We start from the raw sequence: 109,959 nt of genomic DNA, 5'->3' as shown, positions 1-109,959 counted from the left end.
TTACCTTGGTTGGGGGCACAACCTCAGTAGGGAGTGTGCAGGAGGCAGCTGATGAATGTTTCTCTCTCATCGCTGTTTTTAACTCTCTATCCCTCTCCCTTCCTCTCTGTAAAAAATCAATAAAATATATATAGAAATAAACAAACAAAAAAACCTATTGGATCTAATAAGTGAATTTGTCAAAGTAGCAGGATACAAAATTAACAACCAGAAATCTATGGCCTTTTTATACACTAACTAGTAGCCCAGTGCATAAAATTCATTCACATTGAAAGGGAATTAATTAGAGGAACGTAATTTGGACTCACTATCTAATATCAATAATATGTGAGCGTGAGGCAGTCTGTGTTTCTGAAATTCAATGACATGAATATTAGCTATTACTTTGCCAAGTAAATGGAATTTACAGATATCATTTAAAAGAGCATTCAGCTTAATATTAAAAACTCTGGCTACCAAGTCAGGCCTGTTTTCAACTTTTTGCCAGCGTCGTAAATTGTTTGCAATATCTGCCCATTTGGGGTTGCATGTCATGGTTATGAATAAATTGGGCTTGCCGTACTTCGTTACAATTGCCATAGCATCCTGATATAGCTGCTGCATATTTCTGGGACTACCCTCAGAAGATGATGGAAGTATTATCATTTTACCAATCGGCACATTGTCATTTTCAGATCTAGATTTGAGATAATCCATCAAACCACTATATTTTTCAACTCTTCAACTTAGATTGGTTTGCTTTGATGAAATTATCCGATTGTCCTCCATTTTTGAATATGAATCCATGATAAAATGTTGAGTTAATTTTCCTGAATTTAAAACAGGATTGAACGTGTCCCACACAGAGAGATGAAATCCATAATACTGCATTTGTGTGACTCGTGTCCTTACATTTTGTCTAGTATTACTGTTGATTACACTGTTGTCTCTGAGTCTTAATGCAATATCTGTTCCCCCGCCTTTTTCACCATGTGGAAAAGCAATAGGATATGTCATTGCATCTAATGTATGAAACAGGATATTGATTTGTTTCATTTTGGTGGCACTTGGATTATTGGGACCTGGTTTACAATGAATGAGCAAGTCCCTTTCAAAAGGAGGTTCTCCATCTTCATTTCTGAATATGACAGCAACCTCGGTTACACGGGGACAATTATATCTACCTGGGTCACTGTTACGATCGTATTTAATCACCATTGTTTCTTCTGTGGGAGGAATACCTCTTGCTGCTTCAGATTGGGTTTCCTTTTCTACCTCATGTAACATCTTGTATGATTTTGTTAATTCACTTATTTCATGCATGAGGTTGTTGATGTTGATCATGAGTCTTTCTAAGCAGCCCTGGTTTTCTGGCATTGCTAATCTTTTACTTGTAGCTTCAGCTGTATCCAAAATATAGAGTTGAGCTTTGGGAGTACTTGTTGATGACTGTTCTCTAGACATATTCTGTCGTTGCCACCGCCTTCTTTCCCCTTCAAAGGCACGTTGGTCTTTAGACATTTTCTGTCGATGACACCTCTGATTTTGGCTCCAGAGCGACGTTTTCTAGTAGGTGCTCTTCAGATACATTCTGTTGCAGACATCGCCTTCTTTCAAGATCAGATGCATGTTGCTCTGCAGACATTTTCTGTCGATAACACCGGCACTTTTCAGCTACAGAGCTACCTTGTATCAACCGTTTCTCTTTGGACATTGTCCTACCTGTCTACTGACATGGTCTGAGACGCAGGAGAATGAGAGTCCTGCCTGTCAGGCCACTGAGAGCTGTGTGACTAATGGCTGATACTGGATGATTCTGTGGGGGTGGGACTTCCCCCTCTCTGCTGTCACTTTCCACAGCTGTGATGAGGAAGCTGGGGTGACAGAGAGCCACACTGTCCCCGGAAGCCTGGATCTCCCGGCGGGAGGGCTGGTTGGGGGTGTGACTGCTGATGGACTGCCAGCAGTCACCCCGCCAGTGCCTGATCTCCCGTGGGAGAGCCGGTAGGGGGCTTGGCCAGTGGCGGATCGCTGCAGTCAGGTCCGCCAGCCCTGGGTCGGGTTGCACACGAGTCGCCAGCCATCCGGGTCACAGATAGCAGGCCCGGATGGCAGCAGGGCAGGCAGGATGGCGCTGTGCCATCCTGCCTGCAGTATGCAAATTAGCCACCATCTTTGTTGGCGGTTAACCGCCACCTTAATTGGCAGTTAATTTGCATATCACCCTGATTAGCCAACGGGAAGGGTAGCAAAGTTACAGTTAATTACCATGTTTCTCTTTTATTAGATAGGATGTGCTTCTCTCAAGTGTTGCAGTCTGCTAAGCCTTTCTCTGAATTAAAATCACTATTTTCCCTTTTCAGTTATAGGTTTGCAGAATTTTTTTAAAAACTGTGCATTCATTAAACTTTTAAACAACCTAATCTTTATTATAATTTGTGCAAAAAACTTAAATAGCTTCAAGATTAGAAATGGGTGTGGTGTGAAATAAATGCTTTTCTTTGAGGACTGCTGGTTTAGATATTTGTCAATAAGCCAATAATAATTTGAAGTTTTTAATATGACAAAGATTCAACATTTATCAACTTTTGAATATTTATAATTAATAGTATTTATAATTTATTGAGACCATTAATTTTTTTCATGCCATGATAAATGTTTAGGAAAGGCAGTCTTGCTCTGAAGTTATTCACTAAAACATAGAAAATACAATGTAGACACAGAAACGTGGGTAAAACAACAGGGCTCTGATTTAAAAGCAGAACATACATTTGTAAAATTATACTCATGCTCATAGTATGTAAATTAGTATCATTACCCTAATTCTCAAAAATATACCAGGTTATATCAGAGAATTGTTTATCCTGTATAATCTCTACCCTGTATCCTAGGAGATTATCCAAATAGTTTATACAATTTTACTTCCTTTTCCACTTAATTGTTTCCTCTACAAAATACTTTGATTATTTCTCTAATATAAAGTTTCTGTATTTTATAAAATATCTAACAAACTTGTTTTCTAATTGGAAAAATGTTTAGAAAGCCAGAAGATATGTGTACTTGTTTTTATTGTGCAGAAGCTGGTTCAAAAGCACAAAGGAACTAAAATTTACTTAGATATTTTTAAAGATGAACAAATAGCATTCCTTGTCTATGTAGCCACAATTTTATTGCTGTTGTATCATGTCCTATTCTTTACTATTTCATTGCATTAGTGACCATGTAAAAAGGTTATTATGGGAAACAAATTTAATGAAAAATATGTAATGAGCTTTGTAAATTGCCTGGGAAATCTTTTTCTCAATATATAGTACAATATGTAGGTTTATCTGAGTGGAGTTTCTTATGAGACCCTTTTACCTGTCAAAACTACCACCTAATTCCCAGTGTTTTCTCTTTCTCAAGGATGTAGAAAGTACATTTATTGTCTAGATTCCAGGATGCTGGGTAGAAATACTGGGCTTTAAAAAGTCCAGATAGCCCTGACTGGTTTGGCTCAGTGGATGGAGCATCGGCCTGTGGACTGAAAGGTCCCAGGTTTGATTCCAGTCAGGGGCATGTACCTTGGTTGCGGGCACATCCCCAGTGGGGGGTGTGTAGGAGGCAGCTGATCGACGTTTCTCTCTCATCGATGTTTCTAACTCTCTATTCCTCTCCTTTCCTCTCTGTAAAATATCAATAAAATATATTTCTTAAAAAAAGTCCAGATATTTTATGGTGGTTTATGTGATGCTTCTTTCTTCTGCTCTGCTGAAATAGCAAGTAGCTTTTTGTATGGAATTCTGAAAAGTCCCACTAAGAGAACTGTAGTATAGTACCTCAGGGTGTGAGGTAAATACATCCTTCTTTTGCAATTAAATATAATTCTTTGAGAAAAACTTTTGTTTTGCTATTGGACATTGGTAGAAACTGATTATTAACCATGGGATACTAAAGAACCAGGATCCTTGATTTGCTTTTTATTAACTGGATCTTTTATAACCCACAAAATCTTAATTTTCAGTGAAAATAGCAGTGCTCATTCTTAAAGAAGTTGTATATTTGATATGAGACCTGAATAGTATGAAAACTCAAGTAAATTGCATGAGCAAGTTTTTCATATTTCTACAGTAACCATTTATATTTCATTGCCATTTCTCCCTCAATTAATTCTCATATCTCATGGGATGTTTGTTATGATCATTTAGCAAAGGGAAAAAAATAGCATATTAGCTTCCATTTGCTTAGTGGTATAAAGCAACTCAAATTTGTTATCTTACAGATCTGGAGTTGAAAAGTCCCAAATGGTTATTACTGGCCTAGAATCAAGGTGTTCATCAGGGCTGCATTCCTTCTGGAGGAACTAGGCAAGAATGTGTTATTTTGCCTTTTCCAGGTGCTGGAGATATTCTAAATTCCTTCACTTACACCCCCTTGCTCCATCTTCAAAGCCAGAAGAACAGCATAGTGTCTTCCAACTCTCTGACCTTCCTGCCTCACTTTTTCTCCTAAAAGGACTGTTATTATTACATTGAGCCAACTTGGACAATCTAAGATACTTTATTCACCTCAAGGTCTGCTGATTAGCAAACATAATTTTATCTTTCACTTTAAGCCTCCCTTGCCATGTAACATAATAAAATATTCCAAGGTTCCATATATTAACATGTGGATTTCTTTGGTGGCCATTATTTTGCCTGACATAGATGGCTTTGCCCAATATCTGGTACCAGTCAGAAATAGATTGTCAAAATAATATAGTCACTTTCAGATATGGTCCTTAGATATAATGGCAAAGAGTATCCTCCCAGTAAGAATTTAAAGCAATATATTTTGTTGTCACTTAGTATAAATATATAAAGGGCTAGATAAATGTATAGTATATATTTGTGGACAGTGGCTAATAATTTTGCCATGTGGTCATGGATTTAAATATTACAAGATGAAATTATTAGTAACAAATTAATCAGAGGAAGAGATATGTAGATGCATCTTTCAAAATTGGCAGAGAATAAGAATTTTTATGTCTAAATTAAATAATAAATTATTGTATCTATGCAAAATGTGTCATCAATAATTATGCAATTTTACTTTTACAGACAAAATATATGAAATAATAGCACACAAAGACTCTCATAGCCAGTTAGCCTGGAGGTCAAATCACCCCCGGTATTGCCAACAACAATCAAGGCTTAACTACAACAAGACTGCGCACAAAGACTACTAGGGGGTGCACCAAGAAAAGATAAAAAAATGCGGAGACAAAGAAACAGGACGCAAATGTCAGAAATGGAAGATATAGAGCTCAAAACCACACTTTTAAGGTCTCTCAAGAACTGTCTAGAAGCCGCCGGTAAATGTAGTGAGATCCTCAAGAAATCTAATGAGACCCTCAATGTTGTAATAAAGAACCAACTAGAAATTAAGCATACACTGACTGAAATAAAGAATATTATACAGACACCCAACAGCAGACCAGAGGAGTGCAAGAATCAAGTCAAAGATTCGAAACGCGAAGAAGCAAAAAACACCCAACCGGAAAAGCAAAATGAAAAAAGAATCCGAAAATACGAAGATAGTGTAAGGAGCCTCTGGGACAGCTTCAAGCGTACCAACATCAGAATTATAGGGGTGCCAGAAGATGAGAGAGAGCAAGATATTGAAAACCTATTTGAAGAAATAATGACAGAAAACTTCCCTCACCTGGTGAAAGAAATAGACTTACAGGTCCAGGAAACGCAGAGAACCCCAAACAAAAGGAATCCAAAGAGGACCACACCAAGACACATCATCATTAAAATGCCAAGAGCAAAAGACAAAGAGAGAATCTTAAAAGCAGCAAGAGAAAGAAACTCAGTTACCTACAAGGGAATACCCATACGACTGTCAGCTGCTTTCTCAACAGAAACTTTGCAGGCCAGAAGGGAATGGCAAGAAATATTCAAAGTGATGAATACCAAGAACCTACAACCAAGATTACTTTATCCAGCAAAGCTATCATTCAGAACTGAAGGTCAGATAAAGAGCTTCACAGATAAGGAAAAGCTAAAGGAGTTCATCACCACCAAACCAGTATTATATGAAATGCTGAAAGGTATCCTTTAAGGTAAAGATACAAATTATGAACAACAAACATGCATCTATCAACAAGTGAATCTAAGAATCAAGTGAATAAATAATCTGGTGATCATAGAATCAGGGACATAGAAAGAGAATGTACTGACTATTCTTGGGAGGGGAAAGGGGTGTGGGAGATGCGGGAAGAGACTGGACAAAAATCCTGCACCTATGGATGAGGACAGTGGGTGGGGAGTGAGGGCGGAGGGTGGGGCGGGAACTGGAAGGAGGGGAGTTATGGGGGGAAAAAAGAGGAACAAATGTAATAATCTGAACAATAAAGATTTAATTAAAAAAAAATAGCACACATAGCATCAGGCAGTGAAAAAAGGTCATTCTAGAGAGACAGAAAACCTAAAGTTCTACTACTGCTCCATCCTACAACATAGAGAAAATATCATGGCCAACACACAGGTAGGGCTTCCTGGATTTCCTATGTTGTGGAGACAGAGCTGGGAGCCCAAGACATCCAATAAACAAAGAACTTGTAAGGCATAGCAAAGATAAGAGAGTTACCTAGAGTGTTGCCTAGAGATCTGAGAGAGTCCCACTTAAATATGCAGTTGAGTACTAGTAAAGGAATACATATGACAAATAATCCAGGCTAGGGAAAATATTAAATCCTGGAAAGACTAGAGGAAACAATGCCTGATCCAATATAATCAACCTGATAACAGTTACAAGAACAGTTTCCCCACTGCAAAATAAAATTATTTTAGCATTGCTAGTCTCCACTCTACATAGGATGGGCATTTAGCAGTGTACTAAAACAATCAACCTTGTTGAGAAGTACAGTAATCCATGTTGTTGAGTTCATGAATAAGTTCTCCCCTCTCTGTTGCCATGGTCACTTTGCATGAAAAATGCCTGTATCTTATAGCCAGGAGGAAAACCTCATAAACCAGTGTACATTGATTAAAATACTAGAATTATCTTGTCTAAATAGAGGGAAAGGAATAATTTAACCATAGAACCCTAGAATAAATCTAGCTTTGATCCCCCCAACAAAGTTTAAGGCTAGACCAAAAGGATCAACATGTTTCCAGGTACCTGATTATTTCTTTAAGGAAAAATATCTGGTAGAACAGGATGAACTTTCTAAAGATTTAAAATGAATGAAATAAAATCTCAACTATTTTTGAACATGTGGTATTGCTATCATCACAGCTCTAAAATAATAATCAATTGCCTTCACATCTAAACCTTAAATATACCCACTAGAATAATATAATAGGAAAAGTCCATATACAATAATGTCTAAATCTAAGACTGACAAGAAAAATATATTCCTTCAGTATATAATGTTAAGACAGTCTCAAATGTAGATTTAACAAGTGGAAAAATACTATATGCTAATGACTACAGTATCATAAAAAATATCAGTTCTCTAAATTGTAAGATAAAAACATAAGGCAATCCAATTTGAATACCAAAAAAAAAATTTTGTTTTAATTTTTTTCTATAAAAGATAAGTTGATTCTAAAGTATACATGAAAAAGTAACAGGTAGAAGAGCTAAGAGTCTCTGGGGGGCAGGAGGACAACAGCAATAGAAGGAATATAATCCTATGAACCATTAAAGTCTACTACAGGGCTTTTATATTCAAGACAACCTTACAGCATTGAAAGAAATATAGAGATCAAGAAAGCAAGTTACAATGGACTAAGAAAAACCTAGAATTAGACCTAAGTGGTATAAAATTTAGTCTATGAAAAAGCAACACAGTATAATCCACTGATTTTATGCTGGAACAGTAAGGGATATACATGTAGTCAGTATGTATACTTGATTAGTTAGGAAATAGATTAAGTAGATTTAGTATCCAATATTTTTATCAACCACCATCTCCTCTAAACCATACCAGCAATATGAACAGACAGGCCCTTTTTATACCATCTACCACTTTCCTGAGGGAGAACGCAGATCACTCATCCAAGATATTGCCTTACACACTATCCAACTTTATTATCCCCCTCTCACATACCATCCAAGAAAATATGCTTCCTGCATAAGAGTATAAAAACTAGGATTTTGATAATACAGATTGTAATTTCTATGAAAGTGGTCTTTGTTAATATAGCATGTATTAAAACATAACATGTTTTTGCAAATTAATATTTATCTGTTCCACTGGGAATTTTGTTAAATGGGCAAAGTGAATAAAATTTCTTATATGTTAGCAATTCCATTTGGGGCATTTAGTATTTATTCTTATTTTCTATATCATGGCTAATAATTCTAATATCTACATATATTAAGTTGTGTTTTCCCCATTTGTCTAAAAAATGCATGTACTAGTACATATCCTTTTGAGATTCAACATCCTCCCTATACTTTTCATTTTCTTCCTCATTCCAGTATAACTACTATTAAGTATACTATAAAATATCTTTTTAAAAAAGTCTGGCACTTTCTACAGTGGCTACCACAGAGTGCCTACAGTATCTAAAGTTATTTTTTGTGTAATAAGGATAGCTTTTAATTTTCTACAGCTCAAACACTGAGTTCCCTGTCAAACATTTTTCCATATTACTTTGCTGTGCCTTTGTTTTAAATTCTTAGTAATTTTATATTGCATATTTTTTATTTATTCATAGCATAGTAAGTTTTGAAGGTTTTCTCTTACAGATATAATCACTTGGAAACAGTTTCTTTATTTTTATTCTTAAAATTGAAAATACGAAGAACTCATACATGCTCAAACGAAATGAGTTATTTTTAAACATAATTTTTATTTATTTCAGAGACTAAGAAGAGGGATAGTGAGATAGAAACATCAATGATGAGAGAGAATCATGGATCTGCTTCCTACTGCACACTCCCTACTAGGGATCTAGTCCGCAACCAGGGCATGTGCCCTGACCAGAAATCAAACTGTAACCTCCTGATTCATAGGTCTATGTTCAAACACTGAGCCACACCTAGCAGGCAGAAATGAGTTGTTGTTTTTTGTTTTGGGTTTTCTGTGGTATTTTTTTTTGAGTTTATTGCATTGACTTGGTTAATAAAATGATACAGGTTTCAAGTGTTGTATAGCTCAATAAAACATCATATGCATATTGCATCACCTGAACTAAAGTCACTTTTGTCACCATTTATCCCATCTTTGCCTACTTCCATCTCCCCACTAAAGCATTCACCTCATTTCATCAAGCCCTACAAGTCCCCAGCTGTCAGTTTGTTATATGTAGCTCTGCTTCTGTTTCCATCTTGTTTGTTAAATTATTTGTTCATTAGATTCCGCATATGAGTGAGATCATATGGCACTTATCTCTCTAAAGGACTAATTTCACATCCTATCTAATAAAAGAGAAACATGGTAATTGGCGTATGACTGCTACCCTTCCCATTGGCTAATCAGGGCAATATGCAAATTAACTGTCAGCCAAAATGGCGGCCGGCAGCCAGGCAGCTTGAAACTAACATGAGGCTTGGTTGCTTCAGTGACGGAGGACTCCAACGTTCCCCGCCTGCCACTGCAGGCCTCTGAGCTGCAAGCAACTATGTAACAAACATAGAAGCTAAACAAAACCCCAGAAACCTGCTGGGCTTCAGCCAACAGGATCGCAACATTGTAAGCAAAGGCCAGAAACCTACTTTCAGTAGGGGAGGCCTAAGAGCTGGAGCCAAGCCTCAAAGCTAAAGCTGGCCCAGAATAAAAAAAAAGAAAAAAGAAAAAAAGGAGCGGTTGGGAGCTTCAGTCACTCCCAGCCTGAAAACAGCCCTCAGCTCCTCACCCAGACTGGCCAGGCACCCCAGTGGGGACCCCCACCCTGAAGGGTGTGTGACCAGCTGCAAACAGCCATCATCCCCTCACCCAGGCTGGCCAGGCACCCCAGTGGGGACCCCCACCCTGATCCAGGACACCCTTCAGGGCAAACCAGCCGGCACCCACCTGTGTACCAGGCCTCTACCCTATATAGAAAAAGGGTAATATGCCTCCCGACACTGGGATCAGCATAACAGGGGGCAGCGCCCAAACCCCCTGATCGGCCCTGCTCTGTGTGTGACAGGGTATGGCCACACGGGCCCTGCTTTGTGTGTGTGACGGGGTAGAGCCATAACCTCCCCATCGGCCATGCCCTGAGTGTGAGAGTGGCAGCACCCCAACCCCCTGATCAGCCCTGCTCTGTGGGTGATAGAGGGCGGCGCCCCAACCCCCTGATTGGCCCTGCTCTGTGCATGACAGGGTACAGAGCCCCAACCCCCCTGATGGGCCCTGCTCTGTGCACGACAGGGGGTGGCGCCGCAACCTCCCCATCGACCCTGCCTTGAGTGTGACAGGGGATGGTTCCCCAACCCCCCAATCGGCCCTACCCTGAGCGTGACTGAGTGTGGAATCACAACCTCCCGATCGCCCTGCTCTGTGTATGACAGGGGGCGGCGCCCCAACTACTCAATCGGCCCTGCTCTGAGCCTGACCAGGGGCTGCACCTAGGGATTGGGCCTGCCCTCTGCCACCCGGGAGCAGGCCTAAGCCAGCAGGTCGTTATCTCCTGAGGGGTCCCAGACTGCGAGAGGGCACAGGCAGGGCTGAGGGACCCCCCCCCCCCCCCGCCCAGTGCACAAATTTTTGTGCACCGGGCCTCTAGTAGTATAATAATCATTTCCATTCATGCTGTTGCAAAAGGTAATATTTTCTTCCTTTATACACCTGAGTGGTATCCCATGGTGTAAAAGTACCACAGGTGTTTTATTCCCTCATCTACTGATGGGCACTTGGGCTGTTTCTCAATCTTAGCTATTTTAAATGGTGCCACTATGGTAATAGGAGTGCATACATTCTTTTTGATTAGCGTTTTGGTTTTCTTAGGATATATTCCTAGAAGTGGGATCACTGGGTCGAATGGCAGTTTCATTTTTAATATTTTGAGGAAACTCTATACTGTTTTTCATAATGGCTGCACCAGTCTACATTCCTACCAGCAGTGTACTAGTGTTCTCTTTTCTCCACCTCCTCACCAGCACTTGTCATTTGTTGATTTGTTGATGGTCGCCATTCTGACAGGTGTGAGATAATATATCACTGTGGTCTTAATTCGCATCTCTCTGATGATTAGTGACATTATTTTTCATTTGTTTATTGGCCTTCAGTATGTCCATTTTGTCTATTTAGGTCCTTTGAGCATTTTTTAATTGGTTTGTTTGCCTTCCTTTTGATAATTTGTATAAATTCCTTATGTATTCTAGATATTAACCCTTTATAAGATGTATCATTGCCAAATGTGTTTTCTCATACAGTGGGCTCCCTTTTAATTTTGTTGATTTTGTTTGTTTGTTTTGTGTGTGTGTGTGTGTTTTGTTGCTATTGTTGTTTTCTGTGCAGAAGCTTTTAATTTTGACATAGTCCCATTTATTTATTTTCATTTTTGTTTACCCCTACCCTAGACTATGTATTGGCTAACATATTTCTATGTGAGATGTTTGAGATTTTGCTGCTGACAGTTTCTTATAGGATTTGTAGGGTTTCATGACTGACATTTAAGTCATTGATCAATTTTGAGTTTATTATTTTGTATGGTATAAGTTGATGATCTAATTTTATTATTTTGCATGTATCTGTCCAATTTTTCCAACACCTTTTAATGATGAGACTATCTTGACTCCATTTTATGATCTTGCTTCCTTTGTCAAATATTCATTGAGTGTAATGGGTTGGGTAGATTTCTGGGGTCTTGTTCTGTTCCATTGATCTATATGCCTATTCTTGTGCCAGTACCAGGCTGCTTTGATTACAGTGGCTTTGAAGGATAACTTGATATCTGTTATTGTGATTGCTCCCTCTTTGGAGCAATCTATGCCATGAAGTCAGTGGGGTGTTAAAGTCCTCTAGTATGAATGTATTGCTGATGATCTTTCCCTTAAAGTTCTCTAGAATTATATATATATTTAGGGGCTCAAATATTGGGTGTATATATGTTTATCAGGGTTATATCCTCTTGTTGGATCTATTCTTTTAATATTATGTGGTGACCTTTACTATCTCTAGTTATGGCCTTCATTTTAAAGTCTATTATGTCAGATAACAGTATTGCTACACCAGCTTTTTAAAATTTCCATTTGAATGGAATTTTTTTTTCCATCCCTTAACTCTGATCCCATGTGAACATTTTGTTCTGAGATGTGTCTCTAATAGATACATGTATTTGGTCATGTTTTTGTATCCATTCAGCTATCCTATGTCTTTTGATTGAAGCATTTAATCCATTTATATTTAATTTTATTAATTATAGGTACTTAATTGCTATTTTAAGTATTTTTGCCTATGTTTTTTCTCTCTTTATTTCTTCTTCTTATAGCATTTTCTTAAGCTTTTTTGCAAACCCTTTTGGTGGTGATAAACTCCTTTAGTCTTTTTAAATTATTATTTTTTTTTGTCTGGGAAGCTCTTTATTTCACCATCTATTTTGAATGCCAGCCTTCCTGGATATAGTAGTCCTGGTTTCAGATCCTTTCTTTTTATTACTTCATGCCTGTAGAGTTTCTAATGAGAAGTCCGCTGACAGCTTTATGGGAGCTCCTTTGTAGGTAATACAAATTGTTTTCCTCTTGTTGCTTTTAAGATGCTCTCATTGTCTTTAATTTTTGGCATTTTCACCTGCTGCCATAGGTCCACTCCCCGGGTGGCAGATGGCAGGCCAGATCCCTCGGTGCCTGCCCTGCCTCCCCGAATCGCGCACATGGCAGGGCCAATCCAGGTGTTGGGGCGCCGCCCCAGGTCGGGTCGCACAAGGGACACCAGGGCGGGCAGGAGGATTGCTGCTGTCCGGCCCGGCCACCCCAGTCGGGTCACACACAGGACGCCTGGCTGGAGGCTGGGTGGGCTGGCGGGTCACTGCTGCACTGCCCAGGCGCCCTGAGTCAGGACGCACATGGACACCTGCCACCCCAGGTCACAGATAGCAGGCCCGGAATGTGTCAGTGCAGGCAGGATGACGCTGTCCCATGCTGCCCGCAGTATGCAAATTAGCCGCCATTCTTGTTAGCGGTTAATTTGCATATCACACTGATTAGCCAATGGGAGGCGTAGTGAAGGTACGGTCAATTACCATGTTTGTCTATTATTAATGGGATATCTATATACATCTATATCTATATCTATATATCTATACACACACACACACACACACACACACACACACACACACACACACTAGGGGCCCAGCGTGTGAAATTGTGAGAGACCCTGGACCCAGAGTCCCGTAGAAGGATTAGGACCCAGAAACGGGCCCACCACCCTGGTGGGATCCAGAAACTCACCTGCGCCTCTGGTCAAGTCTTCCAGTGTCAAGTCCCTGCCCACCCATGCAAGCCTTGACATGCACACAGCCCTGCCCATCCCATGCACGCAGCCTCCTGCTGATTGGTTGATATGGTGTGATGGCATGATGACCACAGGCTGTTTATATAATAAATATGTGTTTCTGTTCAGTATTGTTATGGGATTAATTATTTCTCCCCTCCCATAATCCATGTGTACAAGTTTTATCCATCTAGAACCTCAGAATATGCATATTTGAAGATACAGTTTTTAAAGAGATAATTATGTTAAAATGAGGTCATATTGGTGAGTCCTAATCCAATATAACAGTATCTTTATAAAAAAGAGAGAATTTGGGCACAGGAAGACACAGAGGGATGACAAAGTAAAGACTCAAGGAGAAGATGGACATCTACAAGCCAGACTGAGATAAAAAAAAAAAAATTACATGAAAACTACTAAAAATCAACTCTGCTAGAAATCTTGGATTTCTAGACTCCATACTATGAGAAAAAATAAATTGTTCTATCATTTAAACCTAGTTTGAATATTTTATAATTCATAGTATTTATAATTTATTGAGACCATAGTCTCTGGTATATACTTTGTTTTTGGTAGCCCTACACAGCAAACTAATACAATTATATTCTTAAGAAAGGAATTGCTGAGCAGTGTGTGTCTATGTCCAAGTTTAGTGTCAACGTCTTCTAAAATGATCATACAAATTTACACTTCTAGCTATGTATGAGCATTCCAGGTGATCCAGAACTTCTCCAATACTTTTTTGTTTTTATTAGGGTGACGTTGGTTCACAAAACTATATGGTTTTCAAGTATAGAGTTCAAAGCATCATCTGTATGCTGTAAGATGCGCCCATTTCCACAAGCAAAGTCTTTCCCTGTTTCCATATTTCCACTTTTTGCCCACATCCACTTAGCCCCCAACCCCCTTTCTCTCCAGCTATCACCAAACTGTTGTCAGTGTCTATGTGATATATAGCTTAACACCTTTACATTCTTTCATGCCCCACAGCACCCCTCCTCTCCATCAGCTGCCAGTCTATTCTGTGTCCATGCATCTTTTTCTGTTTTGTTCATTATTTTGTTAATTATATTCCATCTACAGGTAAGATCATATGGTATCTGACTTTCTCTGACTGATTTATTTCACGTTGCATAATAATCTCCAGATCCATCCATGCTGTTGTAAAGGGTAATATTAATTAATTAATTAATTAATTAATTAATTATTTCATAGAACAACTAGAGGCCCGGTGCACAAAAATTTGTGCACTCGGGGTCATCCCTCAGCCCAGCCTTTCCCCTCTAACAGTCTGGAGCCCTCACAGGATGTCCTACTGATGTCCCCTCCCTGCACCCAGCACTCACCTCCCTGTTCTACCACTGGGGGAAGGGAGCAGCTCACCTGCTATGGACCCTGGCAACCTGGCAGGCTGAGGCACAGGCAGTGCAACCTAGGGTGCTGGTGGCTGCGAGCCTTCTCCCCCTCCCTGAAGCATGGGGCAGGGTTGCAGCAGCTCACAGCCACCCTTGGGCACCATTCATGGAGACACTGCTCTGCACTGAGCCACCATCCTCCGGGACCTGTGGGGGTTGGGGTGGCCTTGAGCTCCCACTGGCCCCACTGAAGCCAGACTCGGCTTGGCTGGCCACCCATGCAGCCTCAGTGCTGCGCATTCACCACGGGGCCTCATCACCCTCATGAATCGCCATGGTCCAACTGTCCCACCCCAGGAAGTGGCCGTCCCAATTGCTATGGCTCACTCCCCAGTGCAGTTGGGCATGCCCAGCAAGCATGTAGGCAGGAGCTGGGCCTCTGAGGGAAAGGAGGAGGGACTTGCAGGCCAGGGCAGAAGGGGGGAAATTGTGGTGTAAACATAGCGCCCCCATGTCATGCCGGCCAATCGCGCTGCATTCCCAAACCCCTGGATGCCCCTGCCCAACACTGTGCTCTCGGGCCTGGGGTGGGGGTGAGGAACCTGGAGCTGTGGCCTGAAGGCAGCCCTCACTGGCTTGGAATTGCAGTGCTTGATCAGGGAAGGATGAGGGGTGCCTAATTCCACCTCTCTCTCTCTCTCTCTCTCTCTCTCTCTCTCTCTCTCTCTCTCTTTCTCTCTCTCAGGGGGACAATCGCCTTGCCTGAGTCCCCACCCACCCCCGGGTTGCACACAGGTTGCACTGGCAGGCCAGCGGCTCGCTGCTGCCCTGCCCAGCTGCCCCAGGGTCGCACACAGGACACCTGCCACCCAGGGTTTCAGATAGCAGGCCCAGATGGCAGCAGGGCAGGTGGGATGGCGCTGTCCTGCCCCACTGCCCAGGGTGGCAAATAGCAGGCCCGGATGGTAGCGGGGCAGGCGGGATGGTGCTGTCCCGCCCTGCCTGTAGTATGCAAATTAGCAGCCATCCTTGTTGGCAGTTTATTTGCATATCATGCTGATTAGCCAATGGGAGGCATAGCAAAGGTACGGTCAATTACCATGTTTGTCTATTATTAGATAGGATAGTAGTCCATCTGTATATATCTACCACAGCTTTTTTTATCCATTTGTCTACTGAAGGGCTAACCTTGGTTTCACAAGTAATGCTGCAATGAACATAAGGGTGCCTATACACTTTTGAATTAGTGTATTAGTTGGATTAAGTGGTATCTCCTGGTTATATTTTCCATTCCCATGATCATAAATATGCAGCACACTTTCACATGTTTATAAGCTATTTTGATGCCTTTTTGATATTATCTCTCCAATATTGTGAACTCATCTGCATGTCTTAAATTTAAGAAACTTTAACTCTAGTTTCCTTACTTGTCTGAGCTGTAATCTTTTCATATCTAGCCTGCTGTCAGCTGTACAAGACTAATCTTTGCAAAATCTCCTATGTGGGAAAGACAACAAAGTCTTAGTTAATAACTTTTGGTTATGTTTTATATTTAACATCACCCATTTACCGTTTTATATTTTCTCCATAAACCAAAGAGTTACTATTTTTATTTTTTCCTGTATATTCCATACTATTACCATGTGTTTTGTTAAATATTAAACCATTATAAACTATTCTAATTTCTTGCTTAAAAAATGTGCTTCTGGCACATTTGGCAAGGCTCTGTGACTGAGATTTGATTTGTGAACCATGAGGTCATGATTCAATTCCTGGTCAGGGCACATGGCTGGGTTGTGGGGCATTCAGGAGGCAGGTGATCAGTAATTCTCTCTCATCACTGATGTATATTTCTATCTCATGCTTCCTCTTCAAAATCAATATCCTATCTAATAAAAGAGAAACATGGTAATTAGCATACATCTGCTACCCTTCCCATTGGCTAATCAGCAAGATATGAAAATTAACTGCAGCCAAGATGGCGGCTGGCAGCCAGGCAGCATGAACTAACATGAGGCTTGTTTGCTTCAGTGACGGAGGAAACCAATGTTCCCCGCCTGCCTTGCCAGCCTCTGAGCTTGCAGTTTGAAACATTGTTACAAATATAGAAGCTAAACAAAACCCCAGAAACCTGCTTTCAGCCGGCCAGGATCTCAGAGCTGGAGTTGATACAGTGTTTCAATTATAGAACGCAAACAAACCAGATACCTGCTTTCAGCAGCAGAGGCCTCAGAGCTGGAGCCAGAGCTAAAGCTGGCCCAGAATAAAAAAAAGAAAAAAGGAGCAGTTGGGACCTTCAGTCACCAGCCAACCTGAAAACAGCCCTCAGCCCCTCACCCAGACTGGCCAGGCACCCCAGTGGGGACCCCCACCCTTAAGGGTGTGTGACCAGCTGCAAACAGCCATCATCCCTTCATCCAGGCTTGCCAGGTACCCCAGTGGGGACTCCCACCCTGATCCAGGACACCCTGCAGGGCAAACCAGCTGGCCCCCACCCATGCACCGGGCCTCTATCCTATATAGTAAAAGTGTAATATGCCTCCCAGCACCAGGATCAGCGGAGCCTTGAGGCCTCCAGGCACCGGGATCAGCATGACAGGGGGCAGCACCCAAACCCCCCGATCGCCCTGCTGCTCTGTGTGTGACAGGGGGTGGGGCCACAACCTCCATATCAGCCCTGCTCTGTTCATGACAGGGGAAGGCGCCCCAACCCCCTGATCAGCCCTGCTCTGTGCCTGATAGGGGGGAGCTCCCCAATCCCCTGATCGCCCTGCGGCTCTGTGTGTGACAGTGTGCGGCGCCCCAACCCCCTGATTGGCCCTGCTCTGTGTGTGACCGGGTGCAGCGCCCCCCCCCCCCCATGGGCCCTGCTCTTTGTGTGATGGGGTAGATCCACAACCTCCCCATCGGCCCTGCCCTGAGTGTGAGAGTGGCGGCGCCCCAATCCCCTGATTGGCCCTGCTCTGTGCCTGATAGCGGGGAGCTCCCTAACCCCCCGTAGGCCCTGCTCTATGTGTGACAGGGTAGATCTGCAACCTCCCCATCGGCCCTGCCCTGAATGTGACAGCAGCGACGCCCCAAACCCCTGATCGGCCTTGCTCTGTGGGTGACAGGAGGGAGTTCCCCAACCCCCTGATCGGCTTTGCTCTGTGTGTGACAAGGGGGAGCTCCCCAACCCCCTGATCAGCCCTGCTCTGTGCTTGACAGGGGGGAGCTCCCCAACCCCCTGATTGGCCTTGCTCTGTGGGTGACAGGGGGGAGTTCCCCAACCCCCTGATCGGCTTTGCTCTGTGCATGCCAGGGGGGAGCTCCCCAACCCCCTGATCGGCCCTGCTCTGTGCGTGACAGGGGGTGGCACCACAACCTCCCCTTCGACCCTGCCTTGAGTGTGACAGGGGGTGGTGCCCCAACCTCCCAATCGGCCCTACCCTGAGTGTGACTGGGGGTGGCATCACAACCTCCAGATCCGCCCTGCTCTGTGAATGACAGGGGGCGGCGTCCCAACTCCCCAATAGGCCCTGCTCTGAGCCCGACCAAGGGCTGCACCTAGGGATTGGGCTTGCCCTCTGCCTCCCGGGAGCAGGCCTAAGCCAGCAGGTCATTATCACCCTAGGGGTCCCAGTATATATATATACTAGAGGCCCAGTGCATAAGAATTTGTGCACTCGGGGGGGGAGGGGGGGTCCCTCAGCCCGGCCTGTGCCCTCTAGCAGTCTGGTACCCCACGGGAGATAACAACCTGCTGGCTTAGACCCGCTCCCAGGTGGCAGAGGGCAGGCCCAATCCCTAGGTGCAGCCCCTGGTCAGGCTCAGAGCAGGGCCGATTGAGTAGTTGGGGCACCGCCCCCTGTCATACACAGAGCAGGGCGATCGGGAGGTTGTGATTCCACACTCAGTCACGCTCAGGGTAGGGCCGATTGGGGGGTTGGGGAACCATCCCCTGTCACACTCAAGGCAGGGTCGATGGGGAGGTTGCGGCTCCACCCCCTGTCATGCACAGAGCAGGACTGATCAGGGGGGTTGGGGCTCCATACCCTGTCAAGCACAGAGCAGGGTTGATCAGGGGTTTGAGGAGCTCCCCCCTGTCACTCACAGAGTAGGGCTGATCAGGGGGTCGGGCGCTGAACCCTGTCACACACAGAGCAGGGCGGATCAGGGGGTTGGGGTGCCGCCCTCTATCACCCACAGAGCAGGGCAGATCAGAGGGTTGGGGCACCGCCCCCTGTCACACACAGAGCAGGGCCGATGGGAAGGTTATGGCTCTACCCCGTCACAAACAGAGCAGGACCCATTGGGGGGGAGGGGTTGGGGCTCCACACCCTGTCACACACAGAGCCGCAGGGCAATCAAGGGGGTGGGGAGCTCCCCCCTATCAGGCACAGAGCAGGGCTGATCAGGGGTTGGGGTGCCTTCCCCTGTCATGAACAGAGCAGGGCGGATAGGGAGATTGTGGCCCCGCCCCCTGTCACACACAGAGCCGCAGGGAGATCAGGGGGTTTGGGCGCTGCCCCCTGTCTCGCAGATCCCGGTGCCGGGAGGCCTTGCGGCTCCACTGATCCCAGTGGTGGGAGGCATATTACCCTTTTACTATATAGGATAGAGGCCTGGTACATGGGTGGGGTCGGCTGGTTTGCCCTGAAGGGTGTACTCGATCAGGTTGGGGGTCCCCACTGGGGTGCCTGGCCAGCCTGGGTGAGGGGATGATGGCTGTTTGCAGCTGGTCACACACCCTTCAGGGTCAGGGTCTCCACTGTGGTGCCTGGCCAGTTTGGGTGAGGGGCTGAGGGCTGTTTTCAGGCTGGCTGGTGATTGAAGGTCCCAACTGCTCCTTTTTTTCTTTTTCTTTTTATTCTGGGCCAGCTTTAGCTCTGGCTCCAGCTCTGAGGCCTCTGCTGCTGAAAGCAGGTATCTGGTTTGTTTGCGTTCTATAATTGAAACACTGTATCAACTCCAGCTCTGAGATCCTGGCTGGCTGAAAGCAGGTTTCTGGGGTTTTGTTTAGCTTCTGCATTTGTAACAATGTTTCAAACTGCAATCTCAGAGGCCGGCAAGGCAGGCGGGGAACGTTGCTTTCCTCCATCACTGAAGCAAGCAAGAGTCCTGTTCATTTCAAGCTGCCTGGTTGCCAGCTGCCATCTTGGCTGGCAGTTAATTTTCATATCTCGCTGAATAGCCAATGGGAAGTGTAGCGGACGTACGCTAATTACCATGTTTCTCTGTTATTAGATAGGGTATATATATATCTAGTGGCCCAGTGCATGAAATTCGTGCACATTGAAAGGGAATTAATTAGAGGAAATACTTTAACATTGCTATTTGCCCTTTCTCTATAATAAAAGTGCGAGAGATAAAAGGAAATGAGTACAATGTATATGAAAATAATACATAATTTTATTAATAAATAAACAATAATGAAATGATATAATAACAAACTCATGATGTAAAAACAACACTGATGCAAATAATGACTGATAAAGTGATTAAACTTATTCTAATATCTCCCTGTATACCACATTAAGAGTAAAAACTCTTTCAGAGTGCTTGACTAATTTCCCTTGGGATAAAGTATTTATAACTTTAACTTTAACATCACACCCTCTTCGAACTCGAGAGAAAGCAACATATAATTGACCATGTGCGAAAATGGGTTCAGGTAGGAATATTCCTACTCTGTCTAGAGTTTGTCCTTGTGATTTATTAATAGTCATTGCAAATGCTGGCATCATGTGAAACTGTCGTCGGATTAATTTAAATGGGAGGCCCGTGTCAGATGGGGACAAATCAATTCTTGGAATCAGAACAACCTCACCCTCTGCAGATCTGGTTAATACTTCAGCTTTGATAATATTAGGTAGTAATCTTTTGATAATACATCTGGTACCATTACAAAGACTCCATTTACTATTGAGATTTCTCAATAGCATGATGATTGCACCCACTTTCAATTTTAATTTATGGCACAGCATTCCCGAAAGAGTAATACCATTAAGAAATTCAATGGGAAAATTTTGCTTTTCAGCATCATCTGTTGAGTCAATGGAATCATCACTCAAATATGTGTGAAACTCTCCTTCAAGTATATCCAAAATTTCTTCATTTAATTTTTGAACATGCTCATTTTTTGGACAAATAATTGCACGTTTAGATTTTTTTTAATATTATCTATAGATATACTATTTCTAAAGGTGGCTTCAATAATAGATCCATTACAAATCATTTCATGGGGGATTTCAATAATATCCGTTCCTAAATGAAAACTGCTATCAAGTTTGCCATCCCCAAGTTTTACTAACCATCCACCATAAGCAGAATCCTCTGCTCTCATATTTGTTGTAAGAGACAACTTTCTGAAACATCCCCAAACATTGCAGTACTTTAAACTCATTTGTACTATGGCCAATTGCATAGCATGTGGTACAATACTGAGACATTGTTGAAAATCCCCTCCGAGAAGGAGAAGTTTCCCACCAAATGCAACATCCAAATTCATAATTTCTCTTAGTAATCTATCTATGGCGTTTATAGCATGACTGGATGCCTTGGTGCATTCATCAATAATAAGAAGTTTGACCTTTTTAATGATTTTAGCAACTTCGCTCTTTATGTCGAGTCTAGAAATTGAAGTTTCATTTAATGGAATTGGTAATTTATATTGGGAATGAAAGGTTCTTCCACCAAGAAGTAAATTTGCAGCAATTCCTGTAGACACTATGGGTAAAATAGTACCAACATGACCTCTAATATAATGTGTTAAAATTTTATACAGATATGTTTTTCCACTACCACCTGGACCATCCAAGAAAAAGCATTTGGGGTGTACAGTTTGATTTTTGATGGCTGAAGTTATAGTCTGAAAGGCTTCCAACTGTTCATCATTCAGAGAATTTATCAAAACCTCTGCCCTTTCTTGCTCGTACAATTGATCACATGTATTTGCATTCATTAGTTAAGGATAGTCAGGAAGATTGAAATGTGAACATTTCATTCCATGCAATGTGAATGCCTCTTGAACTTCGTTAAGGGCATGCGTTTCACAGTTCACACAGGCACCTTCTCTTCGGTGTAATTTCCAACAGAAATCTTCAATAAAATGAGATTTATTCTCATCCCATAATTTGTCTGCAGCAGAAGGATATCCAAACACACACATATATGCAAAAAGTTGCCGTAGTTGTTTGGGCATATTAAGGATGATTGCATTGTCAGTAGTATCTTTCCAGGTAGTGTCATCAAGTAATAATCCCCGGTGTTTAGCAACTTCATGAAATGTATCATAAGTTACACCTCCTACAGTTCGCAGTTCCTCAAAACTTACCGCACCTTTTACATGCAGAAGCAAAAGTCTAAGGTAATATCATTCTGGTTCTCTAAAGCTCACGGTGAACAGTCTACCTAATACTTCATTCCCACCCTTTTGGTGTTTTGTCCACAAAGAATTAGTAAACACATAATGCTGTGGGATCTCCCAATAATAATAATTAAGTGCATCAGAGTCTTCTCTATTCAATAAGAACCAAGCCATCAAAGTCAAGTTATGCCTTTTAGCCCTATCTAAAACTTCAGCAAAATCATCTGCATGAAAATATAAATTCTGATCATTTGGCAAATGAATAGCTAATCTTGTGATTGCATGAGATTGGTCATGCATTCGCATTCCAAAAAGTCTCCAACAGCCTCAGGAGCGCTCACATACCTGGAGTCAATGAAGTCCTGTACTTCGTTATGATTGATAATATTTTTCTCAGAAATTTGAATATTTGCACAGTCGTGCCCTTTATAGGTGTATTTAAATAGATACTTGACACTTCTAAATGATGCACAGACTTCAACATTTATATGACAGTTATACTTGAGGCACAAATATGGGTTATAAGGGACAATCCAAGTATTATCGACAATTTTATTTCCAATAGAAATGGTGCTACCAGATCTTCGTTTGTATTTGGGATATCCATCAATATTTCCAATGGTCGCATTTTGAAATTCTTTTGGATATCCCTTTGAACATTTTCCATTTTCCATACATGGACTACTTGGATTTTGCATTCCACATGGTCCATGTACCATATTTGTTTTTGCAATTTGAAAAAGTCGAGGACACTGTTTCTCATCTGGAATCTGCCTTAACTATAGTGTCAATGTCATCTTCTGAACATAATTTGGACTCATTATCTAATATCAATAATATGTGAGCGTGAGGCAGTCTGTGTTTCTGAAATTCAATGACATGAATCTCAGCTATTACTTTGCCAAATAAATGGAATTTACATATATCATTTAAAAGAGCATTCAGCTTAATATTAAAAACTCTGGCTACCAAGTCAGGTCTGTTTTCAACTTTTTGCCAGCGTTGTAAATTGTTTGTAATATCTGCCCATTTGGGGTTGCATGTCATGGTTATAAATAAATTGGGCTTGCCATACTTCGTTACAATTGCCATAGCATCCTGATATCGCTGCTGCATATTTCTGGGACTACCCTCAAAAGATGACGGAAGTATTATCATTTTACCAACCGGCACATTGTTATTTTCAGATCTAGATTTGAGATAATCCATCAAACCACTATATTTTTCAATTCTCAGCTTAGATTGGTTTGCTTTGATGAAATTTATCTGATTGGCCTCCATTTTTGAATACGAATCCACGATAAAATGTTGAGTTAATTTTCCTGCATTTAAAATAGGATTGAACGTGCCCCTCACAGAGAGATGAAATCCATAATACTGCATTTGGGTGACTCGTGTCCTTTATTTTTTCTAGTATTATTGTCGACTACACTGTCGTCTCTGAGTCTTAATGCAATATCTGTTCCCCAGCCTTTTTCACCATGTGGGAAAAGAATAGGATATGTCATTGCATCTAATGTAGGAAACAGGAGATTGATTTGTTTGATTTTGGTGGCATTTGGATTATTGGGATCTGGTTTACAATGAATGAGCAAGTCCCTTTCAAAAGGAGGTTCTCCATCTTCATTTCTGAATATGACAGCAACCTCGGTTACATGGGGACAGTTATATCTACCTGGGTCACTGTTACGCTTGTATTTAATTGCCATTGTTACCGCTGTGGGAGCAATACCTTTTGCTCCTGCTTCAGATTGGGCTTCCTTTTCTACCTCATGTAGCATCTTGTATGATTTTGTTAATTCATTTATTTCATGCATGAAGTTGTTGATGTTGATCATGAGTTTTTCTAAGCAGCCCTGGTTTTCTGGCATTGCTAATCTTTTACTTGGAGCTTCGATTGTATCCAAAATATAGAGTTGAGCAAACTTCCGAGAAACACCATCCGAAGGATGTAAAGTTCCAGTACGGTGATAAACTTGTCCGTGTATTCTAAAACAGTATGGCCCATATTCTGATGGTGATGCAATATTTGCACCCATGGAAGCAAAAGCAAAAGAACTATTTATGGATTGAATATTTTCCATGAAATTTTTACTGTCAGAATCTTCATTTGTCATTAATCTTTTTAAATATGCCGGGTTATCTGGAAAATGTATATCATTTGGACAGACTTTCCCTTTGCTACAACATTGAGTAAATTTCCCATCGGATGGATTTTCATCAGAGAAATTTAATGATAGGCAAAATTCACATCGAACAGTCATTCCACCACAACTATGTTCGAGGATTGCATCCTCATGTACTCCATTTTTGCTGAGAAGGCAGTTCCTACCTGTATTGGTAGTATTTGTTGATGACTGTTCTCTAGACATATTCTGTGATCGCCACCGCCTTCTTTCAACTTCAAAGGCACGTTGGTCTTTAGACATTTTCTGTTGATAACACCAGTGTTTTTCAGCATCAGAGCGACATTTTCCCAATAGCTGGTGTTCAGATACATCCTGTCACAAGCAAAGCCTTCTTTCAAGTTCAGACACAAGCTGCTCTGCAGACATTTTCTGGCGATAATGCCGGCATCTTTCAGCTGCAGAGCTACATTGTATCAGCAGTTGTTCTTTAGACATAGTCCCACCTCTCTATTCTCATCGTCTGAGATGCAGGTGAATGAGAGTCCTGGCTATAACGCTGCTGAGAGCTGTCTGACCAATGGCTGATTCTGTGGGGGTAGGACTTCCTCCTCCCTGCTGTCAGTTTCCACAGCTGTGATGCGGAAGCTAGGGTGACAGAGAGAGCCTCGCCCTCCAAGCTACCCTCTCTCTCACTCTGATCTATGTCCAGCAGCCTCCTGCTATGCCCAGTCCTCCAAAACTCCTGTTCTCTGCCTGCAAGGTCCCGGGAGCCCATTAGCGTGGCTACGGTCTCACCTCCCAGGGCCAGTGAAGGTCCTGGGAGCCCAGGGGCATGGCTTGGCATGGCAGGCCTCGCCTCCTGGCAAGCAATGGTCCTAGGAGCCCAGGGCCGCCATGCCCTCATGGGGTTCTTGAAACCTGCATATGCAAATTCATTGCCCATCTTTGTCAGGTTAATTTGCATAGTCACTCGGATAGGCTTGTGGGTGTGGCTTGTGGGCATGGCTTGAGCATAGTGGAGGGAGGGTTAATTTGCATGTTTCTCTTTTATTTTATAGGATAATGAACTCACAGAAAGAGAAGTGAAAATAAAAACAATCCCATTTATCATTGCACCCAAAGAATTAAGATACCTACAAATAAACTTAACTAAGGATGTAAAAGACCTGTATTAGGAAAACTACAGGACATTGAAAAGGGAGATAGAGGAAGACATAAACAAATGGAAGAACATACTATGTTCATGAGTTGGTAGAATCAACATCATTAAAGTGTCCATACTATCCAAAGCAATCTATAAATTCAGCGCAATCCCCATTAAAATACCAATGACATACTTCAAAGACCTAGAACAAACTCTCCAAAAAATCATCTGGAATAAAAAAAGACCCTGAATAGCTGCAGCAATCTTGAGAAAGAAGAACAATGTAGGAGGGATGGCAATACCAGATATCAAACTGTATTTGCCAGTGTTCTCAAAACTGCCTGGTACTGGCACCAGAACAGACATATAGACCAGTGAAACAGAACAGAGAACCCAGAAATTGACACAAGCCAGTATGCTCAATTAATATTTGACAAAGGAGACAAAAGCATACAATGGAGACAAGACAGTCTCTTCAATAAATGGTGTTGGGAAAACTGGACAGATACTTGCAAAAAAATGAAACTAGATCATCAACTTACACCATACACAAAAACAAACTCAAAATGGCTAAAGGACTTGAATATAAGATGGGAAACCATAAAAATCCTACAAGACTCCATAGGCAGCAAAATTGCAGACATATGCCATAGCAATATCTTTACAGACAAAGATCCTAGGGCAAGAGAGACTAAGGAGAAAATAAACAAATGGGACTATATCAAAATAAAAAGCTTCTGCTCAGTAAAAGAAACTATCAACAAAACAACAAGAAAGCCCACTGCATGGGAGAACATATTTGCCAATGTTATCACTGATAAGGGTTTAATATCCAACATTTACAGAGAACTCAAACTCATACAACTTAACAAAAGGAAGATAAACAATCCAATCAATAAATTGGCAAAGGACCTAAATAGACACTTTTCAAAAGAAGACATTCAGAAAGCCAAGAGACACATGAAAACATGCTAAAAGTCACTAATCATCTGAGAGATGCAAATCAAAACAACAATGAGGTATCATCACACACCTGTCAGAATGGCTATCATCAACAAATCAACAAATGACAAGTGCTGGAGAGGATGCAGAGAAAAAGGAACCCTCGTGCACTGATGGTGGGAATGCAGACTGGTGCAGCCACTGTGGAAAACAGTATGGTATTTCCTCAAAAAGTTAAAAATGGAACTCCCATTTGACCCAGTAATCCCACTTTTAGGACTATATCCCAAGAAACCAGAAACACCAATCAGAAAGGATATATGCATCCCTATGTTCAGAGCAGCACAATTCACCATAGCTAAGATTTGGGAACAGCCTAAGTGCCATCAACAGATGAATGGATTAGAAAACAGTGGTACATCTACACAATGGAATACTACACTGCTGTAAAAAAGAAGGAACTCTTACCATTTGCAACAGCATGGATGGAACTGGAGAGCATTAAGCTAAGTGAAATAAGCCAGTCAATGAAAGAAAAATACCACATGACCTCACTCGTTTATGGATAATAAAGACCATTATAAACTGATGAACAAAAATCGATACAGAGGCAGAGCAGCATCAAACAGACTGTCAAACTACAGTGGGAAGGCTGAGGAGGGTCGGGTTGCGGGGGGAGGTAAGAGATCAACTGAAGGACTTGTGTGCATGCATATAAGCATAACCAATGGACACAAGATACTGGGTGGAAGGGGAGACCGGGGGAAGGTCAATGGGTAAAAAAAGGAGACATATGTACTGCTCTTTGTAATACTTTAGCAATAAAATAAAATGAAAAAATAAAATAAAAAGAGACATGGGTAACTTTGTGAAAGATGCATATGTTCATTATCTTGATTGTGGTTATGGCTTCACAAGTATATAGAAATGTCAAATCTTATAAAAATATTTACTTTAAATAGGTGCAGTTTATTTTAATGAAAGTATAGGTTAATAAAACCATTAAAATAAAAATTTAACAAATATCTCCCCTTAAAATTTCTTGTGTGACATAAAATGCAAAATATTTATCCTGTTGGTTCCTATTAGCTTCAAATTTTGTGTTTTTTAAAAAAGTATACATAACTACTTTCTATACCCATGTGTTGCACCATTTATTTTCAACCAAGCACCATCCCCACTTATTTTGTTTTTCTCCTTGTACATCACAATAGAAGTTTGTAGAATCTTTTTTAGAATTCATTTCTAGCATAGTTTTGTGGCAGGTTTTGACATAATTATCTGGGCCTGAATTTCTCAAGTTCACATCTGGGAGACTATTCACACATTCACTCAGAGGACTCATGAAGCCCCTTGATCTGAATCTGTTTAGAAAGAGCTGCAGGAAACAGCCTGAACTAAGGTTCCATACCTGTGTCTGTGGATAAGTGCTTGCAGGGTCTTATAGAAAGATGTGTCCTTCTCCAGAACTTTATCCTCATTATCCTCAAATGTTTTTTGTTTTGTTTTATAAAACAAATTAAAGTCATAAAAAGGGAAATCAAAAAGTGCTTGCTTTGGCACTTCATAAAAAAAATGACTAGTTTTTAAAAATTTGTGTAGTCATAGGGACATTTCCCCATGCTGATCCCAGAGCTTTCTCCCTGATTTTTGAGAACCACCTGTTGGTCTAGGACAGTTACCACAAATGAAATCTTGTAAATGGATATCAGGCTAACTGAAACAAAACAACTTGGGGGAGCTTTAAAAAAAATACAGAATAATAGGTCTCAAACCTAAAATATATGTTTTATGAAATTAGTGTTGAGATTCTAAAATCTATATTTTTAAATTACTTACACATTGATTCTACTCTTCGCTGTTGTATGAGTATCAGCTAGTATATCTTTACAATTGATAACAGATAAACAAGAGAACTCTAAGTTATGCTCCAGGTTTTTGAGGCAAATCCACATCTCCTGGGTTCTCTATCCTGTGGGGGAACACTATTTTATTCAAGGTTGGCCACAAAATGTGGCAAATGGATGATAGTAGAAAGCATTTTTGATACTAAATTTGCATTAAGGCTCTAGGTCTAGTATTCCTTGCCTGACTCACATGGGTTAGCTATCTTATCTTGGAATGAATAAAGCAGAGTGAGATTAAGATGTTGATCTAAGATCACTCTTTATTGATTTGGTAACTTCAAATATGATGTTTCTTCTGTTTAAAATATATACTTTTAAAAATGATAAAGAAATTCAGAAATATTTGACTATTGATAAAATAGGTATTTTTTTCTCCTGAAAAAAATTGATTAAAAAGATAGCATTTCTTAAAATTGGTAATATTTTAAAACTGAGGAAGTATTGTATGCCATGTGGTAGTGAATCCTCAATGAAAGACTGTTTATTTCTGTTTAATTTATCAAATATTTAGTAGGCACACAATAAATGTCAATCATGCTACAATATTGGGGTACAGTGCTAGAAAGTGAAGAATCACTCAATGAAGACTTGACTTTTTATTACTTCCTCTGATTTCAACTCCCTACTTTTTCTGACAGTTTGTGGATTATAAGCAGGACCACAATATGTAGGTTTGAATATACAATACAGTATTAAAATACTCAAGAAAATTGATTTTCTTCCAACTAAAGAAAAACTCTGCATTCTCTGTTAAAGAACTTCCATGTTAACCTTTGTCCTAAAATAAAATTCAACCTGAGAGCTTAAGATAACTGTTGTTCAATTTTCTAATCTCCACCTAAAGACCGATTGTTACTCAACAAGTAAAGTCATAGATGAGACCATATTGCCACTTTGGGAGGAGCCTAAGAATCTTGCATCCATTTCATTCCCTGTCCACCAGGGGGTGCAGCTTCCCAACACAAACACATTTCCTGTGTGAAATACAGGCTTGCCAGTATATTTATCATTTCACTGTGACTTCATTTCTTGTTAAGAGTCAAGAACATTATTTAGATGATGCTGTAGAGATGAACTCTTCTCCGGGCTTAGTGGCTGTGGTGCTCTTAGTGCTTGGTAAGTAACACACCTCTTAAAATATGGAATATTTCTTCTATTATGTCAGGAAATACTTTAACTTTAATTTTATTGAAGAGCTTCATGCCCAAGGTGACAGAGTTCTCTTATTTTTCTTCAGGACAAACCCATGGAGACTCGGTGACCCAGACAAAAGGCCAAGTGACCCTCTCAGAAGGGGCTCCCCTGACTGTGAATTGCTCCTATGAAACCACACAGTACCCTGCTCTTTTCTGGTATGTTCAGTATCCTGGAGAAGGTCCACAGCTCCTCCTGAAAGCCACAAGGGTCAACGAGAATGGAAGCAACAAAGGATTTGTAGCCACATACCAAAAACAACCAAATGCCTTCCACTTGGAGAAAGCCTCAGTCCACCAGTCAGATTCTGCAATGTACTACTGTGCACAGAGTGACACAGTGACAGACACTGCAGGGGGAGCTGAGCACAAACTCTGAGCAAGGAGCCTGGCTGCTGAGTGTCTGTGACTGTTTTATCCACTGTGGTGGATTTTATTATTTAACATCAAATACAAATTTCGAATATTTTATGCACATTAATAGAGAGTTAGGATAAATAGACCTGCATATACCATATGTATTTAAGACACAGGAAGGCTTTTGTTTGTTTGTTTGTTTGTTTGTTTTGTTAATCCTCATCCTAGAATATTTTTCCATTAATTTATTTTATTTTATTTATTTTATTTTATTTTATTTTATTTTATTTTATTTTATTTTATTTTATTTTATTTTATTTTATTTTATGTAGGGAGAGTGTAAGAGAGAGGGAAAGACAGAAAGAAACATCAATGTGAAAGAAACACATCAATTGGTTGCCTCCTGCATGAGCACTGGCCAGGGCTCCGGCCGGGGAGGAGCCTGCAAGCAAGGTACATGTCCTTGATTGGAATTGAACGTAGGACCCTTTGGCCCTTAGTCTGACACTCTACCCACTGAGCCAAACTGTCTAGGGCCAAAGACAGGCTTTTGTTTAGAAAACAATGCACTAAAACATTGATATAAAAAAAGGAGAATTAGTTAAAATATTTAAGATATCTTATGTATTGCTGTTGACAGCATTATAATTTAACCTAAGTTATGACTAACTGGGAAGAAGCAAAAGGGAAGGCCAAATACTATGGATGTGCCATTTTTGCAGCTTTGCTAGGAAGCTGCAGTTGAACACTCTCCAGGTCTGTTACCCACAGATCCTGGGAAAGGGACAGAATAGGGTGGGCAAAAGACACATGCCCAGTAAAGTCTGCCATTCACACCTGGGAATCGGTCATTGATGTGGCCACTGCAAGTCTAGGAAGATTTGAGATATTTAATCTCCTAAACAAAGCAGTTAGCTCTCTTGCTTGCACTCTTGGGACTCTTGTTGCAGGGGGTGTGCTCTCCTGGCTCCCTTACATTTGCCCACATCGCTCACAGCCATGTGGACCCCACAAAATGGGCTGATGGACTGTAAGTAGCCTAATGTTGAACTGGCCCCAGCTCCACATGGAACGCTTCTAGCTCTACTGAATCCCCTGCTGCACCTCTTCCAAGGCTGCATTAAGGGAAATGGGATTTTGGAAACCCAAGGTTGTAATCGCATGTAAATAAAAATCACTCGTTCTCCCATAATAGTCTCAGGAAATTCTTTTTCTTGAGATACCGTAAAAACCACATTTCCATTAGCAATGGAGAAAGACCATCCACACATTTCTCTGATAAAGTATGACTCCCAATTTCTCTTTGTGATATATTTCATGTAAAAGGATATTAAAATTGACAGTAAATAAATGTGAAGGTTATAAGCAAGACAGTTAACCCTGCCTTTATTCAACTTTTTACACTTTGCACAAAATTATTACACACAATTTTGATGATGAGGGTTTTCCACCTTCTCCTAATGTGTTTTTAGAGGATTTAGAAATGTGTGTTTCTAAATAATTCATACAAGATTCTGAATTGTAAAAGAGTGAAGGTTGAGGGGCCACTGATAAAAATATAAAGGCTGTTATCTACACTAATAAAAGAGAAACATGAAAATTGGTGTCACTTTGCTACACCCACAGCCACGCCCACCAGCCAATCAGGAGCTAGAATGAAAATTAACCCAACCAAGATGGTAGCAGCCATGGAGCTGGAGCAAACAGGAGGCTTGGGTTGCCCCCAGCAATGGAGGAAGCCAAGCTTCCTGCCCACCCTGGCCAACCCTGGCCTCCGCTCAAGGCTACAAACTTTCAATTATAGAAGATAATTGCAGGCTGGTTAAGCCCCCCAGCAGGGACCTCACCCCATGAGAGTGTGGCCAGCCTGGGCGAGGGGTTGAGGGCTGTTTTCAGGCTGGCAACACCCCCTTCAAGGTGGGGGGCCCCATTGGTGTGTCTGGTTGAGAGGCTCATGGCTGTAAATCCCAGATACCTGCTTTCCTCTGCTCAAGGAGGTGCTGAAAAAAAAAAAAAGAAATAAAAGAGGGAATGGGAGCTTGTTCTCCGGGGGCCGTGGCCAGCCTGCAAACAGCCATCAGCCCCTCACCCAAGCTGACCAGGCACCCCAGTGGGACCCCCCCACCCTGAAGGGGGTGTGGCCAGCTTGAAAACAGCCCTCAACCCCTCACCCAGACTGGCCACAACCCCCCAGAGGGGACCCTCATCCCATGAGGGCATGCAAACCACCACAGGCCACTCACCCAGGCTGCCCACACCCAAAGGGAACCCCCACCCTGATCTGGGACAGCCTTCAGGGCAACCAGCCGACCCCCACCCATGCACCAGGCCTCTATCTATACTAATAAAAGGGTAATATGCTAATTAGACTGGGACACCTTTCAGGAGACCTTCTGGACATTCTTCTGGACAAAGCCATGGTGGTAGGGCCGAGGTAGAGGCAGTTAGAGGCCAAGAGGGGAGGGCAGTTATGGGTGATCAGACTTGGGGGGGGGCTGTTGGGGGTAAGCAGACCAACAGGGGGGCCAGTTGGGAGCAAGCAGGCAGTCAGTGGGGGTCAGTTGGAGGTGATCAGGACAGCAGGGGGGCAGTTGGGGGTGAGCAGGCTGGCAGGGGAGGCAGTTGGGGGCATGCACACTGGCACGGGGGCAGTTGGGGGGATTAGGCTGGTGGGGGGCCATTTGGGGGCAAGCAGGCCGGTGGCAGGAGGCAGTTTGGGGCAAGCAGGCAGGCAGGCAGAGTGGTTAGGGGCAATTAGGCAGGCAGGCTGGCAGGTGAGTGGTTAGGAGCCAGCAATCCGGGATTGTGAGAGGGATGTCCGACTGTTGGTTTAGGCCTGATCCCTGTAAACCGGCAGTAGGACATCCTTCGAGGGGTCCCAGATTCGAGACGGTGAAGGACAGGCTGAGGAACACCCCCACCCCCATGCACGAATTTCGTGCACTGGGCCACTAGTTATAATATAACTTCTCTATTTTCTGCAATGTCAAGGTATTAAATGTTTAAAATTTTAGTTTCACCTTTTTCTATAAATCTTAATTTCTCCTTAATATTTCAACTCTGCCAGTTTTCCTTTTTCTATTCACCTTTTTTCTCTGAATATTACTTTTTTAAATCTTTTTTCTTATTTCTTAGATTACTTAGATTTCACCTTATAGGATTTAACTTAGTTCACTAACTTGGTGTTCTCTTAGAGTCCCCTTTGAATGGCCCTTCAGTAGCATTGACCTTCCTTTGGGATATCTCTTTCGTGGGTGTGATGGATTCACTGGGTGGGCAGGTTGGGAGCTTCAGTCTTTGTGCTCAGGGCAGCAGAAAGAATCAGATCCTACGTGTTCAGCTTTATTTATTTATTTATTTATTTATTTATTTATTTATTTATTTATTTATTTTAGGATTTTCTCTTAAGCAATATGTAGCAAGAATTTTTATTTCAATTCAATAAAATAATTGCTTTTTGTATATACTTTGAATATTGACATATTTAGATTCATTTCTAATATTTTGGTTTTGTTCTATAGGCTCTTTTTTCTTTTCTTTTCTAGTCTGTCTTCTGTGGCATTCATGAAATTTTCTCACTTTATAGTCTTTCTTATTTTTTTTAAATTTTATTTTATTGTTGACAGTAGTACAGATGTCTCCCACTTTCTCCATTTTTGTCCCTCTTCACCCAACCCACACCTTTCCATGCCATTGTCTGTGTTTATGGGTTATGCATATATGCATAAATGTTCTTTGGTTAATTTCTTCCTGTTCCCTTTCTCCCAAAACCCCTCCACTGGGATCTGCTATTCTATTTCATGCATCCATACCTCTGGCCCTATTTTGTTGATTAGTTTATTTTGTTCTTTAGATTCCACTTATAAGTGAGATCATGTGATACTTGTTTTTTTCTACTGGCTTATTTAACTTAGCATAATAGTCTCCAGTCTGACATATTGTCTCAAAGGGTAAGAGATTCTTCCATTTTACAGCTGCATAGTATGCCATTGTGTAAATGTACCACAGCTTTAAAAAAATAGTTTTATTGATTTCAAAGAGGTAGGGAGAGGGAGAGAGATAGAAACATCAATGGTGAGAGAGAATCATTGTTGGCTGCCTCTTGCAAGCCCCCGATTAGAGATTGAGTCCACAACCCGGGCATGTGCCCTTGACCAGAATCGAACCCAGGACCCTTCAGCCCGCAGACTGAAGTTCTATCCACTGAGCCAAACCAGCTAGGGCTGTACCACAGCTTTTCATCCACTCATCTTCTGATGGGCACTTTGGGCTGTTTCTAAATCTTACCTATTGTAAATAATCCTGGTATAAACATAGGGGTGTATATATTCTTTCTGGTTGGTGTTTTGAGATTCCTAGTATATATTCCCAGAAATGGGATCACTGGGGCAAAAGGCAGTTCCAGTTTTAATTTTTTGAAGAACTTCCATACTGTTTTCCACATTGGCTGTACCAGTCTGCATTCCCACCAGCAGTGCACTAGGGTTCCCTTTTCTCCACATTCTCTCCAGCACTTGTTTGTTAATATATTGATGATAGCCCTTCTGGTAGGTGTGAGGTGAAACCTCACTGTAGTTTTAATTTGCGTCTCGCTGATGATTAGTGACTTTGAGCATTTTTTCATGTGTCTATTGGCCATCTGTATGTCTACTTTTTGCCCTTACATATGAAGTTGGCTGTAAGTTTGTCATATATGGCCTTAATTACATTGAGGTATGATCCCTCTGTTTCCACTTTGCTGAGAGTGTTTAACATAAATTAATACTGGATTTTGTCACATGTTATTTCTGCATCTATTGATATGATCAGGTGATTTCTATCCTTCAGTTTGTTTATGTGGTGTATCATGTTTATTGATTTGCAGATATTGAGCAATCCTTGTTTCACCAGAATAAATCCCACTTGATCATTATGTATGATCTTTTGCATGTATTGCTGGATCCCATTTGCTAATATTTTTTGAGGATTTTAGCATCTATGTTCATCGGGGATATTGGCCTATACATTTCTTTTTTTTTTTTTTTTTGTAATATCTTTTTGGATTTGGATTTAGGATAATGCTGGCTTCGTAAAAAGAGCTTGGAAGTCTTTCCTCCACTTGAAGTTTTTGGAATAGTTTGAGGAGGGTTGGTGTTAATTGTTCTTTGAATGTTTGGTAAAACTCACCTGTGGAGACATATGTAAGACTTTTTGTAATACTTTAAGCAATAAAAACAAACAAACAAAAAACAAACAAACAAAAAAAACTCACCTGTGAAGCCGTTCAGTCCAGGGCTTTTGTTTACTGGGAGTATTCTGATTACTGCTTCAATTTCACCCCTGTTATTGGCCTATTCAAGTTTTCTGATTCTTCCTGACTGAGTTTTGGCAGATTGTATATTTCCAGGAATTTGTCCATTTTGCCCAAGTTATCCAGTTTGTTGTCATATAAATCTTCAAAGTATTTTCTTACAATCCTTTGTATTTCTGTGATGTCAGTTGTTACTTTGCCTCTTTCATTTCTGATTTTATTTATTTGGGTCCTTTTTCTTTGCATCTTAATAAGTCTTGCTAAAGGTTCACAATCTTATTTATCTTTTCAAAGGACGACTTCTTGGTTTCATTGATCTTTTGTATTGTTTTTTAGTCTCTGTGTCATTTATTTCTACTCTGATCTTTATTATTTCCTTCCTTTTACTCACTCTGGGCTTTTCTTGTTGTTCCCTTTCTAATTCTTTTAGCTGTTTGTTTAGAAAGTTTATTAGATTTTTTTTTTTTTTGGTAGGTCTGTAATGGCATGAATTCCCTCTCAGCACTGCTTAGTTGTGTTCCATAGATTTTGGGTTTTGGGGTGCTCATTTTCATTAGTTTCAAGGACGTTTTTGATTTCTTTCTTGATCTCATTGATAGTCTAGTCATTGTTTAAAAACAAGCTGTGTAGTCTCCCTGTGTTTGAATGTTTTTGAGTTTTTAAATATTGTAGTTGATTTCTAGTTTCATGCCACGTGATCCAGGAAGATGCTTGATATGATTCCAATTTTCTTAAATTTATAAAGAATTATTTTATGACCTAACATCTTTGAGAGCTATCTTTGAGAATGATCCATGGGCACTTGAGAAGAAAGTGTATTCTGCTGCCTTGGGATTAAATGTTCTGTAAATATCAATGAAATCCATCTGATCTAGTGTGGTGTTGAAGGCCACTGTTTCCTTGTTGATTTTTTTGTCTAGAAGGTCTATCCAGTGATGCCAGTGGAATGTGAATGGGGTGTCCAGATGGGGTGTGAAAGTCCCATGCTTTGTTATGACTGTCTTGTCATCAATCTCTCCCTTCAAGTCTTCCAAGAGTTTTTTAAAATATATTTAGGTCCTTTTATTTTGGGTGCTTATATATTTACCAAAATTATATTCTCTTGTGGGAATAATCCTTTTAATATTATGTAATATATTGTAATATCCATTCTACTCTCTTGTTATAAACTTTGTTTTAAAGTCTATTTTGTCAGATATGAGTATTGGTGCCCTAGCTTTTTTTTCATTTCCATTTGCATGAAATATTTTTTTCCATTTCTTCACTTTCTGTCTGATCTTTTATTCTGAGGTGGGTTTCTTGTACACATCCTATATATGGGTCATGTTTATTATCCGTTAAACTAACATATGCCTTCTGATTAGAGCATTTAATACATTTACATTTAAGTTTATTATCCATAGGTACTTATTTATTGCCATTTTTTCTTTATCTCTACATTGTTCTCTCTATTTCTTGTTATTACAACAGTCCCTTGAACATTTCTTGCAATGCTGGAAATGAGATCCTTTAGGTCCCCAACCCCCTTTTTTTTGCCTGGGAAATCTTTGCTTTTCATTACTTTGAAAACTTCATGCTAATCCCTCTAGTATTTGTGTTGGGAAATCAGCTGACAACTTTTTGGGAACTCCCTTGTTGCCTTTAAGATTCTCTCTTTGTCTTTAACATTTGCCATTTTAATTATGATGTGTCTTATTGTGGGTCTCTTTGGGTTCATCTTGATTGGAACTCTTTGTGCTTCCTGAACTTGTGTGAATTTTCCTTCACCAATTTTTCTGTCATTATTTCTTCAAACAAGTTTTCTATCCCTTGCTCACTTTCTTCTTCTTCTGGTACCCTTTTATGTAGATGTTGTTATGTTTCATGTTGTCCTAAAATTTTCTTAAGGTGGCCTCATGTTTTTAAATTATTTTTCTTTTTGCTGCTCTAAGTGATTTTTTTCAACCTTGTTTTCTAATTTGCTGATTTGGTACTCTGCTTCATTGAGTCTACTGTTTATTCCATCCAGTGAGTTTTTTATTTCAGATATATTCATCTTCATTTCCTACTGGTTATCTTTCTAGGTTCCTATGTCCGTTTTATGCTGTTGAGATCCCTTATAACCCTTACTTTGAACTTTGTTTCTGATAAATTTCTTTCCCTCCATTTCATTTAGGTCTTTTCTGGAGATTTCTCTGATTCTTTCAATTTGGGCTAGTTTCTTTGTATTCCTGTATTGGCTGTCTCTCTGTGTTTGTTTCTATGTATTAGATAGTATTGCTCTGACTCTCAGTCTTGGTGAGGTGGCCTACTATAGTGGATGTCCTGTTGGATCCAGTGGTGTAATCTCCTTCATCTCCTGAGCTGGGTGCTCTAGGAATGTCTCTTGTGTGGGTTAGGTGGGCCCTCCTGTTGTAATTGGGCCTTGATTATTGTTGTCCCATCAGTGGGTGGGCTCTACCTTTAGCCTGGCTGACTGTGAGGCTCAACATCTATCATGTTGTGCAAACTGTTGTCCAGGTGCTGACAGAACAAAACAAATCAAAACCAACAATAATAACAAGAAGAACAAAAAAGAAGAAACAGAGGAAAAAAAAGACAGGAGACAAAAGCAATTAGAGAAGAAAAAAGAAGCTAAAAAGAGAATATAAAAGGAAAGAAGAAAGATAAAAGAAAAATAGAAATAAAAATAAATAAAATAAAGAATAGTAAAAGAAAAAATAGGGAAAGAGAAAAAAGAAGAAAAGGAAAGAAACAAATAACAGATATGAGAGACAAAAAAAAATACTTAAATAGAAAAGAAAAAAAAAAGAAAAGTTTTAAAAAGATAAAAGCAGGGTTTGTGCCCCAACTGGTTTGGCTCAGTAGATAGAGCGTCGGCCTGCGGATTGAATGGTCATAGGTTCGATTCCGGTCAAGAGCATGTACCTTGGTTGTGGGCACATCCTCAGTAAGCGGTGTGCAGGGGCAGCTGGTAGATGTTTCTCTCTCATTGATGTTTTTAATTCTCTATCCCTCTCCCTTCATCTCTGTAAAAAAATCAATGAAATATGTTTAAAGTAAAAAAAAATTCATTAAAAAAAAGCAGGGTCTTTTTTTCCTCAGCAGATTGTTGTGCCTGTTCCCATCACCCTCTGGATATGCTGTTTGTGAAACATGTTGGATCCTCCTCTGATATTGTTTGAAGCTGGCCATTTGGTGTGCCAGTCCCTGCCTCCTGTCAGGTTCTTTAATGAAAGTCAGTATTAGAGACTGTCCTAGTCTGGCCCTCGGCCACCTGTCCAAATCTCGGATAGGGCAGAGGCCCTAGTACTCTGGTGTTTGGGTTCTCTGAAGTCTGGAGGTTGGGTTTGCCTCAGGTCTCACACTTTGAATGTCCCTACTCTGAGCTGCTCTTCTTTTCCCATGGGAATGGCACTCAGTGAGGGTATCTGGGTCCAAAGATGATTCAAACAGTCTCCCATTTCTGGTAGTGCATACAATCTGTATGTTCTTCCCAGGACTGTGTGAACTGACCTCAAATCTGCTTCCCCATAATGCAGCCATAGTGCTCAGCATATGCCTGTCTAACTCCCGGACAGAAGCCCAGCTAGGAGACACAGTCACAGAAAACAAGCATTGCATGGTTCATGAGCACCCTGCAGTGCCTAACTAAGCAGGAGGAGATCAAAAAATCATCCTCACTTGGCAGTCCAATATCTCTGTGTAGCTGGCAACCGCAAGTTGGGGCTGAAAGTCCCAGGTCCACTGGGGCTCTGAACTGGCCAGATGCCCAACTCCCCTGTGCTGTCAGATTGGGCAGGGCAATCCCAGATTTTCAACCCAGTGCTGTTTGTTTCCCTTTGCCTTGGAACACAGCATGTCCAGGTAGACTGAACAGTTCAGCAGGTGGGTGAGGTGTGCTGCCCGTGCACTGAAGGTGGGCAAGACCAATCTTCTTTCCCAAGTAACTCAGCCTTGTCTTCAACCAGCTCTCTGCCCAAAGATCTTACAAGAATAGAGGGCCCCTCAAAGTCAATGATGGGTGTCTGAGCAGACTCCTCTGCCAGCTGGAGCGTTACTACATAGCCCCTCCAGAAGTCTCAGACTGGGATGAACTTCCAAGGCTGGTGTTAAAACAATGGGATAGCTTCTTCCTGGGATGGTGTGGTCTGAGTCTCCCAGGTTAACCAAGTCCCTACTGATTCCCACTGCTCGATGATATGCCAGCTCCCCTTCTAATCTCTGTTGCTCTGAATTGGGATCCCTGAGTGGGGCTGAGACTCCATGATCCCAGGGGTAGGGAGCTCTGCTGCTGCAATATCCCGCCCCCCTCTCCCAGCTTCCTAGCAGTTGCACTTGCATGAGGAAGCTCACCCTTTTCCTGTCTCCTCCTGTCTTCCTCCATGCTCCTGTTTATAAAATTTCAGATCAGCTACACTTCAATTGGGTTTTTAAGTTGATTTCTCTGCAGTTTAGCTGAAAAATTGGTCTGGGCTGAGAGCAAGTGGATTCAGCTTCAAGCTACTCTGCTACTATCTTGGATTTCCCAAGAGAATGATTGTCACTAATTTTTCAAATTGTTTCTTCAAAAAATATTTTTATTGATTTCAGAGATGAAGGGAGAAGGGAGAGTTAGAAACATCAATGATCAATTATTGGTCAGCTGCCTCGTGTATGCCCTCCACTGGGCATTGAGCCCACAACCTGAGCATGTCCCTACCAGGAATCAAATGAAGACCTCCTGGTTCATGGGGGCTCTCAACACTGAGCCACATGACTGGGCCTCAAATTAGTTCTTGATCCCTGCTCTCTCTCTTCTCCTTCTTTTACCCCTATGATGTGTCTTTTGTTATGTCTGATGTCCCAGAAGTTCCTTGGACTTTTCTTTCTTTCTTCCTTTTTTTCTTCCTTCCTTTCTTCATTCCTTTCTTTCTTTCTTTCTTTCTTTCTTTCTTTCTTTCTTTCTTTCTTTCTTTCTCTCACTCTTTCTTTCTCTCACTCTTTCTTTCTCTCTTTCTTTCTTTCTTTCTTTCTTTCTTTCTTTCTTTCTTTCTTTCTTTCTTTCTTTCCTTCCTTCTTTCTTTCTTTCTTTCTTTCTTTCTTTCTTTCTTTCTTTCTTTCTTTCTTTCTTTCTTTCTTTCTTTGGCTTAAAATAGAAATTTATTCTCTCACAATTCTAGAGGTTAGAAGTCTGAAATTAAGGTGTTTTCAGGGCCATGCCCCATCTGAAACCTGTATGGGAGAATCCTTCCTTGCCTCTTCTAGTTTCTGTTTGCTAGTAATCCTTGGCTTGTTGATAAATCATTTCAAGCTCTGCTTCCATCATTACATGATTGTCTTCTCCCTATGTGTCTGTCTTTTCTTTTTTTAAAAAATAAATGTTTATTGTTAAGATTATTACAGATGTTCCTCTTTTTCCCCCCCATAGATCCCCTTCACCCGGTTGCCCACCCCACCCCATGCCTTTACCCCCCGCCACTGTCCTCATCCATAGGTGTAAGACTTTTGTCATATCTCTTCCCACACCCCTCACACCCTCTTCCCCCCCAAGAACTGTCAGTCCACTCCAGCTCTATGCCTCTGCTTCTATTATATTCACCAGTTTATTCTGTTCATCAGATTTTTTTATTGACTTAATTTTTAGATTCACTTGTTGATAGATATGTATTTGTTGTCACTTTGTTGTTCATAATTTCTATCTTTACCTTTTTCTTCTTCTTCCTCTTCTTAAAGAATACCCTTCAGCATTTCATATAATATTGGTTTGGTGGTGATGAACTCCTTTAGCTTTTTCTTGTCTGTGAAGCTCTTTATCTGACCTTCAATTCTACATGATAGCTTTGCTGGGTTGAGTAATCTTGGTTGCAGGTTCCTGCTATTCATCACTTTGAATATTTCTTGCCACTTCCTTCTGGCCTGCATGGTTTCTGTTGAGAAATCAGCTGACAGTTGTGTGGATACTCCCTTGTAGGTAACTGACTTTTTTTCTCTTGCTGCTTTTAAGATTCTCTCTTTATCTTTTGCTCTTGGCATTTTAATTATGATGTGTCTTGGTGTGGTCCTCTTTGGATTCCTATTGTTTGGGGTTCTCTGAGCTTCCTGGACTTGTTAGTCTATTTCTTTCACCAGGTAGGGAAAGTTTTCTGTCATTATTTCTTCTAATAGGCTCTCCATATCTTTCACTCTCTCTTCTTCTGGCACCCCCATAATTCGGATGTTGGTACGTTTGAAGTTGTCCCAGAGGCTCCTTACATTATCTTCATATTTTTGGATTGTTTTTCTTTTTGCTTTTCCAGATGGGTGTTTTTTGCTTCCTCGTATTTCAAATCTTTGATTTGATTCTTGGGATCCTCTAGTATGCTGTTGAATCTCTGTATATTATTCTTTATTTCAGTCAGTGTGTGCTTAATTTCTGACTGGTCCTTTTCCATTTTTTTGGCATTCTCATTAAGATCCTTGAAGGTCTCACTAAGTTTCTTGGAGGTTTGTAGAAGATTTTTGAGTAACCTTATAACTTTGGTTTTGAACTCTATATCCAGTAGTTTGCTTTCCTCCATTTCTTTCATTTGTGACATGTTTCTTTGTCTCTGCATTTTGGCTGCTTCCCTGAGTTGATACAGTGGCTTTGTGTGGTAGGTGTCCTATTGGGCCCAGTGGCTCAGCCTCCCCAATTACCTGAGGTGGACACTCTTGGTGCACCCCTTTGTGGGCTGTATGCACAGTCTTGTTGTAGTTAAGCCTTGATTACTGTTGGTGTCCCTGGAAGGAATTGACCTCCAGGCCAATTGACTGCGAGGACCTGCTGTGTCTATAGTGGAAGAACTGCTGTGCTGGAGACACCCTTATGGGGCAGGACTTGCTTCTGTGGGGCTTTGGTGCTGCCTCTTGAGTGTGTCATTTATGGATGTGAGGAGTTGAAATATGGTATCTGATCACTGGGTACACTGGCTCCTGGATCTCCAAGGAGGTGCAAAGTCAGCCACTGCGTGAGCCCACCCACTAGGAGCTACAGCAGGATCTGAAGATTTCTCCTCTTTGTTTGGGGTTTGGAAGTTTTGGAGCTCTCTGACCCCACTGCAGCTTGTTAGGTTAGGCTGCGAAAGGACAGGCGATTCGTATGCAAAAGCCAGTGCACACAGCTTGGGTGGGGTTGTAAATTGGGTGGTGTGGGGTCTCAGGGAATCACCAGGGCAGAGCAAAGAGCAATGGCTGTTAGACCACACTGTGCCCAAGCTGTAGCAGACTTTTCTGAGGGCTGAGAGCTTGACAAGGTGGGGCCACAGGAAGTCAGGAGGACTAGTTTAGTTCACTCCCTTAGTATGGTGCTGTAAGGGTAGGAGTGCGACACCTAGGAAGATGGCATCTGTGAGCAGTACAGAATAAGGGTTTAGCACAGGCACCTTGGGGGATGACCCTCCAGATCTCTCCTCAGGCCACGCAACCTAGTTCCCTCTGTATGAATCCATTTGTTTTGAGTCTTCCCCCTCCCCCCCACAAAGCCCTGTGAGTGGCTGAGAACAAGATCCTGTGCACTGGCCCTTTCAGAGAGCACCTGAGTCTCTAGGTGACTCCTAGTCTGTTATAGCTTGGGCACAGTGTGGTCTGCCTTAGGGAACAATTAAGGAGACTCAGATGAACCCAGTTATTATTGGAGACTCAGGGAGTCATTGAATTGTGTGGCTCTGAAAAAGATGCAATTTCTCCCCCTTCTGTGTGCCACTAGGGCTGCTGCCCACAGGAGATGCACTAGCCCCATCCTCACAACTCCTAGTGACCCCTCCCTGCTGAGCTCATAACCGGCAAAAAAGTCTGCTGGTTGTGCCCAGCCAGAACCTTCGTGCTCTTTTTTTTATGGAGGAGCTCTTGTTGGAGACTCAGACACTGACCTGTGTGGCTCCAGAACCTTTTCCTGGTGGAAAGAATCCCCACTGATTTTCATAGCCGGCTCCTCTTCCTGGCTCTACTGCTCTGATCAGGAGATCCTGGTGTTGTAGTGTACCCCGAGAATCACAGAAAGAATGCCCCAAGTCAAGAAGTCAAATTAAGGAATCATTTATTCAAAGGCCGGCGGCTACAAGGGGGCTTTAGCTCTCCAAATCTCATAGCCCTGAATGGCAGTAGCATTAGGCTTATAAAGGCAAAACTCACAAAGGCAGTAATTACATCCCTAGGGTTGGAATGAGGAACTAGTTTTGCAAAAGCAGTTTGTTACAGAAACTAAATTGAGCAAGTTAGTTATCTCTAAAGATTAATTATAGTTTTAGTTCTTGGAGCCACTGAGTCAATGGTGAACATTCCTGGAGCCACTGAGTCAATGGAAAAGGGATTAAAGCAATTAAAGCAATTTTTGTGGTTCTGGTTCTCAGGCACAGGAGAATAACCTTTGTAAAACCATAATGTGGGCTGGCAACATAATGGGGTGATTTATGTGAGTTTCCAGGTCTCAATCTGGAAACTGAGGTAACTGCCCTATTGTTAAAACAAGCAGGTGTGTACAGAAGCCAGGATAGCAGGGTTAAATGTCCAACAGCAGTTTTTACCCGAGATGAATGTTACTATGCTTCATTGCTTCACTGGCATGGGGTTGGGAACCTTTGCTCCTCATGGGGGACCTTTGCAGCTACATATCTCTCCAGATTCTCAACTGCCCCACATGGGTGTGGAACCAGCCCTTTGTGCATCTCTGCTTTTCTTACCAGTCTCCTTCTGTAAATCCTTGGTTATAAGACTTCTGTTCAGCTGGTCTTCAGTTGGGTATTCAGGTCGATTGATCTATAATTTAGTTATAAATCTGGTTTAGTACTGGGGGAAATGTGTGTAATAGCCACTACTCTGCAGCCACCTTAGATTCACTATACATTCTTAAGATCTAGTTAATTATTCCCTCTACACTAAAACTTTAATGAATTTTTATGTATTTATTTCAAATTAAGGTAAAGAAAACAAGGAGCACAACATGAGTCTTACTGAAGTATTTTAAGATATTAATTTTCATAAAATGATATTTTAAAAGTAGTATATGGTTCATTTATTATCCCCATGCAATCTAGTTAGTTACTTTGTTTTCTGTCTGCATTTCCTTCATCAGAAAACACGGAGTGAATGGTGCTGGGGGTTGTGTGACTACTGAGTTAGCTGGTCTGAAGTCTTCTATATTGATGATTTTAGCCCACTAGGGGGCACTCTAGGCTTTTCATTACTGACTTCTTGTGGTCCCAGCAGGTTGAACAGTTAAGAGGGGAGGAAAATGAGCATATGAGCCAGTCAAATTATAGACAGCAAAGAGGTTGAGGGGGGAGGGGGAAGAGACAGTGTTTGTGTGAAGTTCATCTTAGTTTTTCAGCTCTGCCACTTTATGTAACATCAGAGAGCTGGAGTCCATTCTTTATAAATCCATTGGGTTTCTCTGAGCAGAAATACAGGAGTAAGAATATTACTGGTTGTTGTGAGCATGGAGCTCAACAGTAAATACCTCTGTAACTTGTTTTTATTTTTTAATTGTTAGGATTAATGTCCCAAAACCCACTAACCCGGAAAAGTATTGCATCATCACAAATATACTACCTTTTTATATATCTCCATGAAAGTAAGTGCAACAAGAATTAAGAGAAGAAGATAGAGGAAAAAATAAGGAACAAAAATAGCAGAAAAAGGAGAGGACAATATTTAAGTTAATCATTAAAGTGTGGTTTTATTAGAGTCATCATGTGGATCAACAAGATGCTCAAGAGTTGGACAGGAGAAGGGAAGAGGTGGAAATTAAGTCAGAGTGGACATCACAAACCTATCTAATTTATCACATAGCAAATTGGACTTATTTTTTTAGGTTGATGGTGACTATATGTTTTGTTTTCTAGAACTCTCCTGATTTCAAGAAAATCCTTTACTTTTGCAATACACAGTAAATGCTGAGATAGTATCCTTTATCAGAATTTTCATATAACTGAATTCTCTAATTCTTTGTCAAACTATGCAATTTGGGAAACGAGGTTACTCTTCCTAGGACTCTCCAAGGTTCTTTGTAACCTGCTGATAAATTGATTATTTCAGAAACATACCCCCTTCCTCAAACACTAACCACAAACTTATCATACATAAGTGCTTTAAGGGAACAAAAAGTTTTATATCTTCATAAATTGTACATATTGCCTCTTAACTTCATGCACTGTTTGTACCCAGAATTTTGGAGAGATGACTGTGCCATCTCACTGGGCCACTGTGGGTGGAGTTTGCGGTTAAGATGAATGACAGAGCTGAGAGGTGATTGGTCCTCAGTGAGTCTGGTGAACACACTGAGTGCAGGAACAACATTTGCCTTGGTCCAGGACCCTGCACCCTCCAGGGCAGGGGCAAAGGCACCACAGCAACTTGGCAAGACGTCATGGAGAGACACCTGGGGGCTCTGCTGGGGCTTCTGTGGGCCCAGGTTTGCTGTGAGTTCGGGTGTCCCAGATGGGGAGCTGGGGAGTGGTCCACAGCTGACAGTGGGGGCTGGGGAAGGGAGAGCTCCTAGACCTAGACAGTCCCATTTGGGTGTTTCTTGAGATATTTTACAGGTCTAGAAACTGCATCATTCATCCCAGTGGCATTATTGGTGTTTGTTTTTCTCTTTCCATGCAGGGGTGAGAGGGATGAATGTGCAGCAGAGTCCTTCAGTCCTGAGCCTCCAGGAGGGAACCAGCTCTACTCTGAGGTGCAATTTTTCTACCACAGTGACCAATATGCAGTGGTTCCGACAGAATCCCGGGGGTGGCCTCATCAATCTATTTTATTTAGCTTCAGGAACAAAGCACAGTGGAAGGTTAAGCTCCACACTGAATTCTAAGGACCTGTACAGTACCCTGAGCATCACAGCCTCCCAACTGGAGGACTCAGCCACCTACCTCTGTGCAGCGAGTGCACAGTGCTGCCAGGTGATCTGCAGCCTGTACCCAAACTGCAGCTGGGCCTGCAGCACCACCCCTTCCACGGGCAGGCATGTTGCCCCACATTAGCCTTGCACATCTTTGGGTTTTCAAATGTATGTTCCAAAACTTGTTTCTGTCCTAAAATTAGACTCTTCTGCTCTGTCATTCACCTTTTCTTTTTTTGGCCTTATTCCTTCCCTGAAATAATTTTATAGGTAAAAAGCTCTAATATGGAACCACTAAAACAACTGATAAAGATATCAGTATCTAATTTCCTGTCAAAGCAGGTCGCCTTGCAAGCAGCACAGAAATGACATACAAATTAGTCTGCTGGAAAAGGCTTGAAAAATACATGGTGGTGAACAAGCAGAAGAATATGAGTCAGTTCTTCAGTTTACTGCAGGTGGTTCTACTTTCAAGGCAAAAGGAAGGAGCCTGTGTAATGGTTTATAAAGTTTTTATTTGACTTATTCTCCCAGAAATACCAAATATAAGAAAAATAATTTTATTGAATGATGTTCACTCAATCTAGATTATTACATATATTATCTATTTCAGTACTGAATAACACTGTAAATAAATACTCTCATTTCACACATGGATACAGTGAGGGTTGTAGTGGAGAAGTGAATGGTTTGAACTCAAATTATTAATAAAGTTTTGAAGCTGGTACAACATGAGAGGTTATAATTTGTGTGACCTGTTATAGAACACTCTTTTGCATCATCAATTATTTTGATCTATAAATTTTACAATGTGTTTATGTATATTACAAACAAAAGTATCCATTTAGGTCATTTATTTTTATTTTTTTAATCTTCATCTGAGGACATGTTTTTATTGATCTCAGAAAGAGAGGAAAGGAGAGAGAAACATCAATGTGAGAGAGAAACAATCAGTTGCCTTCCATATGTGCCCTGACCTGGGATCAAACCTGCATCCTTTTGGTGTATGGGATGACGCTCCAACCAATTGAGCCACCTGGCCAGTGTTTTTAATTACACTTCTCAAGGTGACATTAGTTATTCACATTATACAAATTTCAGGTGTACAATTTTATAATATACTAGAGGTGTGGTGCATGAAATCTGTGCAAGGGGGCAGGGGAAGTCCCCCAGCCCGGCCTGCATCCTCTCACAATCCAGGACCCCTCTGTGGATGTCTGACTATTGGTTTAGGCCCAATCCCTGCAACTAGGCATCCCTCTTGCAATCCAGGACAGCTTGCCCTTAACCTCTCGCCTGCCTGCCTGCTCGCCCCTAACTGCTCACCTGCCCGCCTCCTCACTCCTAATTGCTCGCCTGCCTGCCTGCTCAGTGAGTGTCATAGCAACCAGTTGTTCTGGTTGTTTCGCCGTTATGGTTGCTTAGGCATATCTATCTATCTATCTATCTATCTATCTATCTATCTATCTATCTATATCAGAGGTTCTCAACCTGTGGGTTCGCGATCCCTTTGGGGGTGGAATGACCCTTTCACAGGGGTCGCCTAAAAGCACTGGAAAACACATATATAATTACATATTGTTTTGTGATTAATCACTTTGCTTTAATTATGTTCAATTTGTAACAATGATATTGGGGGTCACCACAACATGAGGAACTGTATTAAAGGGTCACAGCATTCAGAAGGTTTAGAAACACTGATCTATATATATAGAGAAAGACTAGAGGCCAAGTTTACAAAATTCGTGCATGGGGGTGTGGTCCCTAAGCCCGGTCTGCCCCCTCTTGCAATCCAGGACCCCTCAGGGAATGTCCATCTGCCTGTTTCCGCCCAATCATGCAGGAATCCCTAAACTGGCAGAAGGGATTCCTGCATGATTGGGCCGAAACAGGCATAATTTTTTCTATAGTGGCTGCATCAATTTATATCCCCAGAAGCAGTGTATATGGGTTCCATTTAGGGCATTTCTAAGCAGCTCCTTGTATAGCAGATCTTATGGAAAGATCAAAATGGAAATTTTCATTTTGTTTTATTAAAATACATCACCAATTCTTGCATTGTGGATAAAATTTTACTCATAATTTTGCTACAGCACTCACATTTTGGGAAAGGGAGCAGAAAGCTTGCAGGATTAAACTAAAATATGCCTTATCTGTTACAGCCAGTGATAAAGACTTCTAGCCACCAAACCTGAAGTTTAAACTTGGCATGTGGAATAATTCAATGCAAATTGAATTTCAAACTGTACCATCTGGCATAGAGAGGAATGACTGGCAGCCTTAAAATTAATATGAAGATATAAGGGCAGACTTAGTCATATTAATTGAGGAAAGATTCCTAACATTCACTTTGGTACTATCAGTTCTCTGGGAATAGCAAGGTCGCAGGCAAAATCAGCTTAGAGGAGCTGACTTTGAGATAGAAGGTATTTGAAATATCCAATGATCTTCTCCCTCAAACTCTAATCGTTTCCTTACATATTCCTTTTAGAAAGAGCTTTTCTTCATAACAGAGAAATGAGGATGGCAGGTTTAGCTAAAGAGGAAGGGATTTTAAATTTAAAAATTTTTTGAATTACAGATTACATTCAATATTATTTTGTATTAGTTTTAGAAGTATAGCACAGGGCTTAGAAAATTATATACTTTATAGAGTGGTCTTCATGCTGCTTCAAGGGCCCACCTGGCCCCGTACATAGTTATCACGCTATTATTGACTATATTCTATATGCTGTAATCTACATTGTTGTGACTAATCTATAACTACCATTTTTATACTGCTTAACCCCTTCACCTTTTTCACCTAGCCTACAACTGTGTGTCTGAATCTATGGGTCTATTTCTATTTTGTTTGTTTCTCTTGTTCATTAGATTGTACATGTAAGTGAAATCAGATAGTATTTGTCTTTCTTTGTCAGACTTATTTCACTTAGCATTATACAATCTAGGTCCATCCATAGTGTTGGAAAAGTAAGATTTAATTCATCTTTAAGGCTGAGTTGTATTCTATTGTGTTTATGTATGACAGCTTGAAGAGGAAGATTTTATATATTTTTTTTGCTTAAGAGAGTGAACCATTGAGTTTCCAGATTTCAAAGATATAAACCCAGTCCATTGTAGAATAAATACCAACAGCATCTTACTCTTTCCAAAATATTAACAATGACTCAGTAGTGTGCAGAGTTACAAACCTTGATCTCTATATTCTTCTGTATTCTCTGTTCTGACTTAATTTTTTTGACCAATTGCTGTTTTGAGTCCCTGGAGGCACAGGGTAAGAGAATATTTAACAGCAAGTTCAGTAGTTGTGAATGTAACCACAAGATGGCAGTGCATCTGTGCTGATGCAGAACATGTGGAGGGTGCATTTTACTGGGTTCTGAATGAACAGGCTTTGGCAGAAGCACAGTCTTTTTCTTATTGGCTGGGTAGAATGTGAGAAACCCCTATGATGGTCAGAGGAAAGGAGGGGTAACTTGATAACAGCAGTAGCTCCCCTGGCTGTGATTGCAGGTCCACAATTGATCCTAAATGGGAAGAATTATGAAGACGTCCATTGGAGCTTTGTTCATGTTCTTGTGGCTGCAGCTGGACCGTGAGTTGAGGGCTTATGGGAAACAATATATTAGTGGATATTCTTTAGAAGCAACACTGGCTTGTTTCAGGGTTCCTTAGTTACTGGATAAAAAGAAAATGATAAAGTTTAATGATCTGGTCACTGTTCTCCTTTCTCTGACTCTTTCTTTCTGCATAGGGGTAAGCCATGGAGAGAAAGTGGATCAGCATCCTTCTACCCTGAATGTCCAGGAGGGAAACACCGCTGTTATCAACTGTTCTTATTCCGACAGTCTCTCTGACTACTTTCCTTGGTATAAGCAAGAACCTGGAAAAGGTCCCCAGTTCATTACAGACATTCGTTCAAATAAGGACAAAAACCAAGCTGGAAGACTCACCGTTTTTTTGAATAAGGCGGCCAAACATCTCTCCCTGCACATGGCAGCCACCCAACCTGGAGACTCAGCTGTCTACTTCTGTGCAGCGAGTACACATTGCTTCCCAGGCACCTGCATCCTGTACACAAACCTGCGAGGGGGCAGCCCCCTCTGCCTGGGACAGACCTGCATTTGTCTTATTGCTTATTTGCAAGTGGAAAATAGTGTGTTGGTATAAAAACACTTAATAAGAGGTCAGTTTCAAGATGACCCAGAAAGGGTTATAACATATGGTTGGATGTTTGTTGCTTAATGGATTCTTGAAGTGAATTAGTAATGTTTAAGTTTGAAACTTAGGCTTTAAAGATGACTTTATATTTGCCATTCAAACTCCTGTCCTATAAAAAATCCCTTAGCATTAATATAACAATGTTTATTATGATTGGTATTTTAATTATTGTGTTTTGAAAACAGCATTTATTATTTTTTCTGATTAAAATTATTACATGCCAATTATAGAAAATATGTGTAAGAGAAAAAATGTGAACTTGATAATTATGTAAGCAGATAATATTTGCTAACAGGTTACGTTTCCATCAATTTTTGGTGTAATTAGAATCATGATTTTTCACTGAATTGTATATCTTGAATTGAGCATTTCCATTTCATCAAGCCTTTTCCTGCAGCACCTGCTATTTAATAGTTCTGTGAGAAATTTTAGTAAATTACAGATTTATATTAATTTTCTTCTACATTTGTGGCAAAATGTGACAGTTTTTTCTATGTGTTCTGACCACTTTATTGTTAAAAAGAATGTGAATTTTTTTCAGAGCCTGGTGATGGTATGTACTATTTGTGTGTTTGAGGAAATCAGGGTAGACATGATTTTAGAAAGTGAGCTTCTTATTAAACACACAAAGCAATTCTCTTTTACAAAATTCTGTACATATTTGTTCACATTTATATTCTCATAGAATTTAAAAGATTGTGTTGTATATTATTCACTGGTATAGCCTCAGTACTCAGCACGAACTTTCCCACATGATAATCAGTAGATGTTTGTTAAAGATAGAAAGGTGAGTTCTGGTATTTACTCATGATTTTAATTTAAGCTTTGTGATAGAATTAAATTTATATATTGATTTGTGAGGATCAAAACTCCTAATTTGTGTATTTTATTATTTCATTATGTAAGAAATATAGTTTCTTTTTATCTATACATGTCTTTCTTAATAAAACTCTGTTATTTTAAGACAATTAAATCTATTCCTTGATTTGTAATTTTTTGCTACCATTATGATTCTTTCTGGGCTATATAGGAAAATTTTTATAAGTTTTTATTAGCTACCTTAGTATTATTAGTGGAGTGCACAAAGGCATTAGATAAATGCATAGTTTACAGATAGCTTGCCACAAATCTCCTTGCCTCAGCTTCATGTTTCGACTGAATAAACTTTACTAACCACAACCTTATTCATTTTTAAAAAAGTCAATTCTTTTAATGTTATGGGTAAATAAATGGAATGAAAAATGTTGCATGAATCATTAATTTCCCAATTATCCCACCTGTGGCCCTGGGTAGGTTATTTTCAAGATCTCTTATATTCTCCCTAAAGACTTGGTGACTGGTATGGAGAGATAATTGCTCTTGGGAGAGTTATGGTTGTCAGTAATTAATTGTTTTTTCTTATAAGGAAATGCATCACATTAAACCAGATGCATAACATGTGAACACAAAAGGCCAGTATTGTAGCGCAACACCTCAATGACTTCCATTATTTCCTCACTATAACCATGAGCTCCAGTCCAGTAAAAGCAAGGTGCCTGTCGATTGGTCCATTTCCTGGAAGACAGGGAGAGGGATGCATGATGCATGGCTTTTGTTTTATGGGTTTATTCTTCCTTAACCAAATTAGAAGTGAGGGAGAGAGGGCACAATTACTATGGACCTAACTGTTTTTATCACATATACATGGGAATTGCTTTATGAAAGAAGAAGTCCTCTGGTCAGAGATGCAGGGTCAGTACATACTGAGGCTCATTCAGACTTTAAACCTTCTCTGCAGCATCGGTTTCCTCCCTTTGCTGGACAATTCACTGCAAACATGATGGCCTTTTTCCATCCTGCAAAACCAGACTGTGTGCTGACAGCTTCCCTATTGCTTGCTTTCCCCCGGGTGGTGCTGACTGCTCAGATGGTGTGGCTTTACCCAGTCCCGCACAGTGGGGCCCTTTCTGAGCCCACAAACTAGCCACCTGTAGAGGCTGACTCTCGTTGCCGTCCCGTGTGGGCAGCATGTTGCAGATAGATAGATAGATAGATAGATAGATAGATAGATAGATAGATAGATAGAAACATAGATGTAAGAGAGAAACACCAACCAGTTGCCTTCGTAGGGACCCCAATTTGGATCAAACCTGCAACCTAGGAATGTGCCAGAGAGGAGGGTGGTTACAGATCCAGGTGAAAAAAAAAGAAAAGGTATTAAGAAGTACAAATTGATAGTTATAAAATAGTCATTAGGATGTAAAGTACAGCATAAAGAATATAGTAAAAAATATTGTAATAACTATGTATGGTATCAGGTTGGTACTGAGAATATCAGAGAGAACACTTTGTAAAGTATATGATTGTCTAACCACTACTATACACCTGAAATAAAAACAAAATAATATTGGACATAAAGGGTAATTGAAAAATAAAATTAAAAAAGAGTTGGTTAATGCAAAAGGCAGTGTGGGTTGGGTGAGACTCTCAGCCAGTGCATAGAAAGTTCGACGTGACCCACAGCAACGTCTGCACCAGAAACCCTGTTTCCTGTTCTGGGGCAGCAGCAGCACACAGCTCAGCATTTCTTCTCTCCGTCTGTCAGCACCTCACCTTGCAGAGCCCTGACACTGAAGAAGAAAAAGAAGATCTCTTCCACCAAGTGGGAGAACTTGAACATGTCGGTGTCCGGTCTTCTGAGGGTGGTCATAACTTCCATGTGGCTAGGTAAGGATGCCCCAGTGGGAATGGGTCTTCTGTGACATAACAAATGGGGGCGGGGGGGGGCAGTCAGTCTTTTATGAGTCCCCTGGGAAGGAAAGCTGGCTGAGATTAAAAATAATTCTTTCTGTGTGGTACATCTACACAATAGAAGACTACTCCACTATATAAAAGAACACACTTTTACCATTTGCAACAGCATGAATGGAACTGGAGAGCATTATGCTAAGTGAAATAAGCCAGTCAGAGAAAGATAAATATCACCTGATCTCACTCGTATGTGGGATATAATGATCAACAAAATTTGATGATCAAAAATAGATCTTGAGACAAATGGTAGGGGAGGTGTGTGTATGTGTGTGTGTGTGTGTGGGGGGCAGTTAGAAAGGACTTGTATGCATGCATATTAGCATAACCAATGGACACAGACACTGGGGCGGTGGGGGCTTGCCAGGGATGGGAATGGCTGGTGGGGGGTGGAGTGTGAGGGTTAATTGGTGAAAAAGGAGACATATATATATATATAAATATATTTTTTTTCTGTCCCACATCACTTATCCCATAAGCTTCTGTTTGTATTTTCTTCTTTCAGGATCCAGTATTGCCCAGAAGGTAACTCAAGGCCAACAAGCAATACTGGTGCACGAGAAGGAGGCTGTGAATCTGGGGTGCACATATGACACCAGTGATTCACGTTATAGTCTATTCTGGTACAAGCAGCTCAGCAGTGGGGCGATGATTTTCCTCATTCGTCAGGACTCTTACAACCAGCAAAATGCCACAGGAGGCCGCTACTCACTGAATTTTCAGAAAGCAAAGAGTTCTGCCAACCTTGTCTTCTCAGCTTCACAGCTGGAGGACTCAGCAGTGTATTTCTGTGCCCTGAGTGAGCCCACAGTGAGAGGCGTGTTAGAAGGAGGTGTACCAAAACCCCAGGGCTCTGGTTCATGCATCCACCTGCTGTAGGGACCAAGGCGGGGAATTGTAATCACAGACAGGAAGCGACAAGGGCTGTGGCAGCACAGGTGTAGGTAGGGTTAGAGGGAAAACACTCTATGAAAATACCTCTCTAGGTTCATGGAACATGTGTAGAGTTATCATAAATAAAAAAATCCATATTCTTAAAATTTGGGGTTGAAAATATTTATAAAGACAAAGAACAGCCTCAATAAATAGCTTGCCATTTTGTGATAGATTGAGCTAGAAGAATTGAGAAAAGAAATTCAGAAACATCTGACTCAAAAATCAGTAAAACTATGTAAAATTGTCAGATTTTTCCTATCAGTTTGTTCAATAAATATTTATTGAGTATATTTTATTTTAAAGGCATTGTTTTTAATAACGAAGGCTATGGAATTTTTCTGTTTTTCTCTTTTTTACGTTATGGTCTTTTATATTGTTCACTGAGTTAGTGTAAGTTATATTTGTTAGCTGAGGTAAGGTACCCTCATTTACTTTCTAAGGTGCCTACTATGTGACAAACTTTGTGTTCTTCCATCTTATTAATACTCTAGCATGGAAGAGCTCATTTCAGATTTACCTGTCTTCCAGCGGTCTTACTCATAAAATGATCAATAATTAGTGGCTCTAGGGAAACCTTGTGAAGAAGCAGGCTGTGAATTATTTTTTTCTACTCTTGTCCTTAAGTTTACCACCATTCTAAAAGCTTTTTGCCATAATGTTGCACAGTTGCACACTTCCTTGCCCTCTTTCTTTGTTTTATCAGTGCTCCACAATCCAAAATCCTCATTCTCTAATATTTCCTCCTTCTATGTCTAACCCCATTGCCTTAGTGCCTTATAGTTTGATTGGTAATGGGTATTTCATAAGTGACCTTGTATTGTACTCACTCTTATATTTACACTAGAGGCCCAGTGCATGAATTCGTGCATGAGGGGGGGGGGTATGGCAGGCCTGCCTAAATTGGGCTGATCAGGCTGGGTTGGCTGGTGGGAGGGGCCGGGGGCAGTTTGCAGGCCGGCCCTGCCCCTGATCGGGATGGGGTAGCTGACCAGGGGCAGGTCCGGCTTGGCGGAGGGGCTGTAGGCTGTTGGCTGGCCAACCTTGTCCCCTGGTGGAACTCCAGGTCAAGGGGACAATTTACATATTAGCCTTTTTATTATATAAAATTTGGAAAGCAGATGTGCACAGTAGAAATCAGAAAAGGAGTGTTTTTTAAATATTTAAGTTATTAACATTTTGCCATTTTAATGTACATTTTTACTATTTTAGGTTTACAATTGAGTGATATCAAGTACGCTTACATAGCTGATCAAGAAGCACAACTATCTTATCTCTAGAACTCTATTCATCTTGATAAACTGAAAATTTCTACTCCTTAAACAGTAACACTTGATTCCCCCTATCCCTCCAGGCCCCGGCAACTACCCCTTGAGTTCTCATTCTATGAATTTGACTATTTCAGATGCCTCATGAAAGTGGACTAGTGCACTATTGGTCATATTGTAACTTATTGCATCTAGTATTATATCCTAGTATAATGTTCACCCATGTTGCAGCATGGGTCAGAATTTCTTTCCTTTTTAAGCCTAATATTCCAGTGTATGTATATACCACATTTTGTTTATCCATTCATCTGTTGATGGGCATTTGTGTTTCTTCCAACTTTTGGTGGAAAAATGTATATACATATATCAACACTTAGGGTATAAAATTATTTTTAGAAATTTATACTGGATAATTTGAAGAACTATGGTCTAGGCTGCTTTATTACAAGCAGGTTTAAAGGAACAGAAGAAGAGAGTGATAACTAGCCATGTATGAAGTTTCCATTTCCTGTAGATTCACAAAAGCCTGGAAGAGTTTGACACCTTTGCTACAGTGCATTGCTCGAGTCAAGTGTCTACTACTTGGTCTAAAAGGAATTGTCAAGACACAGCCTAGTGGTCTGCCCCTGAATTGCAGTTTGTGTCCTTGTTTTTTCTTCTCTTTTTTTGTGTGTGAAAAAGCCAAACCTGCAATTATTTAATTCTTTGTTGTTAGTTCCTTTTGCATAAATGAAGAACCTGTTAACATACTGTCTTAAGATAATTCAAAGGCTGAAGAATAATTTTTCTACCCTCTAAGCTTTCTCTCAAATGTTCTCTGAAAATAATTAGTGGTGAATAAAACCAAGAAACAGATTTTTGCTATCAGAGGAAACTGTATTAAAAACTGCTTTCTAAGCAATTGGGAACTTTGTCTCATTATTTGTTAAATGGAAGAGTTATATTTTTTAAAATATCTTGTCATGACAATTTATCAATAATGTATACAAAGAGATTGATAATCAACAGTTGATCAATTAATGAGAGTAATCTCGGTAGGTACAGAAAAAGCATTTGACAAATCCAGCCTCTGTTCCCCATTACAAATTCCAAGTGAATCTGGAATCTAAGGAAATTTCTCCAACTTCATAAAAGGCCTCTACAAAAAACCTATATCAAATGTCATACTTGATGGTGAAAGTCTGAATGCTTCCCACTAAGTTTAAGAATTTTGGCTCATACCTCTTGTATTTAATATTGTACTAGCTCTTTTAGCCGGTGCAATAAGGCAAGAGAAAACAATAAAAGACATACAATTTGAAAAGGGTGCAGCAAACCTATCTTAGTTCACAGACATCATAATTGTCCAGTAGAAAATCTAATGGTATCTACAAACATGCTACTAAAACAAACAAGTTAAACAAAGTCAAATGTACACCTATCATATGATCTAGTCATTCTACACTCAGGTATTGACCACAGTGAAATGAAAGCATATGTTTAAAAATAATCGTATACACAAATGTTCATAGTAGATTTATTTGTAACAACCCCAAATAGTGGCTAATGAAAATGTAAATCAATAGGTGAATAAACAAACAAATTGTTTTATCTTTATACTAGAGGCCCAGTGCATGAAATTTGTGCACCAGGAGGGGGGGGTGCACCCTCAGCCTGGCCTACACCCTCTCGCAATCTGGGAACCCTTGGGCAGGTAGGCAGGCGGAGTGGTTAGGGGCGATCAGGCATGCAGACTCCCTCCTCCTAAGAGTGGATTCTGTGAGGAATGAGGCTCCCTTCTCCCTCTTGTCATGGTCCAGTTTGAAGGCAGGCCACTCCCCCGAAAGCACAAGACCCAGAATTCTGAAGCACCTTCGTGGCCAGGGGCCCATAGAGCCTTCTTACCTCTGTGCCTCGGTGGCCCAGGGTTAAAGACACTTCTCACCACCAATGCACCTCGAAGGCCCCGGGCTCACAGGCCATTCTCACCACTGCCATGTCCCAGATGCCCAGAGCCCACAGACCCTTCCCACCTGCGTGCCTCTTTGGCCAAGAGCCCAATGTTCAATCATCTGTCCTGGTCGTGATGGCCCTAGGCTATTATTAGTGTAGATGATGGAATACCTATTACTCAGCAACAAAATGGAATAAAACATTGCTACTCATGAGACCATGGAAGAATTTCAAAATAATTATGCTGAGAGAAAGAAGCCAGGCAAAAGAGTACAAATAATTCCATTTATACAAAATTATAAAATATGCAAACTAAAATGTGACAGAGCTGCGGCCTGAAAACAGGAATAGGTAGTGGGAGCAAGGTTGCAGGAAGGATTACAAAGAGACATGGGGAAACTTTGGGGGAGATGTGTATGTTCATTATCTTGATTGTGGTGATGGGTCCACAAGTATCTAGAAATGAAAAATCTTATAAAATTGTTTACATTAAATAGGTGCAATTTGTTTTTATGAAAATCATGCATTTAAAAAGCCATTAAAATAAAAATGTAACAACTATCTCCCCTTAATGTTGTTTGTTTTCTTGTGTGATACAAAATGCAAAATAAATCTCCTATAGGTTCTCATTTGCTTTAAAATATGTTTTTTTTAAAAGTATACATAACAACTTTCTATACCCATGTGCTGTGCACTTTACTTTCAACCCAACATCTTCTCAACTTATTTTGTTTTTCTCCTTGTATATCAGAATAGAAGTTTGTGGCTGCTTTTTCAAATTCCTGTCAAGCATAATTTTGTGGCAGGTTCTGACATTATATCTTAGAAGGTGGAAAATAATTTGTGTATCTGGGTCGGAATTTCTTTTTAAAAATTGATTTATTGTTTAGTGATTGGTGTGTGTGTGTGTGTGTGTGAGAGAGAGAGAGAGAGAGAGAGAGAGAGAGAGAGAGAGAGAGAGAGAGAGAGAGAGATATCAATTTGTTCTTCCACTAATTTATGCATTCATTGGATAATCCCTGTATGTGCCTTGACAAGGATGGGATCTGCAACCATATTTCATTAGGAGGGTGCTCTAACCAACTGATTACCAGGCAGGGTTGGGCCTGAATTGCTTAAGTCCACATCTGGGAGACTGGTCACATGTTCACTCAGACGACTCATGAAGTCTCTTGATCTGAATCTGTGTGGAGAGAATTCCAGGAAACAGCTTGAACTAAGCTTCCATCTACATGTCTACAGATAAAAGTTTGCATGGCCTTGCAGAAAGATGTGGTTTTCTCTAGAACTTTATCCTAATAACCCTCAGAGGTTTTTTGTTTTGTTTTATAAAACGAATGGTCATAAATAGAGAACTAAAACAGCGCTTGCTTTTGCTGCTATCAAAATAAAAATGACTAGTTTATTTATTTGTTTAAAATATGTTTTTATTGATTTCAGAGAGAGGAAGAGAGAAGGAGAAGTACAAACATCTATGAAGGAAAAATATTGATTTACTGCCTACTGCATGCCTCCTACTGGGGATGGAGCCCAAAACTTGGGCATGTGTCCTGACTGGGGATTGAACCTCCTGGTGCATGGGGCAAGGCTCAACCAACTGAGCCACACTGGCCGGGCAAAAATGACTAGTTTTAAAAAACTCGTGTAGTCATAGGTACATTACCCCATGCTGATCCCAGAGCTTTCTCTGTCTTTGAGAACCACTTTGGTCTAGGACAGTTACCACAAATGAAATCTTATGAATAGGTATCAGACTGGCTGTAGCAAAACCACCCACGGGAGCTTTAAAATGTTCATATTAGTGGGTTTCAGTCCTGGAAATGTTTCATGAAGTTATTGTGGAGATCCCAGAATCTGCCATTTAAAATCACTCACACATTGATTGTATTATCAGCTGTTGGATGAATATCAGCTGGTATATCTCCCACAATTTGATAGCTGATGAAGAAGAGAGTTCTAACTTATGTTCCAGGCTATTGATACAAATCCTCAGCTCCTGGTCTACCTGTAGGGGGACATTATTTGATTAAAGTTATGTCCACAAAATGTGGCAGATAGTTGGTAATAGAAAGCATTTTTAAAAATTTATTTTATTTTTTATTGTTGAGAGTATTACAGATGTCCTCCAATCCCCACCCTCCTTAGTCCCCCTCCTCTAAGCCCCTCCCTCACCCGAGGCTTTCCCCACACTATTGTCTGTGTCTGTTCGTTATGCATAGATGTACAAAAGTTCTTTGGTTAACCTCTTCCATCCATCTGCCCCTCAAAACCTCTCAGAGATACGTCAGCCTGTTCCATGAATCCAAGCTTCCGGCTTGTTTTGTTAGTCAGTTTGTTATGCTCATTAGACTCCACAAATAAATGAGATCATGTGATATTAGTCTTTCTCTGACTGGCTTATTTCATTCAGCATAATATTCTCCAGGTCCATCCATGCTGTCACAAAGGGTCAAAAATCCTTTTTTTATAGCCCCATAGTATTCCATGGTGCAAATGTATCACAACTTTTTATCCACTGATCCACTGATGGGCACTTGGGCTGTTTCTAGATTTTAGCTATTGTAAATTATGCTGCTATGAACAAAGGGGTGCATATATTCTTTCTGATTGATGTTTCTGGTTTCTTAGATTATATTCCCAGAAGTGGGATCCCTGGTCAAATGGCAGTTCCATTTTTAATTTTTTGAGGAAACTCCATACTGTTTTCCACAGTGGCTGGACCAGTCTGCATTCCCACCAGCAGTGCACTAGGGTTCCCTTTTTACTCCATCCTCATCAGCACTTGTTGTTTGTTGATTTATTGATGGTAGCCATTCTGGCAGGTGTGAGGTAATACCTCATAGTAGTTTTAATTTACATCTCTCTGCTGACTAGTGACTTTGAGCATTTTTTTTTTCATATGTCTATTGGTCGTCTGTATGTCTTCTTTGAAGAAGTATGTATTCAGGTCTGTTGCACATTTTTTAATTGGATTGTTTGTCTTTTGTTATGTTGTATGATTTCAAAATTGGAGGGATCACAATTCTGGATATCAAATTATAATACAAAGCTTTTGTAATCAAAACAGCCTGGTACTGGCACTAGAACAGGCATATAAACCAATGGAACAGAACAGGGACCCCAGAAATAGACCCACACCAATATGATCAATTAATATTTCACAAAGGAGGCAAGAGAACACAATAAAGACAGTCTCCTCAATAAATGGTTTTGGGAAAACTGGACAGGTACATGCAAAAAAGCCCCAAAAAACAAAACAAAAATAGATCACCAACTTAAATTATACACAAGAATAAACTCAAAATGGATAAAAGACTTAAATGTAAGACACAGAACCATAACAATCCTAGAAGAAAACAGAGGGAGTAAAACTGCAGACATCTCACATAGCAGAAATTTTGTCGATGCATCTCCTAGGGTAAGAGAAACAAAGGGAAAAATAAATAAATGGGGCTACATCAAGTTAAAAAGCTTCTGCACAGCAAAAGAAACCACCCTCAAAATGCAAAGGGAACCCAGTGTAGGGGAAAGCATATTCACCAAGGTTACACCTGATAAGGGGTTAATTTCCAAAGTAGAAATCCTTTTTTATGCTAGATCTGCAGTAAGACTATAGGGCTTGTACTTCTGGCCTGACTCACATTGCTTAGTTATCTTATTTTGGAATGAACAAAACAGTAGGAGATTAAGATATTGATCTCAGATCACTCTTTATTGATGATCTAACTTCAATTATGATGTTTCTTCTGTCTAGGATTCATACTTCAAAAATGATTCTGAAATTCATTTGATTTTTTTCTCCTGAAATTTTTTATTATAAAGAAAATATATCTTACAATTGTTTATATTTTAAGACTGAGGAAATATTGTATGTGATGTAGTAGTGAATTTTCAATGAAAGACTGCTTATTTCAGTTCAATTTAGCAAATATTTAGTAGGCACTTAATAAATGTCAGTCATTGTTCTATACTGGGGTACAATACTGAAAAGTGAAGACTCACTCAATAAAGACTTTGTATTACTTCCTCTGATTTCAACCCCAAATCCTTTCTGATTCAGTGGATTCTAGGCAGGCCCACAACAGGTACTTGAGAATATATAGCACTGTATTAACATGCTCAAAAAAAAAAATGCTATCTTCCAACTGCAGGAATACCCTGCGTGCGCTGTTAAAGTACTTGCATGTCAGGTATTGTCTTAAGAACAACAACAAAAAAGACCTGAGAGCTTCGGATAGTCATTGTTTAGATTTCTACACGCAGCTGAGAACTGACATGTGCCTCAGTGTCACAGATGAGAACCTTGGTATTTGGGTGGTAACCTAAGAAACATTGCAATCTCTGTCCGCCAGGGGGTGCAGCTTCCCAACACAAACACATTTCCTGTGTGAAATACAGGCTCACTAGTATATTTATCATTTCACTGTGACTTCAGCATTTCTTCATGTTAAGAGTCAAGAACATTATTTAGATGATGCTGTAGAGATGAACTCTTCTCTGGGCTTAGTGGCTGTGGTGCTCTTAGTGCTTGGTAAGTAACACACCTCTTAAATATGGAATATTTCTTCTATTATGTCAGGAAATACTTTAACTTTAATTTTATTGAAGAGCTCCATGCCCAAGGTGACAGAGTTCTCTTTTATTTTTCCTCAGGACGAATCCATGGAGACTCGGTGACCCAGACAAAAGGCCAAGTGACTCTCTCAGAAGGGGCTCCTCTGACTGTGAATTGTTCCTATGAAAGCACAGGGTATCCTGCTCTTTTCTGGTATGTTCAGTATCCCGGAGAAGGTCCACAGCTCCTCCTGAAAGCCACAAGGGTCAACGAGAAGGGAAGCAGCAAAGGATTTGTAGCCACATACCAAAAACAACCAAATGCCTTCCACTTGGAGAAAGCCTCAGTCCACCAGTCAGATTCTGCAATGTACTACTGTGCACAGAGTGACACAGTGACAGACACTGCAGGGGGAGCTGAGCACAAACTCTGAGCAAGGAGCCTGGCTGCTGAGTGTCTGTGACTGTTTTATCCACTGTGGTGCATTTTATTATAAAATATCAAATACAAATTTACAATATTGTATGCACATTAATAGAGAGTTATAATAAATAGACCTCCATATACCATATGTATTTAAGACACAGGAAGGCTTTTTGTTTGTTTGTTTGTTTGTTTTGTTAATCCTCACCAGTGAATATTATATATATATATATATATATATATATATATATATATATATATATATTAGAGGTCCGGTGCAGAAAAATTTGTGCACTAGGGAGGGGTGGGAGGGGTCTTCCTCAGCCCTACTTGTGGCCTCTCACAGTCTGGGACCCCTCAGGAGATAACGACTTGCTAGCTTAGGCCTGCTCCTGGGTGGCAGAGGGCAGGCCCAATCCCTAGGTGCAGCCCCTGCTCAGGCTCAGAGCAGGGCCGATTGGGGAGTTGGGGCGCCGCCCCCTGTCATGCACTATTTTGTTCATCAGTTTATTTTGTTCTTTAGATTCCACTTATAAGTGAAATCATGTGATACTTGCCTTTTTCTATTGGCTGATTTAACTTAGCATAATAGTCTCCAGTCTGACATATTGTCTCAAAGGGTAAGAGATTCTTCTATTTTACAGCTGCATAGTATGCCATTGTGTAAATGTACCACAGCTTTTAAAAAAATATATTGATTTCAGAGGGGAAGGGAAAGGGAGAGAGAGATAGAAACATCAATGATGAGAGAGAATCATTGATTGGCTGCCTCTTGCAAGCTCCTGACTGGGGATTGAGTCCACAATCTGGGCATGTGCCCTTGACCAGAATCGAACCCGGGACCCTTCAGTCTGCAGGCTGACACTCTACCCACTGAGCCAAAACAACTAGGGCTGTACCAGAGCTTATTATCTACTCATCTGCTGATGGGCACTTGGGCTGTTTCTAAATCTTAGCTATTGTAAATAATGCTGCTATAAACATAGTGATACATATATTCTTTCTGATTGGTGTTTTGAGATTCCTAGGATATATTCCCAGAAATGAGATCACTGGGGCAAAAGGCAGTTCCAGTTTTAATTTTTTGAAGAACCTCCATACTGTTTTTCACATTGGCTGTACCAGTCTGCATTCCCACCAGCAGTGCACTAGGGTTCCCTTTTCTTCACATTCTCTCCAGCACTTGTTGTTTGTTAACATATTGATGATAACTTTTCTGGCAGGTGTGAGGTGAAACTTCATTGTACAGTGCGGCCTTGACTTATGAGTGTCCCGACTAACGAGTTTTTTGAGATACCAGCCGTCTCTCAGCTGATTTTTTGCTTTGAGTTGACAGAGTAATTTGAGTTAACGAGCGCCTTAATGAGCTCGGTCTCAGAACGAATTAAACTCCTAAGTCAAGGCCCCACTGTAGTTTTAATTTGCATCTCTGATGATTAGTGACTTTGAGCATTTTTTCATGTGTCTATTGGCCATCTGTATGTCCTCTTTTTGGCCTTAAGTATGAAGTTGGCTGTAAGTTTGTCAGATATGGCCTTAATTACATTGAGGTATGATCCCTCTATTTCCACTTTGCAGAGAGTTTTTATCATATGTTAATGTTGGATTTTCCCAAATGCTATTTATGCATCTATTGATATTATCAGGTGATTTTTATCCTTCAGTTTGTTTATGTGGTGTATCATGTTTATTGATTTGTAAATATTGAGCAATCCTTGTTTCATCAGAATAAATCCCACTTGATCATTATGTATGATCTTTTGCATGTATTGCTGGATCCTATTTGCTAATATTTTTTGAGGATTTTAGCATCTATGTTCATCGGGGATATTGGCCTATACATTTCTTTTTTTTTAGTGTCTTTATGATTTTGGATTTAGGTTAATGCTGGCTTCATAAAAAGAGCTTGGAAGTGTTTCCTCCACTTGAAGTTTTTGGAATTGTTTGAGGAGGGTTGGTGTTAATTGTTCTTTGAATGTTTGGTAAAACTCACCTGTGAAGCCGTTCAGTCCAGGGCTTTTGTTTACTGGGAGTATTCTGATTACTGCTTCAATTTCACCCACTGTTATTGGCCTATTCAAATTTTCTGATTCTTCCTGACTGAGTCTTGGCAGATTATATATTTCTAGGAATTTGTCCATTTTGCCCAGTTTGTTGTCATATAAATCTTCAAAGTATTTTTCTTTGCATTTCTGTGATGTCATTTGTTACTTCACCTCTTTCATTTCTGATTTTATTTATTTGGATCCTTTTTCTTTGTGTCTTAATAAGTCATGCTAAAGGTTCAGAATCTTATTTATCTTTGCAAACAACCACCTCTAGGTTTCATTGATCTTCTGCACTTTTAGTCTCTGTGCCATTTATTTCTACTCTGATCATTATTATTTCCTTCCTTTTACTCACTCTGGGCTTTTGTTGTTGTTCCCTTTTTAATTCTTTTAGCTGTAGTCTTAGATAGTTTATTAGAGGCCTTTTTCTTTTTTTTGGTTAGGTCTGTAATGGCATGAACTTACCTCTCAGCACTGCTTTAGTTGTGTTGCATAGATTTTGGGTTGTTGGGTGTTCATTTTCATTAGTTTCAAGGACTTTTTGATTTCTTCCTTGATCGCATTGGTAGTCTATTCATGTTTTAATAACAAACTGTGTAGTCTCCCTGTGTTTGAATGTTTTTGAGTTTTTAAATATTGTAGTTGATTTCTAGTTTCATGCCACGTGATCTAGGAAGATGCTTGATATGATTCCAATTTTCTTGAATTTATAAAGACTTATTTTATGACCTAACATCTTTGAGAGCTATCTTTGAGAATGATCCATGGGCACTTGAGAAGAATGTGTATTCTGCTGCTTTGGGACTAAATGTTCTGTAAATATCAATGAAATCCATCTGATCTAGTGTGGTGTTGAAGGCCACTGTTTCCTTGATGATTTTTTTGTCTAGAAGGTCTATCCAGTGATGCCAGTGGGGTGTGAAAGTCCCATGCTATGTTATGACTGTCTTGCCATCAATCTCTCCCTTCAAGTCTTCCAAGAGTTTTTAAAAATATATTTAGGTCCTTTTATTTTGGGTGCCTATATATTTACCAGGATCATATTCTCTTGTGGGAATAATCCTTTTAATATTATGTAGTATCCTTCCTTCTCCCTTGTTATAGCCTCTGTGTTGAAGTCTATTTTGTCAGATATGAGTATTGGTGCCCTAGCTTTCTTTTCATTTCCATTTGCATGGAATATTTTTTCCCCCCATTTCTTCACTTTCTGTCTGTTTCAATCTTTTCGTCTGAGGCGGGTTTCTTGTACACATCCTATATATGGGTCATGTTTTCTTATCCATTAAACTAACTTATGTCTTCTGATTGGAGCATTTAATACATTTACATTTAAGTTTATTATCCATAGGTACTTATTTATTGCCACTTTTTCTTTATCTCTACATTGTTCTCTCTATTTCTTGTTATTACAATAGTCCCTTGAACATTTCTTGCAAAGCTGGAAATGAACTCCTTTAGCATCTTCCCCCAATCCCCCCCTCTTTTTTTTTTTTTTTTTTGCCTGGGAAATCTTTGCTTTTCATTACTTTGAAACCTTCATGCTAATCCCTCTAGTATTTGTGTTGAGAAATCAGCTGACAGCCTTTGGGGAACTCCCTTGTAGGTCTCTCTCTTGCTGCCTTTAATATTTTCTCTTTGTCTTTAACATTTGCCATTTTAATTATGATGTGTCTTATTGTGGGTCTCTTTGGGTTCATCTTGATTGGAACTCTGTGCTTCCTGAACTTGTGTGAATTTTCCTTAACCAATTTTTCTGTCATTATTTCTTCAAACAGGTTTTCTATCCCTTGCTCACTTTCTTCTTCTTCTGGTAACGTATTATGCAGATGTTGTTATGTTTCATGTTGTCTTAAAATTTTCTTAAACTGTCCTCATGTTTTTAAATTATTTTTCTTTTTGCTGTTCTAAGTGATTTTTTTCCACCTTGTTTTCTAATTTGCTGATTTGATACTCTGCTTCATTGAGTCTACTGTTTATTCCTTCCAGTGTATTTTTAATTTCAGATATGTTCATCTTCATTTCCAACTGGTTCTCTTTCTAGGCTTCTATGTCCATTTTATGCTGTTGAGATCCCTTATAACCATTACTTTGAACTTTGTTTCTGATAAATTTCTTTCCCTCCATTTCATTTAGGTCTATTCTGGAGATTTCTCTGATTCTTTCAATTTGGGCTAGTTTTTTTGTCTCCCAGTATTGGCTGTCTCTCTGTGTTTGTTTCTGTGTGTTAGGCAGAATTGCTATGATTCTCAGTCTTGGTGCGATGACCTACTATTGTGGATGTCCTGTTGGATCCAGTAATCTTCTTCATCTCCTGAGCTGGGTGCTCTAGGAATGTCTCTTGTGTCGGCTAGGTGGGCCCTCCTGTTGTAATTGGGTCTTGATTATTGTTGTCCCATTAGTAGGTGGGCTCTACCCTCAGCCTGGCTGACTGTGAGGTCAACATCTATCATGCTGTGCAAACTGTTTTCCAGGTGCTGACAGAACAAAACCAAACCAAAACCAACAATAATAGCAAGAACAAATAAGAAGAAAGGGACAAAAAAAAGAGAAGGATACAAAAACAATTAGAGAAAAAAAAGAAGCTAAAAAGAGAATATGAAAGGAAAGAAGAAAGATAAAAAGTAGAAATAAAATAGAGAATAGTAAAAGAAAATGAAAAAAATAGTAAAAGAGAAAAAGAAGAAAAAGAAAGGACAAATAACAGATATGAGAGACAAAAGGAAATAAGAGAAAAAACTGAAATAGAAAAGAAAAAATAAAGAAAAGTTTAAAAAAGATAAAAGCAGGGTTTGTGCCCTATCCAGTTTGGCTCAGTGGATAGAGCATTGGCCTACGGACTAAAAGCTCGTAGGTTCGATTCCGGTCAAGAGCATGTACCTTGGTTGTGGGCACATCCCCAGTAAGACATGTGCAGGAAGCAGCTGGTCGATGTTTCTCTCTCATTGATGTTTCTAACTCGCTATCCCTTTCCCTTCCTCTCTGTAAAAAATCAATAAAATATGTTTAAAGTAAAAAAATTCATTAAAAAAAAAAGCAGGGTTTGCCTCAGCAGATTTTTGTGCCTGTTCCCATCACCCTTTGGATATGCTGTTTGTGAAACATGTTGGATCCTCCTCTGATATTGTTTGAAGCTGGCCACTTGGTGTGCCATCCCTTCCTCCTGTCAGGTTCTTTGATGAAAGGCAATGTTAGACACTGTTCTAGTCTGGCCCTCAGCCACCTGTCCAAATATTGAACAGGGCAGAGACCCCAGTAGTCTGGTGTCTGGGCTTTCTGGAGTCCAGAGGTTGGGTTTGCCTCAGGTCTCACACTTTGAATGTCCCTACTCTGAGCTGCTCTTCCTTTCCCCTCGGAACTGCATTCAGTGAGGGTATCTGGGTCCAAAGATGATTCAAACAGTCTCCCATTTCGGGTAGTGCATACAATCTGTATGTTCTTTCCAGGATTTTGTGGACTGACCTCAGATCTGCTTCCCCTAATGCAGCCACAGTGCCCAGCACTTGCTTGTCTGATTCCCGGACAGAAACCCAGCTAGGAGACTCAGTCACAAAAACACAACATTGCATGGTTCGTGGGCACCCCGCAGTGCCTAACTAAGCAGGAGGAGATCAAAAAATCATCCTCACTTGGCAGTCCAATATCTCTGTGTAGCTGGCAACCGCAAGTTGGGGCTGAAACTCCTAGGTCCACTGGGGCTCCGAACTGGCCTGATGCCCAGCTCCCCTGTGCTGTCAGATTGGGCAGGGCAATCCCAGATTTTCAACTCAGTGCTGTTTGTTTCCCTTTGCCTTGGAACACAGCATGTCCAGGTAGACTGAACAGTTCAGCAGGTGGGTGAGGTGTGCTGCCCGTGCACTGAAGGTGGGCAAGACCAATCTTCTTTCTCAAGTAACTCAGCCTTGTCTTCAACCAGCTCTCTGCCCAAAGTCCTTACAGAGAATAGAGGGCCCCTCAATGTCAATGATGGGTGTCTGAGCAGACTCCTCTGCTGGCCGGAGCAATACTGCATGGCCCCTCCAGAAGTCACAGACTGGGATAAATATCCGAGACTGGTGTTAAAACAATGGGATAGCTTCTTCCCTGGGATGGTGTGGTCTGAGTCTCCCAGGTCAACCAAGTCCCTACTGATTCCCACTGCTCGATGATTTGCCAGCTCCTCTTCTAATCTCTGTTGCTCTGAATTGGGATCCCTGCATGGGGCTGAGACTCCATGATCCCAGGGGTAGGGAGCTCTGCTGCTGCAATTACCCCACCCCCACCAGCTTCCCAGCCAATGCACTTGCATGAGGAAGCTCACCCTTTCGGTGTCTCCTCCTGTCTTCCTCCATGCGCCTGTTTATAAAATTCCAGATCAGCTACACTTCAACTGGATTTTCAAGGTGATTGCTCTGCAGTTTAGCTGGAAATTTGTTCTGGGGCTGAGAGCAAGTGGATGGAGCTTCAAGCTACTCTGCAACCATCTTGGATTTCCCAAGAGAATAATTGTCATTATTTTTTCAAATTGTTTCTTTAAAAAATATTTTTATTGATTTCAGAGATGTGAGGAGAAGGGACAGTTAGAAACATCAATAATCAATCATTGAGCAGCTGCCATGTGTATGCCCTCCACTTGGCATTGAGCCCACAATCTGGGCATGTGTCCCCACCAGGAATCAAATCAAGACTTCCTGGTTCATAGAGATTCTCAACACTGAGCCACATGGGCTGGGCCTCATATTGTTTCTTGATCCCTTGAACTCTCTCTCTTCTTCTTCTTTTACCCCTATGATGTGTCTTTTGTTATGTTTGATGTCCCAGAAGCCTCTTGGACTTTCCTTATGTAAGCTGCTCTGCTTGGGTGTTTTCTGATATATTGTCCTTTCAATTGTTGATTTGACCATGTGCTTGATCTAATCTGATGTTGATTTATTCCAGTGTATGCTTCATTTCTGTTTTTTTTTTATGGTTTCTATGCCATTTTTAATTCTTACTATCTTGTTAAGTTCTCACTGAGTTCATCATTCTTCCCTTAAGTTTCTTGAGAATCCTTATAACCATTGTTTTGAAATCTACACTAGTAGCCTGGTTGCCTCCATTTCATTTAGTTTTTTTTTTCCCTGGGGATTTCTCTTGTTTTATTTAGGGCATCTTTCTTTGACTCCCCATTTTGTCTGCTTTTTTTGTATTTGTCTCTGTGTATTAGGTATATCTGCTATGTATCCCAATGTTGGTACGGTGGCCTTACCAAGTAGGTGTCTTGAAGGGCTCAGTGTCACAATCTTCCTGATCAGCTAAGCTAGGTACTACATGACTGTCCCTGATGTGGGTTATGTGAGTCATCCTTTTGTAGTTGAGTCTTAATTGTTGTTGGCCCATTTGTGAGTGGGGTTAACCCTCAGGCTGACTGACTATGAGGACTGACTTCACCCATAATGTATGGACTGCTTCCACCAACGGAGTTGGCCCCAGCAGGTCTGAGGCCTGCCAGGATCGCCCTTTGGGTGTGTCACTCAGATGTGTAGTTAGGTAGTGCTCTATTGTGGTCCTAAGCCCATCATTGGTTGCATTGGTTCAGGGACCTCTTGAGAGGGACTCTGGTACAGGTCAATGTCAAATGCTTACTGTAACCAGCCTTGGGATGCCTGTCTAGAGCTACCACATGATCACAGTTTGTGATTGCCTCCGGTGGGCCTAGGTGTGTGGGAGGGACCAATCTATGTACCAAGGTCAGCTTCCACCAGCTCTGAGCCCAGGGGCAAGTCAGCAAAAGGCCCAAGATCACCTACACCTGTGGGTTTCCCCATCACCCCCATGGCTTCCTTGAGAACCTTCCAAAGTCTATAGAGTAATTTTAGGCGGCCTCAGCCCACTGTCTCTTTTATAAGATGTGAGCTCAGAAGAGTGGGGCAACTGGGAGTTGGGCAGGCAGGGCTAGGGGATCTCTTTTTTTAGTGGGGGGGGGGGGCGGGTGTGTGACACTGGTCAGGCACTCATGGGGGCGGGGCGAGGGGAAGTGGCCCCTGTTCCAAATACACATCACTCAGTGTCTGCCCAAGTCTCTGGCCAGAACTCCCCTGAAAAGTGCACACTGCAGATCCAGGTTGGGTGAAGCCAGCAGACTTTTCTGCAGGGCATGAGCTTGGCAAGAAGGGGCCCCTGGGAGTCAGGAGGCTGGGGTTAGTGGATCTCCCATTGAGGAACTGTGCTGGTGGTTGCAGAGGGGAAAAGGCCTCTGCTCTAGAGCCACACAGGTCAGTGTCTGAGTCTCCAACAAGAGCTCCTCCATAAAAAAAAGAGCACGAAGGTCCTGGCTGGGCACAAGCAGCAGACTTTTGCCAGGTCTGAGCTCAGCGAGGAGGGGTCACTGGGAGTTGTGAGCATGGGGCTAGTGGGTCTCCTGTGGGCAGCAGCCCTAGTGGCACATAGAGGGTGGAGAAATGGCGTTTGTTTCAGAGCCACACAATTCAATGACACCTCGAGTCTCCAATAATAACTGGGTTCACCTGAGTCTCCTTAATTGTTCCCTAAGGCAGACCACATTGTGCCCAAGCTGTAGCAGACTTTTCTGAGGGCTGAAATTCTTACTATCTTGTTAAGTTCTCACTGAGTTCATCATTCTTCCACTAAGTTTCTTGAGCATCCTTATAACCATTGTTTTGAAATCTACATCTGGTAACCTGCTTGCCTCCATTTTATTTAGTTTTTTTTTTTCTGGGGATATCTCTTGTTTTATTTGGGGCATCTTTCTTTGCATCCCCATTTTGTCTGCTTTTTTTGTATTTCTCTCTATGTATTAGGAAGATCTGCTATGTCTCCCAATGTTGGTACGGTGGTCTTACCAAGTAGGTGTCTTGTAGGGCTCAGTGTCACAATCTTCCTGATCAGCTAAGTTAGGTACTACATGGCTGTACCTGATGTGGGTTATGTGAGCTATCCTTTTGTAGCTGAGCCTTAATTGTTGTTGGCCCATTTGTGAGTGGGGTTAACCCTCAGGCTGACTGACTATGAGGATTGACCTCACCCATAATGTATGGACTGCTCCCACCAACGTAGTTGACCCCAGCAGGGTCTGAGGCCTGCCAGGATCTCCCTTTGGGTGTGTCACTCAAATGTGTAGTTAGGTAGTACTCTACTGTGGTCCTAAGCCCATCATTGGTTGCATTGGTTCAGGGACCTCTTGAGAGGGACTCTGGTACAGGTCAATGTCAAATGCTGACTGTAACCAGCCTTGGGATGCCTGTCTAGAGCTACCAAGTGATCACAGTTTGTGATTGCCTCCAGTGGGCCTAGGTATGTGGGGGAGGGACCAAGTTGGGTACCAAAGTCAGCTTCCACCAGCTCTGAGCCCAGGGGCAAGTTAGCAAAAGCTTAAGATCACTTACACCTGTAGGTTTCCCCATCACCCCCATGGCTTCCTTGAGAACCTTCCAAAGTCTATAGAATAAGTTTAGGCGGCCTCAGCCCACTGTCTCTTTTATAAGATGTTAGCTCAGAAGAGTGGGGCAACTGGGAGTTGGGCGGGCAGGGCTAGTGGATCTCTTATTTGGGAGGGGGGGGGACACTGGTCAGGCACTCATGTGGGGGGAGGGAAGTGGCCCCTGTTCCAAATACACATCACTCAGTATCTGTCCAAGTCTCTGGCCAGAACTCCCCTGAAGAGTGCACATTGCAGGTCCAGGTTGGGTGAAGCCAGCAGACTTTTCTGCAGGGCATGAGCTTGGCAAGGAGGGGCCACTGGGGGTCAGGAGGCTGGGGTTAGTGGATCTCCCATTGAGGAACTGTGCTGGTGGTGTGCAGAGGGGAAATAGCTTCTGGTTTGGAGTCACACAGGTCAGTGTCTGAATCTCCAACAAGAGCTCCTCCATAAAAAAATTAGCACAAAGTTCTTGGCTGGGCACAACCAGCAGACTTTTCTGCTGGGTATGAGCTCAGCAGGGCGGGGTCACCAGGATTTGTGAGGATGGGGCAAGTGGGTCTCCTGTGGGTGGCAGCCCTAGTGGCACATAGAGGGTGGAGAAATGGCATTTGTTTCAGAGCCACACAATTCAATGACACCCTGAGTCTCCAATAATAACTGGGTTCACCTGAGTCTCCTTAATTGTTCCCTAAGGCAGACCACACTGTGCCCAAGTTGTAGCAGACTTTTCTGAGGGCTGAGACCTTGACAAGGTGGGGCACAGGAAGTCAGGAGGACCAGGTTAGTGCACTCCCTTAGGATGGTGCTGTAAGGATAGGAGTGCTCCACCCAGGAAGATGGCATCTGTGGGCAGTACAGAATAAGGATTTAGAACAGGCACCTTGGGGGATGACCCTCCAGATCTCTCCTCAGGCCACGCAACCTAGTTCCCTCTGTATGAATCCATTTGTTTTGATTCCCCCCGCCCCCCAGACACACACAAAGCCCTGTGAGTGGCTGAGAACAAGATCCTGTGCACTGGCCCTTTCAGAGAGCACCTGAGTCTCTAGCTGACTCCAACCTTTTCCTGGTGGAAAGAATCCCCACTGATTTTCACAGCCGGCTCCTCTTTCTGGCTCCACTGCTCTGATCAGGAGATCCTGGTGTTGTAGTGTACCCCGCAAATCACAGAAAGAATGCCACAAGTCAAAAGTCAAATTAAGGAATCATTTATTCAAATGCTGGCGGCTATGAGGGGGCTTTACCTCTCCAAATCTCGTAGTCCGGAATGGCAGTAGCATTAGGCTTATAAAGGCAAAACTCGCAAAGGCAGTAATTACAACCCTAGGGTTGGAATGAGGAACTAGTTTTGCAAAAGCAGTTTGTTACAGAAGCTAAATAGAGCAAGTTAGTTATCTCTAAAGATTAATTACAGTTTTAGTTCTTGGAGCCACTGAGTCAACAGAAAACGTTCCCAGAGCTACCCTGTCAATGGTAAACATTCCCAAAGCAACTGAGTCAACAGAAAAGGGACTAAAGCAATTAGAGCAATTTTTGTGGTTGTGATTCTCAGGCACAGGAGAATAACCTTTGTAAAATCATAATGTGGGCTGGCAACATAATGGGGTGATTTATGTGAGTTTCCAGGTCTCAATCTGGAAACTGAGGTAACTGCCATATTGTTAAAGCAAGCAGGTGTGAACAGAAGTCAGGATAGTAGGGTTAAAATTCAAACAGTAGTTTTTATCCGAGATGAATGTTACCTTGCTTCATTGCTTCACTGGCATGGGGTTGGGTACCTTTGCTCCTCATAGGGGACCTTTGCAGCAAGATATCTTTCCAGATTCTCAACTGCCGCACCTGGGTATGGAACCAGCCCTTTGTGCATCTCTGCTTTTCTTACCAGTCTCCTTCTGTAAATCCTTGGTTATAAGACTTCTGTTCAGCTGGTCTTCAGTTGGGTATTCAGGTCGATTGATCCATATTCTAATCTAATAAAAGAGAAACATGCAAAATGACTGTATCTTTGCTACACCCCAAGCCACATCCACCAGCCAATCAGAGTGACTATATGCAAATTAACCCAACCAAGATGGCCGCTGGCAGCCAAGGAGCTGAAGCAAGCAGGAGGCTTGGTTGCCCCGGCGATCGAGGAAGCCAAGCTTCCCACCTGCCCTGGCCGGCTCTGGCCTCCCCTAAAGGCAACCAAGTTTCAATTATAGAATATAAATAAATCTCAGATACCTGTTTCCAGCCAGCCTCCACTGGGAGGTTGGGTGGCTGGGGGTCTTGGCCAGTCTGCAAACAGCCATCAGCCTCTCACCCAGGCTGGCCAGGCACCCCATGGGGGACCCCTACCCCGAAGGAGCTGTGGCCAGCCTGCAAACAGCCATCAGCCCCTCATCCAGGCTGGTCACACCCTCAAGGGGTGAGGGTCTCTACTGGGGGGCTTGACCAACCTGCAAACAGTCCTCAGCCCCTCACCCAGGCTGGCCAGGCACCCCAGAGGGACCCCCACCCTGATCTGGGACACCCTTAGGGCAAACCAGCCAGCCCCCACCCACGCACCAGGCATATATAAAAGGGTAATATGCAAATTGACTCTAACAGCAGAACAACTGGGAATGACTGGTCACTATGACACACACTGACAACCAGGGGGCAGACGCTCAATGCAGGAACTGCCCCCTGGTGGTCAGTGCTCTCCCACAGGGGGAGCTCTACTCAGCCATTAGCCAGGCTGGTGGCTGCCAGCACAGCAGTGATGGTGGGAGCCTCTCCCGCCTCCTCAGCAGCGCTAAGGATGCCCAACTGAAGCTTAGGCCTGGTCCTCACTGGCAAGTGGACATCCCCTGAGGGCTCCTGGGCTGCCAGAGGGATGTCTGACTGCCATCTTAGGCCCATTCCCCTGGAGAGTGGGCCTAAACCAGCAGGTGGACATCCCCCAAGGGTTCCCAGACTGCGAAAGGGCACAGGCCGGGCTGAGGGACTGCCCGCGCCAAGTGCACAAATTTTTGTGTACTGGGCCTCTAGTTTAGTTATAAATCTGGTTCAGTCCTGGGGGAGATGAGTGTAATAGCCACTACTCTGCAGCCCCTGGGATTCACTATACATTCTTTTTTTTCTTTTTTTTTTTTTTTTTAATGTACTCCATTGATTTCCTACAGAGAGGAAGGGACAGAGATAGAGAGCTAGAAACATTGATGAGAGAGAAACATCGATCAGCTGCCTCCTGCACATCTCCTACTGGGGATGTAGCCACAACCCAGGTACATGCCCTTGACCGGAATCGAACCCGGGACCCTTCAGTCTGGAGGCCGACTCTCTACCCACCAAGCCAAACCGGTTTGGGCTATACATTCTTAAGATCTAGTTAATTATCCCCATTACACGAAAACTTTAATAAATGTTTATGGATTTATTTCAAATTAAGGTAAAGAAAACAAGTAAGGAGCACAACATGAGTCTTACCAAAGTATTTTAAGGTATTAATTTTCATAAAATGATATTTTAAAAGTAGGATTTGGTTCATTTATTATCCCCATGCAATCTAGTTAGTTACTTTGTTTTCTATCTGCATTTCCTTCATCAGGAAACATGGAGTGAATGGTGCTGGGGGTTGTGTGACTACTGAGTTAGCTGGTCTGAAGACCTCTATATTGATGATTTTAGCCCACTAGGGGGCACTCTAGGCTTTTCATTAATGACTTATGGTCCCAGCAGGTTGAACAGTTAAGAGAAGAGGAAAATGAGCATATGAGCCAGTCAAATTATAGACAGCAAAGAGGATGAGTGGGGAGGAGGAAGAGACAGTGTTTGTGTGAAGTTCATCTTAGTTTTTCAGCTCTGCCACTTTATGTAAACATCAGAGAGCTGGAGTCCCTACTTTATAAATCCATTGTGATTCTCTGAGCAGAAATACAGGAATAAGAATGTTACTGGTCATTGTGAGCATGGAAGCTCAACAGTAAATATCTCTGTAACCTGTTTTCATTTTTTAATTGTTAGGAATAATGTCCCAAAACCCACTAACCTGGAGATGTATTGCATTATCAAATATACGACCTTTTTGTATATCTCCATGAAAGTAAGTGCAACAAGAATTAAGAGAAGAAGATAGAGAAAAAAATAAGGAACAAAAATAGCAGAAAAGGAAGAGGACAATATTTAATTTAATCAGAAAAGTGTGGTTGGAGCAGGGTCATCTATGTGGATCAACAGGGTGCTCAAGAGTTGGACAGGAGAAGGGGAGAGGTGGAAATTAAGTCAGAGTGGACCTCATAAAGATATCTAATTTATCACAAAGCCAATTGGACTTATTTTTATGTTGATGGTGACTATATGTTTTGTTTTCTAGAACTCTCCTTTATCAGAATTTTCATATAACTGAATTCTCTAATTCTTTGTCAAACTATGCAATTTGGAAACGAGGTAACTCTTCCTAGGACTCTTCAAGGTTATTTTTAACCTACTGAGAAATTGATTATATCAGAAACATCATACCCTCTTCCGCAAACACTAACCACAAACTTATCATACATAAGTGTTTTAAGGGAATAAAAAGTTTTATATCTTCATAAATTGTACATATTGCCTCTTAACCTCATGCACTATTTGTACACAGAATTTTGGAGAGATGACTGTGCCATCTCACTGGGCCAATGTGGGTGGAGTTTGCAGTTAAGATGAATGACAGAGCTGAGAGGTGATTGGTCCTCAGTGAGTCTGGTGAAACACACTGAGTACAGGAACTAAATTTGCCTTGGTCCAGAACCCTGCACCCTCCAGATCAGGTGCAAAGGCACCATAGCAAATTGGCAAGATGTCATGGAGAGACACCTGGGGGCTCTGCTGGGGCTTCTGTGGGCCCAGGTTTGCTGTGAGTTCGGGTGTCCCAGATGGGGAGCTGGGGAGTGTTCCACAGCTGACTGTGGGGGCTGAGGGAAGGAAGAGCTGACACAAAAGGTCCTAGACAGTCCTATTTGGGTGTTTCTTGGGATATTTTACAGATCTAGAAACTGCATCATTCATCCCAGTGGCATTATTTGTGTTTGTTTTTCTCTTTCCAAGCAGGGGTGAGAGGGATGAATGTGGAGCAGAGTCCTTCAGTCCTGAGCCTCCAGGAGGGAACCAGCTCTACTCTGAGGTGCAATTTTTCTAGTACTATGTATAAAGTGCAGTGGTTCCGACAGAATCCTGGGGGCGGCCTCATCATTCTATTTTACATGAGTTCAGGGACAAAGCACAATGGAAGATTAAGCTCCACAGTGGATTCTGTGAACCTGTACAGTACCCTGAGCATCACAGCCTCCCAACTGGAGGACTCAGCCACCTACCTCTGTGCAGCGGATGCACAGTGCTGCCAGGTGATCTTCAGCCTGTACCCAAACTGCAGCTGGGCCTGCAGCCCCACCCTGTCCCTGGGCAGGCATGTTGCCCCCACATTAGGCTTTGCACATCTTTGGGTTTTCAAATGTATGTTCCAAAACTTGTTTCTGTCCTAAAAATAATACTCTTCAGCTCTGTCATTCACCTTATTTTTTTTTTTTTGGCCTTATTTCTTCCCTGAAATCACTTTATAGGTAAAAAGCTCTAATATGGAACCACTAAAACAACTGATAAAGATATCAGTATCTAATGTCCTGTCAAAGTAGGTCCCCTTGCAAGCAGCACAGAAATGACATACAAATTAATCTGCTGGGAAAGGTTTTGAAAAATACATGGTGTTGAATAAGCAGAGAGATATGAGTCAGTTCTTCAGTTAATTGCAGGTGGTTCTACTTTTAAGGCAAAAGGAAGGAGCCCGTGTAATGGTTTTTAAAGTTTTTATTAGACTTATTCTCCCAGAAATACCAAATATAAGAAAAATAATTTTATTGAATGATGGTCACTCAATCTAGATTAGTATGTATATTATCTATTTCAGTACTGAATAACACTGTAAATAAGCACTCTCATTTCACACATGGGTAAAGTGAGGGTTCTAGTGGATAAGTGACTGGTTTGAACCCAAATTATTAATAAATTTTTGAATCTGGTACAACATGAGCGGTTATAATTTGTGCAACCTGTTATAGAACACTCTATTGCATCAATTATTTTGATCAATAAATTTGTACAGTGTGTTTATGTACATTACTAACAAAAGTATCCATATAGGTCATTTCTTTTAATGTTCATCTGAGGACATGTTTTTATCCTCAGAAAGAGAGGAAAGGAGAGAGAAACATCAATGTGAGAGAGAAACATAATCAGTTGCCTCCCATATGTGCCCTGACCTGGGATCGAACCTGCGTCCTTTTGGTGTATGGGATGACGCTCCAACCAATAGAGCCACCTGGCCAGTGTTTTTAATTATACTTATTAAGGTGACATTAGTTATTCACATTATATAAATTTCAGGTGTACAATTTTATAATATACTATTGTCCTGGTGCACAAAATTTGTGCAAGGGGGCAGGGGAAGTCCCGCAGCCCAGCCTGTACCCTCTCACAATTAGGGACCCCTCTGGTGATGTCCAACTACTGGTTTAGACCCAATCTCTGCAGTTGGACATTCCTCTTAAAATCCAAGACTGCTTGCCCCTAACCATTCACCTGCCTGGCCTGATTGCCCCTAACCACCTCTGCCTGCCTGCCTTCCTGCTTGCCCTCAACTGCTCTCCTGCCTGCCTGCTCACTCCTAAGTGCTCGCCTGCCTGCATGATCACTCCTAACTGATGGCCTGCCTGCCTGATCTCCCCTAACTGCAGGCCTGACTGTCTGATCATCTCTAACCACTCTGCATGTCTGCCTGATCAGCCCTAACTTCTTGCCTGCCTGCCTGATCATCCCTAACCACTCTGTCTGCCTGCCTGATTGCCCCTACCTGCCTCTGCCTCGCCCCTGCTACCACGGCTTCATCCGGAAGGTCATCCGGAAGGATGTCTGGAATGATGTCCGGCAGATCATTTGGCTGTCTGGTCTAATTAGCATATTACACTTTTATTATATATATATATATATTTTTTTTTTCAGCATATCAGCCATGGTGGTAGGGCACCTTTAATAAATATCTTCTTCCAGAAAGCCTAAGCAATAAAATTGGGGGAAAAAACTGCGTTCAAAAATGTTTCTGCCATTTTTTAGCAATTCAGGTTGTATTGCCTGCCTGTGTAAGACTCACTTTTAATCATGTTCACATCATTGGTCCCCCGTAGGTTTGTATCATCTGTATATTGCATTGTGTTATAAACTTCCAAAGCCTAATCTTCCTTCAACATCATATATTTGACTCCTTTACCCTCTTCATCCTCCCCACTCCCCATTTCCCTCTGGTAACTACCATACTGTTGTCTATTATATTGTGGTTTGCTTTATTTGTTGTTTTCTGTTTTGTGTCCCACATATGAATGAAGTCATATGGTTGTTGTCCATTTTCGTCTGACTCATCTCATTTAGAATGATACTCTCACCATCCATCTACCAAGTATGTTGTCCCATACGGCAGTATTTCATCATTTCTATGGGTCAAAAGCATTCCACTGTACATGATTACCACAAATTCTTTCTCCAATCACCCATCAAAGGAACTTAGGTTGTTTTCATGTCTTGGCTATTGTGAGCAATGCTGAAGTGAACATAGGGGTACATGCCTGTTTATGAAAAAATATTTTAAGAAATTTCAGGTAGTTACCCGGAAGAGGGATTGCTAAGTCTTATGTTAGCTCTGTTCTAAATACTTTGTGGAGTCTTCATAATGTTTTCTATAGAGGCTGCATCAATTTATCTTCCCAGCAGCAGTGTACAAGGGTTCCATTTAGGGCATTTCTAAGCAGCTCCTTGTATAGAAGATCTTATGGAAATTTTATGAAAATACATAACCCTTCTTGAATTTTGAATAAATTTTTACTCTTGATTTTGTAACAGCATTCACAGTTTGTGAAAGGGAGCAGAAAACTTCCAGGATTAACCTAAAATATCCCTTATCTGTTACAGTCAGTGATAAAGACTTCTGGCCACCAAACCTGAAGTTTAAGCTTGCATGTGGAATAATTCAATGCAAAATGAATTTCAAACTGTACCATCTGGCATAGATAGGAATGACTGGGACCCTGAATATTAACATGAAGATGTAAGGGCAGACTTCAGTGAAGCTGGAAGCTGTGACTTATGTGTTAGCAGAAAGAACCCAGCCCTTGGTTTAAGTCTCCTTGATCACTGTCTTGAAATTCTTAATTTTATTTTGTACTGGTGCTTTTATTGATTTTTTTTTTTTTTTTACAGAGAGGAAGAGAGAGGGATAGAGAGTTAGAAACATCGATGAGAGAGAAACATCGATCAGCTGCCTCCTGCACACCCCCTAACTGGGGATGTGCCCACAACCAAGGTACATGCCCTTTACCAGGATCAAACCTGGGACCCTTCAGTCCGCAGGCCGATGCTCTATCTACTGAGCCAAACTGGTTAGGGCTGTACAGGTGCTTTTAAAGTTCCATCGACTTATGGGATGGAACATGTGTGTGAGCAAAGGAGATACATGGGGCAGCAGGACACAAGTCACAGCAGGGAGTGTCTGAGCTAAGCAGTTGTCAGAGCCACCTGTTTGGCCTCTGCATGCTCTCACCATCCGGGGCTTTGACATGCAGCAAAGGGGAGCAGTAAACTTTGTTGGTCAATGACTACAAAATGAAAGTGTATACATGGAGGGAAGGTGGGGAGGGTGACTAGGAGGTAATCAATCAAAGACCTTGTATGTATTTATACGCATAAACCATGGACACAAACAATAAGGTGCTGAAGGCCTGGGGCAGGGGGCAGTGGCTGGATGGAGGAGGTCAATGGGGAAAAAAGAGGACATATGCAAAACTTTCAACAAAAAGAATTATTTTTGAAAAAGTGTATATAAGGACACTTCAATAAAGCATTTTGGAAGTTCCTTACAACACTGAGTACAGTCTTACCATATAACCCATTAATGGTGTTCCTGGGTTTTACCCAAAGGAGTTGAAAAGTTATGTCCACACAAAAACTTACCCATCAGTGTTTTTAGCCCTTTATTCTAAGTTGCCAAAACTTGACAGCCTCCAATATGTCCATCAATAGATGAATGGGTAAATGAATGGTGGTCCATCCAAAAGAAATGAACTATCAAGCCATGAAAAAACAGGGAAAAGTAAAATGTATATTACTGAATAAAGAAGCCAACCAGAAAAGGCCATGTCCTATATAATTTCAACCACATGACATTCTGGAAAAGTCAAAACTATGGTGACAGTAAAAAGACCAGTGGTTGCCAGGGGCTGAGGGAAGCTGGAGGGATGACTAGGCAGAGCACAGATAATATGCAGGTTGGTGAAATTAGTCTCTGTGATGCAATAATGATGGATACATGTAATTATACTCTAGAGGCCCAGTGCACGAAATGCGTGCACAGGTAGGGTCCCTAGTGGCTGCAGGCTGCTGGCCGGGGTCTACCTTCTCCTGGCTTGCCAGCAGGCCCGACCCCCTGCTTGAACTCCCCTTGAACTCCCTGTTGAGGGGATAATTTGCATATTAGGCTTTTATTATATAGGATTTGTGTAAATCCACAGAAGGTACAACACAAAGAGTAAACCCCATGATGGTACACTATGAACTTTGGTGATCATAATGCATCAATGTAGGCTTATCAATTGTTAGAAATGTACCACTCTTGTGGGGAATTTCATAATGGGGGATGCTATATGTATGTGGGGGGAGGAGGTACATTGGAAAAATCTGTACCTTTTTCTTAATTTTTCTCTGACCCTAATGACTGGGGGAAGAAAAAAAAGTCTCCACCCACTGTTGGAAGCTTCTGCCCCAGCTTGCAGTTGTCCTATAGCAGAAGCTGCATCATACCTTTATCTGTGGCCTTCCCTTAGGTCTTAAGGATCCTGACACTTTACTGTGGACATCGGACTTGGTGGAACCGCAATCATGATGGTGGGAAGAGCAGCAAGATGCTGTAGCACATCGACTACCGCATGCACTGCAACCTGCAGGACAGATGCATCTTCATCAGCACCTTTAAGGCCTTTGACAAGCACATGAACTTGATCCTCTGTAATTGTGATGAGTTCAGGAAGATCCAGCCAAAGAATGCGAAGCAGCGCAAGAGAGAAGAGAAGCGGGTTTTGGGTCTGGTGTTGCTGCGCGGGAGAACCTGACGTCCATGGCTGTGGAGGAATCTCCCCGCAAAGATAGTAGGATCGCTCCTGTACCCCTTGCAGGAGCTGCAGCAGGCCCTGGGGTTGGCAGGGGGGCTGACAGAGGAGTACCAGGTGGTGCTCCTATTCTGCAGGCTCCTGCGGGATTAGCAGGCCCTGTCCGCGGGTTTTGGGGAACCTCCCACAGGTAAGGGTTCCACAGGGACGAAGCCCAGTTGCAGCTTCCCTGTTGAGGCCACTGCCAGCATTGCTGGAGCCCCAACTCAGTAGCACCAGGTTGAGCAGCTCCCTCCTGCAGGCATTATGACTCCTCCACCTGCTATGAGACCACCCATGGGCCCACCAATTGGGCTTCTCCCAACTCAAGGGACACCGATAGGCATGCCTCCTCCATGAATGAGGCCCCCTCCTCTCTTTCCCCTCTTTGCCTCCTCCCCCCCATCAGAGGTCCATCTCCCCCAGGAATGCATCCACCAAGACCCTAGGATACTGTTGTCCTTAGCCTCTCTTTTCCTGCAATGCATCTCCTGAAACTGTGTAGAGTGTTTGTGAGCTTCTGTCCTCTCTTTGCTGCATTAATATTCGCTAATAAATGAATAGAGCAACAACAAACACCCCAAAACACATTAAACTCATACTTACATGAAACTGATTTGCATGAAGAGTTAAAGCATTTCAGAAAACTGGACCCACTAAAAACATTACCTAATGGCACCTTTTCCATTCTTTATTTTATTTTTAATTGAATTTATTGGGGTTACATTGGTCAAAAAAAGTATATAGGTTTTAAGTGTACAGTTCTACAATGCATCATCTGCACATTGCATTATGACTTATCATCCAAAGCCTAGTCTCCTTCCATCACCGTTTATCTCCCCATTTACTGTATTCCACCTGCTCCCAACCCTCATCCCTCTGGTAATTACTGTACTGTTGTCTGTGTCCTGAGATTTTTTTTTTCTTAATCCTTTCACCTGTTTCATCCAGTCCTCCTCCCCTCTGATAGCTGTCTGTCTGTTTTCTGTATCTATGAGTCTGCTTCTATTTTGTTTGTTTATTTTGTTCACTAGATTCCACATATAAGTGAAATCATATGGTATTTGTCTTTCTTTGACTATCTTATTTCACTTAGCATAATACTCTCTAGGTCCATCTAGACTGTTGCAATGGTAAGATTTCCTTCTTTATGGCTGAGTAATATATATATATATATACCACAGCTTTTGTATCCACTCATTTACTGATGGGCACTTAGGCTACTTCCAAATATTAGCTATTGTAAATAACACTGTAATGAACATAGGGTGCATATATTCTTTCAAGTCAGTGTTTTGGGTTTCTTTAGTTATATTCCAAGAAGTGGAATCACTGGGTCATAATGTAGTCACATTTTTAAATTTTTGAGGAAGCTCCATACTGTTTTCCAAAGTGGCTGCACCAATCTGCATTCCCAGAAACAGTGCATGATGGTTCCCTTTTCTCTACATCATTGCCAACACTTGTCAGCTGTAGGTTTATTGATGATAGCCATTTTGACAGATGTGAGACCATAAAAATTCTAGAAGAAAACACAAGCAGTAAAATCACAGACATTTCTTGCAGCCATATTTTCTAACTGATATAGTTCCTTGGGCAAGGGAAACAAAAGAAAAATAAATAAAGGAGACTACATCAAGCTAAAAAGTTTTTCCACAGCAAAGAAAACCATCAGCAAAATGAAAAGACAACACATTTAATGAGAGAACATGTTCACCATGATACATATGATAAGGCCTGGCTGGGAATTTTGAACAGACAAATTAACTTTGCAAAGAAAAATGGCAGATGGCATAATGCAATTGGGTTGTTTTAGAAAGTGTTTATTGCTTTGCATATTAATAAGCTCATTCTCCTCCTCTAGGTTGTCCTAGTTGTGGATGTTTAAAAAAAATTTTTTTCCCTACAGGTTCTATGTGATATGTTATAGATATACACAGAAGAAATAAGTTTCCAGAAGAACATCCTGTTTACCCCTGATTAGCCATGAAACCACATTTTTCTCACTGTGTGTGAAGATTTTTACACTTGGTGTTAAAGTCCCATCTTACTATGGACATCTAGATCCATCACTGATCTTATAGGAGAAATGAAAACACAAATAGAAACTTACCCTGAGGATCTTGTCTGTCACTGAACAGGCCCCAGTGTTGGTTAGGGGAAACCCCAGACTCACTCGGTTAAATGTGAATGTGAAAATCGTCTTAGGGTTCCATGATGCAGTACAATTTCTCAACACTCACACACCCTCTGCATTACATGCAACCAGTCTTCAATAAATATTTCTCTGTTAAATAGCATGAAAGGAATCTCAGAGTTTTAAGAGCCCTTAAATATCTGCTAGTCCAACCTGATTTTATAACAAAAACTAAATCTAAGATGCCAATAGAAAACAATTAGATATTACATGAACTGGGAATAGAAGGAAATTGGACTTTCTCATTTTCTCTTCAGCAATATTTTCCTTGCTTCCTTCTTAAAGTATTATATTTCTGAGCAAAAAGGAACTGTCTAATGTAAGCCCAGCTACTGCTGTCTGGTTCTGGAAAGGCCATGATCAATCATTTGGCCATTGGAATAGAGAATTCCAATTATTGTAAACTAGTAACCCGGTGCATGAAATTCGTGCACATTAAAAGGGAATTAATTAACAAAAATATTTTAATATTGTTATTTGCCCTTTCTCTATAATAGAAGTGTGAGAGATGAAAGGAAATTAGTAAAATATATATGAAAATAATATATAAATTTATTAATAAATAAACAGTAACAACAGGATATAACAACAGAGGCATGATATAAAAACAACAAAAACATGATATGAAAACAACAAAAACATGATATAAAAACAACAGTGATGCAAACAATGACTGATAAAGTGATTAAACTTATTCTAATATCTCCCTGTATACCACATTAAGAGTGAAAACACTTTCAGAGTGCTTGACTAATTTCCCTTGTGATGAAGTATTTAGAACTTTAACTTTAATGTCACATGATCTTCAAACTTGAGAGAAAGCAACATATAACTGACCACGTGCAAAAACGGGTTCAGGTAGGAATATGCCTACACTGTCTAGAGTTTGTTCTTGTGATGTATTAATAGTCATCGCAAATGCTGGCATCACGGGAAACTGTCATTGAATCAATTTAAATGGAAGGCCAGTGTTACATGGGGACAAATTAATTCTTGAAATCAGAACAACCTCACCCTCTGCAGATCCGGTTAATACTGCAGCTTCAATAATGTTAGGTCGTAATCTTTTGATAATAAATCTGGTACCATTACAAAGACCCCATTTACTATTAAGATTTCTCAATAGCATGATGATTGCACCCACTTTCAATTTTAATTTATGATATGGCATTCCAGAAGGAGTAATCCTATTAAGAAATTCGATGGGAAAATTTTCCTTTTCAGTATCATCTGTTGAATCAATGAAATCACCACTCAAATATGTGTGAAAATCTCCATCAAGTATATCCAAAATTTCTTCATTTAATTTTTGAACCTGCTCATTTTTTTGGACAAAGAATTGCACGTTTAGATATATTTTTAATATTATCTATAGATTAGTATTTCACAGGTAGCTTCAATAATAGATCCATTACAAATAATTTCATAGGGGATTTCAATAATATCCATTCCTAAATAAAAACTGCTATCAAGTTTGCTGTCTCTAAGTTTTACTAACCATTCACTATAAGCAGAATCTTCTGATCTCATATTTTTTGTAAGAGACAACTTTCTGAAACATCCCCAAACATTGCAGTACTTTAAACTCGTTTGTACTATGGCCGATCACATAGCATGTGGTATAATACTGAGACATTGTCGAAAATCCCCTCTAAGAAGGAGAACTTTCCCAACAAATACAACATTCAAATTCCTGATTTCTCTTAGTAATCTGTCTATGGCATTTATAGCATGACTGGATGCCATGGTGCATTCATCAATAATGAGAAGTTGGGACTTTTTAATAGTTTTAGCAACTTCACTGTTTATATTGAGTCTAGAAATTGAAGTTTCATTTAATGGATTCAGTAATTTATATTGGAAATGAAAGGTGCTTCCACCAAGAAATAAATTTGCAGCAATTCCTGTAGACGCTGTGAGTAAAAGAGTACCACCATGACTTCTAATATAATGTATTAAAACTTTATACAGATATGCAGGTGAATAGGATTCCTAGCTGGCAGGCCCCTGACAGCAAGCTGGCCACCTTTCGATTCTGTGAGGAATGGGGCTTCCTCCTCCCTCCCATCAGGGTCCAGGGTGCAGGTGAATGGTGTTCCTGGCTGGCAGGCCACTAACAGCAAGCTGTCCAACAGTGGATTCTGTGAGGAATGGGGCTCCTTCCTTTCTACTATCAAGGTCTGGTTTGAAGGCCGGCCACGCCCCCTGTTGGGCCAGACCCAGAGTTCTACCAGGCGGTGGCCTCCTCCTCAGCAACCCAGCACTGACTGCTGCTGGGCTCTCCTGGCGCTCTGGAGGTGGGTTCTTCCCTCAGACCTCACGGGAAACAGCTCGGGGAGGGTGCAGTCCTTGGCAAAGCGACCCAAGACTCAGTGGGTCCATACTCTGAGGGCCAGTTCCTGCTTCAAACCTCACCCTTATTGGAAATAGCTCCAGAAAAAAGCTCGGGGAGGGCACAGCCATTGCCAAGACAACCCTGAAGGACTGACTTCCTTCTGGTTGGTCGAGCCTTGGTCGTGATGTTACACCCAGGGTTTTTATATAAATAGATAGATGTTTGACACGTTGGTCAGGAAAGGAGACTAAAGTTGAGCCACTGTTTTACTGTATCAGTAACCAGACCATTACTCACTGGCTTCTGTAAGAGGAAGCCAAAGGTGATGGTGCCATCCTCAACACACACAGATGTATTTCTAAGAACTTTCCTGGAAGTAGTTAATATATTTGTTATCCCAAGTGAACATTCTTTGAAGACAGAATATGAGTATAATGAACATAACTCACATATTGTCAACAAAAATGATAATTGGAATTTGAAAATTCAGGTAGGCGGCAGTTCATGAAGGTGCCAGGTAAAGGTTTTTCAGGCCAACATTTTGGTGATGGGTAAAACAGTATTCTATGGATTAACCATGGAGCTGATAATTTTGTCCCAGGCCTCAGATATATCTGTGCTACAATTCACACATGAAACACTTGTTTTCATATGAATGGTCATATTTACACCATCACCATCAGATCTGTATGCCATAACTATGAAAAGGACAAATATTGACTTTACGTCTCCAAAAAGAAGGAAATGTGCCCAGAGAAAGATTTGAGAAATTTTATCTTATGGAGAATAAAAGACCCTCAAAATCCAGAAGTGTTACATACTTAAAAACACACATTTTACAGATACATTTATATTTATATATTCAGTTGATTTTTTTTTTTTTACCATAGCTGTCTTTAAATCTTTAAGGGTCTGAGAGGTGGAAGAGAGATCAGATTTATTCTTTGTAATCTCAGAAGAACAGTGAGTTCAAATAATCAGAAAGGAGCTCCCACTTCTGGATGTGAGGTAGTCTTGGTTTCTCAGGGACCATTTAGGGTCAGTTCCTGTTTGTACTGTTTCCTTACCAGACACGGGCAATCAAGAAGTAAAAGTGGGTAAGAAAGGGTTTTTGGCAGAGAAAGATAATTCTGGAAACTCACAGGACTGAAGGACTTTATCAACGTCTTAGGGAAAGAACAGTGTAGTGGAGTTTGTGAGAAAAATGAGAGAGTGTGGAATCTGAGACAGCGATGGCCAGAGAGGCAGGATCCATGCCAGGAGAACTGGATTATACTTTAGATAAAATTCTACTAAGGATATGAGTTAGTAATTGTATTTTAGGACAGGTTATCCATCTTGATAAGAAAATTAAATCATGCCAAGAATAAACTTACATGTAGTTTTATTTTCTCAGAAGCTGTACTTTATTTTTTTAATACTTTGAGGAATATAAGACACACAGCATTAAAATAGATTTCTTATAAAATTTATTTATTGATTTGAGAGAGAGAGAGAAACATTGATTTGTTGTCCCACTTACTTATGCATTCATTGGTTGGTTTTTGCATGTGACCTGCCCAGGGATCAGACTCACAATGTTGGTTACTGAGTTAAAGCTCTAACCAACTGAGCTACTCAGCCAGGGCCTCGAATAGGTTTCCTAATGTGTGTCAGATTTCTCACTGCAATTCAACCCAACCTGTGGGTCAAATTGTTTCCTATGGTTGAAATATTAATAACGCATGGAAGATATCCCCTGCTCCCTTATCAAGGAGACTCAATCCTTTACTTTTAATCACAATCGTCTTAATTGAGGAAAGATTCCTATATTCACTTTGGTACTATCAGTTCTCTGGGAATAGCAAGGTTACAGGCAAAATCAGCTTAGAGGAGCAGGCTTTGAGATAGAAGGTACTTGAAATACCAATGATCTTCTCCCTCAAACTCTAATCTTTTCCTTACATGTTCCTTTTAGAAAGAGCTTTTCTTCATAGAAGACAAATGAGGCTGGAAGGTTTAGCTAAAAAGGAAGGGATTTTAAATTTAAAAATTTTTTTCAATTTCAGATTGTATTCAATATTATTTTGTATTAGATTCAGAAGTATAGCAAAGGGCTTAGGAAATTATATACTTTATAGAGTGTTCTTCATGCTGCTTCAAGGGCCCACCTGGTCCCACGCATAGTTATCACGATATTATTGACTATCACGAAACTCTTGCACGGGGGCGTCTCCTCAGCCCAGCCTGCACCCTTTCCAATCCGGGACCCCTCAGGGGATGTTCGACTGCCAGTTTAATAAACCGGCAGTGGAACATTCCTCTCACAATCCTGGACCGCTGGCTTCTAATCGCTCATCTGCCTGCCTGCCTGGTTGCCCCTTACTGCCCCCCGTTGCCAGCCTGATTGCCCCTCACTGCCTGTGCCTGCGAGGCTGATCACCCCTAACTGCTCCCACCCTGCCAGCCAGGTCGCCCCCAACTGCCCCCTCCCTGCTAGCCTGGTCGCTCCTAACTGCCCCCCTCCACCAGTCTGGTCACCCCTTATTGACTCCCCTGCCAGCCTGGTTGCCTCCAACTGCCTCACCAGCCTGGTGACCCCTAACTTCCCCCTCCTTGCCGGCCTGGTTACCCCATGTAGCCTGCTTGTTCAGTCGTTTGGTTGTCCCTCATTACCCCCCTGCCGGCATGGTAGTACGCAGCCATCTTGTGAGGGCTTGAGGGTTTAATTTGCATATTACCTCTTTATTATGTAGGACTCCCTATGTTGTAATTTACATCTTTGTGACTAATCTGTAAATACTATTTTGTACTGCTTAAGCCCTTCAACTTTTTCACCTAGCCTACAACTGTCTGTCTGTTGTCTAAATCTATGGGTCTGTTTCTATTTTGTTTGTTTCTTTTGTTCATTAGATTCTACATGCAAGTGGAATCATATACTATTTGTCTTTCTCTGTCTGATTTATTTCACTTAGCATTATATACTCTAGGTCCATCCATAGTGTTATAAAAGTAAGATTTAATTCATTTTTACGGCTGAGTTGTATTCCATTGTGTTTATGTATGACAGCTTGAAGAGGAAGATTTTATATATATTTTTTTGCTTAAGAGAGTTAACCATTGCTTTTTCCAAATTTCAAACATGTAAACCCAGGCCATTGTAGAATAAATACCAACAGCATCTGACTCTTTCCAAAATATTAACCATGACTCAGTAGTGTGCAGAGTTACAAACCTTGATCTCTATATTCTTCTGTATTCTCTGATTTGACTTAATTTATTTGACCAATTGCTGTTTTTTTTTTAAATATATTTTATTGATTTTTTACAGAGAGGAAGGGAGAGGGATAGAGAGTTAGAAACATCGATGAGAGAGAAACATCGATCAGCTGCCTCCTGCACATCTCCTACTGGGGATGAGCCCGCAACCCAGGTACATGCCCTTGACCGGAATCGAACCTGGGACCTTTCAGTCCGCAGGCCGATGCTCTATCCACTGAGCCAAACCGGTTTCAGCTCCAACTCCTGTTTTGAGTCCCTCAGAGGCAGAGGGTAAGAGAATATTTAACAGCAAGCTCAGTAGTTGTGAATGTAACCACAAGATGGCAGTGCACCTGTGCTGATGCAGAACATGTGGATAGTGCATTTTAGTGGATTCTGAATGAACAGGCTTTGGCAGAAGCAGTCTTTTTCTTATTGGCTGGGTAGAATGTGAGAAACCCCTATGATGGTCAGAGGAAAGGAGGGGTAATTTGATAACAGCAGTAGCTCCCCTGGCTGTGATTGCAGGTCCACAATTGCTCCTGAGTAGGAAGAATGATGAAGACGTCCATTGGAGCTTTGTTCATGTTCTTGTGGCTGCAGCTGGACCGTGAGTTGAGAGCTTATGGGAAACAATGTATTAGTGGATATTCTTTAGAAGCAACACTGGCTTTATTCAGGGTTCCTTCGTTACTGTAGAAAAAGAAAATGATAAAGTTTAATGATCTGGTCACTGTTCTCCTTTCTCTGACTCTTTCTTTCTGCATAGGGGTCAGCCATGGAGCGAAAGTGGATCAGCATCCTTCTACCCTGAATGTCCAGGAGGGAAACACCGCTGTTATCAACTGTTCTTATTCTGACAGTGGCTCTGACTACTTTCCTTGGTATAAACAAGAACCTGGAAAAGGTCCCCAGTTCATTATAGACATTCGTTCATATAAGGACAAAAACCAAGCTGAAAGACTCACTGTTTCCTTGAATAAGGCGGCCAAACATCTCTCCCTGCACATCGCAGCCACCCAACCTGGAGACTCAGCCGTCTACTTCTGTGCAGCGAGTACACATTGCTTCCCAGGCACCTGCATCCTGTACACAAACCTGCGAGGGGGCAGCCCCCTCTGTCTGGGACAGACCTGCAAGCACAGCATTTGTCTTATTGCTTATTTGCAAGTGGAAAATAGTGTGTTGGTATAAAAACACTTAATAAGAGGTCAGTTTCAAGATGACCCAGAAAGAGTTATAACATATGGTTGGGTGTTTGTTGCTTAATGGATTCTTGAAGTGAGTTAGTAATGTTTAATTTTGAAACTTAGGCTTTAAAGATGACTGTATATTTGCTATTCAAAATCCTGTCCTATAAGATACCCCTTAGCATCAATATCACAATCTTTATTATGATTGGGTTTTTAATTATTGTGTTTTGAAAACAGCCATATTACTTTTTCTGATTATAAATTATTACATGCCCAATATAGAAAATATGTATAATAAAATGTGAACTTGATAATTATGTAAGCAGATAATATTGCTAACCGTTAAATTATATTTCCATCAATTTTTATTGTAATTAGAATCATGATTTTTTTTATTGAATTGTATATCTTGAATTGAGCATTTTCATTTCATTGAGACTTCTCTTGCAACACCTGCTATTTAATAGTTCTGTGAGAAATTTTAGTAAATTACAGATTTATATTAATTTTCTTCTACATTTGTGGCAAAATGGGAGTTTTTTTCAATGTGTTCTGACCACTTTATTATTAAAAATATGTGACATGTTTGTTTTTAGAGCCCGGTGATGGTATGTACTATTTGTGGGTTTGAGGAAATCAGGATAGGACATGATTTAAGAAAGTGAGCTTCTGTTTAAACACACAAAGCAATTCTCTTTTCCCAAATTCTGTACATATTTGTTCACATTTATGTTATTCTCATAGAATTTAAAAGATTGAGTTGTATATTATTCACTGCTATAGCTTCAGTACTCAGCACTAACTTTCCCACATAGTTGATAATCAGTAGATGTTTGTTAAAGATTGGTGAGTTCTGGTATTTACTCATATTTTTAATTTAAGCTTTGTGATAGAATTAAATTTATATGTTGATTTGTGAGGATCAGAACTCCTAATGTGTGTATTTGATTATTTCATTATGTAAGATCATATAGTTTCTTTCTATTTATACATGTCTTCCTCAATAAAACTGTGTTATTTTAAGACAATTAAATCTACTCCAAGACTTGTTATTTTTTGCTCCCATTATGATTCAAATCTTTCTTTTTGGGGTATAGAGGAAAATTTTTATAAGTATTTATTAGCTACCTAACTATTATTAGTGGGGTGCACAAAGGCATTAGATGAATAGATAATTTACAGATAGCTTGTGACAAATATCCTTGCCTCATCTTCATGTTTTGACTGAATAAACTTTACTAACCACAACCTTTTTCATTTTTTAAAAAAAGTCAATTCTTTTAATGTTATGGATAAATAAATGGAATGAAAAATGTTGCATGAATCATTAATTTCCCAATTATCCCACCTGTGGTCCTTTGTAGGTTATTTTCAAGATCTCTTATATTCTCTGTAGCGAATTGGTGACTGGTATGGTGAGATAATTGCTCTTGGGAGAGTTACGGTTGTCCTTAATTAATTGTTTTTTTCTTATAAGGAAATGCATCACATTAAACCAGATGCATAACATGTGAACACGAAAGGCCAGTATTGTAGCCCAACCCTCAATGACTTCCATTATTTCCTCACTATAACCACGAGCTCCAGTCCAGTAAAAGCAAGGTGCCTGTTGATTGGTCCATTTCCTGGAAGACAGGGAGAGGGATGCATGATGCATGGCTTTTGTTTTATGGGTTTATTCTTCCTAAACCAAATTAGAAGTGAGGGAGAGAGGGCACAATTACTATGGACCTAACTGTTTTTATCACATATACATGGGAACTGTTTTATGAAAGAAGAAATCCTCTGGTCAGAGATGCAAAGTCAGTACATACTGAGGCTCATTCAGACTTTAAACCTTCACTGCAGCATCGGTTTCCTCCCTTTGCTGGACAATTCACTGTAAACATGATGGCCTTTTTCCATCCTGCAAAACCAGACTGTGTGCTGACAGCTTCCCTATTGCTTGCTTTCCCCCGGGTGGTGCTGACTGCTCAGATGGTGTGGCTTCACCCAGTCCCGCACACTGGGACTCTTTCTGAGCCCACAAACTAGCCATCTGCAGAGGCTGACTCTTGTTGCCTTCTTGTGTGCACTGGTAGCCGGCCACCAAGTGGAACGGTGTTTGGGTGAGGCACTGAGCATTGGGGGTGCTCATGGACCAGTTGTGGGAATCTGCAGGCAAGGTGTCCCCAGCATCTCGTGTGCAGGGTCCTGATGTTCTCTGTCTGTGCTGCAGTTAATGGGATCTGTGTCCCTTTAATGCCCACTGAGAGCCCTGGATGCTGTTCCAGGTGCTTCCCACTTCCCAGCTGGGCAGCTCACCTCAGTATATGGATGGGGCAAGAATGAGGCGAGTCTCTTTGGCAGCTTCCCCTAAAGTTGGGAGAGCAGGGCTCACTCACATAATCTCACTTTCCCCTGTGGGAAAAATCAAATGCCCAGAAGATTTCTATTGGCACTGCACCATGCTACACAGGGGAAGGCGTGACCAGCGAAAAATGAAATCGTTCCTCCTACCCTTTAATATGCTACCAATCTCAGATATTTTTGTTCTCAGAATGTACTTCTCACACAGTATAACTTCTGTGCTAGATTCCTGAACTTCTGACAGGCACTCTTCTTAGTGTATAATTGTGAAAATTGGTTTTTTTGGGGGGTGGGGGGGTGGGGTTAGGGGAGGGGGTAAGGAGATGGTAGAAAATACCCATTTAACTATTTTGATCTCAATATTTAAAACAAAATTTAAATCCTCTCCCCAGGATATGTTTTTATTGATTTGAGAGAGAGGGAGAGATAGATAAATTGATAGATAGATAGATGATAGATAGATAGATAGATAGATAGATAGATAGATAGATAGATAGATAGAAACATAGATGTAAGAGAGAGACACCAACCAGTTGCCTTCGTAGGGACCCCAACTTGGATCAAACCTGCAACCTAGGAATGAGCCAGAGAGGAGGGTGGTTACAGACCCAGGTGAAAAAAAAAGAAAAGGTATTAAGAAGTACAAATTGATAGTTATAAAATAGTCATTAGGATGTAAAGTAAAGCATAAAGAATATAGTAAAAAATATTGTAATAACTATGTATGGTATCAGGTTGGTACTGAAAATATCAGAGAGAACACTTTGTAAAGTATATGATTGTCTAACCATTATACTGTACACCTGAACTAAAAATAATATTGGACATAAAGGGTAATTGAAAAATAAAATTAAAAAAGAGTTGGTTAATGCAAAAGGAAGTGTGGGTTGGGTGAGGCTCTCAGCCAGTACATAGAAAGTTTGACGTGACCCACAGCAACGTCTGCACCAGAAACCCTGTTTCCTGTTCTGGGGCAGCAGCAGCACCCAGCTCAGAATTTCTTCTCTCCGTCTGTCAGTCACCTCACATTGCAGAGCCTAACACTGAAGAAGAAAAAGAAGATATCTTCCACCAAGTGGGAGAAAACTTGAACATGTTGGTGTCCGGTCTTCTGAGGGTGGTCATAACTTCCATGTGGCTAGGTAAGGATGCCCCAGTGGGAATGGGTCTTCTCTGTGACATAACAAATGGGGAGGGGCAGGCAGTCTTTTATGAGTACCCTGAGAAGGAAAGCTGGCTGGGAGTAAAAAAAAAAATCTTTCTGTGTGGTACATCTACACAACAGAAGACTACTCCACTATCAAAAAGAGGGTATTTTTACCATTTGCAACAGCATGGATGGAACTGGAGAGCATTATGCTAAGCGAAATAAGTCAATCAGAGAAAGATAAATACCACATGATCTCACTCATATGTGGGATATAATGATCAACATAATTTGATGATCAAAAATAGATCCTGAGACAAATGGCAGGGGAGGTGTGTGTGTGTGTGGGGGGGGGACAGTTAGAGAGCAACCAAAGGACTTGTATGCATGCATATTAGCATAACCAATGGACACAGACACTGGGGCGGTGGGGGCTTGCCAGGGATGGGAATGGCTGGGGGGGGGGGGGTGAGTGTTAATTGGTGAAAAAGGAGACATATATATATATATAAATATATATTTTTTTCTGTCTCACACCACTTATCCCATAACCTTCTGTTTGCATTTTTTCTCTCTCAGGATCCAGTGTTGCCCAGAAGGTAACTCAAGGCCAACAAGCAATACTGGTGAAGGAGAAGGAGGCTGTGAGCCTGGATTGCACATATGACACCAGTGTTACAAGTTATAGTCTATTCTGGTACAAGCAGCCCAGCAGTGGGGCGATGATTTTCCTCATTCGTCAGGACTCTTACAACCAGCAAAATGCCACAGGAGGCCGCTACTCACTGAATTTTCAGAAAGCAAAGAGTTCTGCCAACCTTGTCATCTCAGCTTCACAGCTGGAGGACTCAGCAGTGTATTTCTGTGCCCTGAGTGAGCCCACAGTGAGAGGCGTGTTAGAAGGAGGTGTACCAAAACCCAGGGCTCTGCTTCATGCATCCACCTGCTGTAGGGACCAAGGCGGGGAATTGTAATCACAGACAGGAAGCGACAAGGGCTGTGGCAGCACAGGTGTAGGTAGGGTTAGAGGGAAAACACTCTATGAAAATACCTCTCTAGGTTCATGGAACATGTGTAGAGTTATCATTCATCAAAAACATCCATATCTTTGAAAATTTGGGTTTAAATTGTTTATTGGATATAAAGAAGAGCCGCAATAAATAACTTACCTTTGGTGACAGATTGAGCTAGAAGAATTGACTAAGGAATTTCAGAAATATCTGACTCAAATCCAGTAAAACTATGTAAAATTGTCAGATTTTCCCTATCAGTTTGTTCAATAAATATTTATTGAGTATATTTTATTTTAAAGGCATTGTTTTTAATAACTAAGGCTATGAAATTTTTCTGTTTTTCTCTTTTTTACATTATGGTCTTTTATATTGTTTACTGAGTTAGTTTAAGTTATATTTGTTAGCTGAGGTAAGGTACCCTCATTTACTTTCTAAGGTGCCTACTATGTGACAAACTTTGTGTTCTTCCATCTTATTAATACTCTAGCATGGAAGAGCTCATTTCAGATTTACCTGTCTTCCAGCGGTCTTACTCATAAAATGATCAATAGTTAGTGGCTCTAGGGAAACCTTGTGAAGAAGCAGACTGTGAATTATTTTTTTCTACTCTTGTCCTTAACTTTATCACCATTCTAAAAGCTTTTTGCCATCATGTTGCACAGTTGCACACTTCCTTGCCCTCTTTCTTTGTTTTATCAGTGCTCCACAATCCAAAATCCTCATTCTCTAATAATTCCTCCTATTATGTCTAATCCCATTGTCTTAGTGCCTTATAGTTTGAATGGTAATGGGTTTTTCATAAGTGACCTTGCATTGTACTCACTTTTATATTTACACTAGAGGCCCGGTGCATGAATTAATGCACATGTGGATTCTGGCCGGCCTGCCTTGATCAAAGTGATCAGGTGGGCTAGCTGGGGGGAGGGGCTGAGGACAGTTGGCAGCCTGGCCCTGTTCCTGATTGCAATGTGGAGGCTGCCAGGGGGTGGGACTGGCTGGGTAGAGGGACTGTGGGTGGTTTGCTGGCCGGCCTTGCCCCTGGTTGAACTCCAGGTCAAGGGGACAATTTTCATATTAGCCTTTTATTATATAGGATTTGGAAAGCAGATGTGCACAGTAGAAATCAGAAAAGGAGTGTCTTTAAAATATTGAAGTTATTAACATTTTGCCATTTTAATGTAAATTTTTACCATTTTAGGTGTACAATTGAGTGATATCAAGTATGCTTACATTGTTGATCAAGAAGCACCACTGTCTTATCTCTAGAACTCTATTCATCTTGAAAAACTGAAAATTTCTACTCCTTAAACAGTAAAACTTGATTCCCCCTATCCTTTCAGCCTCTGGCAACTACCCCTTGATTTCTCATTCTATGAATTTCACTATTTCAGATGCCTCATAAAAGTGGACTAGTGCACTATTGGTCATATTGTAACCTATTGCATCTAGTGTTATATATTAGTATAATGTTCACCCATGTTGCAGCATGTGTCAGAATTTCTTTCCTTTTTAAGCCTAATATTCCAATGTATGTATTTGTCACATTTTGTTTATCCATTCATCTGTTGATGGGCATTTGTGTTACTTCCAACTTTTGTTGGAAAATTGTATATACATATATCAACACTTAGGGTATAAATTTTTTTTTTGTGCTGGTTCTGACATTATATCTTAGAAGGTGGAGAAGAATTTATGTATCTGGGCCTGAATTTCTTTTTAAAAATTGATTTATTGATTAATGATTGATGAGATAGAGAGAGAGAGAGAGAGAGAGAGAGAGAGAGAGAGAGATCAATTTGATTTTCCACTAATTTATGCATTCATTGGTTAATCCTTGTATGTGCCCTAACAGGGACGGGATCTGCAACCTTAGTTCATCAGGAGGGAGCTCTAACCAAATGATTACCAGGCAGGGTTGGGCCTGAATTGCTTAAGTCCACATCTGGGAGACTAGTCACATGTTCACTCAGACGACTCATGAAGTCCCTTGATCTGAATCTGTGTGGAGAGAATTCCAGGAAACAGCTTGAACTAAGCTTCCATCTACATGTCTACAGATAAAAGTTTGCAGGGCCTTGCAGAAAGATGTGGTTTGCTCTAGAACTTTATCCTAGTAGCCCTCAGAGGATTTTTGTTTTGTTTTCTAAAATGAATGGTCATAAATAGAGAACTAAAACAGTGCTTGCTTTTGCTGCTGGCACTTCATAAAAATGACTAGTTAATTTTTTGCTTAAACTAGTTTTTATTGATTTCAGAGAGAGAGGAAGAAAGAAGGATAAATAGAAACATCTATGAAGAGAAAATATTGATTGACGGCCTCCTGCATGTCTCCTACGGGGGATCGAGCCCCAAACCTGGGCATGTGTCCTGACTGGGGATTGAACCTCCTGGTGCATGAGGCAAAGCTAAACCAACTGAGCCACACTGGCCGGGCAAAAATGACTAACTTTAAAAAACTCATGTAGTCATAGGGACATATCCTCATGCTGATCCCAGAGCTTTCTCTCTGGTCGTTGAGAACCACCTTGGTCTAGGACAGTTACCACAAATGAAACCTTATGAATAGGTATCATGCTGGCTGCAACAAAACCACCTGCAGGAGCTTTAAAATGTTCATATTAGTGGATCTCAGTCCTGGAAATGTTTCATACAGTTATTGTTGAGATCCCAGAATCTGTCATTTTAAATCACTCACACACTGATTGTATTATCAGCTGTTGGATGAATATCAGCTGGTATATCTCCCACAATTTGATAGCTGATGAAGAAGAGAGTTCTAAGTTATGCTACAGGCTATTGATACAAATCCTCAGCTCCTGGTCTATCCGTGGGGGAACATTATTTGATTAAAGTGAAAGTCCACAGAATGTGGTAGATAGGTGGTTGTAGAAAGCATTTTTTAAATTATATTTTATTTTTTATTGTTGAGAGTATTACAGATGTCCTCCAATCCCCACCCTCCTTAGTCCCCTCCTCTAAGCCCTCGCCTCACCCCAGGCCTTCCTCACACTATTGTCTGTGTTTGTTGGTTATGCATAGATGTACAAAAGTTCTTTGGTTAACCTCTTCCATCCATCTGCCCCCCAAACCCTCTCAGAGATATGTCAGCCTGTTCCATGAATCCAAGTTTCTGGGCCTGTTTTGTTAGTCAGTTTGTTATGCTCATTAGACTCCACATATAAGTGAGATCATGTGATATTAGTCTTTCTCTGACTGGCTTATTTCATTCAGCATAATATTCTCCAGCTCCATCCATGCTGTCACAAAGGGTAAAAAAATCCTTTTTTCATAGCCCGATAGTATTCCATGGTGCAAATTTATCACAACTTTTTTATCCACTGATCCACTGATGGGCACTTGGGCTGTTTCCAGATTTTAGCTATTGTAAATAATGCTACTATGAAAATAGGGGTGCATATATTCTTTCTGATTGGTGTTTCTGGTTTCTTAGGATATATTCCTAGAAGTGGGATCCCTGGTCAAATGGCAGTTCCATTTTTAATTTTTTGTGGAAACTCCATACTGTTTTCCACAGTGGCTGTACCAGTCTGCATTCCCACCAGCAGTGCATTAAGGTTCCCTTTTTCCTCCATCCTCTTCTGCACTTATTGTCTGTTGATTTATTGATGGTAGGCATTCTGGCAGGTGTGAGGTGATACCTCATAGTAGTTTTAATTTACATCTCTATGATGACTAGTGACTCTGAGCATTTTTTTTCATACTTCTATTGGTCATCTGTATGTCTTCTTTGAAGAAGTATGTATTCAGATCTGTTGCACATTTTTTAATTGGATCGTTAAGTTGTATGAGTTCAAAGTTGGAGGGATCACAATTCTGGATACCAGATTATACTACAAAGCTTTTGTAATCCAAACAGCCTGGTACTGGCACTAGAACAGGCATATAAACCAATGGAACGGAACAGGGACCCCAGAAATAGACTCAAGTCAATATGTTCAATTAATATTTGTCAAAGGAGGCAAGAGCATATAATAAAGACAGTCTCCTCAATAAATGTTTTTGGGAAAATTGGACAGGTACATGCAACCCCCCCCCCCCCCAAGAAACCCAAAAGTAGATCACCAACTTATATTATACACAAGAATAAATTCAAAATGGATAAAAGACTTAAATGTAAGACACAGAACCATAACAATCCTAGAAGAAAACATAGGCAGTAAAACTGCAGACATCTCACATAGCAGAAATTTTGTCGATGCATCTCCTAGGGTAAGAGAAACAAAGGGAAAAATAAATAAACGGGGCTTCATCAAGTTAAAAAGCGTCTGCACAGCAAAAGAAACCACCCTCAAAATGCAAAGGGAACCCAGTGTAGGGGAAAATATATTCACCAAAGTTACCTCTGATAAGGGGTTAATTTCCAAAGTAGAAATCCTTTTTTATGCTAGATCTGCATTAAGACTATAGGATTTGTACTTCTGGCCTGATACACTTTGCTTAGTTATCTCATCTTGGAATGAACAAAACAGTAGGAGATTAAGATATTGATCTGAGATCACTCTTTATTGATGTTCTAACTTCAATTATGATGTTTCTTCTGTCTAGGATTCATATTTAAAAAATGATTCTGAAATTCATTTGATTTTTTCTCCTGAATTTTTTATTAAAAAGAAAACATATCTTACAATTGTTTATATTTTAAGACTGAGGAAATATTGTATGTGATGTAGTAGTGAATTTTCAATGAAAGACTGCTTATTTCAGTTCAATTTAGCAAATATTTAGTAAGCACTTAGTAAATGTCAGTCATTGTTCTATATTGGGGTACAGTACTGAAAAGTGAAGACTCACTCAATAAAGACTTTGTATTACTTCCTCTGATTTCAACCCCAAATTCTTCCTGATTCAGTGGATTCTAGGCAGGCCCACAACAGGTACATGAGAATATATAGTACTGTTTTAAAATGCTCAAAAAAAAATTGCTATCTTCCAACTGCAGGAATACCCTGCATGCGCTGTTAAAGTGCTTGCATGTCAGGTATTGTCATAAGGAAAAAAAAAGACCTGAGATCTTCAGATAGTCACTGTTTAGATTTCTAAACGCAGGTGAGAACTGACATGTGCCTCAGTGTCACAGATGAGAACCTTGGTATTTGGGTGGTAACCTAAGAAACATTGCAATGCCTGTCCGCCAGGGGGTGCAGCTTCCCAACACAAACACATTTCCTGTGTGAAATACAGGCTTACCAGTATATTTATCATTTCACTGTGACTTCAGCATTTCTTCATGTTAAGAGTCAAGAACATTACTTAGATGATACTGTAGAGATGAACTCTTCTCTGGGCTTAGTGGCTGTGGTGTTCTTAGTGCTTCGTAAGTAACACACCTCTTAAAATATGGAATATTTCTTCTATTATGTCAGCAAATTCTTTAACTTTAATTTTATTGAAGAGCTTCATGCCCAAGGTGACAGAGTTCTCTTTTATTTTTCCACAGGACGAATCCATGGAGACTCGGTGACCCAGACAAAAGGCCAAGTGACCCTCTCAGAAGGGGCTCCCCTGACTGTGAATTGTTCCTATGAAAGCACACGGTACCCTGCTCTTTTCTGGTATGTTCAGTATCCTGGAGAAGGTCCACAGCTCCTCCTGAAAGCCACAAGGGTCAACGAGAAGGGAAGCAGCAAAGGATTTGTAGCCACATACCAAAAACAACCAAATGCCTTCCACTTGGAGAAAGCCTCAGTCCACCAGTCAGATTCTGCAATGTACTACTGTGCACTGGGTGACACAGTGACAGACACTGCAGGGGGAGCTGAGCACAAACTCTGAACAAAGAGCCTGGCTGCTGAGTGTCTGTGACTGTTCGATCCACTGAGGTGGATTTTATTATAAAATATCAAATACAAATTTCCAATATTTTATGCACATTAATAGAGTTGTTCGGATAATTAGACTTCCACATGTACAGGGAGATCTAAGACAAAGGAAGGCTTTCATTTAGGAAATATTGCACTAAAACCTGGAAATAAAAATTATTTCAATGTTTAATATATATTATATGTATTGGTATGACTCTACATTTCTTTTTATGATACAATTAATATAATAGGATATTAAAAAAATGGCCCTCCTAATAAGTAAGTGTGAGGTTTATAAGCAAGACAGTTAAAGTCTGCCTTGATTCAACTTTTTCCTAAGTCCTTGAGCACAAAATTTTTACACAGTTTTTTAAAATATGGTTTTTATTGATTTCAGAGAGGAAGGGAGAAGGAGAGAGAGTTAGAAACATCATTGATGAGATAGAATCATTGATCAGCTGCCTCCTGCACACCCCCTACTGGGGATCGAGCCCATAACCCAGGCATATGCCCTTGACCGGAATAGAACCTGGGACCTTTCAGTCCACTGGCCAACGCTCTATCCACTGAGTCAAACCAGCTAGGAGCTACACACAGTTCTGGTAATGAGTGTTTTCCATCTTCTTTTAATATGTTTTTAGAGGGTTTAGAAATGTACTTTTAGAAACAGTTCATAAAAGATTCTGAATTGTAAAAGAATGAAGGTTGAGGGACACCTGATAAAAATGTAAAAGTTGTTATTAACAGTTGGCTTCCTTATGCTCTGCTATATAAGGTATTGGACTATCTTAATTTTAGTTTCATCCCTTTCTGTAAATCTTAGTTTCTCCTTAATGCTTCATCTCTGCCAGTTTTCCTTTTTCTTCCTATCTGAATATTAATTTTTGAAGCTGTCTTTTTTCTTAGATCTTAGCTTGTAGGAGTTAACTTAGTTCCCTAACTTGGTGTTCTCTGGGAGCCCCCTAGACTGTCTCTTCAGCAGCATTGACCTTCTTTTGGGGTATCTCTTTGGTGGGTATGGTGGATTCAGTGGGTCGGTGGGTGGAGCTTCAGTCTTTGTGCTCAGGGCAGCAGGAAGAGTCCCATCCTATGTGCTCAGCTTTCTTGGTTGTTTTCTTTTAGGATTTTCTCTTATATGACATGTAGCAAGATTTAAAAATTTTGATTCAATCAAATAATTGCGTTTTATATGTGTTTTGATTACTGATATATTTGGACTTATTTCTAATATTTTGCTTTTGCTGCACATGCTCTTGGTGTTTTCTTTTTATCTGTCTTCTGTTGCATTGAAAAAAAATTTTTCTCTCTGCTGCTATGAAAAATGTGATGTGTTTTCTCTCCAGTATCCTTAAATTATGTGTGTGTGTGTGTGTGTGTTATCCTATAATATTTCCCCCTGCTATATCTCACTCCTTGTCCTTCAGAGGACTTTTTCTCTTGTTAATTTACTATCTTTAGAATGACCTCAGTGGCTGGTTGAATACATGACATACTAGCAGCATTTTAGGATAATAATTTCAGATAAAGTTTATCAAATCAGCTGATAAATTATAGTTCCAATGCAAATTAAGAAGAATAGAATAGAAAAACATCCCACATGATAATCAGAACAGTATTCATCCCATTCTCCATCAGAGCCTTTGTCCCTGATCTTCCCTCTGCCTAGAGTGATTTTCACCTTATTTTCAACATATTAACTGTTTGTTCATAGGAGAAGGACTATATGGACAGTAGTATACCCATAGTATGGGATATAATTCAGCAGAAGGACCTGTGTGTGTTAACATAGACTTAAATTTATTATTGATTTTATAGAACAAGTTACAGAAAGGTATGCACAATATGTCTATTTGTATTACAATAAAGTATAAATTAAACACTATACTATACATTTTCCATTGATTTAAACCTAGAATACAAAACCCCCAAACCATCTACTGCAAATTGATCAGGATGAAGAAAGAATTGGAGGAATAAGTGATGGAAGAATGAGAATTTGGAGTGGTATTCAAAGGGGATTTTAGTCTATATGTAATGTTTTATTACTTTTAATAACTCATATATTCATGATTTCCTCCTATTAAAATTAATAGATATGCATTGCCATTATAAAAGTTTATTCATATTCTTTATTCTTCTCACCAATATAGGAGAAAAGAAGAAAATGACATCTTCTTCAGAGTTTGTTCAACCACCCCAAGTATAAGCAGTTTTCTTCCTCTGGGATCATATAAGTTTTAGTTTTCACTCCTCTTAGGCTCCTACCCTGGTTGTATTATAGTTATGTATATTTTTGTCTTCCCTAGTAGCCTGTAAATGAGTATGTCTCTTTTGTATATTCTTAAGACTTAGTGAATTACCTCATTTACACTAAAACTTCAATAAACTTTTATGGATTTACTGCAATCAAAGGTAAATAAATCAAGTAAATAGCAGAAGATGAGATTTATCAAATTATTTTAACATAATTATTTTCATGAAATGACACTTTAAAAGTAGAATTTGGCTCCTTTTTATTCCATTTATTGGGGTAACATTGGTTAATAAGACCATGTAGGTGAATTTGTTCATTTTTAATCTCCACTCAGCCTTGGCAGTCTCTTTGTTTTCTGACTATCTGCATTTAGTTAACCAGTGAACAGAGGGAATGGGCTGGGGCTGTGTGACTGCTGAGTGAGCTGTTCTAAAGTCCTCCTTATGATGGTTTTGGCCACTAGGGGGCAAGGTAGGCTGAACAAAAGATGACTTTCTTATGGTTCTGAGGGTTGAGCAGTTAAGTTAGGAGATCTATAGCATGTGAACAAGTCAAAGCATAGCAGCAAAAGTGAGGAGATAGTTAACAGTGTTTGTGTAGAGTTCACCTTAGATTTTTGGCTCTGCCACTCTATGTAAACTTCAGAGTGTTGGAGTTAGTACTCTAAAAATACATTGTGACAATGATTCTCTGAGCAGAGGTACAGGAGTAAGAATATTACTGGTCATTGTGAACCTGGAAGCTCAACAGTAAACATCGCCATAACCTGTTTCAGTTTTTTAATTGTTAGGACTAAAATTCCCAAATCTACTGACCCATAAATTATTCCCATATTCCAAATAACCTACCTTTTCATCTATCTCTGTGAAAGTAGAAGGAACAAAAATAAATGGAAAAGAAGAAAACAGAAGGAAAATAAGAAACAAAAATAGAAGAAAAGAGAGAGGACACTATTTAATTTGACCAGCAAATGTGGTTGGATCAGAATCAGCTATCTGGGTCAGGAGCGTGCCCAAGAGTTGGACAGGAGAAGGGGAGAGGTGGAAATTAAGTCAAAGTGGAAATTATATACAAATTCTATTTTTCATCAAGCAAATTTTGTTGAAGCTATTTTCTCTGAAGATGGTGACCGTATGTCTTGGTTTCTAGAACTCTCCTGATGTCAAGAAACTCATTTATTTCTGCAATACACAATGCATGCTATCATATAGCATTCTTGTATCAGAATTTTCATGTAACTGAATTCAAAAAGTTCTCTGTCAAACTATGCAATTTAGGAACTGGGTCATTCTTCTTGGGATTCTTCAAGGTTCTACATAACTCATTGAAACACTGATAATCTAGAAACACCATCCACCCTTCCTCATACACTATTCCACAGACTTCGCTTATAGAATGTGTTTTAAGAGAAATCACCAGCTTATACCTTCATTTATTGGAAATGTTGACTCCTACAGTCCTGCACTATTTGTATTCACAATTTTGGAGAGATGACTGTGCCATCTCACTGGGCCACTGTGGGTGGAGTTTGCGGTTAAGATGAATGACAGAGTTGAGAGGTGATTGGTCCTCAGTGAGTCTGGTGAACACACTGAGTGCAGGAACAACATTTGCCTTGGTCCAGGACTCTACAGCCTCCAGGGCAGGGGCAAAGGCACCACAGCACCTTGGCAAGACGTCATGGAGAGACACCTGGGGGCTCTGCTGGGGCTTCTGTGGGCCCACGTTTGCTGTGAGTTCGGGTGTCCCAGATGGGCAGCTGGGGAGTGTTCCACAGCTGACAGAGAAGAGGCGGGAGGCAGGGAGGGGGGCGGAAGGTGAGCTGACACAGAGCTCCACTTTGGTATTTCTTGGGATGCTGTACCGGTTTGAAAACTACATCAATCACCCTCAGTGACCTCATATGTGTTTGTTTGTTTGTTTGTTTGTTTGTTTGTTTGTTTTCCAAGCAGGGGTGACAGGGATGAACGTGGAGCAGAGTCCTTCAGTCCTGAGCCTCCAGGAGGGAACCAGCTCTACTCTGAATTGCAATTTTTCTACCACAGTGCTCAATATGCAGTGGTTCCGACAGAATCCTGGGGGCGGCCTCATCAATCTATTTTACCTGACTTCAGGGACAAAGCACAGTGGAAGGTTAAGCTCCACACTGAATACTAAGGACCTGTACAGTACCCTGAGCATCACAGCCTCCCAACTGGAGGACTCAGCCACCTACTTCTGTGCAGCGAGGGCACAGTGCTGCCAGGTGATCTGCAGCCTGTACCCAAACTGCAGCTGGGCCTGCAGCACCACTCGTTCCACGGGCAGGCATGTTGCTCCACATCAGGCTTTGAACATATTTGGGTTTTCATATTTATGTTCCAGAACTTTTTTCTACTAAAATTAGACTCTTCAGCACTATCATTTCATTTGGTTTCCTGCCCTTTTTCTTCCAAGAATTATCTTTCCAGGTAAAAAGCTCTAATATGTAAGCATTAAAAGAATTGATGAAGATACCAACATGCAGATAACAGATCTCCTTGAAGGTAATACATATATAACACATAAATTACTCTGCTGGTAAAGGCTTGGAAAAATATAGCATCATCTAGAAGTAGAAAGAAATGACCCATTTTTTTTTAGATGACAGAATTTTCTACTTTCAAGGAAAAAGGAAGGAGCCTTTGTAATAGTTTTTAAAGTTTGTATTAGGCTTATTGACTCCCAAAAATAACAAGTATAAGAAAAATAATTTGTTTGAAGATCAGGAACTCAATTTAGCTTATCACATATATTATCTATTTCTGTACTTATAACAACCTGTAAATAAGTACTCTTTGTCCTTTCATGCCTGAATAAAGTGAGGATTGTACAGCACAAATGAATTGTATGAACTCACAATATTCCTAAATTAGTGAAGTTTGGGTGACATGAGAACTTATACTCTGAGCTACCTGGTACGGAACACTATTTTGGGTCACCTAATTGAAATGATTTATATCGATACATTTGTACAACATGTTTACATACATCACTAACAAAAAATATCCATTTAGGTAATTTCTATTTTTAAAAATTAAGTTTACTGGGGTAACATTGATGAATACAATTATAAAGGTATTAGGTGTACAATTCTATAATACATTGCCTGTATATTGTATTGCATGTTCACCACCCAAACTATAGTCTCCTTCTGTCACCATATATTTGACCCCTTTACCCTCTTCATCTTCCCCCCAACCTCCTCCCCTTCTGGTAACCACCATTCTGTTGTCTGTGTCTATAAGTTTGTTTATTTGTTTTGTTGGTGCATTTGTTGCTTTCTGGTTTATGCCCCACATATAAATGAAGTCATATGGTTTTTTTTCCTTTTCAATCTGACATTTTCACTTAACACAATGCTCTAAACATCCTTCATGTTATTGCAAAAAGCAATATTTTATCATTTTTATATCTGAGTTGTATTCCACTTTATCTATGTACCATGACTTCTTTATCCAATCATCTGTTGAGGGACATTTAGGTTGTTTCCATGTCTTGGCTATTGTGAGTGATGCTGAAATGAATATAGGGTTACAGTGCCATAGGATTTCACTCATTAGATTTCACCATGTGGAATCTAGTGAACAAAATGAACTAACAAGCAAAATAGAGACAGAATCATAGAGAGAGGGAGTATACTGAAAGCTGTGGGAGGGAGTTGACCGGCTGGTTGGGGTGGAGGAATTGAGCAAAAAAGAAATAAAAAAGAAAAATCTCATGGAGATGGACAACAGTGTAGTGATTATGAGGGAGGGGAAGTAGGGAGAAATGGAGGATGGTAAAGGTGGGATAAATGGTGATGAACAGAGACTTGGGGTGGTGAACACACAATACAGAGTACAGATGATGAGTGGTGGAATTGTGCACCTGAAACTTGTATACTTTTGTTAGCCGGTGTCACCACAATATGTTCAAATAAAGGAAAAAATAGCTCCTAATGAGGAAGGCTACAAAAATAATATAAAACATTTTAGAGCTTCAAGAACCCTTAAATATCTGATGGTCCAACCTTATTTTTATAAAGACAGAGTCAAAATCCAAAATGCAAATATGAAACAATTAGTAAATGAGTTGGGAGTTGAAAGAAAATAGATGATCTCACTTCCTCTTTAGCATTCTTTATTCTGCTTCCATCTTGCAGGACCAGTCTTCTGAGCAAAGAGAAACTGTGTAATGCAAGCCCAGCTACCTAGATCTCTGCAGTCTGGGTCTGGAAAAACATGGTCAATTATTTGAAAGTTGGAATAGAGAATTCCAATTTGTATAGCTGCTTGATAACTTGGGAAGGAAAGGAGACTAAGGCTGACCCCTGTTAGTGTATCAGTAACGAGTCCATCACTCATTGGCTTCTGTAAGAGGAAGTCAAAGGTGATAGTGTCATCTTCAACACACGGATGTATTTCTAAGGACTTTCCTGGAAGTAGCTAATATATTCATTATCTCAACTGGACATTCCCTGAAGGTAGGATATGAGTATAACAAGAATAAATCACATATTGTCAGCAAAAACAATAATAACAATAATTGGAAGTCTCATGCAGCTGAAAGTCCATGGAGATGTTAGATAAACGCTTTCCAGGTCAACACTTTAACAATAAGTAAAACAATATCCTATGAAGTAATCATGAAACTGTGAGTATGTCCAAGGGATGGCTATATCTGTGCTATGGTTAATATAGGAAACACTGGTTTTCATATGAATGGTCACTTTTGCACCATTTCATTTAGTCCTGTATGCCATATCACAAAAGGGCAAATATTGACCTAAGTATCTGTCTCTAAAAAGATGAAAATATGCCCAAAGAAGTGTTGAGAAATCATATTGTAGGGGAATGAGAGAGAGAATGGAAGATCCTCAAAATCAGGAAGTTTTACCTACATAAAAACATACATTATATGTATTAATTTATATTTATACCAGAGGCCCAGTGCATGAAATTCATGCACAGGTAGGGTTGCTAGGCCTGGGTAGAGATCAGGGCCAATCTGTGGGACAACTTGTGGGGTGATCGGGGCCCCTGCTCACATCCACCTTGGCCTGGTGCCGCCCGCTCACCTGCTCCACCACCTTGCCACAGTCCTGCTCTCATGCAGGGGCCCATAGGGGCAGGCAGCACTTCCACTGCCACTTGCTGTCAGTGCTGCAATGATGACTCCTGCCACATTCCACACTGCCACCTGGTGGTTCGTGCATGCCTAACTCCTGGTTGGTTGAGCTCCCTCCGTGTTGACAATTTGCATATTAGCCTTTTATTATATAGGATATTGATCTTATATTCTTCACCACAGCTGTCTTTATAAATCTTTATGGTTTGAGATTTGGAAGAAAGATCCAATTTCTTTGTAATTCCAGAGGAACAGAGAGTTCAAATCACAGGAAAGGAGCTCCACTTCTGGAAATGAAGTAGTCTTGGTTTTCCAAGGACCATTTCTCATGACCAGTTCTTTAGGTTAAGTTTCTGTTTGTCCCTTAGTAGACAGAGGCAATATTAATTTTCCACTAGATTTATTCTCACAGAAGTAATTATAAAATTTCAAGAAAATAAAGTGGACAAGAAGGGGTTTTCAGAGAAAGATAACTCTGGAAATTCACAGGACTGAGGGACATTATCAATGTCTTGGGGAAAGAACATCGTAGTGGAGTTTGAAAACAAAATGATAAGCTATGGAATTTGATCCACTAATGGCCAGGGGAGTAGAAGTAAATGCTAGAAGAGAGGGCCTATACACTAGAAGAAATTCCATGAAAGATATGAGCCAGTAATTGCATTTTAGGATATACCACCCATTTTGATATGAGAAAATGAAGCCACTTCAAGAATAGACATACATGTGTTTATATTTTCTGAATCTGCATCCTGGTGTTTGCTCAGAAGCTGCATTCTTTCAACGTAGCATTGGAAAAGATTTCTTAAAGCATGTCAGATTTCTCATTGCAAATCAACCCAATCTCTGGGTCAAATTGTTTCCTATGGTTGAAATATAATAACCCATGGAAAATATCCCCCTGCTCCCTTATCATGTAGATTTGAATGTTTTACTTTCCATCACGGTCATTGTCGATGGAAGATGCCTCATTTTGATGTTGGTACTGTCAGTTCTCTGGGAATAGGAAGGTCACAGGCAAGGCCTGCTTAGAGGAGCAGCGTGAGCGAGTAGGCACTTGAAATATCGAGTGATCTCCTCCCTTGTACTCTGCTGTTTGACTTATATGTTCTTTCTTAGAAGAGTTTTTCTTCATAACAGAAAATGATGATTACAGATTAGGTAAAAAGGGATGTTTTATATTTTCTTTTTTTAAGAGTGCTTTCCTGATTTCAAACATGTAAAACCAGGCCATCGTTGAACAAATACCAGCAGCATCTGCCTCTATATAACATATTAACAATGACTCAGTAGTGTGCAAGGATAGAAATCTTGATCTACATAAAAGTTAATCTCTGGTGTAAACGTTAATTTGTTTCATTTACTGTTTCCTTTGAATGTCTGAGTCTCTCATAGGTAACAGGGAAAGAGAACATTTAACAGCAAGTTCAGTAGTTGTGAATGTAACCACAAGATGGCAGTGCACCTCTGCGGATGCAGAACATGTGGAGGGTGCATTTTAGTGGATTCTGAATGAACAGGCTTTGTCAGAAGCACAGTCTTTTTCTTATTGGCTGGGTAGAATATGAGGAACCACTATGATGGTCAGAGGAAAGGAGGGGTAACTTGATAACAGCAGTAGCTCCCCTGGCTGTGATTGCAGGTGCAGAATTGCTCCTGAGTAGGAAGAATGATGAAGA

General features: G+C 40.7%; 1 pseudogene and 6 gene segments (V, D, J or C); all 7 read left to right on the top strand.

The window, feature by feature from the left end:
* Positions 1 to 27,201: 27,201 nt before the first annotated feature.
* Positions 27,202 to 29,775, top strand: LOC118673199. The segment is given in 3 exon segments: positions 27,202 to 27,213; positions 29,241 to 29,319; positions 29,441 to 29,775. Coding segments are annotated over 3 exon segments (426 nt in total).
* Positions 29,776 to 49,195: 19,420 nt separating this feature from the next.
* On the top strand, positions 49,196 to 50,218 carry LOC118664057. The segment is given in 2 exon segments: positions 49,196 to 49,451; positions 49,611 to 50,218. Coding segments are annotated over 2 exon segments (480 nt in total).
* A 2,446-nt stretch (positions 50,219 to 52,664) lies between these two features.
* On the top strand, positions 52,665 to 53,945 carry LOC118664045. The segment is given in 2 exon segments: positions 52,665 to 52,783; positions 53,370 to 53,945. Coding segments are annotated over 2 exon segments (423 nt in total).
* A 7,509-nt stretch (positions 53,946 to 61,454) lies between these two features.
* On the top strand, positions 61,455 to 101,023 carry LOC118679455. The segment is given in 2 exon segments: positions 61,455 to 61,528; positions 100,536 to 101,023. Coding segments are annotated over 2 exon segments (381 nt in total).
* LOC118679470 lies at positions 81,352 to 82,052 on the top strand (annotated as a pseudogene).
* Positions 89,857 to 90,835, top strand: LOC118679440. The segment is given in 2 exon segments: positions 89,857 to 89,985; positions 90,145 to 90,835. Coding segments are annotated over 2 exon segments (480 nt in total).
* On the top strand, positions 93,909 to 95,259 carry LOC118679444. The segment is given in 2 exon segments: positions 93,909 to 94,059; positions 94,644 to 95,259. Coding segments are annotated over 2 exon segments (444 nt in total).
* Positions 101,024 to 109,959: the final 8,936 nt, after the last annotated feature.

This window comes from Myotis myotis, unplaced genomic scaffold (assembly GCF_014108235.1).
Source record: "Myotis myotis isolate mMyoMyo1 unplaced genomic scaffold, mMyoMyo1.p scaffold_m19_p_1, whole genome shotgun sequence".
Taxonomy (NCBI): domain Eukaryota; kingdom Metazoa; phylum Chordata; class Mammalia; order Chiroptera; family Vespertilionidae; genus Myotis; species Myotis myotis.
The sequence above is the reverse complement of the archived record's forward strand: the minus strand, read 5'-3'. Positions and strand labels throughout refer to the sequence as shown.